Source organism: Panthera tigris, chromosome A2, assembly GCF_018350195.1.
Source record: "Panthera tigris isolate Pti1 chromosome A2, P.tigris_Pti1_mat1.1, whole genome shotgun sequence".
NCBI lineage: Eukaryota > Metazoa > Chordata > Mammalia > Carnivora > Felidae > Panthera > Panthera tigris.
The window spans coordinates 125,031,512-125,153,407 of NC_056661.1; the positions used below are offsets into that span (position 1 = coordinate 125,031,512).

Sequence of the window (121,896 nt, forward strand, 5' to 3'; positions counted from 1 at the left end):
GTGTGGGAAAAAAAAAAACCAGAAAAAAGGGTCCCCTGAATTGAATAAAGAAGTTGTTAGTGACCCTGTTGAGAATTTCAGTGGAGCAGTAGGGACAAAACTCAGAAGCATATTGAATAAATAATTCATTGAGTGAAGTTCCTGGGAAGGTAGGAGACAGAATCCAGAGAATAGGCATGAAGAGAGAGGATATGTGTAGAAATGTGTGCTTCAGGTTTGAGGGACACCTGATCTCTTGTGATGTTTGTAAAGGATGAGTGTGGATGCAGGTAGGCTTCTGAATATGGGAGTAGAAAGTCATTGGATTTTCTCTCTGATGGGCTTTATTTTTTGCTGATAATAAATGAGGGTGATGATTTGAAAACAATGGAGAAAATCTAAGTGGTTCTTGTGGAAAAAGAGGGCTAACTAAGGAAGCAAGTATTGTTTGGCAAAGTTGAAGGCTCGTTTGAGGTTGGACACTGTAAATATGTAGCGAAAACAATCTCTACAGTCTATCCAGAGTTTCAGATCAGTTTTTAAAAGATGATTCTGAATCAGGTTAAGGTCTAGACTACATTTTATTAACAAATGTAATACTGTGGACAGTGCAGTAGAGATTATAAAACTATTTTAATAATTCTCTTACTCTCTCCACCCCCAACATAAGATTCATAATATATATGTGTGCACATGCATGCACATACACACACAATTTATAACACTATTAGAACTCCTTATGGACAAAATTCCATAGGTTGTCATCATCTCATTGCCTATATAGTCTTCCACATAATTTTCAATGGAAAGTAGTGAAGCTATTATTGCATGGGGTGCAGTTTGTAGGAGAGCATGAACAAACCTCAGGCAAACTACTTATTATTTATATAGAGAATTTATCCACTTTCAGAGAGCAAAATAACAAAATTTCATTTCCATTAAGAGACCCCCCCCCAAATAAATATATCAATAGAGATGGGAAGCAAAGACTTTCTTTGTTATAGACTGTTAGATTATATTAAACAAGATAATTTTATATTTTAAAATGAGCTGTATATAATAAATAACATTTACTAAGTATTTACTATGGACTGGGCATATTTAACTTTCACAAAAACCCAATTAGGTAAGTATTATTCCCATTTATAGCGGAGGGAACTAGATTACATAAAGGTTAAGTAACCTGTCCTTGGGTATATCCATAGTAAATGGTAGCATGGAGATTAGAAGCCAGGCAGTCCGTCTTCAGAGGCCACAGGTTTAAACTTCCAGCAATACTTAGTTCCTTTTCAAAGTAGAAATTTAATGAAATTTCCCCAAGTAAAATGCCCTTTTGAAGTTTCAGAAAATTAACACAATGATTGGTTGGGCAGATGAGTTGTTAACAGATGTTATGAGCAATTCAGTACAAGTGGAGGCTGAGGAAACAGTAGATGTCAAGACACAAAATAAGGTGTTTCTTTGGATAAAATTTCCTTCATAAAAAAAGACTTGGAAACATTTCAAGTATACAGAAGAGTGCAGAAACCAGTTACAATTTAATACTCGTGTATCCTTCACCTAAGCTTTAAGGTTTTGCCACACTTTCAACAGATTACCTTTGGCAGAAAATAAAACATTATAGATAAGTGTGAATCCTCCCTGTTAAATTCCCTTCTCTTCTTCTCAGGAACTAACCACTATTCTGAATACATCTATCATTTCCCTACATGATTTTCCCAATTTGATCTCAGTTTTTTGTTTTTAAACTTTTCTGACGTACCATATAAATCTTTCTGCAACTTGCTTTTTTGGGTCAACATTATGTTAATGAACTTTAAATGAACACCAGTAGCATTGGTTTATTAATTTCCATTTTTTAATATTCCGTGTATGTCAGTTTGCCCAATAATGCAACTTATTCATCCATTCTCCTGTAAGTCGACATTTAAATTGTTGCACTAAAAAAGCAATGCTGCTATGAACATTCTTGCGCGGGTTCAGGATAATTATATATTACATACGTATTCTGTATTATGTAATATTCTATATTAAATGTATATGATTCCTTAACATACAATTTAACAGGAAAGATAATGTTCATGAACTCTACAGCGAAGACAGACATTAGTTTTCAAGAAAGGTACAAACGACCATAGGCTGTTCTGGGCAAAGTGAGACTACTTTGACTACTAAGCATTTGGCGGCAGGCTCCAGTGACCAAACGACATTCACTGCGACAGTATGAAACTACACACTTTTAGTACTTAATTACTCTTCATCTGTCGCCTAATAGCTTCCCGCGTGTTCATTCATTTCCTTAATCGGAGTGGAGCTCCACCAGGGGCGAATAGGTAACCAACAAGGTGAGCTAACACGAGTGTAACTGTGGGGAGTCCGCAGCGGAAGCTGCAGCACGCGACCTCTTCGCTGTGCCAGGCCACCAGAAAGTGACAGCGCCAAGGGAATGTGGGGGCAACCAGGACCTAATCTCGCTTTCCACCCCGAGAGTCCCGGAAGCTAGGACACGCGGATGGATGAAGACACAGACACCTGCCTCGAAGTGTCTCTCCACTCGCACCCACAATGCCGCCAGGTCGTTATCTGGGAGTGGAGGCTTGGACGCGGCTCCCGCCCCAAGCGCAGATTCCCAATCTGGCCTCTTCCAGGGGTGCCTCTTTGCCTTACGCCAACTCCGTAAGAAGGCCCTAAGGCCAACCAGGCGGCTTCCGCAGCTCCAAAACCTGACGTGAAATTGAGCGGGGCGGCACTGACAGAGGCCATCTTTAAATCGGGCAAAACCCCACCCTCGCAGCCCACCGGTCACTCCCTCTCATCGTCCCCGGGCTTTTCACCGAGGAACGTAACGCAGTTTAACCTCAGAAGCAGTGTTGCAGGAACACGCACAGAGGCCCGACTATCCACGACCCTGGAGGTGCCAAATCCCGCCAATTTAAACATGGCGGCTAAACTTGAGCAGCAAAAGAGCAGTGATGCCAATGAAGTCATGTTCGAAATGGAGAGAGGCGGCGGGGAGGTGAGGGAGTACTCTCGCGAGATCGAAACTGGCGTCGGCTAGGCCCGGAAGCCTTGTCTGAAGGGGCGGGGGCGGAGGAGGGAGCGGGATTCGGGCGAGAGCCAGTGGTGGAGTCCGCCCGCTGTCGCCTGCGTAAGCGGGGCAGCGACGCCGGGCGGCTACGCCGCGGAACCGGCGTAGGCGGCTTTGGAGAATCGGCGGGCTGCGCTGCGCCCGGGCTGGTCGCGGAGGGGGGAGGGGATGTCGGTCAGTGCGAGATCCGCTGCTGCTGAGGAGAGGAGCGTCAACAGCAGCACCATGGGTGAGTCTCAGCTTTGGGCCGCCGCGACTCAGGTCGTCGGCTCCAGACTTGGGGGGGGCTCTGCGGCCGCCAGACCGAACTGGGGTAACGCCCTGAGGCGATGCAGGGAGCAGCGGCCGGAGGAGGTGGGGTGGGCCGACTGCGGGCCCGGGGCGCGGCGACGGCGCGCCCGGGGGGAGGGGAGAAAGCGGCGGTGACAGTTTGAATTGAATGTGAAGAGAGCCGAGGCGGCGGTATTTCCTGTGCCGCGGCGGGCGGGCCAGGGGAGCTGGGAGACGTGAGCCGCGGCCTCGCTCGCCCCGCCAGAGCGGGGTCGTCTTCGCCTGGCCCGCCGGCTTCCCGCGGCCCTGTTTCCTCCCGTTGGCGGCCGCTGCACCCGCGGCGGAGCTCCCCTCGTGGGGGAGTGGGGCTGGCGAGGAGGGTGGGGACGTGTGTGCGCGCCCCGGTGAGGGTGCTGTGTGGGCCGGCCCGGGAGGGCGGCGGCGGGGAGGGAGGAAGAAGGATGCACCAGGCTGAAGCTGCGGCGGAGGCGGCGGCGGCTGCAGAGGCTCCAGCAACCGCGTCGCCTCCTCGCTCCTCCTTCTCGTCTCTCGGGGTTTCCTTTCCCCAGGCGCGGCCCCGAAGGCCAGTGGATGGCGGGCGAGGCTTGAGTGCGGAGGCTAAGGAGTCTGGTTTGGACCTAAATTTTAGGAAAAAGGGGAAAAGAACGCCAGGGAAGGGCGCCCCCCCGAGGAGTGGGAAGGGTGGGAAGGGTCGCTGGAGAAGGGAGGGGAGTTGGAAATACTGGTGATGTTTAAGAAAATTAATTTTTGAAAATATTTCACTGTTCTTAGTTATTCTCTTCAGAAACCCTTTCATTTCTTTTCCTCCCCAACGTATTGGAAAAAGAACAAGGCCATTTCATTCACATTTTCCACTCCTGAGTTCCATTCCATGCTGTGTGTATAGTAGGAAATAAGCAACTGAGATTTTTCTAATACGTTTCCATTTGCTAAGTTACATTTTGAAAGTGTCCTGTTTCAAACCTGGGTGTTTTGTTTTTCTTTTCTGTTTTTTTGTTTTGTTTTGTTTTTGTAGTGTAGGGAAGGAATTTGTGACGTCCAGGTGTTCTCTTGGTTACTGAAATAACTTACTTTTGCGAATTTATGGTTATAGTTAAACTTTAAGATTTCTTTTGGCTTTATTATTTTGATGTAATGTAAGAATACCTTTCTGAGTGCCCTTGAGTTCATCTCCCTCTCACCAAGTATATAAGCAAGTTGAGGAAACTTTTTAGGCATCAAGTGTACAGGTATGGACGAAATTTATGATCTTGATAGACTGCAGGATGGTGCCTTAGCAGGATAAAAACAATTACTAAGCTAGTTACTGCTGCCTGGAACCCTATTCCTCCCAAATAGCTAGTGAAGGGGCAGGAGGGAGGGTAGGAAACAATCTTTCATCCCACCCAGCTGTTCAGTGGGTGGGGCTAGAGGAGATGGGGTTGAGCGGAGCTATGAAATAAATGTGAAAGCTACATAGATGGTTTGTATGATAGCATTGTGTCCTTCTGTGGTGGGACAACATGGTGGAGCCAGGTCCTGTTAATACAGTTCTTAAAAATACCGCATACCCTCTGAGGCTTACAGACTTGAAGCTCATAACTGGTGATGGAGATTTGTTTTATGTTTATGTCAAGTAGATTTTAATTTACAGAAAGGGCATTATATTTTTGTAATTTGGTTAAGAAGTTTTGGTTTCTGGTTTTGATTTGGAGATAAGGCATTCAGTGCATTAACTACATGAAAGGTAGGGTTATCGATAGATTATGTTTCAAAAGTTTTTGTATTTGTGCATTTTCCCATAGAAATACGTAAGTCTATGCCACAACTTCTGAGCCAGCCTAACACAAGGTAGGACTCCTGACACGTTAGAGCAATTGTAATGGGTTAATGACAACACACACACGTAGGTAGGTAGGAAGAGTTAGATCTGTGGTTTCCAAGGTCTCAATAATGGGGGGTGGTCAGATGACAAGACCAGTCAGAGTGAAGATAGTGAAGAGCAGGTTGGTTTCAGACTTTGTGTAATTTGATAATATATATATTCAGTATATATTCTATTCTGGGATTTGCCAGTGAAATATTTTGTGACAACTACCAGCTGAAAACCATGTTTTACATTTTGAGCTAATAAGCTCTCTTCAATTTTTGACAAGAGTTTGAAAGTTTTTGACTTTAACAGTTATGTATTTTACTAAATTTTGAGACAAAACCTTGTGTGTGTGTGTGTGTGTGTGTGTGTGTGTGTTTTCCCCATAATTAAATTTGGACTGTAAATGATATTACATTTATTGTACCATGACACTGATGTAGGAAAAAATGTGTTTTTGAGTAGAATTTTAAGGTAGCATGATTATGGGTTGGGCTTGCCAGATGAGAGCATACTGTTAGAGACTGTTGGTCTCTATAAGCAGTGTTTTGCAGACTGCAGGTTGAGGCCTATTAATGGGTCTTGAAATCCATTTTGTGGATTTCTACTAATAATTTTTAAAAAATGAAAAGAGTTGCAATTAGTATGGATTTTGGGGGTGTTAATTTTTTTTTATACATATTGTACATTAGGTTGGGTTGTAACATTTTTATTAAGAATTGTCAAGGGGCACCTGGATGGCTCAGTCGGTTAAGCGTCCGACTTGGGCTCAGGTCATGATCTCACCGTTCATGAGTTCAAGCCCTGCATCTGGCTCTGTGCTGATAGCTCAGAGCCTGGAGCCTGCTTCTGATTCTGTCTCTCTCTCTCTCTCTTCCCTTCCCCTGCTCACGTCCTGTCTCTGTCTGTCTCTCAAAAATGAATAAAAACATAAAAAAATTTTTTTAATTGGAAAAAATTGTGGAAAAAAATTAGGAAAGCACATGGAGGATGTGTAGTATGGATGAGTCAAGTCGAAGGTCTTTAAACATTATGGCAGAGTGTGGAGGTCTTGGTCTGAGAAGGGAAGACTTTAAATGCTATTAAGTCCTTGTGGCTTTTTCTTATTTTGGATTCATTTATTCTGTACTCTATACATGGAGTGTGGTTAGAGAGATCTGGGACCTCCTGCTCCTTGAGAGGATGTCCTCTCTCAGAGCCGGATAGAAACCAGGATGGGTCCCAAAAGAAGATATTATCCTTTAGTGACTGCTCTAGGCCTTAGGGAGAAATATACATATTGTTTTGTCCATTTGCATTATCAGAAATCAAGAGAGCCAAGTTTGAGTGTGAGCCTGGGGAAAGGAGCCAAGGAGGCAGTTTGGTTTGCTTTCAGTGTTGAAAGCTTTGGGCCAGACATAAAGTCCTTTTGATTTGTGCCTAGTGCAGTCCAGCTCTCCAGAGGTAGGGACTACATATAGGGATTTGAGTTCAAAGTAATAACAACAGAGAAATATAGTGTAATGATTAAGTGTGTGGGCTTTGGTGTCAGGCAGACATGGGTTTAAATCCTGGCGTTGCCACTTACTAGGTATATCAGTTAAGATATGGTTAGATTAGTGTTTTTCAAACTGATGAATGACCTTTTCTTTCTTTCCTTTTAAAATTTCCAGTCCCCTATTGACTAATATCATTGTGAAAAGTACAGCAAAATTTTTTAAAATGAAGATGAAATAAAAAGGGGAAGTACAAGTCCCAATTTTTTATTCAACCCAACAGACATAAAATTATTCTGCTATAAAAATTTCCCTTTCTGTCCTCCCAGTTTCTATACTTCTCTGATGTAAACTGATAAACAGTTCAGACTGGCTCACTGGTCCACAGACCATACTTTGAAGAGCCCTCGATTGGACCAGGTTGCTATAATAAATAGCCCTAAAAGTCTTTGTGAAGGTAGCCAAAGATGAGGTTTTGCTTGTCATTCTAAAGTTTATGTACCTTATTTTAGGCAAGTGTTTCTTTTTTTTTCTTTGATGTTTATTTATTTTTTATTTTTTTTTAACGTTTATTCACTTTTTTGAGAGACAGAGAGAGAGCATGAATGGGAAAGGGGCGGAGAGAGGGAGACACAGAATCCGAAGCAGGCTCCAGGCTCTGCGCTGTCAGCACAGAGCCTGACGCAGGGCTTGAACTCACGAACTGCAAGATCATGACCTGAGCCGAGTCAGATGCTCAACCGACTGAGCCACCTAGGCGCCCCTGTGTTTATTATTTTTGAGATAGAATGTGCATGTGCAAGCAGGGAAGGGGCAGAGAGAGAGAGGGAGACAGGATCCAAAGCAGGCTGTGCACTGACAGCAGAGAGCCCAGTGTGGGGCTCAGACTCACAGACTGTGAGATCATGACCTGAGCTGAAGTCAGACACTTAGCTGACTGAGCCACCCACGTGCCCCTAGGCAAGTGTTTCTTAACTTCAAAAGTGCTTGCAGGCTGAGGAGAGTAAATAAGCATCCCTTGAGGTTGGGGAGTAAAGCCTGAAGCTACTCCTGCTCACATTGTTTTGAATTTTTAAAAAATTTATTCATGTGACATTTGCATTTTGTTTGCTTTATATGCAGTGGTAAAGAGGATTTCTCTCTCCTTACCCACCAATCTGGAAGTAAAAATGGACTCTCCTGACTCTCCTGAAGAGGTCACATGTTTAATCTCTTCTGTTTACCTCTGGGGCCACAACTGAGTTCATTTGAGAGGCAAGGCTCCAGGTCAGAATTTCACATTGGCACTGTTGTAATTTAGAGTTTTATACTTCTTTGTTTGGGGGACTGTCCTGTGCATTGTACAGTGTTTACCAGCATCCCTGTGCACTGCCCACTAGATGCCAATACCACTTCCCCAGTTGTGACCAAAAAATGTTGCAGACCTTGCCAAATGTCACAGGGTAGGGGGGGAGAATGACCCCAGATTGAGAACCACTGAACGAGGTTGATGGAGAAGCCATTGAGGGATTATAGGAGATGGAGAAGGAAGAAGTCTTTCTTAGCTATCTAGTCCATAATTATTCCTTGTAGAGCTTTCACCATAGGAATTAGGATCTTACATTAGGGATCAGAATCACCTAGGGTGAGGGTCAGCCACAGCCCCTTGTTAAAAATGCACGGACACCTGAGTGACTCAGTTGGTTGGGTGTCTTCGGCTCAGGTCGTGATCTCACAGTTTGTGAGTTTGAGCCCCACATTGGGCCCTGTGCTGACAGCTTAGAGCGTGGAGCCTGCTTCTGATTCTGTGTCTCCCTCTCCCTCTGCCCCTCCCCTGCTTGTGCTCTGTATCAAAAATAAATAAACATTAAAAATAAATTTATAAAAAAAATGCAGATTGACTGGTTCCCACCACAGACCCAGTGATCCACATCTCTAAGAGGGGCCCAAGAATCTGCACTTTTAAATGTTTTCTGAACTAAGTAACTTTATTGAGGTATAGGTTTCATACAATAAAATGCACAGATTTTAAGTGTTCAATGAGTTTTGGTAAATATATACACCTTGTGGCTTTTATTCCAGTCAAGATGAAGAACATTTGCATCACCCCAGAGTTTTTCTTTTTCTTAATGTTTATTATTTTTGAGAGCAAGAAAGAGCGTGAGCGGGGAGGGGCAGAGAGAGAGGGAGACACAGAATCTGAAGCAGGCTTCAAGCTCTGAGCTGTCAGTACAGAGCTTGACATGGGGCTCAAACTCATGAACTGCGAGATCATGACCTGAGCTGAAGTTGGACACCCAACTGACCGAGCCACCCAGGTGTTCCACCCCAGAGTTTCTTATGCCCCTGTGCAGTTATTCTCTACTGCTCGGTGTAATCACTGATCTGATTTCTAATATGCATAGGTGAATTAAAAAAAATTTTTTTAAAGAAATAGCTTTAATGAGATATAATTCGTATGCAGTGGATTCATTTAAAGTGGTTTTTCTCAGTATTTTTTTAAAGTCTTTTCCCCCTAACTTTTTTTTTTTTATTTTTATTTTTTAACCTTTATTTATTTTTGAGACAGAGGGAGACAGAGCATGAATGGGGGAGGGTCAGAGAGAGGGAAGACACAGAATCTGAAACAGGCTCCAGGCTCTGAGCTGTCAGCACAGAGCCCGACGTGGGGCTCGAACTCACGGACTGGACTGCGAGATCACGACCTGAGCCACCCAGGCGCCCCTCCCCCTAACTTCTTTATTGTGAAAGGTTTGAAATGTGAAGAAAACATGAAACAATAGTAAAATGATCATCTTAGTACTTTTAAAAGCATATAGATCGTGGTAGTCTTCTGGAGTTTCATAAACCGTAGGCCTGGCATAAGGCCCTGACTGTTTTTTGGAAAAATTAAAACCATTTTTTTCCAGTTTTACTTTCTTTGTAAAATATATTTGAAATATTCCTGCAGTGGCAGTTTGGGAGTTTTGTGAACTTTGTTGGTGTAACAAATACTTGACTGCCAACATGTGTCAGGCACTGCAAAATAGTAGCAATCAAGAAAGCTATGACCCATAGCCTTATAGATTTTACATAGTATTTTGTTCTCATTTCTGAAAATGCTTTTCATTCTTTGGAGGAGTTTGTATTTGTGAAATAGGTAATACAATCACTTGGTTAAAAATTCAAAAGGTTGAAAAGAGCTATGTAGTGAAATCTTTCTACTCCTATCCCTAAGTAACCCAGTTTCCTACTCCTAAGGCAACCTATTTAAGTTACTCGTTTTTTCTTCTAAAGTTGGTGACATACACAAGCAAAAAACATGTTCCTACCTTTGTCACCCATGGTAACATCAGACACACATTCTTCCTCACCTTTTAATTTTTCCCACTTAGTGTATTTTAGGTTATTCCATATCAGTGTATGAAGATCATTCTTATTCTTTTATACAGCTATATAATTCCATTATATGGATAGGCTGTGATTTGTTTAACATGTCCCTTTCTGATAAGACATTCATTTTCAGTATTTTGCTATTATAAACCATAACGTGAGTTACTTGAGACATTGATTATTTCACATTTGTTAGTATCTCAGAGCTGTTGAACCCTTTGACATGAGACATTATCAGCTAAAGTGGTAGTATTGATGTTAAGTCATTACGAGCCTAGTACTTCAACACTCAAATTCATTCAACAAACACATCTTGTGCTATGTGGTGTGCACTGGGGATACTGAGTTAAATGCTGTGACAGTAGAAATTGAAGGCATGGTGATTAAGAGCTTAGGTTCTGGAGTCAGACCTGGATTCACATTTCTAAAGCTCAACTGAACCTTGGACAAATAACAGAATTTTTTTGTTTCCTTCTTTGTAAAGTGGTAATCATAAAGTTACTGGATAATTAAATGAGAATTAAATGAGATAATAACGTCTCAAGTCCTTAGCCTCACATATTGAGCAGATGTTAGCTTAAAAAAAAAAAACAACTTATCAAACTATATGGCAATTGACTATATACTTTTCTGCCTTCATTTTTAAGTTTCTTAAAGTCAAGGACTGTGTTTTGTTCACTTTTGTATTCCCTACCTGGCATTTACTTAGTAAATCATTTAGGCTGTGATTTACAAATTTGTAGAGTATACAGTGAAAGTACAGAGCAAGATACCCTTTCTAAATTGGAAAAGGTAAATCTTTAAAGGTAGAAAGGAGTAATTAGGCAGAGGAGGAGGAAGGATACTTTAGGCTGAGAACTCATGGTAGTTTATGAGATAAGCAGAGATCTGGTGTTCAGTGCTGAAGGTTAAAAATATCTTTTTTATTGAAGGATTTTAAAAGGGAAAGAATGGTAACCATGAGCATCATGATGATAATTCCAGTAGGGATAGATAGAACACCGAGGTGGGGCCAGCAAATTGTGGGAGGTCCTAGGACTAAAAGATAAAGGACAGAACTAGAGTAGAGGCAAAGAGCATGAAGTGTAGGATATGGTTGCATGGTATGTGAGAGGATATAAGTGGGGAGTAATGAATCCAGAGTATCTGAGCTTGAGTAAATGGTTGATTAGTAGGTATCCTATCTGGAAATACATAATTTAAAACATGAAAGTGAGAGGCCTGGAAAACATTTAAGTATGCATGTCTGGCAGTCTCAATACTAGGAGAGACCTCTAGGATGGAAAAGATTATGGTGAATTTATTTGTGCTTTGAATTTTTACATTTACTAACTGAATCTACTATATTGAACAAAAGCTGTACTGTAAGTTTGGTCAGTAAATTTGTTGGTAATATGTTTTTTTAAGACTTAGTAATTGTGGTTTGGTGAGCAGAGTTGAAGGAAATTGGAATAACATCATTTGTGTGAAATTTCAGTGTCCTTCAAAGTTAGACCGAGGTTACCAATTTCTTAAGTAGTGCTAAGATACTATTTAAAATTTTAACAGATACATTTTATAGCAGTAGTTGTTACACACTGAGGGTCATGCTGGTAGCTCTTCACACGAATAACATTTTTTATCTTTATATGTTCAAGTTGTCCATTGAGATTGTAATTGAAGTGCTTTTTTTTTCTTTTTGAGGAAGATTATGGTATGTATTGTTAACTTTAGAGACTACTATAAATACTTTGGATGAGATCATTATTTTTGTAAGAGGACGTAACATCTATTGAAGTGCTTTCTGTTTATACTATTATTTAAGCAATCAGGGTAATTAATACCTGATTTGTTACATGTAGCAAATGAATATATTTTAGTAATGAATATATCTTCAAATGTCAACACTTTAAACCATTTTTAATTTTAAAAAGTGTAACAGATATACTTAGTTGCTTTTATGATTAATTTAAACAAATTAACCAGGAGGGGGAAAAAGTCATTAAATTATTTCAATCACTGAAAGTTAATTTGTGTTCTTTCTTAATTACATATTTTTTTTCATGGTTGTAATTAGTGGTGTATTAGTGGTTAGTGGTTCTTAACCCTGGTCAGGCATTGAAAATCTTTCCAGTGCTTAGCACACTCAGAAGCCTGTTAATTCACTAAGTATCAGGTGGGCCCCAGAAATCTGCATTTTAAGTATTTCAGGTAATTTTGATGAATAGTCAGAGCTGATAACCTCTGATGTGAATTATATAGTATGAGGCAATATATGTAAAAGTACTACTCTGTAAACTCTTAAATTTTATTACAAAGTCATGGTATTATTCACTTAATATTTAATATAGTTTTTGGTGTATTAATCTATATGCAGATTATTTTAATGTGTACATAGTGTTCCAATGTTGATATCCTAATTTGCATAGCCATTTCATTATTTTGAGGCATTTTTCAGTTTCCATATTTTAGATTTGTAAGTGGTATTTTAAAAAATATCTTTAAACAAACTTTTTCTGCCTTCCCTTGTCATTTTCCTAGGGTCCTAGGGTATTTGTTAGTTTAGCACCTTAAACTGGTTTTTATTTACATTTCTTATATTACTAAAGAGAGATATTTAAACTGATTAGCTTCCCTACTTTCAGTAGAATATACCGAACTTGTTAAAATCACCATCAGGAATATTTGGGTTTATGCTGTGACTTATGGGGCTATTGAATAATGCATTATGTGAATCATTTTTGTTTTATCTTTTTTGTTTTTATTTTTAATGTTTTATTTATTTTTGAGAGAGAGAGAGAGAGAGAGCATGAGTGGGGAGGGCCGCGGGTGGGGGGGGGGTGTTGGGGACACAGAATCTGAAGCAGGCTCCGGGCTCCGAGCTGTCAGCACAGAACTCCATGCGTGGCTAGCACCACTCACCAACTGTGAGATCATGACCTGAGCCGAAGTCGAATGCTTAACCGACTGACCCACCCAGGCGCCCCAGTCTGTCCTTGAAGTTTGTAGCTATCTAGTTTGCTGTTACAAATCTGTGTTTTAGTTGCTCAGTTTTTATTTCTCGGTTTATTTCTTTATTGAAAGTCTGCTATCAAGTATTGAGTTAGATTTCCATTTCTGGTTCCTAGTTATGTTCCTATAGGATTGATAGCTGAGTGAAAAGGAAACACATTTGAGTAGAAATGATTCTTCCATGGATGTGTAAAAAATAATGTGCAAATAGAAAAGGACTGCAAACATTCTTCATATGGTCACTGTATAATTTGCAAAGACTGTAATTGCTCAGAAGGCAGGATGGCTTGATGTCTGTTTTCTCGTTCCTGAGAAGTGAATGAGGTGAACATTTCTGTAGTGTAAATCTGGAAACATGAGAACTTGGCATGAAGGGATGAAACTAGTGATCCTAGATAGAACTAGGATCTTGTCTTAGGATTTGTATAAGAATATAAAAGTCATAATTAGAAATAGGAGTTACTTTATGAGATGCTTAATTCAGTTGTGTGCTAAAAAAATAACTGGAATGACTTAGCTGATAAGCAGATCCATCAAAAATACGTAAGTTTGTGTTTGACCTTGGTGCTATGCTGTTAAAAAGATGTAATTTTCTTTTCTTTTTTTGAAATCCTGGAATAATTTTAGACTTGCTGAAAAGTTGTAGCCCCTAACATTTTGGAAGTTAAATATTTGGTCAACAGGAGGAAATGCAGAAATAACACCACAAGCATACAAATGGCAACATGTTGTATGAGATAAATGCACTGTCAACATTAGTGCTGGCCAGGAGTAAGGGAATAAGGGAGAAGTTTTATGCTTAATGCACACATCTTTATTGGAATCTTGTTGAAAGTTTTTAGGAGGGCTGGGGGGAGATTCTTTTGCTCTTTTTTTTTTTTTTTTAAGTTTCTTCTTATTTTTGAGAGAGACCCTGCATATGCAAACAGGGGAGGGGCAGAGAGAGAAAGAATCCCAAGCAGGTTCCATGTTGTCAGCACAGAGCCTGACACAGGGCTTGATCCCAGAACCCTGACATCATGACCTGAGCCTAAGCCAGGAATTGGACACTTGACTGGCTGAGCCACCCAGGCGCCCCTCCATTGTTTTTTAATTGAAGGATGGGTGTTCTAAGTATAGTCGGTCATTAGTGGATTCCATTTAACAGATCATCAGCAAGATTCTTATTCCCTACTTTAGGCTTAGGCCCAGGTATCTGTTTTTATCAAGCTCCCCAGATGCTTCAGTTTACAGCCAAGTTTAGAAATCACTTACTTGTAACATAAAAGTCCAGAGACTTTAATAATAGCTGTCATCTATTGCACAACCACTATAATAACTATCATTTATTATACTTATTATGTGTGAGGTGCCAAATATTTCATATATACGTTACAATAACTTTATAAAGACATTATCCTGGTTTAAGGCTCAGAAAGGTTATGTAACTTACTCACCAGTGTGTAGTTCTAAGTTACAGCAGATAATGGAATTCAGGTTTCTAGCTGTATTTATACTATTACTCCCTCATTAAAAACTTAGACAATTATTTCAGGGTTTACTTGGTTGGGCTTTTTTCTTCTACTCAGATTGAGTCATATTCTTTGTATTTTTGCCCCTGCTTGTGCTGTTCTTACCTTCCTTGAAGTACCATCCATCCATTAAGGAAGGCCCAGCTCAAAACTACCTATTCAGGCAGATTTTTCCCAATTATCTAAGCCTTTGATGATCTTTCCTTTTCCTTGAACTCCTGGAAGACTACTCTTTTGGTAACAGCACAGTCAATTTTTTATGTATTATTGGTTAGTTACTGTTCCTTTTTAATATTACAGAGTTTATTGGTGGGGTAGTATGGCAGTATTGCCATGTGTGACATGCTTTTTTTTTTTTTTTAAGTTTATTTATTTTGAGAGAGACAGCATGTGAGCAGGGGAGGGGCAGAGAGAGAGGGAGAGAGAAAATCCCAAGCAGACTCTGGGCCATCAGCATGGAGCCCCGTTAGGGTTTGATCTCATGAACTGTGAAATCGTGACCTGAGCCGAGACCAAGAGTTGGATGCTTAACCGACTGAGCCACCCAGGCGCTCCATATGGCATGCTTTTTGAGCCACCTACCGATCTCTAGCTTTATTGTGCATAGTACTGATATTGAGTAGAATATTTTTTATAATGAAATATAAATTGAAAGCCTTGGTTATGGGTTAAAATTAGAATTTGGAGTTTTGAGGTATCAAATTATTTTGGTTACTTTGGTAGCTCAATAAAGCAGGCTTTTCAGATCTTTGGTTTTAGAGTAAATTTATAAACATACAGATACATTTACCATAATTTATTGATGAATGAAACAGTAATTAATATAACTTGGTTTGCAATACAGTTTTTTTAAAAGTGTTTTCTTAGGAACTATATTACTCTGCTAGGGCTGCCATACCACAGATTGGGTGAATACCACAAATTGGGTGGCTTAAACAACAGACTTTTATTTTCTCACAGTTCTGGAGGCTGGAAGTAAGTTCAAGGTCAAGGTGCCAGTAGGTTTGGTTTCTTTTGAGGGTTCTTCCTGGCTTGCAGTCAGCTGCGTTCCCAGTATGTCTCCACATGGCCTTTCCTCTGTACACAAGTGGAGAGAGAGATATCTCAGATGTCTCTTCCTCTTTTTATAAGGACACCAGTCCTTTGTGATTTGAGGTCCTACTCTTAGGACCTTCTTTTTTTTTTTTTTTTTTTTAACGTTTATTTATTTTTGAGACAGAGAGAGACAGAGCATGAATGGGGGAGGGTCACAGAGAGAGGGAGGCACAGAATCTGAAACAGGCTCCAGGCTCTGAGCTGTCAGCACAGAGCCCGACGCGGGGCTCGAACCCACAGACCGCGGGATCATGACCTGAGCTGAAGTCGGACGCTTAACCGACCGAGCCACCCAGGTGCCCCACTTAGGACCTTCTTTAACCTTGATTACGTCTTTATTTTTTATTAAATTTTTTTTTTAATGTTTAGTTATTTTATTTTATTTTTTTAATTTTTTTTAACATTTATTTATTTTTGAGACAGGGAGAGACAGAGCATGAACGGGGGAGGGTCAGAGAGAGGGAGACACAGAATCTGAAACAGGCTCCGGGCTCTGAGCTGTCAGCACAGAGCCCGACGTGGGGCTCGAACTCACGGACCGCGAGATCATGACCTGAGCTGAAGTCGGCTGCTTAACCGACTGAGCCACTCAGGCGCCCCTTAATGTTTAGTTTTTGAGAGAGAGAGAGAGACCGAGTGTGAGCAGGTGAGGGACATAGAGAGGGAGACGGAGAATCCAAAGCAGGCTCCAGGCTCTGAGCTGTCAGCACTCGGGCTTGAACCCATGCACGGTGACATCATGACCTGAGCCAAAGTCAGATGCTTAACCAACTGAGCCACCCATGTGCCCCTTGATTACCTCTTTAAATGCCCTGTCTTCAAATGTAGGTAAGGAGTCAACACATGAACACAATTCAGTCCATAACAGGAATGGAATTTTTATTTTCCTATGTGGTGTTGTAATGTAGGTAAACGATAGAAAAATTTTTTAAAAAGATAATATTTGTGTTGATTTCATTTTATTAGGCAAGCAGTGCTATGATGAGTATCAGTTAAACATTTTATGAGTCATGGGATTAGATATTCTGACAAAAAATGGCTTTGATGTCTTTAAGAAGCTAGTTTGGGAGATACATACTAGAAATAATTTGAATTCTTTGATGAAACTGCTGTGTTATGTTCAAAGTACAGAGTTTGTGTGTATGTGTGTCGTAAGTGTGTAAGGCACAGTAGTGACTGATTAAAATGAACTAAGTTAATCCTTTGAAAATTTTGGGTATGTTTTTAATCCTTCTTGTGTTATTCCTTTGATATTTTTACAAGATCTTAGGATTGTAAGATGTATAAAGTCATTTAATTATGCAGAAAGTGCTCTCCTTTCCCCTGCAGTATACCTGTCAAGTAGCTAACTCTGCCCTGTCCAGTACTGTAACCATGAACAGAATGGCTCTTGAGCACTTGAAATGTGTCTTAGTCTGACTTGAGATTTGGTATGAGGGTACAATACACAGACGATATTGAAAAGACTTTGAAAAAAAGAATATAAAATGTCACAGTAATTTTTATATTGATCGCAGGTTAACATGTTTTGAGTATATTGAGTTAAAAATATTATTGTTACTTGTTTCTTTTTGCTTTTTAAATGTGGCTACTAGAAAATTTTAAATTGCATGTGTGGCTGTGTTGTATTTCTAATGGATAGAGCTGGTCTAGCCTGTGTTAAAAATCCACTACCTTCTTTAAAAAAAATGTTTTTTTAAATGTTCATCCATTTTTGAGAGCGAGCATGATTGGGAGAGGGGCAGAGAGAGGGAGACACAGAATCTGAAGCAGGCTCCAGGCTCCAAGCTGTCAGCACAAAGCCCAAAGCAGGGCTCAAACTCACGAACTGAGAGATCATGACCCCAGCCAAAGTTAGACGCCCACCCGACTGAGCCACCCAAGCGCCCCTAAAATCCACTACCTTCTGAGGATGCATGGTGCATCTTTGAATAGCTGTCACTATTAATTTTTTCTTCTATTTTTGTGTATATCTGAAGTCTATCTTTGATATTTGTATTCAGAAGTTCTCATTTACTCCTTGAGATCAAAAAGACAAATCTAATTTCTTTTTTTTTTTAATTTTTTATTTTTGAGAGAGACAGAGTGTGAGTGGGGGAGGGTCAGGAGAGAGGGAGACACAGAATCTGAAACAGGCTCCAGGCTCTGAGCTGTCAGCACAGAGCCTGACATGGGGCTCGAACCTACGGACCGTGAGATCATGAACTGAGCCGAAGTCAGACAACCCAACCAACTGAGCCACCCAAGCGCCCCTAGTTTCTCTTTTTAATATTACTATTAACAGTCTGGACACAACTTTCTCAGTCTTTTGTAGAGAATTTGTCTTCACATTTTTTTTTTTTTTTTGACAACGTTTGTATGACAGGGGGTTGTATCTCTCCAACCATTGTTATTACTTCATTCTAAACTTTGTTCATTTTGTCCATATCTCTGCTGATACCAGGAACTGGGTATCATGTGATCTTAAAATTATAGATCAGAATAAATCTATCTTTTTTTCTACATGCTATATAAGTCTGTTAATGAGGCCTAAAGTTAAATTACTTTTTAGGGTGCCTTTAGTTTCTTATTGACCTATGGGCATAATGTCAACTAAGATGTTTCTGTCTTTGCTTCTTGTGCTATTGTTTTATCTTTCTTCTTCAACACTTTTTTTAAAGAGGAGATTGTTGGTTGATAGGTGAAATGTGTTCTACCTTATACTACATTTGTGGTCATGTTTTATAGTTCTGAATTAATCTGAAATTTTGTCTTCAGATTCCAGTTTGGGGTGGGGAAAAATGACATGGTTTGTATCCAAGTATTTCTATATTAATTTCATTTAGATTTTGAGTGTGTCAGATAAAGTATTTATGTTTCTCTGCATTTATCATCCCCAGGTTTGACAAGCAAATCTTTTATGTTTTTGTGTAGAATAATGTTATCTGGGTTTAATTAAGGATGGATCCTTGTGGTGTATAATTATGCTGAAGTTGACATACATCTAGTCAGCTATTAATCCACCTTATTTTAGCATTCCAACCTTTTTTTTTCTCTGTCTTGCTCATGTTCACATCATGATTGAAATCTTGTGAGAATTCGCGCCTATGATTTTGTCCTTTGCAGTCTAATGAACTTGTCAGAAATGGAAAATAAAGAACATATGACTTAACCTATTAAGAAAAATCCATACTAGGGCGCCTGGGTGGCTCACTTGGTTAAGCGTCCAACTTCGGCTCAGGTCATGATCTCACAGTCCGTGAGTTCAAGCCCTGTGTCAGGCTATGTGCTGACAGCTCAGAGCCTGGAGCCTGCTTTGGATTCTGTGTCTCCAGCTCTCTCTGCCCCTCCCCTGCTCATGCTGTGTCTTTCTCTCTCCTTCAAAAATAAATAAACATTATAAAAAAGAAAAACCCGTACTGAGTTGTGGTTAACATTACTTCATTTTCTTTCTATGTGATCCTTTTGCTTTTTGTTTTAATGGAAATGCTTCAAGTTATTTAATAATAACTTGGAAGATAGAAGATTGTATGAAACCAAATTACTTCCAAGTCTAATTTGCAGAATGTCGCCTATATTAAAATTTGGATATATTTCCTTTTTGGCATTTTTTTTTTTTTTTTTTGTAGACTTTTAAAAAAACTGTAATGATTGTGGCACATTTTGCTTGGGTAAGTCCATAGGTTAAGTCATAGATATATCTATGCTTAACTTTTAAAGAAATTGTCAAGCTATTTCGCAATATAGTTGCAACATTTTATGTGCCCATCAACAGTGTATAAGAACTCTAGTTACTTCACATACTCAGCAACACTTGGGATGGTCACTTTTATTAATTCTAGCCATTCTAGTAGAATTGTAGAGATACCTCATTGTGATTTTAATTTGCATTTTCGTAATGACTCATGATTGTCCAGGTCTTAAGTGCTTATTTGCCAACCATAGATCTTTGGGGGTCTGTTGAAAGCTTTGGTCCATTTTTAAGTTGGGTTATTTGTCTTAATTGACTTGTATATTTTAGATACTGGTCCTTTGTTAAACTAGTCCTTTGTTTCTCATTATAGTTTTTATCCACTGCCAATAATTTTTGTTTGTCACAATTATTATTGTACAGTTAGCCCTACTATGATTTTGTTTTCATGTTACTACATTTTTAATTGGAATTCTTTTGTAAGAAACAACTATTTTGTCTCATGTTTATTTATTCAGTTATTTATTAATATTGGTATGAACAAAGGAAATTAATTTTATCAGTTTTATTGCTCAAATTGTCCTGGATTTGACCATTGATAGCTCTTTCAGTTTGGCTCCTATTCATCCTTTCAGCATGCCTTATCAGTTTTGGGGAGCATTTCCTTACTCTCTGGTTGATCTTGTATTTTCCTACCTAAGCCCTTGAATCAATCACTTCTCCAAGGAGTCTAGTTTCTTTTTGTTTGAGAATGGTGTTTAGAAACCAACTTCTGAGCACTGAAAGTTTTCAGTGCTATTAGGATGTCATTGCTTCTAGGTGTTTCAAGCAGATAGATCTAGGAAATTGTATATTTATATATACCTAAACCTCCATATTCATATGTACCTATGTGTGTGTAAATATATGTGTGTGTGTGTGTGTGTGTGTGTGTGTGTATTAAAAAATGAGGAATTAGTACTGATAAACCAGTTCCAGTGCATTAACACAAGGTTCAGTCTAGCTTTTTTCTTTTCCTTATTTGTAACTCCTTTCTTCAACAGTGAAAAACCTGGCTCTCATCCACAATTTATTATGTATTTGATTCTGGTGTATTTGTAACTGTATTTTCATTACTTTATAGATATATTTGCTTACTTGACTATAGTCTTTGTGTAAGCTTTTAAACTTTAGTCTTAAACTATACAGTCAGAATATTGTTTTCTAAAATTAACTTGTGTTCTTTTCTTTCTCACCATGTTCAGTGAAGTTATGTTATTCATTTGAAATACAGTTTCATTTGTTACTGTTTCCATTTTGAGCTCTTCTCTTCTCTTTGCTCATTTGGATTATTTTTTATTGGGATATGTGAAACATTACTATGGTGTTAATAGTCAACTCTGTGATAAACAGTATGTCGAGAAGTATCTCGTGAGTATGTCTCACCTCTCATCCCTTTTACCCTATTCTCATTTCCCCTGTCACTTTCCCATCCACGTGTATGTGTAACCAGTGTCATTAGTTTCCAGTTTAGTTTCTTCCTATCTTTTTGCACAAATGAGATACATGTAAGAAAGAGATAAACAAGTTACATATGAAAGGTAGTATATTGTAGACACTACATACCTGGTTCTCTAACAGCTTTATTAAGATACAATTCACATGTGCCACTAAAGTTCACCCCTTTATATTGTACAGTTCTGTTGTTTTGATATATTCAGAGAGTTGTGCAGGAATCCTGCTATCTACTTTTAGGACATTTTCATCAACCCCAAAAGAAACCATGTACCTATTAGCAATTACTACTGCATTTGCTTTGCTTCCCAGGTTTTGGCAACCACCGATCTATTTTCCATCTTTATAGATTTGCCTATTGTGGGCATTTCATACAAATGGAATCATACAGTACTTGGTGTTTTGCAATTAGCTTCTTTCACTTAGCATGATGCTTTCAAGATGTTGTAGCATATATTAGTACTTTGTTCCTTTTTATTTTTGAGTAATATTTCATTATATAGATAATACCACATTTTGTTCATCCATTCAAAAATTGATGGGGATTTGGGTTCTTTCTACTTTTTGGCTGTTGTGAATAAAGCTGCTGTGCATATTTAAGTACAAGTTGTGTGTGGACTTAACGCTTCCACTTCTCTTGGATGTATACCTGGGAATGGAAATGCTGGGTCATCAGGTAACTGTATGTTTAACTTTTTGAGGAACTGCCAGTCTCTGCCAAAGCATGTGGCATTTTACATTCCTGCCAGCAACATTTGAGGGCTTCCATTTCTCCACATCTCTGTCTACACTTAACATTGTTTCTCTTTTTTATTTTAACCATCTTAGGTGTGAGGTACTGTCATTGTGGTTTTAATTTGTATTTCTCTAATGGCTCATGATATTAAGCATCTTTTTTGAGTGCTTATTGGCAACTTGTATATCTTCTTTGGAAGAATGTCTTTTTGAGTGCTTTACCCAATTTTTAATCAGGTTGTCTTTTTATTTTTTTTATTATTAAGAAACCATTCCTAATTCAAGGTCATGAAGATTTATGACTGTTTTCTTCTAAGAGTTTTATGTATCTTGATCTTACATTTAGGTCTTTGATCCATTTTAGTTTTTAAAAAATGTTTATTTATTTTGAGGGGGGAGGGGTGGGAGATGAGAGAGAGAATCCTAAGCAGGCTCTGCACTGTCAGCGCAGAGCCCAATGCAGGGCTCAGTCCCATCAACTGCAAGATCATGATCTGAGCCAAAATCTAGAGTCAGATGCTTAACTGATTGAGCCACCCAGGCTCCCCTGATCCATTTTGAATTAACTTTTGTATGTGGTGTGAGGTGGGTATCCAGTTTCATTCTTTTGTATGTGAATATCCAGTAGTCCTAGTAGCGTCTTTTGTTGAAAAAACTGTTCTTTCTCCATTAAGTTGCCTTAGCAACTTGTAGAAGAATAGTTGACCAAAAATGTAAGAGTGTATTTCTGGACTGTCACTTGTAGTCCATTGACTTGTGCGCCTGTCCTTATAGTTGTACCATGCTGTTTTGATGACTATAACCATGTAAATGAGTTTTGGAACTAGGAAGTGTCGTACCTCTAGCTTTGTTTTGTTTCCAGATTGTTTGGCTATCCAGTCACTTTTGAATTTCCACATGAATTAGAGGGTTAGTTTGTCAGTTTCTACGAAGAAACCAAATGGGACTTTGATAGTCTTGGCCTTGAATTTGTAGAGTATTGCCTTCTGAACAAATTGTCTTATCTATGACTGCAGGATACTTTTCATTTACTTAGACCTTTAGTTTTTTTGAACAATGTTTTACAATTTTCATTGTGTAATATTTGCTCTTTTGTTAGATTTATTCCTGTTTTTATTTTTGATGGTATTACAAATGGATTTTTTTTTAAGTGTCATTTTGGGTTGGTTTTTGCTAGTGTATGAAAATGTAATTGGTGTTTGTATATTCATCTTGCTTCCTGCAACTTTGTGAGTGTATTTGCACACGTGCGTGTGCACACATGTGTGTATGTGTGTGTTTTAGTGGATTCGCTAAGGTATTTTATTTATAAGATCATATCATTTGTAAGTAGAAATAGTTTTACTTCTTCCTTTCCAATTGGGATGGCTTTTATTTTTCTTGCCAAGTGCCTTGGCTTGAACCTCCAGAACAGTGTTGAGTAGAAGTGGCACTAGACATCATTGTATTGTTCCTGAAGAGTGAAAGCATTTAGTCCTTCACTGCTAAGTATGATGTTCACTGTGGGTTTTTCTTAGATGTGCTTTATGAGTTTGAGGAAATTCCCTTTTATGCCTAGTTTGTTAAGTGTGTTTATCATGAAAGGATGTTGAATTTTTGCCAAGTGCTTTTTTTGTGTATTGGAGATGATCATGTGTTTTATTGTTATTGCTTTATTTAGTTAATATGGTGTATTACTTTGGTTAATATGTAGAACCAACCAGTGGATGAGTTCCACTTGTATGGTGTATAATCATTTTTATATTGCTGGATTTGGTTTGCCCGTATTTTATTGATATTTTTTGTATGTAAGGGCATTGGTCTGTTGTTTTCTTTTGAGGTGTTTGTCTGATTTGGTATCAGGGTAATGTTCTGTCCTCTTTTGTTTCTTGGATTAATTTGTGAACAATTGGGCAGTCTTTAAACCTCTGATAGAATTCACTAGTGGAGCCATTTGGACTTGGGCATTTCTTTGTGGGAAGATTTTGGATTACTAATGTAATTTCTTTATTTTTTATAGGACTTAAGATTTTTCTATTTCTTCTTTAGGTAGTTTATGTCTTTCTAGGAATTTTTGCATTTCTCTATGTTTTCCAGTTTGTTGGCATGCGCTTGTTCATAGGTTTCCTTATAATGTTTTTTTTTTTTTTTTCTGCAAGGTTAGTAGTGATTTGCCCTCTTTCATTCTGACTTTAGTAATTTGAGTGTTCTCTAGTTTTTTTCTTGATTAGTGTAGCTAAGGTTTGTCAAAGTTTAATCTTTTCAATGAGCCAACTTATGGTTTGGTTGATTTTCTTTATTTTCGTTATATTTATTTTTATTTCTGCTCAAGTCTTCATTTCTGTTTGCTTTGCATCTAGTGTGTTCTTTTTTTAGTTTTTTTGAGGTGAGTGTTAGGTAATTGATTTGAGATCTTCTCTTTTTAATATAGGCATTTACTACAGCTATAACTTTTCCTTTAAGTTCTGAATTAGGTGCATTCAGTAAGTTTTGGTATGGGGTGTGTGTGTGTGTGTGTGTGTGTGTGTGTCTATGTTATTACTTATCTCAACTTTTCCGGTTTCCTTTAAAATTTCTTCTTTGACCCATTGGTCACAGTGTAGTGTTTAACTTCCACAGATGTCATTTTTTCAATTTTCTCCTGTTATTAATTTATAAATTAATTCCTTTGTGGATGAAGAACACAGTAGCTCATTTCAGCCCTTTAAAATTAAGACCAAAATGTCTAATATATGGTCTGTCCTGGAGAACATTTCATGTGCATGTAGAATGTATTTTGCTGTTGTCAGATGCAGTGTTGAGTCTAGTTGTTATGTTTAGGTCTTCTGTTTCCTTGTTTATCTTCTGTGTACTTATTTTACATATTTTGAAAATGAGGTATTGAAGTTGAGCTATTGTTGAATTCTCTTAATTGCCCCTTTCGTTTTGTCAGTCTTCGATTTGTATATTTTTGGACTCTGTTTTTAGGGGCACGTATGTTTATAATTGTTATACCTTCTTGATAAATTGATGTTTTAATCTTTGTGGTAACAGTTTTGTCTTAACGTCTGTGTTGTTCCCACTCCAGCTCTCTGTTTTTTTTTAAATCCTTTTTATCTCAAGCTGGTTGTGTCTGTGATTCTAAAAAGTTTTTTTTGTTGTTGTTTTGTTGTTTTTTGTTTTTGTGCACCATATAATTGGATCACGGTTTTTTTTTTTTTAATTATTTTAACGTTTATTTATTATTCAGAGACAGACACAGAGCGTGAACAGGGGAGGGGTAGAGAGAGGGGAGACACAGAATCTGAAGTAGGCTCCAGGCTCCAAGCTGTCAGCACAGAGCCCGATGCAGGGCTCGAACTCACGAACTGTGAGATCATGACCTGAGCCCGAAGTCAGTCGCCTAACCAACTGAGCCACTCAGGTGCCCCTGGATCACGGTTTTAAATGTGTTCAGCCAGTATTTGTTTCTTTATTGAGTGTTTAATATGTTTCATTTACTCTGGGTACTGAAAGGTGAGATTTATATCTGTCATTTTGCTATTTGTTTTCTGTATATCTTATGTCTCATCAGAATCTCTCGTTCTGTTTATTTAATTTTTTTCTTTTTCTATTTCTGAGTTACTTCTTTTTTTGTTATTGTTGTTAAGCAGATATTTTCTAGTGTACCATTTTAATTCCCCCCACCCCCCTACTTCTTTCTATATTCTTTTGAGATTGTGTGTATGTCTGGCAGGAGCATTGTCCTTGGGATTATAGTTAATATCTGAATTTGTAACATTATAATCTGGGTCATTATAGGGACTCCCATTATATATATGTTGGTATGTTTGAGTATGTTCCACAGTCTGTGGTTCTGTTCATTTTTTCCCTTCATTCTGGTTTGTATCTTTTCCTTAGACTTGGTTAATGTTATTTGACCTATCTTCAGATTTGCGGATTCTTCTGCTAGCTCAGATATGTTGTTGAGCTTCTCTAGTGAAGTTTCATTTCAGTTGTACTTTTCAACTTGAGAATTTTTGTTTAGTTCTTTTTAATAATGTCTCTTTATTGATATTTCCCACGTTGTTCTCATACTTTCTTTCAGTTTTTTTAGACATGGTTTCCCTTAGTTCTTTTAACAGATGTAAAATAGCATATTTAAACTCTTTGCCTAATGTCTGGATTTTCTCAGGAAATAGTCTTTATTGATTGTAACCCCCTCTCCTCCCCCCCCCCCCCCGTATATGGGACATTCTTTTTGTTTAGTTTTTTTTGACATGTTTCATAGTGTTTTGTTGAAAACTGGACATTTTATTTTTATCTTATTATTTTTTTAAATGTTTATTTATTTTTGAGAGAGAGAGTGAGACAGAGTGTGAGTCGGGGAGGGCCAGAGAGAGGGAGACAGAATCCGAAGCAGGCTCCAGGCTTTGAGCTGTCAGCACAGAGCCTGATGCGGGGCTTGAACTCACGGACTGTGAGATCATGACCTGAGCTGAAGTTGGACGAAAACTGGACATTTTAAATAATACAACATGGCAATTCTAGTCAGATCCCTCCCAGGGTTTATTATTGCTATTTGTTGTTTGTTTAATGATTTTCCATAAAGTCTGTTTTCTTTTGCCATGTGTTGTCACTGAAGTCTCTGCTTATCTTTGTGGTTATATGTGGAGTCTTCCAGGGAAACATCAGATAGGCCAAATAATGATAGTTCTTTGGGAATGGGGCTTTAAAAGAGCCTGTTCTGCCTCCTCAAGTTTCTGTCAGGATGCTGATTTTTGCCATGATTGTGTGCTGTTGGTTTTCAAGGGTACTGTGGAGCTGGGAGGGGAGATGAGAATGGGCAAGTTATTTAGGTTCAGCCCTCTTTTTTTTTTTTTTTTTTTTTGAATAAGCACTCTGGACTGCTGCACACCTTTTGTTAATTTCCAGAGTTCTGAAGAAATTGATTTTGACCATTTTTTCATTGCTTTTAAAGGAACAAATTTTCTGAGATCTTTACCTTGCCAGTTTCTGTACTCTTACTGCAGTCTATAACCTTTTAATCGTTTTCCAGTGTGCACACAAAGGAATGTTTAAAGGTACATAATACCATGTCATCTATTTAATAGTTTTTCCACTCAATATGGTATTGATTGTCATGTATTCTTATGAAACTTGTAATGCATGGTGTTTTTGCCTATGGGAATACCATGATACATTGTTTCCTTCACTTCTTTTTGGAACTTAGTTTTCACAATTTTTCATTATCATTAACTATTTTGTTGAATGTTCTTTTAGCTAAATGTTAAATATATTCTCAAAATTATAAAGTGTGGAAGTGGAATGTGTTGTCTGGGAACATGAAAATTTATCCTTTTGATTTGCAAGACCAGATTGCTCTTCAGGGAAATGGTTTGAATATATATCCCACCAGTCATGTAGGAGAGTGCTTATTTGCCGGCATCCTCACCCAGTACTGGGTACCATTGTTATTTCATTTTTGCTCTCCAGTAGGTCTTTTGGCATGATGAAAATGTTTTATATCTATGAAATGTTCTATATCTATATCTAGTATGGTACCCACTAACCACATAGATTCTGAGCATTTGAAATGTGACTAATCCTAAATGAAGTGTGCTGTATTGCAAAGATTACTACAAAAGAAAAGAATGCAGAACAAGGGATAATGTGAAATGAATCATAATCATTTTTATATTGGTTGCGTGTTAAAGTAATGTTGTATATCACTGGTTAAATAAAACGTGTAATTAAAGTTAAACTCACCTTTTTGACTCTTACTTCCTTAATGTGTTTGGTGGAATATTTACAATTGTATATGTGATTTACTTTATATTTTTATTAGATAGTGTTGATCTGGACTCTAGGCCATTTTTCCTTTAAAGCTATTTAACAGCAGCATGTTCTCACCCTTTTAAAATTTGTCACTTTCTATTTATTCATTGAGGATGGCAGCAAACATTCAGTTTTCCTTTCCTCCCCAAGGTCTGTCATTGTTCTGGGGCATTTTAGTGCTCGTGTGTAAAGCTCATTCAATAATTCAGCTTCACAGTTTTGGGATTGTGCTTGGGCCATCATTTAAATGGCCCCATGTGGTCATCATCTCAAACTTCTGTTCCACCTCTAAAATCTTCATTGTATAGCCCATTCTAACAATAGCTTCACATTCTTTTAGCTCTCTCACTTGTTTCTTACCTTCCATCCTTGACCCTCTTCATTTTTGTCACTTAAGCTGTACTTATCAGTTCCCTTGGTCCCCTGTACTTTTCTGCATATTTTCTGCAAAATAACAATTCTCAATGATTCCTACAGTTTATTGGCTTATATTTTAAGCTGCAGATTGCTACTGGACAAGAAGATCCTATGGCTTCACGGATACATTTACACAGATTTGTGGTCTTTAGCTTTAATCTGTGTATAGAATTGCTTGGCTGCCTCCTATGGAATCCTAGTCTTTCTTGATATTCTGTGGTTGCTAATTCAAATCTTTATCTCTTAATATTCCCTGGTCCTCCTCTCCTCAGTTAGGATTAAAGCATCATTTTCTTTGGACCTTAGAGAAAATCTCACCCTTTATTCCAGAACATTATCTGTATCCTCACTTACCTTTCTTCAGCCAGTTGTCTACTTAATCTTTTCTTTAAAAAAAAATTTTTTTTTTTTGGGGGGCGCCTGGGTGGCTCAGTCGGTTAAGCGGCTGACTTCGGCTCAGGTCATGGTCTCATGGTCCGTGAGTTCGAGCCCCGCGTCGGGCTCTGTGCTGACAGCTCGGAGCCTGGAGCCTGTTTCTGATTCTGTGTCTCCCTCTCTCTGACCCTCCCCTGTTCATGCTCTGTCTCTCCCTGTCTCAAAAATAAATAAAACGTTAAAAAAAAAAATTAAAAAAAAAATTTTTTTTTTAAATGCTTATTTTTGAGAGAGGAGAGAGCATGCGTGTGCGAGAGCATGAGCAGCGGAGGGTCAGAGAGAGAGGGAGACACAGAATCCGAAGCAGGCTCCGGGCTCTGAGCTGTCAGCACAGAGCCAGATGTGGGACTTGAACTTATAGACCTCGAGATCGCGACCCGAGCCAGTGTCAGATGTTCAGCCAACTGAGCCACCCAGTCACCCACACTGGATCTTTTCTATTAACATTTAAACAGGGGCAATTATCTCTCTCTTTTTTCCATACAACCCCCTCCCTTGACCCTGTGTTATTCTTCAGGTTCTACCTTCTTGTTAATGCATTTAGAAAGAATTGTTTATACTCATTGCCTATACTTATTCACTGTTGATTTACTTCTAATCTGCATTCTTTTCTTATCTTTCCCCTGCTGGGACAAAGGTCTCTGATAAGTATATTTTTCTATATCTTTATATTGACCACTCCAGGTCATGTGGTACCGTTGACCACTTCTTGAAGGAGACCTCTACAGTTGATCTCCTTGAACTGCTTCCCTGAACTACTGTTTCCCTCATTCTTTTTTCTCTCATCTTTTCCTAGGTTTGTGTAAGTGGGATGTTAGTGTTGGTTCTGGCCTGCTTCGTACTTTGTGTACTGTATTTGGATTCATGCCCATGGCCTCCATACCATTTAAATGTTGGTGGCTTAAATTTTTTTTTTTTTTTTTTGAGAGAGAGAGAAAATGCAAGCAAGGGCAGAGGGAGAGGGAGACACAGATGTGAAGCAGACTCCAGGCTCCGAGCTGTCAGTGCAGAGCCTGACGTGGGGCTTGAACTCATGAACTGTGAGATCATGATGTGAGCTGAAGTCGGACGCTTAACTGACTGAGCCACCCAAGGGCCTCTAAATGTTGGTGGCTTAAAATGTTAATATCTGTGTAGCCTAGACATTTCTAGAACTTCTAACTTTTATATATGCAAGCTGCATACTAGACATTTGTATCCCTAAAGTCCAGTTAGCACCTTAAACTCAGATGATTCCTGCTCTTAGTGATTGGTAACCACTATTAATCCAGTTGTTCAAAACTAAACTTAGAAACCTGAATCTTTATATCCCCCAAGTTAGTTACAGTAAATTCATCTCATTAATATCTAACCAACATTGTCCAGTAGAAATTAATGCAAGCCATATATGTAGTTTAAGTTTTTCTAGTAGCCACATTTAAAAAGTAAAAAGAAACAGGTGCAATTAGCTTTAGTATATATATCGTATCACCCAATATTGTCTAAAATTTTATTTCAGCATGTAGTCACTGTAAAAATTAAGATATTTTTCCTTATTTGTTTCATACTGTCTTCAAAATCTGGTGTGTATTTTGCACTTAAAGCACATCTCAATTCAGGCTAGCTAAATTTCAAGTTTTTGACAGCCATTTGTAGCTAGTGGCTACCTTAATAGACATTAGAATTGTAGTTTCTATTTCTCTTCATCTTCTCTGCTTCTTTCTTGGCTTAAGTCCTAATTTTTTCCCTGGGCTACTGCACCAGCTTTTGGGATTGCAATCATTCTGAGAACTCTGCCAGTTCATCTTCAATATTCTTGTTAGCGGTAATTTTCTAAAATAAGAATGTGATTCTTCATGTGAATTAATGTGATTGTGCATTCTTATGCTTCAAGTCCTTTAATGTTCTCCATAAGCTTTCAAGATGAAGTCTAATCTAAGTTCCTTAGCATGGTTAACAAAATCCTTCATGATCTGGCTTTTCAATTTTCCTCTGCTGTAGCTCCCAGACCTTGAAAATGAGATGTGTTAAATCGTTTGTAGTTCTCATAGAGGACCATGCTCTCCTCTTGGTTTTGAGCCTTTGCAGTTACTCAGGCCTTTGCTTTGAGACCCATATATTCCAGCCCTACCTACATTTCACATCATACTAAGGACTACTAGTCCTTCAGGATTTATCTGAAGGATGTGACCTCAGAATTGACCAAGCACCCCTCCCCCCAACCTTTTTCATTCTCATAGCCATCCTTCATGCTTGCCTACATCATAGTATTTTATCACTGTGTTATTAAAATTGCCTTCTAACTTACCTGACCTTAAATTCTTAGTTTCATAAGCAGGGACCTTGTTTTTATTAACTTTTACATACCTAATTGTTACTACATACATTGTGAGGGTCAGGTGACTGTTGATTGAATGAGAATGTGGTCAGTAATTCTATAAGTAGATATGTAAATTCCAAGTTCAGGGTAAAGAAAAAATTGTTTTAAATTTTAAGTTATCTCATTCTTACATGTGTTCATAGAATTAAATATTAAAATATTTTAAGCAGATTAATTAGGAATCCAGAATAGAGAAAATAAAAGTTGGTTTCATCAGGGACATAATTGCTCATCTCACTAAAAAGAGAGGAGCTGGGGGCAGGCAAACTAAGACATGAACCTTTAAAAAATATGGGGAGGGTGGTGCCTGGGTTGCTCAGTTGGTTGAGCATCTGACTTTGGCTCAGGTCATGATCTCACAGTCATGGGTTTGAGCCCCATGTCAGGCTTTTTTTGCTGACGGTGGAGAACTTGCTTTGGATTCTCTGTCTCCCTCTGTCTCTACCCCTTCTCTGATTGCATTCTTTCCCTCTCTGTCTCTTAAAAATAAATGAACATTAAAAAAATTGGGGAGAGGGGACATTAAAACCAACATTTAGGACATGCCCATGTAATCTTGTAACATTTTAGTGTTCTTGTTATATTAAATCTGGAATCTAGATATTTTTATACCAGTTATATTTAAAATATTTAAAACATTTAAATAGTGAAGTTCTTTAATTTTTCCATTGGGTCATGTAAGACTAAGCAAGTGCTGGACAGTTATATCTATGTGTTTAATGTAAGGCTTTTGATAGGAATACTAAGGAGCAGACGAGTGAAATTATTTATCAATATCTTTTCCTTTTGTAGTGTGTAGTTTTTTGTATTTAGAATTGCTTTAACTTTAGAAGAAAGAAACTTTGTTTTTTGTCAGTGTGTAAAACAATATTATACCTGTTTTAAATTCCAAAGGCTACAAATTGAACTTGAAGTTGTTTAGAAAGATCAAATGTTTATCTTTGAAATTTAAAGATATAAACTTTGAATCTTTGTAGTCTGATTTTTTTTTTAATTGCAGTTATTTAGAGGGAGAAATAGAATTCTGGTGATACGAAGGTAATTTGGGGCTGAATGTCTTATTTTGTAAAGATGAGGAAAGCTGAAGGTTTGTAGCACATCTTAGCAGGGATATGTTTTAATTTTCCTCAAATTCTGATTTTTATAAGGCTTCTTTTCTGCTATAACTCCCCTTGCTCAATTTTATTGTTGTTATGGAAATGTACATTTGGCAGTTTTCAAAATAAATTGCTGCTTTTCTCTTTTGGAAAATTTATTAAAACCCATATTAATATTCAGACCTTTAAAAATGATAATGGATTTCAGGTGCCAAGATTTTCATAACTTTATTCTTTGGAATTGGAACAAATGGCAAGAGAATGTGAAGAATTCTTAAGGGTTCCAATAATCTATCAGTTGGAACCTGTTTTGAAAGCATCTTGTTCTTTAAAAATATAATTGATTTCTAGAAATAAGGTTCAGTTAAACACTGAGATTACTGGATATTGTATTTAAGTTGATTTTTCCACAGGCAGTGAAACAATAAGCAATGAATTATTGCGGTTTGATTTTCTTAAATATGAATTTTGATGTAGAGATTTGGCATAGTAAACTAAAAGATTTTTGTAAATATATTCCTTTAGAAAAGATGACTTGATAATTGTTTCTTGTTATATAACTGATGTTTCAAATCAAGTAATACTTTTAAGACCTTATGGTATTTTGGTAGATGCTTAGGTGAGAATATGCTTTTATCTATATTCACATGCTTACAAGTGTCACAGTTATATCACATCTATAAATAATGTTTCTTATCCAGAGATTATGTTTCACACTGGTACTGTGAACATTTTATTTGCCCAGGAAAAGAATCAGTGGGTGGTTAAGGCTTCTGAATTACAGACTGTGGCTGATTTTAGAATTTGGGATAAGGAAAGATTCTTATGAAATGTGAAAAATCTGTTTTAGTCAACCAATGTTATATTATTAGTATATTCCCTAAGTCTTTTTTTTTTTTTTTTTTGTCGTCTTTGGACACAATTTTTTCCTCAGAAGGAATTTTCCTAAAAGTATATATTTTAGTCATTTAGCTTTTTAAAATGTCTCCCATGTATCCTCACTTTGCTAGGAATATAGAGATGAGAATGACATGGTTTTTTCCCTCTGGGAAAGAATTATAGGGGGACTGATAAGTAATGTGTTTAATTTTAAAATAAAATATATAATTATTTAAAATGTTATAGTTCTGTGCAAAGAATTGTTTACCCTCAACCTACTCACTCTTCTTCCTTAGTTACTGTGATTGCTCCTAACTAAAGTTACCAGTAACCTCCTTATTTTTATGGTTATGTTTTAGTATTTCATTTGACTCTTCAATGGCATTTAATACAGTTGAATGACCTTGAGCCAGTGCTGGTGTTCTTCTCACTGACTGACTGACCTTTCTCACTCTTTCTCAGCCTGACATCTCAATGTTGGAGTGCTCCAGGACTCTGTCTAGACCCCTTTTTTATCTATAGTTTCTCCTTGAGAATCCAGTCCTCTCCTAACACTGCCTTTAAGCTTATAATTCCTTAATCTGTATTTTCAGCACCAACTAACCTTGCAGTTTCTGGACTTAGGTATTTAGCTGCCTCCTGGATATTTCTTCTTGAATATATAGTAGACACATCAGACTTAACATATTCAAAGCTGTTTTTGATTTTGACGATATTGTCCACTCTCCCATTGTCCTTCTCTCCCATTCCCCTTATTGTTCCTATTTTCCCTTAGAGATATCACTCCATTGAGTTATTTAAGCCAGAAACCTAGGAGTTATCTTGGTCTGCTTTTCCTTCAGTCATATCCAGTGCATTAGCAATGTCCTGGCAGTTTTACCTGCAAAATATATTCTGAATCCTTCTTGCCTCTTCTTGTGTCCACACTGTCTAAATTCAGTATACCCTTTCTTTCTTGGACTGTTGGCAGTAGGCTCCTTACTAGTTTTCTTATTTTCACTCCTTCTCTTAGCTGTAAGAGCTATCTTTAAAATACAAATCAGGTCAGGTCATTTGCCTGTGTACAACCCTCCAGTGGCTTCCCATCATGCCTAAAATAACATCCAAATTTCTTACTTTGGCTGGGTCCCACATGGTCTGGCTCTGCCTGCCTCCATGACCTCGTTTTCTATCACTTACCCCCCTAATCCACCACTTCACTTCATTGTAGTTCATGTACCTTCTTTTTGGTCCTGAAAGTACCAAATTCATCTCCACTTTAGGGTCTACCCCTTCACCTAGAACTCTTTCCCCCCTTATCTTAATTCAATCCCAGTATTGTACTGTCAGCCAAAGACTGTCCTAGGCCTAGTCCTCCTAAGACACAGGGGACTCTGTGGTGTTTTTTCTTTGTCTTTTGTCTGGAGCATTCCTTGCATATGCAACCTAAAATACTCTCCCTGAAACTTTTTCTACTCTCCCAGATGGCTTCTTCTTTTTTGATGCCACAATTTATGTAATTTATTTAATCTTTATCTTGATGGAGCTAACATTGTAGTTGGAGGTGGGGTAGGATGGAGATTGCAATAAACAGGATGAGTAAAATGTATATTAGATGGCAAAAAAAGTGCTAAGGAGAGAAACATAAAGCTTGCAGCAAAGTACTGAAGAGAATGGAGTTGTAATTTTAGATAAGGGTGGTCAGGGCACGCCTCTCTGTGAAGTTGACATTTGAATAATCACCATCATCTGTTCCAGGTTGTGATATAACTCATAGATTTGTGTTAATCTAGAATATAGAGGTTCAGTTTCCCAGACATTTTGTCTAAGGTTAGTCTACTTTCTTTTCTATGCTTCATTAGTTGCCTTTCAGTTTTCACAGCTCACATTAACTTCATCCTCCCATTTGTTGCTTGCTATCTTTAGCTTCCTTTCCTGTATCCACATGTCTGTATTTCTTCTAGTTCTGAACTTTAATCAATAGAACTTGAAATACAGCACTATATAAAGATTTTTACCTAAAACATTTGAATTTATCTGATCTGGGCTGTCTTAATTCAGTGATTGACAAAGCAAAATTGTATGAAAGTTACATTTTTTTTTTCTTCATGGGATTTAAACTTGGTCCCGGGTGTGTGTGTGTGTGTGTGTGTGTGTGTGTGTGTGTGTACATGTACCTTCTTTTAGGTCCTAAAAATACAAAATTCATCTCCACTTTAGGGTCCCTTTGCCTAGAAATCTTTTCCCCCTTAATTCAATCCCAGTGTTGTACTGTCTGCCAAAAACTGTCCTAGGCCTAGTCTCCCTAAGACCCCCTAACACCCCTGTGGTGTTTTTTCTTTGCTTTTTGTCTGTGTGTGTCTTTGCCTTTTATGTGTACACACACACACACACACACACGCACACACACACACACACATCTTGCTGAAACTTTATACTTTACAGCTTTTCTACCATTTCTTTTAAAACTTCAGGTGTAGAGCATAGTAATTGGGTTTTATAAAAAGATAAGAGGTTTTTGTTCCATATTTTGTCAGAACTGCTGAAAATGGATTAAAACTCACTGGGCCTTATATCCCACACACACAAAAAATTATTACTTTGACATGTGTAGAGAAAAGTCTGTCCTCATTTTATTTGTAATTCTACTTTGTTGAGTTCCATGTAAGTAACTTTTATTTTTCCCTCTATTTTTTGCTATGTTCCAATGGATTTGCCATTCCTGTTTGGACTGAATGTGTCATGTACAATTCTTGGAATTCCTCATTTACTGTTCCTCTGTGGATCTGTTCTGTTGGAATCTGGAACACTGGAATGATGGAAATGTGTTCTTTACAAAGTAGCTGTGAGTATATGAGATAATTTATACAGATATGTTTTCAGTCTAAATTAACTTAAATTTAACTTACAGTTGAATGAAATAGCCAATGAAGCCTTAAATTTAATACATTATTTTTAAGCTTTACACATAGTAGGCTTTCAAATATTTGATTTTAAAATACTGTACTCTGAACAGTATCCTAATTGGTATATTTAAAATTAGTTTTTCCATTTAATTGGTTTGGTTATCTTCTCAACATTTGGCTTAAAGATTATATGAATGAAAAAAGGGTATAAGGTGATGGATGGAATATTTTGTTACATCTGTGATGCTAGTGAGGAATGCAGATAACTATTTGCTAAATCCACCTGTGTTAAATTGCTGTGTTGATCTCATAGGAGTCTTTTTTTTTTTTTTTTTTTTTAAATGAGAAATTGTGTCAAAAACATTTAAGAGAAATATGTACCTCTTAGGAATATTTTGCCATTGTATTTTAATGATGAATAAGACCTACCTCTAGGTAAAATTAACAGGCTACTGACTCAGATGGTCTGAACTATGGACAGTTTTTCTCAGCATTGGGTAAGTTAAAAGTCAGATTAATTTACTACACCAATTTAAAAATAGGTTTCTTTGAATTACTCATGGAGCTATTGTTGACGTCATCAAAGAATCAAAAACCATGCAGAAAACGAATTCTGATTTTCTTTAAAATCTGGATAAATCCAGATGTCCCTGGTGAGGGAGGCAACAGGGTCATCTGAAATGCTGAAGTGGCATAATTGGACCTGGTATAATAGCTTGAAAGATATTGTTTACTGATTGAATTGATCACTAGAGCCTTCAGGAATATGAAAAAATTGTTTAAACTCAACATTTGATTTTGTTTCATGAGTAAGAAAACAAATTTCAAGGTATTCATACCTGTGGTAATTAGTATGAGCAAAAGGGATCATTGAAAGCGTTCTTAATATAGTATTAAGGGGATGTGAATTTTTTTTATTGTGAAAAACCCTTCGTTATGTTTTTAGTTTATTAGTCAGAATCTTCTTACGGACTTACTGTAAATTGAAATCTTTGCTCTGAGGCAGATTTCATTGGTTTTTATTTTCTTTGGGTTTTTATAATTGACCGCTGTCAAATCAACTCATACTCAATTCGTTTTGTCTGTTGCTGCAATTATTTTATTGGCAACACTATAATAAAATCAGTTTGATTTGCCATGAATAATAGTTTGTGTAGTTTTCTAAAATAGGTTATTGAAGGGAATTTGAAATGTGTGACAGGAGAGTTTTGCTGATACATTAATAACTTGGCCCTTTTTGTTTTTCTTAGCAACAGAAGAACCTTGAAGGCTATGTGGGATTTGCAAATCTCCCAAATCAAGTGTACAGAAAATCAGTGAAGAGAGGGTTTGAATTCACACTTATGGTTGTGGGTAAGATATGTTTTTGTTTTTTTTTTTTTTTTGTTTTTTTTTTACTAAAATTAGATTTTGATCTGAGTTTTAAGTTATTAATCAACTCTGAATGAATTTAAGAAGACAGTAGCCTAAGTAACTGCAGGAATCGTGGTATATTTTATTATGTGAATACATTTTAAAATTTAATTCTGTGGCATAATAGGATTTATATATTTTCTTACCTCTTTTTTTTAAGGTGGCACAATTTTAGAAACTAAAAGTTGAAAAGTGGTGGGGGTGGTGGAGGAATAGAACCCTGTCAAGAAGTTCTCTTCAGTTGGTAATGCTACAAAAGCAAATAGTGTCTAGTGGTTCCTCATTACTCCAGGATAATTTTATTCTCTGGCTTATATACTGTAGTGGAGTCATATAACATGAGCATTTAACTTAAACATGTGTGCTCTGAATTTGAAAAAGAAGTTGGGGGACCAGGTAGAGGTTCGTAGTCATGCAAGTGATTACCCTGGACATTTATTCAAGGAGTATAAACTCTGTAGCGAGTGAAATATGGCTGTCTCTGTTCTTTAATTTAGCCTCATTTTTCTTATGTGTTTGATCCTATGAACACCATACTCTGCCTGAAGTCCATTTTAAGAGACTGTTAGGGGTTATTTGACAGTATGTTGGTACCATCATTGTTAAATTTGAAGAAACAGCATGTTGTATATAAAGATTAGTAGTCTTAAAGGGCTGTATAATATTTTCACCTCATATAGGCTGACTTTAGAACCTAAATCCTAAGGATGATGAAACTGTTGTATTTCTCTATATGTTTTAAGAAGGTGAAAGGCAGGGTAATGGAGTCACTGTCCTTGACAAAGAAAATTGAATTGATGCTGGGTCTTTATGTAGTGTTCATTAATTTTTGCTAATTACACTCAACTCCTGGTATTTTTCTTTGGGTGTTGAATTAGATTAATTGAATTAGCTATGAAATCCTCCTTCACTGAAGAGAAGAATGTTTTCTCAGTTGATCAGAGTATTTTACCTGATGGTCACTTTGTGGTTGTTTGGAAATATCTGCATTGTGTTAGTTTCAATAGGGAAAACTTGGTAACAAAGTTGGCAAACTTGATGTTTGCTAGAGTTGGTTAACTTGCCTGTCTCTGGTTGAGTAGAAGTATAGTATACCCAGTTTGCAAATTGCAGCTGTGAAGCAGAGGTAGTAGATACATGGATAAAATGTATAGAACATACCTTTTCTTTTGTAGAGTGGTTAACATGATCGTTACATGTGAAGAAGTACTCCATCTTACCTTTACGTATGTAAAGCTTGTGATCTTACATGACAAACTATTTATAAACAAATATAATCTCATTTTTTAATTTGTAAGAGAAGTTCTTACATCTGTTAGGAGAATTATAACAATTCAAGCAAAATTTGATATTGAAATTTTAAAGAATAACTTCTTGAATATATACTTAGTGGAATAATATGTGGGGGTCAAGGCCAGATATTTGATTTAAAATCTCTGACATTTTTCCAGATGAAAAAAATTTAAGGCAGCTGAAATGATTTTTAGAGAAACTGTGCAATCTCTGAATATATCTTATTTATTAGTTTTTCTGGTCAGTCCTTTATTGAACTACAGCTTTTGTTTTTTCTCTTCCTTGTTAAGACTTTAACTGAGATTATGGGGCAACTGGGTGGCTTAGTCGGTTGAGCATCCGACTTCGGCTCAGGTCATGATCTCACAGTTCATGGGTTCGAGCCCTGCGTCAGGCTCTGTGCTGACAGCTCAGAGCCTGGAACCTGCCTCAGATTCTCTCTGTCTGTCTCTCTGTCTCTCTCCGCCTCGCTCCCTCCCTCCGTTCCCTGCTTGTGCTGTCTCTCTCTGTCTCTCAAAAAATCAATAAATGTTAAAAAAATTTTTAACAAAAAAGACTTTAACTGAGGTTAAAGAAGAATGGGTGTCAGTATCCTTACTCTGTTTTTCCTGCTGTACCTTGAATATTATTGTTTAATTAGCTGTCCCTCTATAGACTTGTTGAGTGGAAGGACTAAATCTTTTCATGTACATAGTTGCAGTGTCTAACACCTTTTAAGTAAGTGTCTAAGAAATGGTTGGTTTTCTGACTTTAGGCCAAATCTAACAGCATTGTTTGCAAGTCACAGAAAGCTAAAGCTAACCTTGCTTTAATATTCTTAACTTAGAGACTACAAACCCTTCCTTATAAGCTAACTCCTGATTTTTGAGACTTAAACTCAGAGTAGTTGTAGCTTTTATAACAATTCTTGGCTGAAGACTTGTACATTAATACAAACTGAAAATCTGTATTTAAAAGTTGATTTCTTTATGAAACTCTGTCTTGTGTTGGACAACCTTTATCCAGTAACCTTGCCTCATAAACAATATTTATTGAGTCCTTATTTAAGTGACTTTTGTATCAGGGAGGCATAGTGTGTATTCCCATGTGTTAAAAGGAGTTTATAACTTATGTGACAACATAAGCACACATAAAAAGGTAAGTAACATTTCTAGGAAGTATACATGAGTCAGTGGAGTCATACAAAAATTAAGGAACATAGAAGTGTAAGGGTATAGGAGAACTTGTCTCTGGTTGAAGGTTATTACTGCCTTATTTGAGGAAGAGGTATTAGGGCAGGTTTTTAAAGAATAGAATTGAGTGAACGGTCCATTTGGGAAAATAATAACCAATACCTCCATAACCTATTATGCATCAGGCAGTGTTCTGAGTATGTACCTAACTCACGCAGTCCTTCACAAAAACCGAATGAAGTAGGTATTATTGTTATCCCTATTTTAGAGATAGAGAAACTGAGGCATGGAGAGATTAGGTTACTTGCCCATGGTCACATTGGTAAGCACATGGTAAAACCAAACCCTGTCTGGTTTTGGTTCTTACTTCTCAGTCTGCTGCATTCTTAAGTACTACGTAGAGGCTCTTTTGGGGGTATTGGATATAGCGCAGAGCTCAGTAGAGTGCATCCAGTATGCCTTAAACTTAGATGATCTTATTTGGATGTTCTGTTTTTCCTAAAAAAATGAAAGAGACAAAGAAATAAAGGGGTTAGCAGGGAAGGAATGAATGATTATTAGAGAACTTAAATGCATATATGTAAGCAGTGTTTTTCTGCCATTCCACTGGAATGAGGTGAGGGTGTGGCCTCGGGTGGGCATGAAGTGGGAGAGGTGAATTTTCTTTTTCCCGGTCATTTTCAGCTTCCACATCCTTTCATAGTACGAATATCTTACCTTGCTGTATGTTAGTCTAGTGACAGTATGGTGCCTTAGTATGTATGCTAGTTACTTTTTATATTTGCAAAGAAATAAGTATCTATTTCAGTGCACAAAGAAAAGCAGGTTGTTAGTTTATATGTAATTGTGCTTAATGGATGATATAGAGGGTTTTCAAGATTAATTTGTACTGCACATTGGCTTTAGGATCTGACCCCTAAGATGTGACTTTATAATAGTCGGAAATTAGGCTGGAAATGTAGACTAGCCTAGATTTTGAAGACTGTGGCTGCCCACAAGGATAAGTAGATTGGAATCTTTACTTAAAAATTTAGTTTAAAACTCAATGTGAGACCTATCAAATAATGAAGACACTTAGGTCTCTAATTCAGCAAAGTGTCAAACATATTTGGGCTTGGAATTTGAGTATCTTCTGTGTGCTTCTTTTTTTAAGAGATTTATTTTTCTTTAATGTTTATTTTTGAGAGAAAGCTTACAAGCGGGGGATGGGGAGAGGCAGAGAGAGAGGGAGACACAGAATCTGAAGCAGTTTCCAGGCTCTGACAACGGGGCTCAAACCCATGAACCATGAGATCATGGCCTGAGCCGAAGTTGGACCCTTAACTGATGAGCCACCCAGGCGCCCCTCTTTCATGTGCTTCTTAATTAGACTTGACTGTGCTGAGAAATAAAATGTTAATTGTAAAATCCTGATTTTACTAGAATTCTCCAAGGAGGTAGAACTCAGAAAGACTATAGATTGCTTTGTTTTTCCAGAAAGTATTTTTGAAAACAAGTGATATTAAATCTATTATTTTGAATTCTTTTTTAAAATTGAAGTATAATTGACCTACGGTGTTATTAGTTTCAGGTGTACAACAGTTGACAGTTCTATATATTACCAGGATAAATGCGCTTACCATCTGTTACCATACAAAGTTATGACAGTATTATTAACTATATTTCCTATGCTGTACTTTATATTCCTGTGACTTATTTATTTTAAAGCTGAAAGTTTGTACTTTTAATTCTTAGAAGATAAAATACACAGTTCTATCATTTCTATAATCTTGAGCTTTGCACAATTTTTATGGTAGAGGTTTTCTTTATTTGTGATTTGCATGATGCATTTGACCTGTACCAAATGTCTTTAGTAGCAGGAATGGCATTTCTATTTTTTTTTTTTTTTTTTCTTCTGTTTCAGTGGAACAGAACTTCTAACATGCTGCTTTGGCTGTTTTGGGGATTCAGAGTATATCAGAATGCGTTTTTTATGTATGACTTATTAGCAAAAATTTAGGAGGTATTTAGTCAGTAATAGGATATACAATGTCTGTCATAGTTGTCATTTTCCCTCTTCTTGTTGATGTTTGAATTGTAATAACATCCAGAGTTATTTGCAGAAACTGAAAGGTGGTATTGACTCATTTTGTTTCTAGGTTATTGGGCATTCAGTAGTATTATGTTTAATTCTAAAGTTACGATATGTTGGAGACTTAAACTGCCTTGAGTAATATTTCAAAAATTTCTTCCTAGAGCTCTTTTTTTATTTTATTTTTAGTAATAAAAGTAACTAATGACGATTATACAATGTTGTGAATATAGAAGAACCACTGAATTGTACACTTTAAAATGGTGAAATTTATGGTGTGTGAACTTTATCTCACTTAAGTAATGTAACCAAAGCAGAGGAATTTTAGGGAGAAAAATCAGATAATTTCACATATCCACTATTTTAATTTTTTTATTCATTCTAGGTTTTTCATCTGCGTATTTTAAAAGGTGCTTTTGTAATAAAGTTAATATGTTTCATTCATTGAAATTACGAAATACAGAAAAGCATAATGAAAATATTACCAAAATCTGTTACTCAGTGATAGCTCAAGCATAGAAACATACAGTATTCTTGTTTAGTATATGTGATGTTATGTGAATGTCTTTTAAAATTAGCTGTGAATTGTGATCATCTTTTGAATTTAGATGTCATAACCTAGCTATGGTTGAGTCCTAGATTTTTTTTTTTTAATTTTTTTTTTTTAACGTTTTATTTATTTTTGAGACAGAGAGAGACAGAGCATGAACGGGGGAGGGGCAGAGAGAGAGGGAGACACAGAATCTGAAACAGGCTCCAGGCTCTGAGCTGTCAGCACAGAGCCCGACACGGGGCTCGAACTCACGAACCGTGAGATCATGACCTGAGCCGAAGTCAGACACTCAACTGACCGAGCCACCCAGGCGCCCCTAGATTTTAATGGCTTGTATAGGTGAGATATACTATAATTTGCCTTGTTCAACATTAAGATAGTTACAGGTAAACATGGTTATAGTTCTGTTCTTACATTTTCAATTAATTCCTTAAAATAAAGCTTTGGAAATTTGAATTGCTAGTTTTTTAAGGGTTTTGATACATAATACCAAATTGCCCTAAAATAGTTTGTATACCATTTTGCACATTCACCTAGTGTTGCCAACGCCCCTTTCTCTGAGTCCTGCCAACACTGTCAGTGCCTAAAAATTGGTGTCTTATTTTCACCTGTATTTTATTGTTGCTGGTTAACTTATTTTTTAAAAATATTTATCTTTGGTATGGGTTCTTTTGTAAATGGTATGTTCTGGTTTAATTTAAAAAGCTGTACTCATTTACTTCTTTAATAAGATATAGGTATTGCAGGGTATTATTATTATTATTATTATTATTATTATTTTGTTATTAGGTATTGGCATTTTTTGCCAGAATTTTTCTGTGTTTCGCTTTGTATTAGTTTGATTTTATATTGTCCATGCAATCTTTTTTCTTACGGCTTTTGTTCTTGATTTGAGGTTGATTGATTTGATTTGAGGTTGATTGATTTGAGGTTACTGGGGATTTCACTGTATTTTATGTAAGTATATAGACTAAAGGTTTAAGTTTTTATTCTGAAATTTTAAATCCATGAGGGTTATTTATTTTTTTGATGTGAGATAGGACTTTGATGTTTATTTTATTTTCTAAATGGTTAAGTAGTTCTCCCCAGACCATTTATTACAAGCTTGATTTTTAAAAATACATGTGCTTGGTTGGTTCTCTTTCCAATCTTTGGTTTAGTTCATTCTGTAGTTCTTCCTATATAAATACCATATTATTAGAGTTATAAATTATAGTAGTTATGTTATTTGTATAGAAAGGTTACTGGAGTTTATGTTAATCTAGGGATATAGGCAAATAAGTAAATAATATGTAAAATAATTACAGATTGTGTTGTTTTCTAGAAAGGAAATAAACATGGTGGTATCTTTTTAGAGTTATCAGGGAAGACTTGCCTCTCTGAGAAAGACTTCATAATAGCACCTGAAATACATGAAAATTAGGACATACTGGAAAAAAAAATAAATAAAATACTTACAAATGAGATAATTTTCATTAATATATTGCTATATTTATCTACAATATTTTACTTTACTTTGGGCAGTTGCATAATAATTTCAACTGTGCCTATCTCAAATTTTAGCCATTGGTTTTTCATTTGATATGTGAATGATTTGTTCTGTTCAGTTTCATAATGCTGTAGTAAAAATTTATGGAATGGAAATTTTGTTCAATATTTTAACTATCGTGTTAAATGGCTGCATAATATTCTAATCTGTGACTGAATATACCATAATTTTTGGAGTCTGCTTCTTCACTAATGGATATAAGTTTGTTACTATCCCTACCTATCCTGTTACAAATAACATGGCAGTGAAGATCCTTAAACACACAAGGTTTGTGTATGTGTGTTGGGAAGCAGAGGGCAGTACTTTATTGATTTGTTTATAGTCCCTGCAGTAGGATTACTGTAGCAAAATATTTCAATATTTTGTGGCTCTTGACATATTGGCAAATTGTTTTTTTAACAGTTTGTTCTACTAAATGTATACTTTTAAAAAAGGGAGAATATATTTTGCAGGAATTTAAGATGTATGGTATAATTGAAGGTGGGGCTATTCATTCCATGGATACTTAAGGGAAGAATGTAAATGTAGTTGAAGACACTGTAAGGGAGTAGTAGAGGAGGAAAAAAGTATACAAGTTAACTACATCATTAAGTGATAAATGGCATAAGAAATATATAAACCACATGCTGTAAAAGTTTAAAGAAATAAGACTTTATAGCTACAAAGCACACCACTGTCTTAAATCATACAGCTAATTCATGGAAAAATGGTACATGATATTTTCAGTAGTTGGTATATTCATGTTTTTTTAATATACTTAATTCTTTATCTGATTTAATTTCAGTATCTTAATCGTGGAGCAGTATAATTCAGACAAACACAAAACAGTTTCATAGACTGGGAGTTTTTTGGTTTTGTAACAGGGACAGTGTCTGGATTGACATATGTAAGAAATGTAATCTGGGTAATATCCCAGTTTAATTTAGTAGACTTAAAAAAAAGTCATTGGCTTCTCATACATGTTCTATCCTAATATAGTCTTTGAAAATAGATCATATAGTCTTTTGAATATAGGGAGGTGAGTGGAGGTAAGCAGATGATAAATAGTGCATGTCAGAGAATCAAATGTGAAGTAGGATTTGTGGTTCATTCTTAACTAAAGTTGTTATGATGGGAGACTATGAATTGTTTATTATGTTACAAGTGGTACTAATTACAGTAAAACATAATGGTGAGATTTCTGTAGTACCTTGTCATAGTCCTGAGAATAGATTTTAATTGAATGATTGGTAATTAAGCTGACATAACTGATCAGCAGTAAACTACTAGAAATTATGGTTTAAGCTGATGACATAAAAATGAGGGGTGCCTGCGTGGCTCAGGTGGTTGTGTCTGACTCTTGGTTTCGGTTCAGGTCATGATCCCAGGGTTGTGGGAATGAGCCCTGCATTGGAGTCCCCACTGAGCATGAAGCCTGCTTAAGATTCTTTCTCTTTCTCTCTCTCCGCCTTTCCTGCATGCACACACACTCTCAAACAAACAAACAAACAAAAATTTTTAAAAATCTAAATAAATAAAAATAAATAAAAATGACCACTTCAACCCTCAAAGGAATTTCCAGGGAAACACACACTACTAATTATAGTTTAATAAATGTCTTAGTAGTACACATTTAAAGTGCCATGTAGAGTCAGGGGAGTAATGATCTGGGTTTAATGGGGATAGCATCTTATTTTCCTGATAGGTTAGAGTTCTGAAATCAGTAACTCTCTATTAAATGTATAATTTATTTTGGCAATTTTGTAAAAGAGCTAGCTAGTTACAATTATGGTTTTAATTTATATGTTTAGTGTACAATGAAAATTCGCTTTCTATATTTAACGTAAATCTATCTCATAGTACTTAGTACGGCAGCTGTTACACTAAAAAGAATATGGTACTTAGCCTAGTTTTAAACTAATTTCAGCCACAAATGAGCTTTCTGACCTTGATAGATCATTTTGAATCTCAGTTTCCTTACAACAAACATTTACCTGGTTATTCCAAGTCAGCCGGCCATAGGGCTAAGATTAAAAAAGAGAGAGACGTACCCCCTAAGAATCAGAGGATTTCACATGGTGGTAGAGACAGCTGGACAATAATGCTGTCTGTGTGTAACTACTTCACAGAGGGCTTGATAATTCATTTTGTAAATGTGCTTTGTATGTATAGTGTATATATAATTTGCCTAGTAAATCTATAAATAAATAAAATGTTAATTTTAAGCATACATGATTAGTGCATTTTTACAGTTGAATTTAGTTTTAAGATCCAATGTCTGGGGTGAAGAGGAAAGAAAGATCAGGGGTAGTTGAGAACAAGATGGCAGCTAAGTGGTTAAATACTTGATTAATTCTTACTTTGAACTTCTGCCCTGGTTGAACTCCTTTGATTATAAATATTTGGGGCACCCATGTTGTGCTTTTTACTCTGCAATTCAGTATAGCAGCAAAGCTCTTTTCTGGTAAGAGTCAGATTTAGCTAATTTGAAAGATGGTTGAGAATTTGCTCTTATCATTTCCCATTTTAAACAAGGTAGCTTGCAATCGTGTTAACAAAATAAGATTTTTGTGCTTGCCTGTTCTGTGCATTTCAGTAAAGATAAGCTTAAGTGTTTTGCTCAAGTTACTTGTGTGACATTAGCAATTAGTCTTCAGGGTACACTTGGTGCTTTATATAAGTTGCTGCAGGATTAATGCTGTCCTTTGCAAACCTTTTGAGTATCGTATTTTCCCTGGAGTGTATCGGGTTCTTAATGTCGGTTGGTATAAAGCATCTTAGGGATTGTTTTTAGGTTGACATTAAGATTTTGAGTCTTAAAATTAAGTGTTTTTTTTTTTTTTAATATATAGGTTGGTGTTTGCTTTTCTTGTTGAATCATGTTTTAATCAGATTTAATGTCATTCATCAGTTAACAGTAGTATTTCTGGTTCAAGCCATCATTATAGATAATTTTGATTAAAGAAGAAACATTATAAAATTTTAGTCATCTAAAAGGCCAAGTAAATGAAGAAATTAAATGAACTGTATTTTGATTGTTCTCAGTCTGTTTCCCTGACTCCTTTAATCAAAATTATCTGGGCTTCCTATTTAAGATGCTCATTCCTGGAAGTATGGGAATCTGCATTTTGACAAGTAGTGCCTGTTAATCCCCATTCTAAAGTTTAAAAGAGCACTGCTCTAAGTCTATTTTAATGTCCAGAGAAAGGCATTCAACTATATATTTCTTTGAAATGTTGTTATATATTTTGATAACTCATGTTCTTTAATGTAACAGATATTAAGATATATGGCTTAGAAATATTCTTCCTATAAAAACTGCTCCTTGTTACAAAAGTTTTCCATTAGGAATGTAATACAGAGGAGTAGGTGGAACATTTTAAAAAGGGAGAAAAGGGGCGCCTGGGTGGCTCAGTCGTTTAAGGATCCGACTTTGGCTCAGGTCATGCATCATCTCACGGTTTGTGAGTTTGAGCCCCGTGTCGGGCTCTGTGCTGACAGCTCGGAGCCTGGAGCCTGCTTCGGATTCTGTGTCTCCCTCTTTCTCTGCCCCTCCCCTGCTCATGCTCTGTCTCTCTCTGTCTCTTAAAAATAAATAAATGTTAAAAAAAAATTTTTTTAAAAGACTTCAAAAAAAAAATAAGGGAGAGGAAATCACTATTAACTAATTTTGGTGTATTTTCTGTGCCTCTTATGGATAGCTGTAGTAGCATATTCATTTTTGTGTATTCTTTTCACCTAATGCTCAAGGCAGGCATTTTTCCATGTCAGATGGGTTTTTAAAAACTAATTCTCATCACAAGGGCCCTCCTTAATACTTAAAGCATTGTTTAAGTGAGCACTTGTTTTGATGAGCACTGGGTGTTCCGTGTAAGGGACGAATCACTAAATTCTATTTCTGAAACTAGTATTACACTATATGTTAACTAACTAGAATTTAAATAAAATTTAAAACCTAATAAATAAAGATATTGGTAAGTTAAAAACATTCTTGATGGCTGATTAATTTTATGAGTGTATCATAGTATACTTAGCCTGTGTCCTTCATGGTACCTGAAATATCCTTCTCTCCCCCCCCAACATCTTTACTGTGAAAACAATTACTGCAGTGTTTTTCCTTGTGTGTGTAGATGACATGGTTAAGGATGTGAACTGAAAATGTTGTACCAACTTACACAGTTACCACAGATGTGCAAATGCTCATTTAATCTCATCCTTGCCAAAATTGAGTAGAAATCTTTTTAAAATGCCAAATAAAGCAAAATTATGTTGCTAAATTAGTATTAGACAAAGATTCTGTATTTTAATTGCAGGCCCTTGATTATTGATTTGAAATTTTTTATCTCTATTAATATTCACACCACTAACAGTTTCTTTGAATGCATGCACATGTTTTTGTTTTGTTTTAAGAAATATTGGTGAGGCAGATTAACACAATCACAAATGTAATTCACACAACCCACCGCTGGTGCTGAGGGTATAAATTTTGGTATATGAGATTTATAGAACTTGAAAGAATATGTCAGTCATGTAGCTCAAATGATTAAAGTCTGCCCCACTTTGTCTTTGAAAGCTACTCCTTTAGAACCTCTTTGTAGAACGTGATCCCACCTCAAGAATAAATCAACTCCTTGTTTCACCTCTTCTGTCCACTAGATCTCCAAGAAAATTTCCTTTTTTTTTTTTTTTTTGGTATGTTCCTATTTCCTTTCCTGATGTCTTTTCTTTTACTTACCCTCTAGTGTGGCATTTGGCCTTAAGCTACCGTCTAGTTTCATAGAGCACTCCACTCTGATAATGCCACAAAACCTTTACTTTCTCTGATTCACACGTTTCAAAACTACCCCAATTTCCTTCTAAATTAAAGCATTTATTTCCTTAGTGAATGCTGGCCACAGCTAGAAATTAGAGAAAAAGTCTAATTTTTCCTCCCAAGATATAAAGGACTAATAGCAGTCACGAGAGTACTTGATTTTTTTTTTTTTTAGTTTATTTATTTATTTTTGAGAGAGAGACAGAGAGTGAATAAGGGAGGGACAGAGAGAGAGAGGGAGGGGGAGAGGGAATGTCAAGCAGGCTCTGCACTGTCAGTGCAGAGGCTGATGTGGGGCTTGAACTCACAGACCATGAGATCATGACCTGAGCCAAAACCAAAAGTCAAATGCTTAACTGACTGAGCCACTCAGGTGTCCCAAGAGTACTTGATTTTTAAGAGGGAATGTATTATTGAGTGATCATTAGAATTTTAGGTAGCAATGTGAATTTGGAGGAACAAGCAGAGAGAGTTTATAAATGCTGTCAATTTCAGCTCTTTTTCAGTTTAGCAGAACTCCTAGAAGCTTGATGTATAATCTGGGAAAGGTTACAGACCCTAGCCTGAGTAAAGACAATACATTTTAACCAAAAAATATATGGTAATCCATTTTTGAAATAATCATGAAAAAAAATTCCAAGTAGGCCATTTAGATTTTTTTGTAATATGGAGATAAAAAAAAAAAAAGTAGTTAACCATTTAACTGTGTAAAGGATGCTTTAATCTCTGAATATAGCAAGAAATATCATAAACATCCTCCTTAAGGCCTCCCACCTTTATTTTAGACACATAGCAAGTGTAAGTTTTTTGACTCTGTGAACGAGGTAATTATTGAGTGGCTTGTTGGAATGTTTGCTATTAGCTACATAGCAGAATTATTACTTAGCTTTTAGAGCTGGTGGTCAGTTACTATAATTAAAATAAGTAAACCTTGTTTGGATAATTGTAGAGCCAGGTCTTAGGGAACCTGTTTAGCTTGCATTTTAAGATTATCATGTGCATCATTTTGAGGAGACGAAATAGTCTTAAGCAAATCCCAGATCACATAATAATGGAATATCTTGGAAATAATCAGTATCTAGTGTAGTCTAGACTGTTCTTGATAGATTAAATCTTCAGAGATAAGCATATTAAAAAGCAAAACTAAGAATAGCACCCTCCCTTCATAACATAATTTTACTTATGGGTGATATCTTCTCTTTATTTTTCAGCCAGATGTAAAGTAAGAATAAATCTGTACTTCTTAATTTCCCGTCTATGACTTGACTCCTCTCCATTTGGTTTCTTTTTTTAATAAAAACTGCTTTTATTAAAGGTCAGTAAGAATGTTTCTCATTGTTTTGTGATACTGCCTCCTGATTTATCTGGTTGTTTAACATCCTTTTCATTGACCATCTTTAAATGTTGGTGAATCTGGCATTTTGCCCTATATCATCGTCTACCTACTAGAGTTTTTAAATTTCATCTACCTTTGAAGTCATTGTGGGAAGCATCTCCAAAATCTATGTGGAAATAGTTCCCTGGATATTCTGGACTTCAGTTCTGGGGTAGAATGTAGTCATCTATTTTGAAATAGCTCCTTAAATAACACTGATACCTTTTGGTTAAGAACTACATACAGTTTGACACTGGCTCATCTCCATCGCAGCTGAAATTAACACCTATATCTTAATGACATAACATTTGAGATTTTTTGAAATGTCAGGTACTGTGCTAATAAATAAATTTTATTAAAACACCTTAATAAAATTATTTTATTATATTGATGGAGATCACATACTATATTTGAATATTTGAAACCCCAGGATAATCGAGAGTAGGCAAGCACTGAATAAGATAGAAAAGCCCTACATATGTTTACAGACCCTTGTTTAAATTCCAGCACAGTTAGACGTTCTGAAAGGAGTTACAGATCTTATTTTAAAAGGACTTTGCTTTCTTTCCCACACTGTTGCTGCAAGATGATATTTATTTATTTATTTATTAACATTTATTTATTTTTGAGACAGAGCATGAACGGGGGAGGGCCAGAGAGAGAGGGGGAGACACAGAATCTGAAACAGATTCCAGGCTCTGAGCTGTCAGCACAGAGCCCGACGCGGGGCTCGAACTCACGGACCGTGAGATCATGACCTGAGCCAAAGTCGGACACCTATCCGACTAAGCCACTCAGGCGCCCCTGCTGCAAGATGATAAAAGTGTCTTATACTCACAAATATTACAGATAGTTGAAATGTTACTCCATCTTTCAAAGCCTCATTGAAATGTGATCTCTTTTCTAGGCTGCTGAGATTCTCAGTTCTCTGAAATTTTATCATTCTTGGATAGCTCATTCATGGTCTTGATCAAATTCTACCTTGTATTATGCTTATTTGTTTGCGTATCTTACCTCTCCTACCATACTTTAGATTTTTGCATTCCCCATTCATTTATTCAGTACAATTTAATTACCACCTACAAAGTACCAGGTGCTATGCCAGTCCCTGAAAATCTAGAGATGAGTAAGACATGGTCTATGTCATTAAGCTCCTGGTGACAGAGAAGGAGTTAGGATCCAGATTTGTTTGTTTATTACAGCAAGATGCAAAATAATCAGTCCCTCTTATCTGACAGCAAGTGTACTTGTTCAGTTAATGAAGCCTGTCAGAGCAGGGAGTCAAAAATGATAATGCCATAGCCATTTTATTTTAACAAAACATTAGCCAATCCTTTAATGTGAGGGAATAAAGGCTCTTTCTTTATGTGTTTGCTCAGTGGCATTCCATGTCCTCACCTTTAATAAATCTCTGCCTATAATTTATTGCCTGTGACTTCCAGCTTCAGTTTTTTAAGGGAAAGAAAAAACCAAACCTTGATACTTGTGAAATAGTCTGTGTAGGCTCTTTGGTTTTTTGTTTTTTTTTTTTTAAATAGTGTCCTTTCCGGTTAAAACTGTATTCAGTTGCGTGTTTGCTTTTAGTAGATGTGTTTTATTTCTCTAATAATAATTTTACCCTCCTTACTCCTAAATTTATTTATCCTCCTATACTTTCGTTTCTCTTTGTCCAAATGCTAAACCAGAGGTTGGAGATTCCACCTTTTTAAAAAGCCACTCCAAATCTAAGCATTATTTAGATGTTCACTGGTTTGTTTGGTTAATACCTGTGCATGTCTCAGTGAAATGTTGCTTGCTCTGTGAAGTCTTCCTTGATTCTTCAAGCTATACCCAAGTGTTCCTTATGTATACCCGCTGTACTTTTTGTTTAGCTATAACTTATTTTTCAACACAATTAAATTTTTGAGGGTAAAGATGTCCCGAGTTCTAAAATTTAGCAGCTGTTCAATAAGTAATCATAAAATGAAATTATTTATATCTGTGTTTTCTGTCAGTTGTAATAGTACGTCAAAAAATAGCTGTTGGGATGGATAAGCTATAGGATGTTGAGAATGAGATTATTCTAGTCTGAATGAAGCTTTGAATCCTTCTTGACAGGTTTTTTCAAATTAGATTATAACATCAATTTAGTGAGTCCTTTTTAAAAAATGAAAAATAGGAGTGATTTGAAAATAGAGTGCATTTTGCTTAACACAGATATTGTTTCATGAAACTTTCAAATTTATATGCACACACATTTGTAAATACAGATAAACATACCTGTGTGGATCTGTATACTGGGTTTTGATGTGAAATGTGTGTTTGGAGGAAGCTTGTCTGTTTGTTTTCTGTGAACTATGGTAAAATAAGTTTGAAAGCAACTCCCCAGTGGGAGAGTCCCATGGAGAATCTCAGAGAGTTCTTTTAGAAGCAGATTGACATGAAGAACAGAGTCCCGGGGCTGAGGATTGCAACAGAGATGTTCTGGTTCTTCCTCTGCCACTTAACTGCGCTCTTAGCATTAGTCAGTTAATTTCTCTTTGGCTTAATTTTCTAATGTTTAAAATGGTTTGATTTGTATCTGTAAGGACTATTTCAGTTCTAATGTTCTGAGACTCTTCGTAATTTAGCAAATTGGTGTTGATAATAAAACCACATTATGTGTGTTCATTACACAGTTTGTGTAATGAAGTGTGTTTTCCAAGCCTCTAACTGATAAAACTAAGGAGCATCTTTGCTTAATGTTTATGTGCTATATACAATTGAAAAGTCCTCAAGGTTTAAACTATGTATGCTCTACTTAACTATAACTAACTCGATACTATTATTTATATTATTATATTATGATTAAGGAAAAATAATTTACCAAAGAACTACACAGTATAATATCTCAAAGTATGGTTCATGTGTTAGATGTTAATAGATCTTTTAGGAGGTTGGGGGAAACAATCTAAGGCTGCAAGGTTGAGGAGCTGCTGAGTAAAACAAAGATAAACCATCTCTTTTATTGTAGGACTTCTGAGGGTCTTTATAATCACAAGGACCTAAGGGAACCTGACCTTAACTATTCTAATTATTGATGTGACTTTCTTCAAAACCCTGTGAACAGATATTTCATGAATGTCTTATTCTTAGTCTTTAAGTGGAATATTCTGGAATGATAATGGAATATGCATGGCTTTCATGGGCTAGACTTCAAAGAGGACAGAGGTTACTTTAACCTGTGTCTGATGTTAAAGTATGGGTACAATATTACAAACTCTAGTTAGTTATTCTTATTTTAGAACTTTCTTAAAGTATTTAACATCTTTAATGGTAAGTATTGCAGTATTTTGTTTTAACAAGGACAGAAAAAAATTTAAATCCAGTTACTTGTTTTTAAAGTTCAGTAAAATGAGGGAAAGATAATGACTTTGTTCCAGAACATATATAGTGCATTTCAAAGTCAAACAAATATAAAATAGTTGTTAATTTGGATCACTTAACAGATCTAAGATATTAGTTATAAATAAATAAAAAATGTTAACACATTTTATACATCTAAAGAAAAAGTATAAAATATGAAGAAATATAAAATGTTGCAGATAGGCATTCTGTTTATATTTTATTGAATAATTTGCTTTCTTAAACTAGGATATAGAATTTTGAATTGTGTTATTCTTAAATGTTTCCTAAATAATACAATGATAAATTTGATTGAGGTCATTTCCACTAATTCTATGTTAGAGTGAGTTGATGGGACGAATTATAGCTCTCTATTATTTTGCATTGGTGATACTACTGCTTTCCGTTTAGTAAAGCACAATGAGCAAGATTTGATTAGAATTTTTTTGTTTTTTTTTTTAAGATTTTATTTTAAAATAATCTCTATACCAGCGGGGGCTAGGACCCACAACCCCAAAATCAAGAGTCATGCGCTTCACCAACTGAGCCAGCCAGGTGCCCCAAGGATTGATTGTAGTTCTAAGTCACCCTTGAGAATATTTGGACAAGGCTGTTATAATTTGTCTTGTGATTATAGGATATCTGACATTTTGGCATGGAAGTAAATATTGCTGTACTAAATGTAAGTAGGAATTAATAATTTAATGTCCAAATTCAGACATCGCTTCACTACATTCAACATCCCTTTTTATTTATTTTGATGCTAGGACCCTGTAGAGTCCTTTTGTTGCCAACCTTACCCTTGTACTCCATTCTCATATGTATCACATGTCTATTCCTCCTCAAAAAAGAAACTTTCTATATTTTCTAAAAATTGTAAATTCTAAAGACATTTAATAAGAAAGTGAAGTTCCTTTTTCTTTCTCCTTTGGTACTATTCCCTTTTCTAGTGACATGATTCAGTTGTTACAGGTCTTCTGGCATTTTTCTATAATTTCATGTATGTCAGTGATTCTCATGTAGATTTTTTTTTATATAAATGATACCATACTATATGTACTGTTCTGTGAATGTTTTTTCCCAATCACTTAATACATACATCTATGTCAGTACATAAGGAGCTACCTCATTCTTTGGAATTAAGTGGTATTGTATTCCATGGTATGTATTTGTCAGAAAAGCTATACTGGTTTACAGTTTCACCAAGAGCTACTCTGAAGGTTAATCTGTTTTCTTCAGGCATATTTAAGCACAAGTTTTTCTCTGAACACCACTTTAGTCATAGCTCTTAGGTTTTCATATGTAGTACTCATTTTGTTTGTATTTGAGAGGTTTTTCAGATAAGAGAAGTTGAGGAAAGATAGTATGTTGTATCTATATGGGCAGGCGGATTGTGTTATTCTTTTGTTGTTAATATCTATTAACAGAATTGTAGTCAGAGAATATGATGTAGATTTCTGTATTTTTCAGTATTGATTGATTTTCTTTGTAGCCAAATATATGATCAGATTGTGTCAGTAATCTGTTGGTAACTGGAAAATATGTTCATTCTCTGGGTAGGAATTTTATATTTATTTTTGAGAATCAAGCGTATTAATTCAGATCATTTCCCTTTTTTAAACCACTTGGTTTGTTGGTATCTGAGTGGTCTATTAGTCTTTCACTGTGGAAGTTCTGTTAACTCGTTGTTTCTAAGTTATGCCTTATGCATTTTTAAAAGTTTTGTTGCTATTTTTATTCTTGTCCTCATATGAAACTTTCAAATAAATCAAAGTTTGTAAATGAGAGATACAGTTAGTACAATCTAAGGAAACACAGCAAAAACTTAACACTGAATTCCCAGTTGTCTCCTTGGATTAATATATGATAATATATATTTTGGTGACATGTTATTTGTTGCATTAATATTCATAAAATGTATTTTTTAATATTGTCTAGTTTGTGTTTTCTTTGTCTTACTGAAATGAGACTTTTAGGTTTTCGTTTATATTTGCTTATCTTGTTAATATTGTTATTTGGATTAAATTTGACTATAAATCATGGAACTTTAAAATACCAGTGTATGAACAAGATGGAAATTTTTTCTGCCTCTATTTTAAAATCCAGAGTTGAATAGACTGAAGTGATAGCTCTGCTTTAAGTTCTCAGTTCCTAGGTTCTTCCTTGTTTGTTGCTTCGCTGGCATGTTCTCTCTTCCCAAGATACTTCATTAGTCTAAGGTGGTTAATTCAGTTCTGAGCGTCTTTACATGTCAGCTAGGAGGGACAAGTGAAGAACAAGAGGAGTGCACTACCCATAGAGAACATTCCAAGAAGCTACTACCTACCACATGACTCAGACTCTGGAGCCATGTTCAAAACTGTCTCAAATTCAAATTCTCCTCACTTTAGGGAAAATATTACTTGTATGTAAATTTGTATCTATTTTTCTAAAGTCATCCATGCCTTTTTAAGATTTATACCCATCTTTTAAAGTTGGCTTTTAAAACCCTTAAGATGTAATTTGAAGCTGTTAAGTGACTTTTAATTCTTCTAATTCTGTATTCTTGTAAAATCTTTGACTTTTAATTTGAGACGGGTCTTAAATTCAGAATGTCCTTATCTTAATTCATCCTGTTTCTTCTCACATTTTCCTGTATTTTCAATCTCATTAAATGATATCAGAGAAAAAGTACTTTTTATTGAGTACTTACTGTGTACACTGGTACAACTGTGCTTAGGTTTCACACGTCTTACCTAGTTTATTTCTCACAGTTCATGTATTAAGTTGAGATGAGAGAAAATAATTCAAATATCTTGCTCGCTCACTGTAATCATGCTATAAAGGTAAGGTTCTCATCCGGAAAGCCTGAAATTAAATGCTGCACTAATAACCACTATAATATGCTTTTGCTAGTTGTCCAAAATTCTGAAAGTTATCTTGAGAGTTTTCCTTCTCACTTTTCCCTTCCCTCCTCTTAAATCCCCCCCCCCCCCCCCCCCCTTTTATTTAAGCCTTCCTCTCTCAGTATGCAGGCCAGTGGTTCTCTACCACTGGCAGCAAAGCAGAATCACTTGTGGCTCCCAAGCCTTAGCCCTGGAGACTGATTTAGTGGCTGTAGGGCTGAAGCCCAAACAGGTGTTTTACCCAGATAAAGTGCATTGACTCAAACTTCTGTTTTCTATGAGTTCTTCTGTTTCTGTACCTTTATTTTGCTAGGTTTTATTTATCCTTCAAGATCCAGCTTTGTTGTCACCTCTTTCTGGAAACCTTCTTTAACTCTCATCGGATTTAGAAGTCACTCTTCTGTGTTTTCTACCATCCTAAACGTACCTAAATATAGAGCTCATAGTGTTTACTTACTTGTTTGTCTTCCCTGCTAGTCTGTAAGTTCAGTGAGATTTGGAGTTCTGTCTTATTTTGCCCTTTTAATCCCTTGTGCCTGGTACATAGTAGGTGATTAATAATATTTATAGAATTGTATTTCATGCAAAGCAGTATGTAATATTTCACATTGCTCTCTGAGGATATTATATATTCAGAATTTGACATTGTTTTCAGTTTTCAATATGATCTTAAAGTCTATCAGGGCAAGTAAAAGAAAAATTATTATTAGAAGAAATCATTGTTAGTCAAATGGTTATGGATTTCTTGTCTACATGGGACCCTACTTGTGAATTATTGATTGTGACCTTGTGCATGATGAGGATGTTTAAACATCTGAGAGCAAAATGGTAACATACCTCATTTTTAGGTGACTCAAATTTAACTTGTTAGAATTTTGTTTCTCTGTAATTTTACCTATTTTACAGTATGCTTTTTGGTTATTCACAATGAGGAAAAAATACATGTTTGTTTTAGAAAGATTTGAAAGTAGAAAATACTGGTATGAGGGAAAGAAAGCCTGGGTCCACAACGCACAACACATGTCTGAGGTTCTCTTCTAGATCACCAGTGAGAGCATTGCCTCCTTTCTTTACGAAGTTGTAGGGATTAAGGCCTCCATACCTAACATTTAGTCTTCCCTTTTCACAGTATTGGGTTCTCTCCTGTATTCCCCTTTAGGTTCTCATACCTCTCTCAGCTACCCCACCAGCCTTTCCACTCCTTCATCTGGTTCTCTCATTCTCTGTTGAACGCATTACCTAATACCGAATTCTTTAAAAAAATTTTTTAATGTTCGTTTATTTTTGAGAGAGAGCATGAACAGGAGAGGGGCAGAGAGAGAGGGAGACACAGAATTGGAAACAGGCTCCAGGCTCTGAGCTGTCAGCACAGAGCCCGATTGCGGGGCTTGAACTCACGAACCGTGAGATCATGACCTGAGCTGAATTTGGACACTTACCGACTGAGCCACCCAGGCGCCTCTCTAGGAATAAACTTAACCAAAGAGGTGAAAAACCTGTACTCTGGAAACTCAAACACTGATGAAAGAAATTTAAGACATCGCAAAGAAATTGAAAGATATTCCATGCTCATGAGCTGGTAGAACAAATATTGCTAAAATTTCTATACTGCCCAAAACAATATACAGATTTAATGCAGTCCTTATCAGAATATCAGCATTTCTTATAGAATTAGAACAAAAAAATCCTAAAATTTGTATGAAATCCCGTAAGACCTTGAATAGCGAAAGCAGTCTTGAAAAAGAAAAAAAACTGGAGGTATCACAATTCCAGATTTCAAGCTCTATTTCAAAGTGGTAGTAATGAAAACAGGATGGTACTATAATAAAAAAGACACATAGATCAGTGAAATAGAACAGAAAATCCAGGAATAAACCTCCAATTATTTGGTTAATTAATCTTTGACAGTGGAGGAATCAGTATACAATGGGAAAAAGTCTTTTCAATAAATGATGTTGGGAAAACTGGACAGCTAGATGGCAAAAGAATGAAACTGGACTACTTTCTTTCAGCATATACAAAAATATACTCAAAATGGATTAAAGACCTAAACGTGAGACCTGAAACCATAAAAATCCTTGAAGGGATCGTGGGCAGTAATCTCTTACATCGGTTGTAGCAATATTTTTCTAGACGTGTCTCCTGAAGCAAGGGAAACAAAAACAAAAATAAACTATATGAAAATAAAAAGTTCCTGTAGAGTGAAGGAAATAGTCAACAAAATTAAAAGGCAGCCTGCTGCATGGGAGAAGATATTTGCAAATGACATATTCAGTAAAGGGTTAGTATCCAAAATATATAAAGAACTAATAGAACTCAATACCCAAAAAAGTAATGTGATTAAAAATGAGCAGAAGACATGAACAGACATTTCTCCAAAGAGGACATCCACATGGCCAGTAGACACATGAAAAGATGCTCAGCATCATCATCAGGGAAATACAAATCAAAGCCACAATGAGATATCACCACACTTGTCAGAATGGCTAAAATCAGAAACACAAGAAACAACAACTGTTGGTGAGGATGTGGAGAAAAAGGAATCCTCATGCGCTGTTGGTGGGAATGCACACTGGTGATGCCACTGTGGAAGACGGTGTGGAGGTTCCTCAGAAAGTTAAAAATAGGACTACCCTACAGTCCAGTAATTGTACATTGGGTATTTACCTAAAAAATATGAAAACACAAATTCAAAGAGATATGTGCACCCCTACATTTATAGCAGCGTTACTTACAATTGCCATGGATTGTAGATGAATGGATAAAGAAGTGTGTTGTGTATGTATGCGCACACACACACATCTTTATCTGTATATGTAAATATATATGTGTGTGTGTGTATATATAGGTGTATATATATATATGTATATGTGTGTGTATATATATACACATATACATATATGTATATACATATATATAGATATATGTATATATCTATACACACACACACATATACACAGCACACTTCTTTATCCATGTGTGTCACACACACTGGAATAAAAAAGAATGAAACCTTGACATTTGCAACAACATGGCTAAAACTAGAACGTATAATGCTAAGTGAAATAAGTCAGGTAAAGACAAATACCATATGGTCTTATTTACATGTGGAATTTAAGAAGCAAAACAAATGAGCAAAGGTAAAAAAAAAAGATAAATCAAGAAATAGACTATTAACTGTAAAGAACAAACTTATGATTACCAGAGGGGAGGCGGATGAGGGGATGGGGGAAATAAGGGATGTGGCTTAAAGAGTACACTTATCATGATGAAAAAATGAAATGATTTAGAAAAGAAAAAAAGATGCTGAAAAAATAAATAGGACAGGAAATATACATTTTGACTATGAGAGTTGTTCCTTTTTAGAAATGTCGATGAGGGAAATGTGTATGTCAGAATTGAAGAAATTGAGCAGTTTTTTAAAAATAATTTTTTTTAGAACAGCTTGGAAACAAGTCTAAACAACTTAGAAGCAACTACAAGCATAAATGTGGAGATGAGAGCTAGAGAAACACCAGTTATATCTGAACAGTGTTGAACTGGATTCTGAAAATCTTTTTCTTGACCAAGTGATACTCTATATTATTTGTTTACTCTGTAACTCTTGGTAAAGTTTCCTGAAATGTTTACCTGTCTTTTGATATTATAACCAGCCTTCAGGGATACGACATAAGAATTGAATCTTTAAGGTTTAATTTCAATATGAGTTGTCTAGGAATGGATGGAAGTTACCTCCTGCCCGATAATTGACCAAAGCTAAGTTTTAGTTTTAGGGTATACAAGCTACGACTACTTCATGTAGTCAGTGATGAGAGTTTTCAATGAAGATAGAGAAAAAAATTCACTGGGGGAAAAATCATAAGTGAAAGTATAGTTAGGTATTTTCTGATTTTTTTTGGTGAGTATAAAAAAAACAGACAATATGTTGAAGTTTTATAATAGTGTAAGATACATACTATTTAGAATTAAGGGAGCAATCTTGATCATTGTTCCCAAAACGAGAATTGCTCAAAAAACAAAAAGCAACTAGTCTTGCCCTTTAATAGGAAAATCGTGAGCCTAACTTCTCTAGAATCAAATACATACTCAACCTTATTATGTATTTTCATTATATATTTTATTTACCGACTATGAAATAACTTCCTGTGAGCATTTGTTGAAGGGTTGAAGGCAAGCCTGTAAATATAAGAGATATGAATTTAATTACTGTATCATTCAAGTTTTTTCCTTGTGATGGTAAAAGAGGAAAGAAACTTATGGGTATTAAATCAACTATGACCATATAATTACCAAATATGAAATTTACACCCACCTTCTTAAACTTAGCTGAGGAAATTGATCAAATTCCTTTCCAAGGTAATTATGGTAATAAAGATCCACGTGGGAAGTAAGCAGCCTAAAATAGAAATGTTAACAATTATAGAAACTTAAAAGTTGGTTTCACTTGGTATTAATGAAACAATTTCAGATTTGATTTTTTTGGTGTGTGATCATATATTTTAAAGTAGCCATTTCTGAGGGAATTAGTTTTATTGACAAATCATGTTTGTGAAGAAGAGGAATAAAACCTCGATTTGGACTTTGATGGGAAGTTTTCTGAATTTAAAACCTGAGTATTACTGTATGAAAAAATGTATACTAGATGCTGATTTGTATTTCTTTTAATCCTTACTCTCAATAAGTAGTATTCTCTTCATTTGGCTGATAAGCATACTGAGCCAAGAGATTGCCTACAGGGGTAAATGTTGCATGCACATCCGTTAAGTGGAAAATTTAGGATTTTTTTTAACCTGTATATTTCTAAAGTTTTTTTGAAGTTTATCTTAATTTAAACCCTGGGAAACTTCTGTACCTTAATCACTAGGTAAAAATGTTTGGAATTAAAACCACTTTTCTGTGAATATCTGTTTGTAGATAGATTTCTTTTCCCAGATACTTAAGCCAGCTTTATTACTGTGGGGAAACTTGGAAGAAAGGTTGGGTGAACTTTAGTCTAAGTCATCATACCTAAATGTTTCATTATCTTAGGCAAGTCACTTAATATCTCTGAGGTCTTTTTCCTCAATGGTAAATAACTATCTCAAAAAGTTGTTTGGCAAGTACAATAAAGAAGACTGCCTTAAGGAAAGATAATTAAACTGAATGGGGGAAATTGAGATATATTAACTCATTTACTATATATTAAAAAGAAAAACCCACCCCATTTTTTTCTGAGGGTCAGAGGACTTATTCTTACTCTTTCGTAGGCTTTCATATTTTTACATTTCTAGGTACTGGACACAACAATATTGCCAGAATCTTTGATGCCCTGCATTTGAGAATGCTGTTTCTTCTTTATGTTTATCCTACATTCTTTCTCTTTTTCTAAAACATGTCCCCCAATTTTTTTTTCAATCATCTTTATAACTTTTTTCATCTGTGTTCATAATTTAAATTTAGTGCACTCAAAGGATCCTCATACACAGTATCATGCAATTCTTCATGAATCTTAGGAGTTTTCTTCAGCTTTAACTGGTACAACTTTTTGGAGAAAGTATCCTGTTTATCAAAATTGAAAATATACATATTCTTTGAATCCAAAATCTAATTTCTGGGAGTTTATGTGACAAATAGAAATAGCAGTATACAAAGATATAATTTGCAAGTTAACAGTACTTAAAGATATATATAGATACTTATTTTTATAGCATTATTTATAGGAACAAAAAAAATGATCTTGCATGTGCATTAAAAGGAAGGGATGAATAAATTATGGCTATAGTGTGGAGTATTGGACACTTACTAAGTTAAGGTAGCTCAACATGTTTTGATTGAAAAGGATGGCCATGATATGTTACATTTTTAAAAAGGAAATTACAGGGGCGCCTGGGTGGCTCAGTCAGTTAAGCATTAGACTTCAGCTTGGGTCATGATCTCAGAGCTCGTGAGTGAGCCCCGCGTCGGGCTCTGTTCTGAAAGCTCAGAACCTGGAGCCTGCTTCAGATTCTGTGTTTGTCTCTGTCTAGCCCCCACCCCCCCCACTCTCGCTCTGTCTCTGTCTCCTTCAAAAATAAACAAACATTAAAAAAAAATTTTTTAAAGGAAATTACAGTATAATATGCATGTAATGAGTTAATTTTTATCTGTGTATTTAACCCATTCATATATATACATTCATGTTTACCCATGTGAAAGAGAAAGCATGGAAAATACACATTGAACTGATAACAGGTTATTTTGAGAATTGCAGGAATTATTTGGAAGATATTTAAGGAAAAACTACATTTACTTTTTATTGTTGAATTTATACAAATATTAGGAGCATTTAAAATGTAATAGTTGAGGTGCGCCTGGGTGGCTCAGTCGGTTAAGCATCCAACTTCAGCTCAGGTCATGATCTCACAGTCCGTGAGTTCAAGCCCTGCGTCAGGCTATGTGCTGACAGCTCAGAGCCTGGAGCCTGCTTCAGATTCTGTGTCTCCCTCATTCTCTGCCCCTTCCCTGCTCATGCTCTCTTTCTCTCTGTCTCAAAAATAAATAAAAACATTAAAAAAAATTTTTTTTAATGTAATAGTTGAGGGGCGCCTGGGTGACTCAGTAGGTTAAGCATCCGACTTTGGCTCAGGTCATGATCTCACAGGTCTTGAGTTCGAGCCCTGTGTTGGGCTCTGGCCTGGAGCCTGCTTCAGATTGTGTGTCTCCGCCTCTCTCTGCCCCTTCCCCACTTGACTCTCTCTCTCTATCAAAAATAAATATTAAGATGTAATAGTTGAACTATAAAATAGGTTAAAAAGTATATATACACATATGTGTATACCTAACACATACATATATGTACACATGCATGTATTACTCTTAATATTAAAACTCGAAACATGGAAGTGGGACTTCAACAATCATTAACTCATGCCATTGGCCCCATGCTACTGTTAGTGGCATTAAGTTCTTTCACACTGTTGTGCAGCTATCACCAACCACTGTTGATCTCTAGAACTTTTTCATCAGCCCAAACTGAAACTCCACATGCATTAAATAATAACTCTTCATTCTTCCTAGTCCCCACTAACCACTATTCTACTTTCTGTCTCTATGAATTTGACTGTTCTAGGTACCTCATGTAAGTGGAGTCATACAATAGTTATCCATTTGTGTCTCACCGATTTCTCTTACTATGATGTGTTCAATGTTTATCCGTGTTGTAGTATATATCAGAATTTCATTCCTTTTTTTTTTTAAATTTTTTTTCAACGTTTTTTATTTATTTTTGGGACAGAGAGAGACAGAGCATGAACGGGGGAGGGGCAGAGAGAGAGGGAGACACAGAATCGGAAACAGGCTCCAGGCTCCGAGCCATCAGCCCAGAGCCTGACGCGGGGCTCGAACTCACGGACCGCGAGATCGTGACCTGGCTGAAGTCGGACGCTTAACCGACTGCGCCACCCAGGCGCCCCTGAATTTCATTCCTTTTTAAGGGCAAATAATATTTCATTGTATACATATATATACTTTGTTTATCCACTTATCCATTGATGGACATTTGGGTTTCCACTTTTTGATTATTGTGAGTAATTAACGGTGCACATTGGTGTACAAATGTTCAGTTCTCTGCTTTCAGTTATTCTGGATATATAATAGAATTGTTGGGTCATATATGGTAATCATATGTTTAAATTTTTGATGGATTATCATACCATTTTCCACATTGGCTGTGCCATTTAACATTCTCACCAGAATGCCTTAGGGCTTCAATTTGTACATCCTCACTAATACTTTTTTTCTGTTTTTTTGTGTTGTTTTTGTTTTTGTTAATAGCCATTGTAATGGATGTGAAATGATACTATTGTGGTTTTGATTTCCATTTCCCTGATGACTAGTAATGTTGAGCATCTCTTAATGTGTTTATTGGCCTTTAGTATATTGTCTTTGGAGAAATGTCTAGTCAAGACCTTTGCCCATTTTAAAATTGGATTTTTTTTGTATTTGAATTGTAGGAGTTTTATGTACTGTGAATATTAATCCCTTATCACACTTATGATATGCAAATATCTCCTATGGCTTATCTGATAGTTCCCTTTGATGCACAGAGGTTTAAATTTTGATGGTCAGTTTGTTTTTCTTTTGTTGCATGTCTTGATTCAAGGAAAAGTTCAAAAAATCATTGCCAAATCCAATGTCTTGTGTGTTTGTCCAGCTTTGGTATCAGGGTAATGCTGGCCAAATAGAATGAGTTTGTAAATGTTCTCTCTTCAGTTTTTTGGGAGAGTGTGAGGACGATTGGTGTTACTTCCGATATAAATGTGTTGTAGAGTTCACTAATGATGCCATTTGGTGTAAGGGCTTTTCTTTTTGAGGGAGGTTTTTGATTACTGATTCAGTTTACTGGTTATAGGTCTGTTCAGATTTTCTGTTTCTTTATGAGTTAGTCTTGGTTGTATATTTCTAATCTGTGCATTTCATCTAGGTTATCTAGTTTTTTGGCAGACAGTTGTTCATAGTATTCTTTTTTTTTTTTAATTTTTTTTAATGTTTATTTTTGTGAGAGAGAAAGACAGAGCCTGAGCAGAGGAGGGGCACAGAGAGAGGGAGACACAGAATGGTAAGCAGACTCCAGGCTCTGAGCTGTCAGCACAGAGCCCAATGCGGGGCTCAAACCTACGAACCATGAGATCATGACCTGAGCCGAAATCAGACGCTCAACCGACTGAGCCACCCAGGCACCCCATAGTATTCTTATAATCCTTTTTATTTTGTAAACCACACTTCCTTTTCTGATTTTGGTAACTTGCGTTGTCTTTCATTTATTTTCAATCAGTCCAGCTAAAGCTTTGTTAATTTTGTTGATCTTCACCAAGAACCAACTTTTGGGTTTGTTGAGTTTTCTCTGTATTTCTATTATTTATTTGATTTGATTTATTTGACTGTTAATTTCAAATCTATTTTTGTGTGTTTACAGTTATAAATTCTCCTTAGCACTGATTTTTTCTGTATCCCTTAAGTTTTGGTATGTTGTTTTCATTTTCTTTTGTTTCATAGTATTTTCTAATTTCCCTTGTGATTTCTATTATCCATTAGTTTGAGTGTTGTTTAATTTTCACCTATTTGTTAATTTTTCCATTTTCCTTCTGTTTGTGACTTCTAGTTTCATTCCATTGTGATGGGCAAAGATACTTTGAGTGCAGTCTTTTTAAATGTATTAAGACTTGTTTGGTTTTATGTTCAGTCTTGGAACATGTTTCATGTGCACTTGAGGAAAATGTGTGTTCTGATGTTGGGTGTGATGTTTTGTCTATTTTTCAGGTCCATTTGTTTTATAGTGTTGCTCAAATGCTCTGTTTATTTATCTTCTGTCTGGTCCTTCTTTTTTTTTTTTTTTTTTTTTTCCCCTTTGTGTTTATTTTTGAGAGAGAGAGAGACAGAGGAGGAGGGGAAGGACAGAGAGAGGGAGACACAGAATCCGAAGCAGGTTCCAGGCTCCGAGCTGTCAGCACAGAGCCTGACATGGGGCTCGAACCCATGAACTGTGAGATCATAAGCTGAGCCAAAGTTGGACCCTTAACTGTCTGAGCCACCCAGGCACCCCTGTCTGGTCCTTCTATCCATTACTGAAAGTGAAGTATTGAAGTCTCCAACTAGTATTGTAAACTATTTTCCCTTTCAATTTTGTCAGTGTTTGCTTCATATATTTTGGTGTTTGGTGTATATATGTTTATAATTCTAATGTTGACTTTGTGAGTTTACCTTTTTATCAATGTATAATATCCTTTCTTTTTGTAACATTTTTTGACTTAAGTCTGTTTTGTCTGATATGAGTATAGTCACCTCACTTTTTGGTTACTGCTTACACAGAATATATTTATTAAACTTTTACTTTCACCTGTGCATGTGTGTATCTTACAGGTAGCATATTGTTCAATCATGTTTTTTAAGCAATTTTGGCAGTATGCCTTTGGAGAGTTTAATCCACTTGTTAAGTAACTACTGATAATGAAGAACTGAACTTTTGTCATTTTATTGTTTTTTTCCTGTCTTACAGCTTTCGTATATTCATTTCCTCATTTACTACCTTCTTTTGTGTTCAGTGGATTTTTTTGTAGTGCCACATAAATTCTTTCTCATTTCCTTTTTTTTTTTTTTGTATATTCTATAGATATTTCCCTTGTGGCTATAGAGATTATATATAGCATCCTGTTATAATAATTTAATTTGAATTTATACCAACTTAATTTTATTTGTATACTTAAACTACTCATAGATAGCCCTTCTCTCACTCTTTATTATTGATGTCACAAACTATGTCTTTAAACGTTGTGTACTCATTACCATAGATTTACAATTATTTTTTATTCATTTGTCTTTTAAATTTTACATAAAATGAAATGGAATTACAAACCAAAATTACGATTAATACTGGTTTGTATATTTGATCATGCATTTACCTTTACTGGAGATTTTTATATCTTCATTTGGCTCTGAGTTACTGTCTAGGGTCCTTTCCTTTTTACCTGAAGGACTCCCTTCTGCATTTCTTGTAGAGCGTGAAATTAATGAATTTCCTCAGTTTTTGTTTATCTGGGAATATTTTAATTTCTACTTCGGTTTCTTTTTTTTTTTTTTTTTTTAACCTTTATTATTGAGAGACAGAGAGACACAGAACGTGAGCAGGGGAGGGGGAGACATAGAATCCGAAGCAGGCTCCAGGCTCTGAGCTGTCAGCACAGAGCCTGACGCCGGGCTTGAACTCACAAACTGCGAGATCATGACCTAAGCTGAAGTTGGTCGCTCAACCAACTGAGCCACCCAGGCGCGCCCCTCTTCAGTTTCTAAGCACAGTTTTGCCAGATACAGAATTCTCAATTGACAGTTGTATTATCACACTGCCATCAGGCCTTCAAGTTTTCTACTGAGAAATTGGCTAAAATCTTACTGGGGATTCCTTCTATGTGTTATGTTGCTTCTCTCTTGCTGTTTTTAGGATTCTCTGTCCTTGGCTTTCATCAGTTTGTCTCAGCGTTGGTCATCATGTGTTTATCCTGCTATGAGTTTGTTGAGATTCTTGGATTTGTAGTTTTATGCCTTTCATCAAATTTGGAAAAATTTTTGTTTTTTTTCCCCCTCCATTATCTCTGATCTTTTCTCATTCTTTCTTTTTTTAATGTTTATTTTTGAGAGAAATAGAGAGCATAAGCAGGGGAGGGTCAGAGAGAGAGGTGGGGGAGGGAGGATCCGAAGCAGGCTCTGCACTGATAGATCCTGATGCAGAGTTCAAACTCAAGAACTGTGAGATCATGACCTCAGCTGAAGTCAGATGCTTAACCAAGAGAGCCACCCTGGCACCCCTCGTTCTTCTTGCTGAAACTCCCATGACTGGTCCATAGATCTTGTCCCATGAATCCTTTAAGCTGTGTTTACTTCTTTTTTCTTTCTTTTCCTTAGACTCAGTCATTTTATTTGTCCTGTCTTCAAGTTTTCAGATTCTTTCTTCAGCTTGCTTAATTCTGGTATTGAACCTCATTAGTGAATTTCTCAATTCAATTATTGTATTTTTCAGCTCCAGAATTTTTGTTCGGTTCCTTTTTACAATTTCTTGATTTGTAAAGTCCTTGTCTAGGTAAAGCCAATATTTGTGCTGCTTCAGGCATGGTTCCTGGGAATGTGTTTTGTTCCTTTCTCTGGGCTTTGTTTTTTCTTCTTCTTTGCATGCCTTGTGATTTTTGTTGTTGAAAATGTGCATTTGGAGAAACAGTCACCTTCCCAGTCTTTGCAGACTGGCTATATGTCAGGGCATTCATCTGATGATTAGCTGGGCATGTTCTGAGCCTAGAGATCAGCTTTCACTTAAAGTTTGGCCTGGACCTATTTGTGGTTTCTCAATTCCCTCTGTGTACATGGCTGCTTTTAATTTCTGAATTGTCCAAAGTGTCTCACTCTAGCAGATCCTCAGGGCCTTAAGTAGTCTATCTGTACACCCATAATTTTCTGCTCTAGGTACCCATGGGTTTGTAGTCCCCTTTCAACTTTCAGCATTGGAGTCCAGTGCTTCTTCCACCTAAAATTGCAATTAGATGAGACAGGGACCAGACCCTCTGGCAGACCCTGGAGAGGTTAGAATGTTTTAAGTAAAGTTGGTTCTATGCCTTCTGGTTTCAGGGAAGGATGTCGAACTGTGCTGTTATCTCCTTGAGACCCAGACGTACCATATAGAGAAAAAAGCAAGAACAGATGAAAGTGACATGAACTTTACTATTCATGGCATTGTATCAACTGGGCATTTATTTGCTTGGTTGCCGTAAATCTTTGACTTTTTCCAGAGCTCCTGTAGGATTAATTAATCCAGTTTCTGTGAGGGTTTGGAACTTCTTAGTCGTTTTGCTGATGCCAGTCAAGAATGCTTTTTAAATTATAAAAGTAAAATAAAGTTAGTGAAGGAAATTTAAAGCACAGAGAAATGTAGAAAGCTAAGAAAAAAATCTTAACTGCAACCACTATTAACATTTCGATGTGTTGCCTTTCAGGCTTTTTTCCCCCTTCATCTTTACTTTCATTTTGTCCTACTTCCTCTTGTTCCTCTACCCCTTACCACCAAATAAATTAAATAAATAAATAAATAAATAAAGTCTAAACATAGTTTTAGTACAGTGTTAATTTTTTAATATAGTGTACTTTTACATTTAACATCCCAAAACATTTATACAAGTACTCATTTCTCATTTATGCTTCTAAATAAGAAAAGTGTTATATATATACATATATATATGTATATATATTCTTAATAAAACATAAGTTTATTAGATTTGTCCATAGTCAGCAGTGGTGATCTTGCTGGTCTTATCATTCGTGGACCCAAAGGGTTTCATGGCTTCCACAACATTCATATCCTCTTTCACCTTGCCAAAGGCTTGCCATCCAACCACTTGCCATCCAACATGCTTGCCATCCAACCACTCAGTATTGGCAGTGCAGATGAAAAACTGGGAAGTGTTTGCGTTGGGTCTAGCACTTGCCATGGATAAGATGCCAGGACCCATGTGCTTCAAGGTGAAATTTTCATCATCAAATTTCTCCCCCTAGATGGACTTGCCACCAGTGCCATTATGGCATAGAAAGTCCCCATCCTGGCACATACATCCTAGAATAATCCTGTGAAAGCAGGGACCTTTATAACCAAATCCTTTCTCTCCAGTGCTCAGAGCATGTAAGTTCTCTGCTGTCTTTGGTACTTTATCTGCAAACAGCTCGAAAGAGATGGCAGCCCAAGGGTTCGCTGTCCATCGCAATGTCAGAGAACACAGTGGGGTTGACCATCGCTGGGCAATTCAGGTAGCTCTAGGGCAGCAGTGTCTACAAGGCCTAGATATTTCCAATTTTCCTCATGTGCTTGGGTTTTATTCGAGTCTTTACTCCTTTATTCAGTATATGAGTTAAGAAAGAAGCGGTTAGGAAGAACCTACAATTTTTTTTCCTTTGTCTTAGAAATTTCTGCAATTTTTACATCTAGAAAAAAATGACATCCCTTCATTCATATGACATCCCCTCATTCATATGACATCCCCTCATTGTTGTAAGCCCCAACAACCAGAATGAATCTTACCTTTCTTGAGAGTCATTATAAAACTGTCAACCTAGACAGAAATAGTAAGGTTAATATTTTGACATCAGTTATTTAGGCTAAAGGTGCCTATTAAACTAACTGCTAGATTCTTTAACTTGTGCTGTATTCATGGATAATTATAGTATTATTTTTTAATTTATTTAACCTTGTATTATGTATATCTTGAAGTTATTTATGTTTTTGTAAAAATTAACTATATATTTGGTGTGTTATACCAAACTTGACATGGACAGTCAAGGGAGCATATGTCAATCATAGTGGAAGTTGTGTACTACCTTCCTCCATTCCTGCCTCCTACCTCAATCAGAAGTACTATAAAAAAGTCATTACCTAGGATGTTTTTGGAATATGGTTTACGGAAAGGTACCCCTTACACTTAGGCTGATTGATGTATGAGTGAATAAGTTGGAAATACTTTTTGTGGGTCCCTTTTATGTTAAGATACATTGTGATTAAGTTTTCTTTTTATTAACAGATTTCTACTTTTTATAGGTGTATGATTTATTTTTGGGTCATTAATTAATTATTGACTTAATAAATGTTTACACCTAACTTCTTTTATGCTTTATTGTACTGAAGCAGCAATATATAATCCAACTTGAATGTTTCTTTCATGACTAGCTTTTGGTGTCTAGGAATATGTTACTGTTAAAAGTGGAGAATATTGTATTAGATAAATTACTTTTAAAGAACACAGATTGTAGAATTACAGATCTAAAAAGAATCCTTGGAAACTTTAGTCTACTTTGATAGAGAACAAAATGAAGACAAAGAACTTATTCTAATTGGGAGTCTTTATAGTATGTTTTCTAACATTACTTCTTTGTTCCACCAAGAACTGCTTGCTTAAAGCAAGTTTGATTATAGTATTGGTTGAATATTTAAGGTTGATAAAGTGACTGAATTTAACACATTTCCTCCCCACCATTTCTTTTAGGTGAATCTGGACTGGGGAAGTCAACATTAATCAACTCATTATTCCTCACAGATTTATATTCTCCAGAGTATCCAGGTCCATCTCATAGAATAAAAAAGACTGTACAGGTATGTATGCTATAATTGATGATAAGCTGGAGTAATAGTAACACACTCAAAACACCTGCTATAACTTTTATTATGCTTCCCTAGAGATAGGTTTTATATTTGGTCTCAGCCGATATAAAGTGGTAAATATGATGGTTGGTTAAAAGGAGAGAGAGCGAGCACAGGTAATTAGAGAAATTGTCTTGATTAGACCTTCTAAATTTGTCCCTAGGAGTCTCCTAGAGATTATACTGGGATGTAGTAAATAACACCCTAGAGTTATGCTGTCCAACATGGTAGCTACTTGCCATATTTAGCTATTTTGAGTTTGAATAAAATTAATTAAAATTTAAAATTCAGTTTCTTAGTTACGCCAGCCACATTTCAAGTACTCAATAGACATATGTGGCAGGTGGTTACCATTTTGGGAAATATAGGTGTGTTTCCACTGTTGCATAATGTTCTGTTGGACAGTGTAGAGAAAACATGATTTGTGGAGAAGCCATTATTATTTAATATAGTGTTCTGTATTAGTGGCATAGTACCTCATGATAGATGAATGGCAGTAGCAATTTGTTATGTCGTACTTCACAGTCTTTAATGTGCATTCAGGTCACCTTGGGGAGCTTGTTAAATTTAGTCCCTGTGTTAGTAGGTTTGAGGTGGACTGAGATTTTGCATTTCTGACAAAATCTTAGGTGATGCTGATACTGCTGACCCATAGACCACACTTCATATGATAGAATAATCTAGGCTCCAGATCTGTACTGTTCAGTACAGTAGCCAGTAGCCACATGTGCTTGTTGAGCTCTTAAAATGTAGATAGTCCAAATGGAGATGTTATGCAGTATAAAATACATCCCAGGTTTTGACAGTTTAGTATGTAAAAAAGAATATAAAGGATCCCATTAATAATTGTTTATATTGTTTACATTTTGCAATGATAATATTTTGGTTATATTAAAGTACATTAATTTCACTTGTTATTTTTAAAATGGCTCCTGAAAGTTTTAAGTTACTTACACAGCTCACATTACATTTTTGTTGGACAGCACTCCTCTAAACTATTGAGTGAAGAAATTGTTGGTGGATTGATGGCAGTAGTAATACATAACACATAAGCAAAGAGGAAAGGAGTGAACAATTCTGGCTGGAGCAGGCTTTATTAAGGCTGGGGCTGGATTTGAAGGATTGGTAGTGATTAGCCTAATGCATAAGGTGGAAAGACAGCCTAGAATTTCTGGATAGAAACTCATGTATATCAAACTATAAGATGCAGTTTAGTAATTAGATCCCTAAGAAGTAATTCTGTGAAGTGAATCTTCTGTTTCTTTTTTTTTTTTTTTTTTTTTTTTTTTTACAGTTTTTCTCTGTTTCAAGATTTTTTTTCTGTATCCTTCCTAGAGCTTGAAATTTCACATTACTTACAAAGATGTGTTCTGAAAACTTGACACTAAATTATTTATTTGATGATCAGTGTTGGCCATTTCAACCCTGAGCAAGAAGAGAAACTTTTAATTTAGGTGTTTAAACTCAAGATAAAGAAACTGTGTATGTAGAAATGTTAAAGGAGCCCCTCAGTGTAGATTCCTAAGTTCAAGACTATTTAGTCTAAAATATGTTGGATCTTAATGCTCATGTACCTGCCAGTAGTGTTTTTGGTAATTCCTGCTGGTGAGGAAATTTTTTGAATCCTCTTTGTAATTCTGGCGTGTTATGTAATGCCAGGTTCACATTAGTAAGTCATTAACGTCTTCCAGGTACTATTCCAAGCAATTTAGGTGCATTAACTTATTTAATTCTTACAACGACTTTAAGAGGTAAGTAGTAGTATTACCCCCATTGTATAAATGTGGAAATTTAGGTATGGATATGGCCATATCCCCGAGATCACGTAGTTAGAGTGACAGAACTAGGGTACAAATCTAAACAGTCTGGTTTAGTATGTATCCTATCAAGCTATGCTGTCCCTATACTACTGATACTTAGTACATGCTGGTTTCATAGGTTAACCAGTTCTTAACAGGTCAATTAGCTTTCCTTTACTGCATCTCCCTTTTTAATAATGTTTCATCCAGCAAATTGTCAGGTGTTTTTTTGTTTTTTATTTTTTCACCTTTTTCTCTAAAAATCTTACATAAGGAAATAGCTTTCCCAATTAGGCAATTTAGACAAAATTATTTGATCAGAGGGGCACCTGGGTGGCTCAGTCGGTTGAGCATCCAACTCGTGATTTCGGCTCAGGTCATGGTCCCAGGGTTGTAGGATCGAGCCCCGCATTAGACCCTGTGCTGAGACTGGAGCTTGCTTTAGATTCTCTTTGTTCCTCTCTCTCTGCCCTTCCCCTGCTCACGTGTGTGTTCTGTCTCTCAAAAAAATGATTTGATCAGTGAAGTCCTCTCTTCATCATAATTATTAATATATGAAAGTAGTTAAAATAACATAGAAAATGCCTCTATAAGCTATAAGGCTGATTCATCTGATGCTAACTGGTAAGGGATACTTAAGAGAAGGGATTTTTTTGTTTTTTACGTTTTAAATCTCAAATGGTACACCCATAATGTTTGCTGTTACTTGTAAGGTTTGAATTTGCAGTCTGGATGCCGGAGGGTATTGACTTCCCTTTAAATTTTAGGCTTGAAATTCCAATAAACTACTGGTGGGTGGTTGATTGAAGCCAATCAACTCATGAAAATTTTGTGCCTTACCATGTTTTATTTTACTTTGTTTAATAAAGAGAGAAGAACAGTATTTTAGCTTGCTTGATTCATAATGCAGTGATTTTTGCCAGTGTCTGAACAGATGAAAGTATCAGCATTTGCAATCTCAGAAATTCATCACATAGAAAGAAATCTAGCTTGTCATACTCTGTAGTGAAGTATTTGCTCAAATAGTGAGAAATTGCTTGTGATGTAGTTATGACTGTGCTTATTCTGTAATGGTCCACATATTGCAAAATGGATATTAAATAGGATTCATTGTCAAACTGTCATCAGTGATTCTCCTTATTGTAAGACTGAATATTTTTTCTTTTTCCTTTTTATTATATCTTCTCAGTTTTATGCAGTGAGCATGCTTTTATAATTTTTTTAAAAAATGCGTTTCAGAAAAGAATATAATACCAAAAGATAAAAAGTAGCTCTGGGGAATAAGATTCATATTAAGAATTGGTTCTCAGTCAGTTCAGCACAATCTCTCCCCTAAAAGTTCTTATGCCAAAAATAAATTTGCCAAACAAATCAGCAAGTTTATCAAAAATACTGACAGACTATGTGGTATTGTCTACCCTAAACCAGTTGCTTAGACCAAAAACTTGGAGCCATCCTTAACTCCTTTTTACTCTCTCCTTCCACATGCAGTCCATCAATAAATCCTGTTACTTCTGCTTTCACAATATATCCACAATCCTACCACTTTCCTAGTACCACTCCTATCCAGGCTCCATCATTTCTCTTCCTAGATATAACAACCTAATTCGCTTCTCTGACTGTGATCGTCGGCCACTGCCCCAATCTTTTTAACAAAACAGTAAGAATCTTCTCTTACAATGTAAATCAGATCCTTTTGAACCTCTGTTCAAAACTCTTCAGTGGCTTTCCATTTCAGAGCAAGGCTGGAGTCCTTACAGTATCTAGAGGACCTTATAAGTTTGCCCTCACCCCTCTCTGTAACCTATTTCCTGCACTTTTCCACTTGTGGCTTATTCTGCTCTGACTAAACCAACATCCTTGCTGTTCTTTGAACAGGCCAATCCTACTTTCTACCTCAGGGCTCTTCCACATCTTGTTTCTCTGCCTTCAGTGCTCTTCCCTGAGATTTCCTGATGGCTTGCTCCCTAATTTTCATCAATTCTCTGCATAAATGCTGCTTTTTCAGTGAGGCCTTGTCTGGCCACCCTATAAACTCCTTCCGGGCCCTACCTTGGCTCTAAATGTATTAAGTTCTGTGAAGGTAGCAACTTCGTCTTATTCACTGTAAGCTCATTTCTTAGAACTGCATCTGAAAACTGCATCCAGTATTAATGAATGATTGAACAAACAATTTAAAAAATGTATATGACTTAGTGTTTAGTTGGGATATTTTGAATTTCAGGATCTTTGAAGTTTTGTTAATCTTTTCTTCTTGGTTCATGATGTTTTATAAATCACTATTTAGAAAAAGTGAAATAATTTTAAATTTGAGAATTTTTGAGGTTTTTAATTTGACAGTTATTTTATTGTTTTTTAAAAAATTTTTTCAATGTTTATTTATCTTTGAGAGAGAGAGACAGAGAGAGACAGAGTGCGAGCGGAGGAGAGGCAGAGAGAGGGGGAGACACAGAATCCAAAACAGGCTCCAGGTTCTGAGCTGTCCGCACAGAGCCCGACGCTGGCCCGAACTCACAAACCAGGAGATCATGACCCGAGCCGAAGGCAGACGCTTAACCAACTGACCCACCCAGGCGCCCCAATTTGACAATTTTTTTTTAAAGTTTTGTTGGTTATTTTCATTTTTTTCTTGAGTAGAATTTTTAAAAATTATTAAATTAATATGTGGCTTTACACAAAAAGGCATAAATTTTAACTTAAAGCTTGATGAACTTTTGTATATGTATCCATATATCCAGGTAATTACCACCTAGATTAAGATATTGTAGTACATTTCTAGCACCCCAGAAGACTTCCTTGTGCCTCTCAGCATTACACCAAACCCCAAATATAAATAGCTTTCTGACTTCTGTTTCCATAGATTAATTTTGCCTGTTCTTGAATTTCATTTAGATGCTATACTCTTTTGTGTCTGATTTTTTTCACTGAAGACTGTATCTGTGGTATTTGTCCATGTTGTGTACTGTAGTTTTCATTGTTGTATAATATACCATTGTATGAATATATCTCAAATTATATTCTATTGTAGGTAAGCATTTGGGTTTTCTTTCTTTGTTTTTTTGTGTTTTTTTTTTACCAATATGAATATTTTTGTACATTGTTTTAGTGGACCTAGGGACTCATTTCTGTTGTGTGTCTGTGCATATTAATATAAAGGTATTTTATTGTTTCAGTTAATTTGCTTTCATATAAGATTGAACATGTCTTCTCTACTCATTAACTGTTCAGATTTCATTGAAGTGTTTTGACCATCTTAATATTTCCTATCTTTTTCTCTTTGATTTGGAGGAGTTTCTTATCTAGATAATTGTCCCTTATATTTCATACATTCAGGATAATTTATCTCAGGCCAGCATCTGTTAAAGACAGTGGGAGAGGCGCTTTGTTAGAATTCTGTTTACATTTGCCTGTCTCCAAAATAATTCTGTTTAAACTCACTTTACCTTCTCTTAAGGTAGCATTTTGAAAGTGTTCTCTTCTATTGTGAACATCTTCCCAACTCTCTCTCTGTCTCTCTCTGAAAACAAAAGAGTAATCAGGGCTTGAGAGTATCTATAGTAAGAATTTTAAAACAAAGTCCTGTGTACTACTATTGAATTTCCTTTTTACCAAAAGTAAGACCTATAACATCTGAGAACTAGATGGATTCTCACTAGAATCCCAGAGAAGTACCCTTTCCTGACTGCACCATGGAAGTATTCCTTGATATACTGGAAACAAGTTCAAGATCGTCTAAACTCTTTTCTTCACTTACCCAGGAGAGAACATAACATGTTTTGAGTCATTCAGTGGATTTAGAAAATAGAATATAGTTTTCTTTTACAGTTGAATGACTCTTCACCAAGTCCAGAAATGTAGCAGATAATCTCCTTTGGAAGCTCATAAAATCTTTCATTGGAGACTGGTCAGAAGTATTACATCTCAGTCCAGACATTTAAGACCAAGAAACATAAAATCATGAGTTTCAAAAAACAAATGTCTACAATTTCCCTGACCTGAAGGCTGTCTGGACCACTTCCAACTGTCAAAAAAAAACAAAACAAAAACAAAAAAAAAAAAGAAAAATCCTGTGATGTAGCCAAATAGGGAGTGAAATTTTAATAAAGACCGTGATCTCATAATCTCCTCCCTGAGTATTTTTTACTTATAAGAGACTTGTATCATTAATAAGAAATTCCTTCACATTTGCAGTCTTGGAATGAAGGAGAAGCTGTCTACATTGGACAGAGAGATGGTTCTGAGCTTCCTCTGTATCAAAGGTTCTGATTTGAATGAAGTTTTCAGTATTAAATAGAAGTCATTTGGGATTGATTCCCAGTGTGCTGTCGTGAGCCTCAGGACTCTGGCTCTGCAGCTCCAAATGTGAGCCAACACTCTAGTTCCAGAGTTCTTTATACCAGTGGTTTCCAGACTTGAGAGTCCATCACTGGAAGACTTGCTAAAACAGCTTACTGAGTCCCTCTCCCCAGAGTTTGCTCTTTAGTGGGTTTGAGGCAGGACTCAGAGAATTCATATTTCTAATAAGTTTCCAGACTATGCAGCTGCCAGTCAGGATACTACGCTTTGAGAATGAGTGCTCTGTAGTCTTTCTAGCCTGATACAGACTGATTTCATCCTGTATTTCTGGGAAGATTTTAGAGAGGGTACTGTTTATCCTTAGTTCTTTCAGAATATTTCACATTGAATGAAATAGTACCATATTTTCTATTTTTATTCATATATTTTTTTGTTAATAGACTGATTAAAATGAAGTGATAGAAATAATTGAACGCTTGTTCCACTTCATGTTCCAATCTCAAATATAGGTCCTTAGATTAACAAAGTTTTAAGAAAAATAGTACATACAGTGATGCATGTACAGTAGTAACTTTTATAATATTGTTATATCTGAAAATTTTTGGATCATATGTCAAGTCAGTTGCAAGGTTGCCAGCTATCTCCAAGGGAAAAGATGCCCTTTATTCTGGGACTAAATCAGTTCTAGTTTCTTTGTGAAATGAGAGTGTTAGATTTTTTTTTTTTTTTTTTAAGTTCTTAGTTGGCAACCTTATATTGGTCCCCTTTAAATTTTTTTTCTTGGGGCGGGGGGTGCCTGGGTGGCTCATTCAGTTAAGTGGCTACTTCCACTCAGGTCATGATCTTGTGGTTTGTGAGTTTGAGCTCCACATCGGGCTCTGGGCTGACAGCTCAGAGCCTGGAGACTGCTTCAGATTCTGTGTCTCCCTCTTTCTCTGCTCCTCCCCTGCTCGCACTCAGTCAATCTCTCTCTCTCTCTCTCTCTCTCTCTCAAAAATAAATAAACATTAAGAAAATTAAAACTTTTTTCTTGGGCTGCCTGGGTGGCTTAGTCAGTTAAGCATCTGACTCTTAATTTGAGCTCAGGTCCTGATCTTGCGATTTGTGAGATCAAGCCCCATGTGTCAGGCTCTGTGCTGACAGTGTGGAGCCTGGTTGGGATTCATTCATTCTCATTCTGTCTCTCTCCCCTCAACCCACTCAAGTGTGGGTGCATACACTGTCTCTCAAATAAACTTAAAAAACCCTTGTTTTTCTTGGTTTGGAAAGTCCTGAAAATCACTATTGCAAATTAAATGGCTACAAAAATTTTAGAGGTGAAGACAGGTGAAAGCAATGAATCCTATCCTATCCCTAGGATAACATTTTATAGACTCCTTGAGACATTTTTATAAAGCCCAATTAGGAAACTCTCTTGTTGGTGTTGGTCCAATATTGATAGTTTTTTAAAGTATTCACGGGACAGACATTTGAATATCTTACTCCAGGTTTGGGGGCTACAGTGATGATGGACACGGTCAAATTTCTTAACGATCTCGCAATCACATGATTTAGTGAGAATATTGCTGCTGTGATGTGTTATAGAGGTTACCTTGGCAAGGTAGATTTTAGTGAAGTAGTAGGAATGGAGGGCAAGATGGCAGTGGATTGAAAAGGGATAGTAAATGAGGTCGTGAAGATGGGATGGCTGTGAAGAAAAGGACAAGAGGGAATACCTGGAGGTTGAGTGTAGGGTACTGAGAGAGTTGTTTGGTTTTTATTTCCGAAAAAGACCTGAGAATGTTTATATCCAATGGAGAATCAATCCCTAAGAGATGAGAGGTTGAAAATAAACTGGAAATAGTCTAAATGGTTGTCAACGTGACTCTGAAATGGAGTGATCACATCCCTGGTATATATTGAGAAATGAGCCTCAGGAAGAAAGGGATCTATTCATCGGAACAGAAGGAAAGACTGTTGCATCACACAAATTGAGGATGCTCTTGTCTTCATCTAGAGATGAGGTACTTTGCTGAGCGTGGTTGGAGAGATAGTAATGTAGAGCTAGAGAAGAGCCATTCTGGGAAATGAAAGAGGCATGGGACTAGTGAGCACATAAAAGCATCATTGGATAGCAGGGAAATTCCTGTCAAATTGAAGTTCATAAATTTTGTGTAACAAAGATATCTGGGCTGGAAAAGAAAAAGAAATAAAGGGTTTAGGAGGGGGGTTGCTAATAGAAAATGAAAAGGACAAGACATTTAAGTTCTCAATTTAAGGAGGTGCAGGGGATTGAGGTGTAGTGATTTAGTGTAGCAGGCAGAATTCGAATCTTTGGATCAACTTTATTAATAAACTAGGTTTGGGTCTTGATGAGAAGTAGTCTTTAGGCATAACTATTCTACTGTTGGTCATTGCCTCTTAGTTTCTTGTGGAACATGATGAAGTATCTAAGATGATAACTTATCTTCTCAGCCATTAAATAGAGTAGGTAGTGTTTGTGTTTGAGTAAGTGGAGTATCTCAGGCTGTTTAAGTCTCTTGTTCCACGTCTCTGCAGAGCTTTGGCTGTAATGCCACCTCCTGAGCAAGTTTAGGTATAGAGGTAACTCCTGACAAAATTTTAACCCTCTCCTTGAAATTTAATACAGTTAATTGAGTAACACTTTTTATTTACCTTAACAAATAGCTCTTAAACATTGGTTAGAAAACTTAAGTTATTTAACAGTCTTTTAAAAATGAAAGAAATGAAGCTATGGAAACACTGAAGGTTTGAGTTTGTTGTTGTTTTTTTCCCCTCAGATTGGAAAACTGAACAATATTAGAAAAAAGAGTGCCTTACATTTCTGGGAGTTAGGAGTCCAAAAGAGGCCTCAGTAAATTAATTATACATAAACAATATAATGGGCTTTAGTTTTATTTTTCAGAAAGAAACATAATTGAAAATGCCCTTGATTCATTCCTTCAGCATTAAATTATGCATTTAATGTTAGAGAACTTTTGAGTGATGCCATAAAATATGCTTATGTGACCTGCTTAAGTAAAGTGCATGGGAAAATGGCCATTTGGAATAGATTTCTTAAGAAAAGTTTGAAATTCCTGAACTTGAACTAATTTGTTTTCCATGGATCCCATGAGGATTCTTGCAAAACCAGATGATAGGATACAGTCAGATCCTGTGAATGGCACTAGTTTACAGTTATGTTTTCTGGATCTCTTCCATATGTTGCCTTCTTTGTATTTGACCATGTATGGATACAAAGAATTTCATAGGCCAGAAAAGTGGCTTTTATAAACAGACTCTTTAAAGTACAGATCTTAATTTTTCTTACGTCCATAAACAATTAAGTTGTTAAACTGATTATAAAAATAAAAAGGAAACAACGGTCTTAAAATTTAAGCTGGTATGGTGTGTGATTAGTATACAACCTATTACTGAAGATAGAAATGGCCTTTGCTTAGTAACAAGGGAACCAAAAGTGGTTTGGGGTAAAATTGGGAGATGATTCATGTAGAACAATTATATCCTGCATCAATTTCTAATATATAGTACTATGTCATTTAAAAGAATTATTAAGTAAAGGGTAGTATGATTACTTTGGGTAGTTCTGCTTCAGTGACCATTAATGAATAACCTGTTTTTATGACGGAGAGGGAAGCCAATTCAAGATATATCAAGATGTTGCATTTGACCAGATTGTCCTTTAAAAAAAAATTTATATAATGACAAATAACTAGATTGTCCTTTAACTAGAGGACAACTATTTTATATTTTTATAAGATATGAACTTTGTAAGCCACATAACACATCTTTTTTTTTTTTTTTTTTTTTTTTTTTTTAGTTTTGATAATCTAACACTGATGAGTCTGATTATTTCCTCATTTTGCCTTCCTCGTAAGAGTAACCTGGTATCAGACTACCGGTATTATCTTAGCTATGTGGTATGAAACAGTGGTCTCCTATGCAATGCACATCCATTGTTGGTACTGAAAATGGTCAGAAAGCATTAAGAACCCTATTTATTGATGTTTACTTTTTTAATCTAGAGAGAATTAATACTGTTAATATTTATTAACAGATTTCCAATTGTATATATTGGAAGATATTGGTATCTTGTATATACAATACCAATATACAATATATACCAATATACAAGATATTGGTTATCTTGTATATACAATACCAATTGTATATATTGGTAGATAAATAAATACATTTGGGATGTTCAAAATTTTCACCAATAGTTATACAAGGATTAAAGCAGTTTAGTAAAGAGCATTGGTATAAAAGATAAGACCTTTGCCTCTTATTTGTCTAAAAGATTAGAAGTTCCTCCATAGACATGCATATCCAAATCTCAGGCAGTGTTTTCAGTGTTAACAGTTTTTTTACATGATTTTTTTTTAACAAAATAACTTGATTGCTATCGACCTGCACTGTCCAATCCAGTGTCACTAAGCTACATGTGGCTATTTAAGCTAATTCAAATTAAATAAACATTCAGCTCCTCAGTTGCTCTAGTCACATTTCAAGGGCTAAGTAGCCACATGGGCAAGCATCTAATGTATTGGACAGTGAGGGTACAGAACATTTGCATCATCTCAGAAGGTTCTGTTGGACAGTGCTGCTACAGACTTTCCTTCTCAGTAGTCTTAGTCTCAGTTCCTTGGTCTCTTCATACCTCAGCCAGCCTCTGTAAGAACATGTCAAAAGGGAATGGAAAGACATCATTTCTGTAAGCCTGAAAGGTACACCCAACTTTTTCTACCTAGAAATTAGAAATTTTCCTTTCCATACTCTGTTAGCAGACATAAATAGTTGAAGTTGCTTTACACATATTGATGATTACATTTTTTCCTTAAGTCTAGAAGTACTTAATTCATACCGTCTTATGGCAATTAATACTTAAAGTTTGAATCTAATTCTTCCCTCTTAAATTAGCCTACCAACGTACCTAGAGCCTCTAGTCCTAGTAAGCCCTTGATGTAAATGTACATTGAGGGGTGCCTGGGTGGCTCAGTCAGTTGAGCGTCCGACTTTTGATTTTGGCTCAGTTCAGTTCATCATCTCAGGGCTGTGGGATCGAGCTCCATGTTGGTCTCTGTGCTGAGCTTGGAACCTGCTTAAGATTCTCTCTCTCTCTCTCTCTCTCTCTCTCTCTCTCTCTCTCTAAAAAGATAAATAAAATTAAATTTAAAAAAATAATAAAAGTGTGCATCAGATGAAAGCCTGTGTTTTTCTGGGGTCATTATTCCCCTTTTCTGTTTAAATCCATGTTTACTTTATCTAGCAGCAGCATATGCCCAAGATGAATGACTTACATGTTCTGATGCAGAGTTTGGGGTTACAGAAAATCTTAGATTGTAGGAGGAATTGTTGTTATTGTTCAAGTCTAATACCCTTTCTCAAATAGAACATTCTTACAAATTGTAAAGAGAACCAAAGATTTTAATCAGAGGTAGTAGGATTTTTTGTTTTTTTTCAGTGCCTGGACCTTTGCTGATCACTTTGGCATAAATGTGAAATATAACATTTGAGAAGAGAGTTGGATCTTAGCCATAACATAAACACAAGTGTAAATAATTATGGCCATACTGAGAAAGATTTGGGAATGTAATAAGTTCACTTGAGTAATTGGTTTGGACCAAACTAGACGGAAATAGTTCAGAAAAGCATTTACTGTAAGTGGTAGATTAGATGTACTTGTTTGGTTAATTGCATTTCATTTCTATGAATTACTGAATCATTTAAGCATATTGTTTATTTGTGTTGTTAGACACACATTAGATCATATAGGCATTGTATGGCTTTAGTGACTATTACTATTTTATCAGTTCCCATTTTCCTTCTTTATGTCAACTATAAGCCATAAACCCACTACTTACATATGTGCCTTTCTTTCAAGTAACCAGGATTTCTCATATCCACAATAATTGATTTTAAAGAAAATGTGGGTAGATTTAGTTTGCAGAAAATTTCCCAGTTGGTTTTGATTAATGCTCATCTCCCTGCTTCTTACCTTGTAGGAAACCACAGGTGTAATATATGGTATTAATATCTGTGCCAATAATTCTTACAGGTGGAACAGTCCAAAGTTTTAATCAAAGAAGGTGGTGTTCAGTTGCTGCTCACAATAGTTGATACCCCAGGATTTGGAGATGCAGTGGATAATAGTAATTGGTAAGAAGGGTTTGTCATCACTGCTTTATATTGATTGCATTTTGGGTATCGGTGGTTAGACTTTTTCTGCTTAAGATTTTTAAACTTCTCATCTTAGCAGAGGTCACTGAACTTTTTAGTGATATGACTTGAGTTCTCACACCAGCTTTGCCACTTACTTGACAATGTTACTTAACTTCTTTGAACTGATTTCCTTTTCTATAAAATGGAGGTAATACCTATCATAGAATTATTTTGAAGACAAATTCTAAAGCAACATGGATACAAGAATTCTCATTATAAGGAAGTTAAAACTTCATTTTCTTCTATAATTTTATCCACTTATTGTATATATTATTTTCTATCCCATCCTAATTTAAATCTGATTTTAAATGTTCCATTTCTCCATAAGTCATAAGTTAAGAAAACATCCATGGCATTCTATTTAGAAATAGTATATTATAAACAATATTTTTCTTTGTTTTTGAAGTAAATTTCTGTTAACTTTTAAAACAAATAAGTTCATCATGAAGTTTTTGTATAACTTAATCTTTTAATTTGAAATAAAAACCTATGTACTTAATGCAGATAACATAATTTGGTTGTGTTTTGACGCTAAATAATTAATTTTTTTCCATTTGGAAAGTTCAGAAATCGTGAATCAAGATTTATCCAAGGTAATAACTACCTGTTTTTGAATCAGTATATGTAGAATAATTTGAGATATCTTCCACTGGTTTGATTGGTTTTGCCTATTTAAAAATATTGATTACTGTAGCAGTCCTCAGTTGTACCTTCATATGTAGAATTGCAACTTAATTATTTTATTTATCTGCTTTTTATAGCTGGCAGCCTGTTATTGACTACATTGATAGTAAATTTGAGGACTACCTAAATGCAGAATCTCGAGTGAACAGACGTCAGATGCCTGATAACAGGGTGCAGTGTTGTTTATACTTCATTGCTCCTTCAGGACATGGGTCAGTACCTTGATACTTCTGATAATCTGCTGTTGTTTATTATGACTGAACTTTGGGGATATATTTTAGTTATCCACATCTCTGTGGAGTACATTTAAATATATCAGTTGTAAAATCCCAAATTCTATACAAAAATGGCTTATAAAAAACACGTTGTAAGTCCTAGATAAGTTAATAGTAACCTTCATGCGTAGGCTTTTTTTTTTTTTTTTTTTAACCTGTTCATAAGGAGCAGTGCTTCCATTATGGTTTAATGTTTCAATGTGGCTAATTTAGCTTCCTTTTGACCACTCTACCACAAATTGAACTACCAAATAAGGGGAAACAGCTATAAAAATTAGCTTACACAAATTTTAAGAAACTTCAAAGATGCAAAGATGTTTTTACTATGAATCTGATAGAAAAGGTTACAAGAAAGGTTAAGTACCAAAGTTCTTAGTGTGCCATTTCTTTCTTCACTAAATTTCTTTGGCTTGTGTTTCACCTTAGCTATCACAATCATATTGTTTAAGTTTCATATCATCAGTGCTACTCTTCTACTTATTAGGAGTTAAGGTGTAAGTGTCTTATATTCATCTGATCTGATTATTTTTGTTAATATGGCTAGCTTGTATTCCTTTTTTTATTGTTTGTACTTCCTCTGTCATCTGAGTAGATATGTATGTCACTGTCAACTGCAGATGTTTGTAATTACTCTTCTTCAATCTTTTTCTTTAGATAGATGACTCTGTATAGCTCAGCCACCTGTCTTCCCTTTTCTGCTTCTTTCTCGATCTTTTTCCTAGAAAGGCTAATAATGCCCATTATCACTATCGTGGTTGAGCAACAAGTCTGAATTATGTAGTTTACCATTTTTGCACTGTCAGATTATAGTGACAAATGTTTCTTTTTTTTATTTCTAATATTCTTCTATAGTGTTCTTTGAGGTTTACATATTGTATAAAATTGATTCATCAACTTAAAAGGCTTAAAAAAAAAATCTCAAAAACATAACACACGGGCACCTGGGTGGTTCAGTCAGTTAAGCATCCAGCTTCGGCTCAGGTCATGATCTCGCGGTTTGTGAGTTCAAGCCCCCATTGAGCTCTGTGCTGCAGCTCAGAGTCTGGAGCCTGCTTCAGATTCTGTGTCTCCCTCTCTCTCTAACCCCTCCCCTGTTCACACTATGTCTCTCTGTCTCTCAAAAATAAATGAGCGTTCAAAAAATTTTTGTAAAAACTAACACCCTGTATAGCCTTTCTTGAGTACTTGCTAACTTCTTCCTGATATATGTATTAATTAATTTATTTTTTATTCATTCTAGTTAACTTGCTAGGGCTTTTTGCTAGAAGACAACAGAGTAAAATCTTAACCTGCAATTTATTTATTTATTTTCATTTTTTTAATCTGCAGTTTAGTCAGTAGAAATTTGTCAGTTTATATCCAGTTTTATTATTTTAGATCTTTTGGACTCTCTCCAAGATTTAGTAATTCTCATGAAACCACATTCCTTCTATCTCTGGGGGAAAGTACATTTCTTAAAATTGCATGGGAAATGAGATTTAAAAAAAATTTTTTTTTTTAATGATTCAAACAATGTGTGGCAGCTTTGGGCCATTTCATATTTGTCACAAGGGATGGGAGTTCAAAATTTTTATTTTCTAGGTGTAAAAATGTGCTTTTGAATAGTTTCTCATCTTAACTATTTTTAGACATGGAACAAAGTTTTGCCCATTGATAGGTACTACTGTGTATTAAGTTAAAGAATAAAACACTGAATTTTATGTAGAGAATTCCTGATCTGCTCACTACAGACTAAAATTGTAGGCAGTCTGAGAGATGAATCAGGGCCTTTCTGTCTTATCTGGGTAGTCCTTTTTGGAGAGGTCCTGTTGTGGAGTAATTATAAATCGGTTCAACATTGTATTTTCAGTGTTCCCCACCTCACCCCACCAAGTATCGTCACTAAACGACTGGTAGTTGCTATTAAGTTTAAAAACTGACTTGGAACTTGAATTTTAAAATGGTATTTTTACCCTTTTGAATATTGATTGCCACTTAAAAAAATCAGTTTCATTCAGTGAGTTTTATATGGAGGGTTTTTTTTCCCTAAGAAATATATGTATGTGTATATTAAATATTTGTCATTTGCCCTGTAGTCATTTTATTTATTTTGCTATAGGCTTTGAGGTTAAATAGTTTTCCCCCTCTAATATGGGTTTATCTTCTAGAAATTCTATAAAGGACTTTCCATTGTTTAAAAACAACATTTAAAAACTAAATTTCTTGGAAAAGATGACCTGAAATAAAACTAAATGGACAGAGGAAAAATTTCACCCAGAATGTAATCTACATGTGAACTAAATGTTTTCTGCTGTTGACATTTTGTAAGCTTCTGAAATTTGTATTCTAATTTAAAAGGGCAGAAGGGTTTTATTGGGGCTTTTATAAAGATTTTACCTTTTTTTTCTAAAGTTTAATTTTTAAACTGATTTAAATGTTCTTCGTCCTTGTTTTATATTTAAGAAGTTGACTTTACCAATTTCCTTGTCATGGTTGTTTTTTAGTGTCTTTCTCTTTAAAAGTTGAGATTATAAATACTCAGCAAGTGCTGTTTCACTGTTAAGTGTAAAGCCTTGTTAACTTAGATTTTGATTTTAATATTTTGTATTAAATGTTCTTAAGATGTATTAAAATTTCAGAGTAACTGAATTCTTTTGTTTCTGGTTTAAGGAGGTGGTATTCACGATAATTTAAATTTGTTATGAGTATAATCTGGAAAGTGAACCATAAAAATTTATAGATCTGAGATTGATTGGGCCATGGCTTTTATATTTAGTGTTGTGTGTTATGACTGATGAAAAGAAGCAAAATTTAAGATTTTTTGGAGTTGGATAGGTTCTTTCAGTTAGCCTTTGTGAATAAGAATGCTATTTATAGATAATACAGTGTTATTCCAGCGACAGTCTCTTTTCTGTGGTGTTCCCTATTCTCTGAATGCCAGTATCACATTTCAAAGGATTCAGGATAAGGAGAATTAGAATAGAAGGTAGTTGTCTTCTCCGTATCTGCCTTCCTACTTCATAGCCCTGTCTTTCTGTCAGTCAGTGTCACTACCACAAAGAGGTATAGTATCGTTTATTACTTGTTAGTAAAAAGGAATACCTCTTTAGTCTCTGGGCCCCTGTTCCTCCCAACTTTATATATTTATAAACACACACACACACACGCACGCACGCACACACACACGTGACCTACATGTAACTATAGTACTCTAAGAGAACTCTAACAAGGACTTTCTCTTTATAATGTTAGTAAAATTCATAATGAAACTAGATCTTTATTCGATTTTTGTCATGGTTTATAGGTTAAGGAATACCAATTTAGAATGATATTTCTAAGCAGAATACTCCCATCATCTTCATTTATTTTTATGGAATATTTTTAATCTGTAGTCTAGATGTGAGGAATTTCTTGGGTTTTCATTTAGAGTTATTTGAAAACATAAAGAAAATCACAGGAACTTACTTTTTTGGTCAACAGATATTTGGACAGCTTCTCAAGTGACACTGTACTGGGTGTTGGAGATACAGATGAATGAGACAAAGGTCTTGCTCTTAAGGATCTTCTAATGAGAAGATGGGGAAAACAAATATACGTAATTGGCAAATTAAGTGTTGTGATCACTTAGAAGATGACTAGGTGTTAGGTTGGAGATGGATTCCCAGAGGAAATGAGAATTGTAAGCCAAGTCCTAAAGGACCTATAGGAATAGGGATTAGGCAAGCCAAGTAGAAAAGGGGATGGGAACGGAGAGTGTTTCAGTCAGAGGCAGTAGCCAATGACCAGTGATCAAAGTATGGTTCTTTCAAGAAATCATGGGTAGTTCAAAAAGGAGAATTACAAGCAGGAGGTGGCAAAAGATGCTACCAGATGCTAAGCGATGAGAACAGCCTGAGAGGCTATGTCTTCACAGGCCTTGTAGGCCATGCTAGCCAAGGAATCTGGCCTTTAGTAAGGTTTTCAGTCAGAGAAATGACTCATTCAGATTTAGAGTTTAGAAAGACCTTTCTGACTGCAGTGTGCATGGTTTGGAGGGAAACCGGATGTATTCTAATATAGTAGCCCATACCAAAGGTCTTCATGGCCTGACCCAAAGTAATATATTTATTTGTTCAGCAGATCTTGGGGAATCTTTGGGAATGAGAATTAGAGGAGGGAGGAATCCTGGATTTCGGCCAGGAGTAATTGGATGGATTGTAGTACCATTCTCAAAAATAGCACAGAAGAGGAGAGAAAATTTGGGGCTTCAGATGAGCTTTTGATTTCGAGGAGCCTCAATGGGGTGTCTAGGTGGTATTTCCACTGGGTAAATACAAACTGGATCATACAAGTGAGATCGGGGCTGGGTGTGAAGATTTGAGATCTATAGAAGATGTTAGAAGTCACTGTGGTTGATGATAAGCATACAGAATGTAAAGAGAGAAGAGGACCTAGTAGAGTATTCTGAGGAATACAACACTTAAGAGACTAGCTTACAGAGAAGATCCTTAAAAGTACCCTTAGGGAGTAGCTTGTGAGAGGGTAATGTCAAATGCTGCATAGTGGGTAAATTTAAAAAATAATAGTAAACACCACAATGTTTAGGAGTTATTGATGCTAATTATATTAGCAGCATGAAAGTATTTCATGACCCCCCCCCCTTTTTTTATTAGTTTTTAAATGTTTACATTTTTGAGAGAGAGAGACAGAGTGTGAGTAGGGGAGGGTCAGAGCAGAAAACACGGAATCTGCAGCAGGCTCCAGGCTCTGAGCTGTAAGCACAGAGCCCATTGGGGGACTCGAACTCAGGAATGGTGAGATCAGACCTGGGCTGAAGTCGGATGCTTAACTGACTGAGCCACCCAAGCGCCCCTATTTCGTGACCTTCTTGGAAGTATAACAGCCAAGTGGAGGCAGCAGCCAGATTGCAGTGGGTAAAAAGGGATGATGAAGATGATTCCCTTTTGAGCCTTTTATCTGAGAAATAAAGTTGGAAGCAAGAATGCAATATGGGATTCAAAAAGGACAATCCTTTTTATTGAAAAAAAACATTTCCCAAATTTTGAGTAGTATGTATAGAGGCTATTTTAGGAAAACCTGTTAGGAGCATTTCTGGTTTTCCTAATTCCTCTGTAGAGCCCAAACCCTATGACCATCGTATTTAAGGGCAGGAGTCAAAGCCTTCTTAACCACTTCAGTGCTTAGTGAGGTCCTGTTCTACCTGGCCTAACTGTTGCTGGCCCAGTACATCATCAGAGAGTGTTTCTGATAAGTAAAGTCGTTCCAGTGTATTTAATTTAGCACTGGGGATGTGAATGATTTCTTCTCACAAATTGATAATTCAGTCATATTAAATATTGTGTCTTTCAGACTTAAACCATTGGACATTGAGTTTATGAAGCGTTTGCATGAAAAAGTGAACATCATTCCACTTATTGCCAAAGCAGACACACTCACTCCAGAGGAGTGCCAACAGTTTAAAAAACAGGTGAGCAAAAGAAGCTTGAACTCTTGAATTTCTCATACCATTCATGTCATTTGCAGTTTTTGTATTTTCAGTATAATGTGTTACAATGTATTCCTCTTGCTACTTTATTATATATTTATTTATACTGTATTAAAAGTAACTATTTAAAATTTCTTGCCTTAGTTTTCTCCGCAAAGCTATTATCCATTATCACAGTGCCCTTATCCTTTGTCGACTTAAATATTTTAGGTGTTTCTGTTACAACCTCCTCCACAACTCTGCTCCACACCCTTTAGGATTATTTTTTTAGACTAAATTTCCAGGAAGAGGATTACTTTTTGGAAGGGTATGATTACTTTATAGTTCTTTTTTTCCCCCATTTTGTCATGGTGCTTTCCCCCCAGTGAAACAGATTTTTTTTTTTCATAATGGGTATATTTGTTTCAATGCCTTACCAGTGTTGTTGTTTTTAAAGCTTTTTTGGAATTAAGTGGCACTTAATCATTTCTTTAACTTTTAATTTAATTTTCCAGAAGGGATGAACACTTTGTAAAGCAGGGGTTTACTTTTTCCTTAGTGTGTTTGGTTTATTATAACATTTTATGAAATATAGGGTGAATTTCTGGAACTGTGCTCCTATACCAGGAGCCTATTTTTTATTTTAAGCCAAGCTATATTTTTTAAACTGCAGCTACTTTGTATAATACTTAAAAATAGGTCATAGAGTTATTATTTCTTTCTTTAAAGTCCCCTTTGTTTTTTCACTTTTTTCTATATGAATTTTAGAATACCTTGCAACCTGCTACAAAAACAAAAATCTGTTGAGATTTGCTTTGAAGTTGTGCTAAATCTGTACACTCTGGGAATGTTTTAGTTCATTTTTATTATATTTGGTATTTCTACTAGAAGTATATGTTTATTTACTTTACATTTATTCACTACCATTTTTATTTTTTAATGTGCTTTTTTCTAAGTTCAAATACTAATTGTTGGTTGTGATCTCTCCTCTTTTATTTGTGATTTTATTTATTTGGGTTTTTTTTCCTCTTTTTGATAAGTCTGGCTAGGGTTTTATCAATTTTACTAATTCTTTCAAAGAAACAACTCTTAGTTTTATCGATCTGTTCTATTGTTTTCAGTTTGTTTGTTTGTTTCTCTATCATTTATTTCTGCTCTGATCTTTATTATTTCCTTTCTTCTGCTGCCTTTAGACTTTATTTGCTGTTCCATTTCTGGCTCCTTTAGATGTAAGATTATGTTGTGTATTTGAGGCTTTTCTTGTTTTTTTGAGGTAGACCTGGATTACAATATACTTCCCTCTTAGGACCGCCCTTGCTGCATCCCAAAGGATTTGTACTATTGGGTTTTCATTTTCTTTTGCTTCCATGTATTTTTTAAAAATTCCTTCTTTAGTTTCCTGGTTAACCCATTTGTTCTTTAGTAGGATGTTCTCTAACCTCTGTGTATTTGTGGTCTTTCCAATTTTTTTTTTTTTTTTTTGGCGGTGGGTAACTTTAAGTTCTATAGCATTGTGGTCTAAAACCACGGATGGTATGATCTCAGTCTTTTTGTACTTGTCGAGGGCTGATTTGTGACTCAGTATGTGATCGGTTCTGGAGAAAGTTCCATGTGTACTCAAAAAGAATGTATAATCTACTGCTTTAGGATGAAATGTTCTGAATATATCTGTTAAGTCCCTCAGTTCCAGTGTGTCATTCAGAGCCATTGTTTCCTTGTTGGTTTTCTGCTTAGATGATCTGTCCATTGTTGTAAGTGGGGTGGTCAAGTCCCCTACTGTTGTTATTATCAATGAGTTCCTTTACATTTGTTATTAATTGATTTATATATTTGGGTGCTTCCAAGTTGGGGACATGCATATTTATAATTGTTAGATTTCTTCTTGATGGATAGACCCCTTAATTATGGTATAATGCCCTTCCTCATCTCTTGTTACAGTCTTTAGTTTAAAATCTAGTTTACCTGTTATAAAGTATGCTATTCTGGCTTTCTTTTGGCATCAGCGTGATAGATGGTTCTTCATCCCTTCACTTTCCTTCTGCAGGTGTCTTTAGGTCTAGAAGGAGTCTCTTGTAGGCAGCATATAGATGGGTCTTGTGTTTGTTTTTGTTTTTTTAATCTATTCTGATACCAGATGTCTTTTGATTGAATCATGTGGTCCATTTACATTCAGAGTGATTATTGATAGATCTGAAAGTAGTGCCATTGTGTTACCTATAAAGTTGGTGTTTCTGGTGATGTTCTCTATTCCTTTCTAGCCATTGTTGCTTTTGGTCTCCCCCCTCCTGCCCCCCCCCCCCCAAAGAGTCCCCTTTAATATTTCCTGCAGGGCTGGTTTAGTGGTCGTAAACTGCTTTAGTTTTTGTCTGGGAAACTCTTTATCTCTCCTTCTATTATGAATGACAGCCTTGCTGGATAAAATATTCTTGGTTGCGTATTTTTCCCATTCAGCACGTTGAATATATCATGCCATTCCCTTCTAGCCTGCTAAGTTCCTGTGGACAGATCTGCTGTGAACTTGATCTGTCTTCCCTTGTAGGATAAGGACTTTTTTTTCCCCCTTGCTGCCTTCAGGATTCTTTGTGTATTTTGTTAATTTGACTATGACACATCTTGATGACTATGACACATCTTTTGTTGAATTTAATGGGAGTTCTCTGTGTTTCTTGGGTTTTGATGTCTTTGTCCTTTCCCAGATTAGGGAAGTTTTCAGCTATAATTTGCTCAAATAAACCTTATGCCCCCTTTTATTTCTCTTCTTCTGGGACTCCTGTGATGTTAATAATATTGCACTGTAAGGAGTCACTGGGTTCCCTAAGTCTGCCTTCATGATTTAATACCTTTCCCTTTTCTTTTCAGCTTCATTATTTTCTATAATTTTATTTTACATATCACGGATTTGTTCTCCCTTTTCGTCCATCCTCGTCAATTGCATCCATTTAGTTTTGCATCTCAGTTATAGCATTTTTTATTTTAGCCTGACTAGTTTTTAGTTCTTTTATCTGTGTAGTAAGGGATTCTCTAGTATCTTCTATGCTTTTCTCGAGTCCAGCTAGTATACTTATGATTATTGTTTTAAATTCTGGTTCAGTCATCTTACCTGTATCTTTATTGATTAAATCTCTGGCTGGGACTTTTTCCTCTTTCTTTTGGGGTGAGTTCCTCCATCTTGTCATTTTGTCTAGGTCACTGTTTCTTTTTTGTGTGGTTGTTAGGAAAGCCTGTTGTATTCCTGGTCTGAGAGTAATGGCTGTATTATGAAAAGATCCCCCACCAAAAAAGGAAACTGTATCCTATTTCCCCTAGAGCTGAAGCTTTGCAGCATTCTATGATCAGTAGATTTGGTGCATGCATGGGTTTTGTGCTGGTCTTTTGGGGGAGCGGCCTGCTGCATTGACTCTCAGGTGGATTTGCCATGGTAGAGTTGCCATCCAGGGCACAGGGGAACAGGGTTTGGTGTAAGCGGCTGTTTTTCTCAATGAAGTTGTCAGTGTTGATGGGGGGGTGTGGTGGAGAATGGTGTTGCCCCACTCTCCATCCCTAGGGCTGGGAATCTCGCACCTGCCACTCCTCAGGAAGCCCTCACAGAATAGCAAACGGTCATCCTTACTGTTTCCCCAGCTTCTGTCAGATCCCTGCCTTCATCCTGTTTTGAGTCTAAGCCATCTGCCTGCCAGGCAGCACAGCACTCGTGTGTTTTATCTCAGGTGCAAGGCTTGGTTTCAAAATTCAAATCCTAGAGATTTGTCTGGCATCGACGTGCACAGATCCTCTTGGGGAGGGTCTTGCCATTCTGTGGCTGGTGTCAGATTATCCCAGAAAATGGTTGTGGGACCACGCACTCTCTTGGAGTTTATGGAGAACTTTTTTAGAATGAGTTATTGGAGTGGCACCTGAGTGGCTCAGTCAGTTAAGTGTCCGGACTTAAGCTCAGGTCATGATCTCACGGTTTGTGGGTTCAGGCCCCAAGTTGGGCTCTGTGCTGACAGCTCAAAGCCTGGATCCTGCTTCAGATTCTGTGTCTCCTTCTCTCTCTGCTCATCCCCCTTTCATGCTCTGTTTCTCTCTCTCAAAAATTAATAAACATTAAACAGTTTAAAAAAAAGAATGAGTTATTGGACTGTATCTTTACCAATTATTTTTGTAAATTAAGGTGGAGATTTGGGATCTTTAATATGTAACCACTGCTTTTTTTTTTTTTTTTTTTTTTTTTTTTTTTTTTTGAGAGAGAACAAGCAAGCAGGGGAGGGACAGGGGGAGAGAGAAAGAGACTATGAGTGAGAATCTTAAGTAGACTCTGCACCTAACACAGAGCCCGATGTGGAGCTTGATCTTACAACTGTGAGATAATGACCTGAGCTGAAATCAAGAGTTGGTCACTTAACTGACTGAGCCACCCAGGCACCCCAAGAACCACTGCTCTTAGAGCTGGCCCCTAGTATTTCGTTTTTTCTCTTAGCCATGTATTTGACACTTCATTTATTCTCATGTTTTTCTCTGTGGCATTTTGCCTCTACCTACTTTAGTAACCATGTAACATATTTTGTTTAGAGTGCCTTTATGCTGCTGGGGATCCCTACAAGTGATAGTAGTGCTGAAATACCAGTAAAGGCAAGGACCTAGTTCTAGGTATATTGACCATCAGTTTATTATGAGTTTGAATAGGGTAGGTAGTTGAACATTATTTGGTTATCTGTGATTTGTTTAAAATTTGGAGTGATGTGGGAAAAGATAATTTAGTTTGAAGTAGGTCATTTCTGATGTTAATAAGTTGTCTTTGCATTCTCTTTATTAACTTGCTGGCTTCTTAGCTTGTGGGGCATGTTTTCTCCTTGTGTACTTGCTTCATTTTATATCTGTTGCTCCTTGGTTTTGTGTACACAAATGTACACGCAAGGATATTTTCTGATCAGTGTGCAAATTTTTTCTCCTGGAGCCAGTGCTGTACTTAGTTTCACTTACTAATTTTACTAAAATTTTAGGTGAGTTTAAGTTATGTTGATTCATCTGAATAAAATAGTTGGTGAGAGTTCTATTTAGAGAAAGAATCTCAGTCATTGTGAGTAAATGATGTAAAACCATTATATAGAAATCAACTAGAGAAAGCCCTTTCTGGAATCTTAAATCATTTTTAGATCTCTTTTGGTATTATAACCATTAATTTATTAAGTAATTGGATTTTGGAGAATGGTATTTATATATGAACTTAATAGTTTTTAAAAAAAAGATCAGTATAGTACTTTGATTTTAGATTATAGTTTTGCATCATTGAAAAATAGTAAAGGAATTAGAGCTGAGGAATCAGGAATTTTAAAAGAATATAATACGAATAAAGCTAATGTACTAATTATGTGTGGTGTTCTTTTGCTCATTTTAGATAATGAAAGAAATCCAAGAACATAAAATTAAAATATATGAATTTCCAGAAACAGATGATGAAGAAGAAAATAAGCTTGTTAAAAAGATAAAGGTAGGTTTATTCACATACATATACTAAAATGTTTCAGGCCTTAAAGCCATTGAAATATTCACTGAAAAGATAAAAAAAAAATCAGTGTTCTTAAGTAGCTGGCTTACAAAATGAATAGGGAAATTATTCAGTCTTGAATTCAACTTTGCAATTAACTTTGTTGAATAGAGAGATGAATAGCATAATCTCTGTCTTATAATCTGTCTTCAGTTTTCAGTTAACTGGTTTTATATTGTGTAATTTTCCTCCTTAAAAAAATATGTAATGAGAATGGAGAGGACTTGTTCCTAAGCACTGTTTTTGTATAGTCTTTAAGAGCCAGACAAAAATATGGGGTTTTTTTGGTCTTTTATAAAAAACAACCAAAACCTATACCAACATAATTTTCTGTATTTTTATTTATTTATTTATTTATTTTTAAATGTCTATTTATTTATTTTTGAGAGGGAAAGAGCTTGAGCAGAGGAGGGGCAGAGAGAAGAGGGAAACACAGAATCTGAAGCAGGCTCCAGGCTCTGAGCTATCAGCACCAAGTCCTATGTGGGGCTTGAACTCACAGATCATGAGATCATGACCTGAACTGAAGTCAGATGCTTACCTGACTGGGCCACTCAGGTGCCCCTGTATTTTTAATTTATAGTCATTTCCTAAGTACTAGTCTAGACCTAAAAGCGATGTATTAATTAATGGCATTATATAAGCAAATAATTACCTTGGAATAATGAAATACATGTACCTGACCAATGAAGAGTTTCTGAGGTTTTATAAAGTAGTCATATATTTTATATATTATTAAATATTTTTGGAAGCTACAAGAATTTTGAAAGATTGTACTCTGAGTTAAGTGTGGATAAATACAAATCCAGAACCCCAGATCTGGACTGTCAAAGGTAGAGTTTAGCATGTATGATATTCCATGCTTCCAGGGCTGTTAGAGTTGGTTTGTGATAGATGAGCATGCTAGTTACAAGCCTCATGTTTTCCCTCTAACTGCTGATACACTTTTTATTTCCTTTGAATTTTTTTCAATATGGGACAGCTTCTTTGGGGGATGACTTTTTAACATAATTTGATGAGTGGAGTATATGTGCCTTAGGATTTTTAAAGTTTCGGAGAAAATATAATTTTATTCATTGTTTATTTATATTGGTGAGAATCCATGTAATGACAGTTTACTGAATAGTAATCGAATGCCTTATAAAAGTGAATACAGAAACTGTCAAGGTAATTTTTTTTTTTTTTTTTTTGGTAATGTGTTGAGTAATATAAACTTCTTTATTCTTAAATTTGTGAGGACTACAGAGATACATTTGAACAAGAAAACTTTGTTTTATAGGACCGTTTACCTCTTGCTGTGGTAGGTAGTAATACTATCATTGAAGTTAATGGCAAAAGGGTCAGAGGAAGGCAGTATCCTTGGGGTGTTGCTGAAGGTAAGGTTTTCTTCAATGAATGACTTTCTATAAGATTTAACAGTGTGATCAAATATTTGTATTTCACATTGATATATTCTAGATTTTCAAAGATAGTTCTGAATTCAGTTTCATTTAGCCTCATTTGCTCATAAGTACATTCTAGTTTCTCAGACTCTGTACATTGTCAGGTCAGGCAAGCACGCGCTAAATCCTAATTGTAATGCTCTCCAGGTCACTCATCGGTGCCCCACTCTCCCACCTCCATCCCATCATTAACTCTACTCCTGTTTTCTTGTTTGAAAACATACTTAAAGTGTAAGAATTCTTTACTGTTTGAAAACAGTTTCAGAGAAAAGGACTCACTTTTATCTGAGTCTCAGATGGGTCTGGGACCTTCAGGAATGATTGAGAACAACTTTTCACTTCAAACTGAATGAAAACATTCATAATATTCTTTCTCGGGATAAAAATCAACTTTTTTTGGCATCACATTTTTAGGATAAAAAAAATTTCTTTGTTAAGAGATACTCTACTAATTTTGCAGAGAGTTTTAAATACTAATAAAATCTTAGTTTATAGCATCAAATTTCAGAAGTCTTCTTGGCAATAGACATGTTTCCCCAGATTTGTGTTTGTTATATTGGTTTAACCTAATATCTAGTCTTCTGTGTTATAGTAACTTGGAACTAAGATTGAGTCATGATTATTTTTATACTTGTTAGTATTAGTTTGAAAAATTCTGTAATTTTTTGGTTCTTGTTCTAAGTTATTGTCCTTATCAGCAGCTTTCCCTATCAGTGAGGCTATACTTGTTCCCACCTCTGTGTCATCCTCAGGTAACTTTCAGTTGCTGAGCTGAGGCTTTAGAACTTACACAGTCCTTAGAAATGTGTGCTAAAGAATTTATTTCTCTAGTTTTAGTCCCCTCTTTACCACCAGAATGTTATTATTAGTGATACAGTTCTTTAAAATAAAGAACCTTAAAGTTACTGACTCACATTTTTATTTTGGCTACTAAAGTCATTCCCCCTCACCCTAGTACTAAACTTTTAAAATACATTTTATTATAGAACAAATATATTCTGTTTACAAATGGATACATTATGTCCCCTTCCAAAATTTCAAAATTTTTTTTTCTGTAGAGCTCATTTACTAGGTTTGAATATTTTATCATTTAAGATTAAACTACACTAAATACTATTAGAGTACACTTGTCTGGCATGCCCTTAAATTAAGTACTATGTTATAGTGTTAAAACTTGAATGAAAAATTGATCTAAAGAAGAGTAATGAAAAATTAATGAAATGTTGCATATTCTCTCATTGTTACCTCCAGCATTTTGTGAAATTTCCTTTGAAAATATTGGGCTTAGTGTGTTGTTTCTTTTTTTTTATATAGTTGAAAATGGTGAACATTGTGATTTCACAATTCTAAGAAATATGTTGATAAGGTAAGTTTGAGCAATGATTAAATTATGTAAGTTTTTTTCTTTCTCAAAATAAAGTTAGAATTAGATTTATTTTTGTCTTCTATAGGTGTAGCTGATTTGTTTATTATTTTTTTTTTAATGTTTTTTATTTATTTTGGAGAGAGAGATGGCATGCAACTGGGAGAAGGGTAGAGAGAGAAGGAGATACAGAATCTGAAGCCTGCTTCAGAGCTGTCATGCACAGAGCCCTACACGGGGTTCAAACTCGTGAACTGCGAGATCATGACCTGAGCCGAAGTTGGACGCTTAACCGACTGAGCCACCCAGGCACCCCTGTTTTATTTTCGTTTTTTAAAATATAGCTAACTTAAATTGGTATCTTCATTCTAGCACTCAAGTAAGCACTGCTTGGAGACAACTTGGATTATTTTGCCAGGTTTTAAAGCTGTTGGCAAAAAATACAAAATAAGCTGTGTCACTAGCAATCTGTGGGAAAATGAGTCTCTTTTTTTGTTATACTTCATGTTGAGATGGAAGATGGAAAGGCAAAGGCTTTTGCTCTTTTATGTGAAAAGCTTGGGATACCTGGAAGGGAAGGCTAGGCTTTGAGTTAAAAACTAGATTTTGAATGTTAAACGGTATCCAGCCTGGTGAGTGGGGTGTTTTTGGTACTAGGACACAGTGAACAGAACTGATCTTCCTCCCAGGCGAGAAAACATTACTCCTAAATTGTACCTTGTGCAGCTGATGAAAGAGAAGGAAAGCCTATGAGAGCAGGACATTGAACTAATCCTGATTAGAAGACTGGGACTTGATGGGGCGCCTGGGTGGCTCAGTCGGTTAAGCGGCCGACTTCAGCTCAGGTCACGATCTCGCGGTCCGTGAGTTCGAGCCCCACGTCGGGCTCTGTGCTGACCGCTCAGAGCCTGGAGCCTGTTTCAGATTCTGTGTCTCCCTCTCTCTCTGACCCTCTGTCTCAAAAATAAATAAACATTAAAAAAAAAAAAAAGAAGACTGGGACTTGAAACCATGAAGAAAAAGTTGAATAGAAGAGACATTAGTGGGCAAGAAACAGAAAGGGCATCAAAAGAAACCTCAGTGTTTTCATGTTGAGATAAATTCTTTCCTCTTGCCACCTCACACCCTTTCCCCACTTCTCTGCACCCCCATCGTGCTTACTTCTCCAGGCCCTCACCACATACTCTTTTCAACCTCCAGTTTTGGATGGCCATCTAAAGTTGAGGTTTATTTATTTTCATACTATCATGCAGTTTCCTAATGCACAGGAGTATCCTTATCTATTTAGAAGTATTAACTTGCATATTGTTGGTCATCGGAAGTCATGGAACAGTAAAGTTATTCTTACAAGTCAGGAGGGAAGTTTAAGTGAGTCAAACTGCTACCTCCAGAAGTATACTAAATATCACAGTGAATTTTGAGATCAAAGAGATTGCTATGTAGTTAGTCTTTCTTAAAGGAGCTTATGACCAGGTGCTTTAGGTAGGAAGTGGAGGATAGGGTTGATTCAGTTGTTGGGGTTGCCAGGCCTCACACAGTGGGAGAAGAACAGATGCATGTGAGAGGGGGCCCATCTGTCTCACTTTTGAGAATATACCGTTTCAGTTTCTATCATGAACTATTCCCTTTCTCTTCCTTTCTTAAGGTGTGACTTCAAAAGAATTAATAATATAATTGCTTATAACAGTATATATGTAGGGAATTTTTTTTAAGTTTATTTATTTATTTTGAGAGAGAGCACATGCAAGCATGCATGAACAGAGGAGGGGCAGAGAGAGAGGGAGAGAGGATTCTAAGCAGGCTCCATGCTGTCAGTGTGGATCCCTGTGGGGCTTGATCTCACGAACTGTGTGACATGACCTGGGCCAAAATCATCAAGAGTCAGTCTCTTAACCAACTGAGCCTCCAAACACCCCAGGAATGTTTTATAAATATTAATTGCCAGTCCATTCTCTCTGATTTTATTCTTTCCCCCAATTTTAAATCTCTGCAGCTTGCCCCATGCTTGACACAGTGGTATTCTATAACTTGGTCTTGTGTATTTTTATTTTTATTTATCTTATTATTTTTAAAAATTCTTTTGATATTTATTTATTTTTGAGAGAGAGAGAGAGAGACAGAGTGAGAGCAGGGGAGGGGCAGAAAGAGAGGGAGACACAGAATCTGAAGCAGGCTCTGGGCTCCAAGCTGTCAGCACAGAGCCCAGTGCAGGGCTCGATCTCACGAACCGTAAGATCATGACCAGAGCCGAAGTTGGATGCTTAACCGACTGAGCCACTCAGGCGCGCCCCGGTCTTGTGTATTTTTTTTTTTAAACGTTTATTTATTTTTGAGAGACAGAGCATGAGCGGGGGAGAGGCAGAGAGAGAGAGGGAGAACGGAATCCGAAGCAGGCTCCAGGCTCTGAGCTGTCAGCACAGAGCCCAATGTGGGATTCGAACCCACAAACTGTGAGGTCATGACCTGAGCCGAAGTCGGATGCTTAACCAACTGAGCCATCCAGGAGCCCGTCTTGTGTATTTTTAAATATGCAATCAATAATTGACTGCAAAACTAAAATACTGTGGAGGGGAAGGCTAATTACTGAGCTCGAAGCCAGACTTTGAACATTTGAAGGTACATAGCCTGGCAGCTGGTGAGTGGGACTCACTAGGATAAAAGTATTGCAGAACAAACGGACCATTCCTGCAGGAAGATTGAGCATAGGAAAGCTGCAAGACAGTCATACAAGTATGAAAATATAAAAAATTCTGAAGTTACATAATATAAAGCAGATATGTGTTGTAAAATGATTACTTAGATGGATTAAAAGAATTTAGAGTAAGTGTATATTTCATGGAGTGGGTCAGATACAAAAGGATTCATAGAAATAGATGTCTTAACATCGATTAGAATAAATACAGTCATTCACTGATGCTTATTTGTAAGATTGGGAGTGGTCCTGTTTAATATTTTTATCATTGAGTATGGCGAAGACGTTGATTTCAGTTCCTTGAGGTAGATGGTTAGGTGATTTTACTTAATGAGAAGCTCATTTATTTGTTCAATATGCTGCAGCACATTTGTTTTTCTTCCTAAAGCATAAATGTTTACTTATGCTAGATGGTTTTACTTTACTTTTTATCACAATTTTTCATTTGCAGTTTTTACATTTAAGTGTCTACAACATCCTTGAAAAGGAGAGTATTACAGTTTGAAAATGAGACGCTTAAGAATATTTTGATTTATTACTTTTTCTTGTAGGTTTGTAGTAGAGGTGAGAAAGATTTTTATTTAATGTAGCTCATGTCTTGTAAGGCACCTAGTAGATATTTAATGGGTACTTAAAGCAAGGAAATCTCATCACCACCAGTATTCCAGAGGTCTATAAATTCCAAGTAATTGCAATCTTGCAGGTTAAAGTTAGGAATAGTGGTTGCTTCTAAGAAAGACCCAAGTTCAAAGAAGTGTCATTTTGCTAATTAAGAGAACTGGCTGTTGTTGTAGGCAAACCAAAGAAGGCAATGGAAAGGAGACAAACTTGATAATGGATATTTTCAGAGTGTGGTGATGGACAGTGCAGAAATTAAATAGAGAGAGAAAACAAAAGGAGAGAAAAGAGGGCCATGATACCAGCAGTGAGAAATGGAAAAGATGATTAAGTTCCTGAAACTGGAGGAAACTTATTGCTAATTATTGATTTTAAGAGTGGAGGAATGAGTTGAATCTTAAAAAGTAACGTGGGAGCACCTAGGTGACTTAGTCAGCTGAGTGTCCAACTCTCGATTTCAGCTCAAGTCATGATCCCAGGGACATGGGATGGCGCACAGGGTCTGCTTAAGATTCTCATTCTCTCTCTCTCTCTCTTTCTCTCTCTCTCTCTCTCTCTCTCTCTCAAAAAAAGATAAAAATAAAGTGAAGCATATTTAAATAGGTGGAAACAGAGACCCATTATATCCTGAAAAAAAATCTGAACTAGGTATGATAAAGAAGGTTATTTTAGGGAAAGGGAAAAATCTTTCATTATCTAAAATGTTAGATGACATTAACAGAAATAGCTTGCTTAAACAGTTAATAAATTCACCTTGTTTTTATTTTACACATCTTGTATTTCAACTACTAAGTGCTCCACCTCAGGTCCTGTGGTGATTTTTGAGTGATTCCATAATGAGGTAATCTATATTTAAAATACAACAAGTATTTTTATATTGGTACAGTTATTTGTTTTTATTATTCTCTACTTAGAGAAACTGGTAACAGTAATTTGTTCCAGAAAATCAACAGTATTTATCTTACCTCAGCTTTAATATTTAGTTACCAATTTTTTAAAACCGCCTGTTATATGCTGTTTGTCTCAAGAGTACAAGAAGTGATGGCAAAAATATTTCTTACAAAGGGCAGCTTATAGTAAAGTTGAAAAGGTTGTGTGGTGTTATCCATAACATATACTGGTACCAAAAAATGACTGACCACCAAGGAGAAAATTGTTAGGGGTTTGAGTCACTCAACTTCAAGGCTGGGAAGAGCTTTCAAAGCAGTAGGATTCTTAAGTTTGAAGAATCCGTGACAAATTAGCATGAGCTATTCCATCTCAACCGCTGGATATTCTAGGAATAAAGAGCTACCTGACTTGACTGACATGGAAAGGGGTAGTGGCCATGAAGAGGATAAAGTCAACAAAGAAAAGAGCATAAAGAAAATGAGAATTGAGGAAAACCGAGAAGTACCCCTTAGGATGAGTTAAACTATCAGAGATTGCATGGAAATGTCCATTAGTAGAAGATGAGTCGGGGTAATTGAAAATCACCTTCCGTTCATAAAGGGAAAGTACATGTTTTCTGGATAGCGGAGAAATAAAAATACGGTGCACCTTTATGTTTGTTTCCCGGAAGGGAGATTTGGCAAAGTGGTGGGCATGGAAGATGAAGTATGGCAGAGTTAGGAATGGATGATGAGAAAAGGGAGACTCTGATGAATCAGAGTATTGCTACACCAGGTCAGGTAAAGGGAACCATAGAGCAGCTCAGAGTGTCTGTAGTGTCTAAAATCATTAAGGAATGATGAAATTGTCTCCTGTATTGTATAATTCATCTCATGTGTATTGATTTTATGTATAATAGAAATGCTATGAGCAAAATTCATTTAACCAAAATATCACATTCACTGAACAGTTTGAAGAAATAGGAATATGCTCTAAATTATTTTCCTTGGTTTGAATCCAACTTGATATGTGACCTAAAGTATCCATATATATTACCTCGGTAAAAGCTCAAATCTTAATAATATTGCTAAAAGAAAACCAATTTCTCTTATGTTTTATGAGCTTTGGCAGGAGCTAATCTTCCTCTAATAAAATAAGACATATACTATAAGGGTAAATATTCTTCTGTAGAAGTGTCATACTTTGAGGAGATTTAGAACTCTTAAACTTTCATTTGGAACCTAAATTTCCATTGGTTTCAGGTTTAGCATATTGTATCTTGCTCTGCCTTGAGTATAAGTGAAGATAGGTGAATGTTCTTCCTTAAGAATAGTATTTTTGCTTATTTTAGGTCTAGAAATTTTTGTTTTGGAAAATTTTGAATGTATATCAAGGCTTTCTTCATAGAAGCAAACTGTTGATATGTTGTTTATTTATGACAGAACACACATGCAGGACTTGAAAGATGTCACTAATAATGTACACTATGAGAACTACCGAAGCAGAAAACTGGCAGCTGTGACTTATAATGGAGTTGATAATAACAAGAATAAAGGGCAGCTTACCAAGTAAGTGTACCTTGTTTCCTCCAGAAAAGGTATCATTTATGTAAGTAAATAATCATATTGTTTTCATTTTCGTCAAGTTCTTGGCTACTCATTAGAAAATCGGGATTAATGGTCTTTATGCACAATAGCAGAAATTTATTGTTGTTAAACTTTGTTTTGGCAGTTTTGTATTTTACTACTTAATTTTCACAGGAAGTATTTTATTACCTTGCTCCTTAAGTGAAAGAGCCATGCATTCTCTTTTGGTCATTTGCCATTGTACTTATAATCCATATACCACATGTTTAATAGAACCTCAATTAGAAATCAAATGGCTCCTTCTGCAAATACATTTTTTAAGAGTTTGTCTTAATTCCAGTCTGCTAACATGTAGTGTTATATTCATGTCAGGTGTACTATATAGTGATTCATAATTCCCTACATCACCCAGTGCTCATCATCACGACAGGTATTCTCCTTGATCCCCATCACCTATTTAACCCATCCCTCCACTCACCCCCACCCCCCCCCCCCCCCCGCCTCTGGTAACCCTCAGTTTGTTCTCTGCAGTTAAGAGTTTGTTTCTTGGTTTGTCTCTCCCTCTCTCAATCTCTCTCTCTTTTTCTCTTTGCTCATTTGTTTGGTTTTCTTTTTTTTTTTTTTTTAACGTTTATCTGTTTTCGAGGGGGCAGGGGAAGGGCAGAGAGAGAGAGAGAGGGAGACATAGAATCCAAAGCAAGCTCCAGATTCCAAGCTGTCAGCACAGAACCTGATGTGGGGCTCAAACTCATGAATTGTGAGGTCATGACCTGAGCTGAAGTTGGACGGTTAACTGACTGAGCCACCAGGTGCCCCTTTTTTGTTTTGTTTCTTAAATTCCACATGTGAGTGAAATCCTATGGTATTTGTCTTTCTCTGACTTTATTTCACTTAGCATTATACTCTCTAGCACCATCCATGTTGTTGCAAAGGGCAAAAGTTCATTATTTTTTTTAACGGCTGAATAATATTCCTGTGTGTGTGTGTGTGTGTGTGTGTGTGTGTGTGTGTGTGTGTACACACCATATCTTCTTTATCCATTCATCTATGGATGCACACCTGAGCTGCTTCCATATCTTGGCTATTGTAAATAATGCTGCTATAAACGTAGGGGCACGTGTATCTGCAAATACACTTTTTTTAAGGTCAGGGAACAGTTACTACCAAGATCTCTTAACTGATTTTACTTTTAAGATAAACATTCTATAGTCTCTTTATGGAGACTAAATATAGAGCTTCTACCCTTTGTCTTTTTAAATAAACCATTTTGGTAGCAGAGTTTTCACTAACATTGTGTAGAAACAAGGGACAGGACCAAACAAAAGGAATATTTAGATGAATGTAGTCTTGGTTACCTTCTCCATTCCTATTCGGTATTTCCAGGGAGTAAATTAGCTTGAGTCTGGATTTCTTCTCTTGCTTATTAGAGTAGTGTCAGTGACTGCAGGGTGTGTAGTGTCACCCTGCTGAGCTAGTCCGTATCTCAAGCTGTGGTGGTTTATGATGGGGTGGGAGAAAGAGGTGTGTGAGGAGGCCTGTGAGTTAGCTGGCGGAGTTCTTGCTAACAGTATCTGTGCCCCATTTTTCCTTTATTTGGGACTGTTGAAGATCGTAAGGATTATGAAAACCATTTTAACATTGTGTATACATTTGTAGCAGGTGTTATCTACCATCAGAGGATGATCCTGAAGGATCATCTGTATCAGTAATGAAAAAGGCAAGTTAGCAAAGTGGCAGTATAGTACTATGTTTTATAGTGGTCAGCATTCCTTAAAATGGAAAAGAAAATGCTCCTTTTTTCTTTTTTAGTTATGTCTCCACAATGGCCCTAAATTCCAGAAGAAAGCAAACAAAGCATTATTAGTCACTGGCAGACACAAACAGTTCTCTTTTACAACTGATCTTAGATCTTACTTCATGTTTATTTCCTTCTATATTTTGCTAATGATGTTGGGGTCATAGACCCTTTGAAGTAGAATTTCTTTTTAGGCTATTAACATGCTTATATTTGAGGAACTTTACTGATCAATTCCTGTGTTTTCTGGTTTTAAGGATCTCCTTGTTAAAAAGGTAAATTTCTAGGTTTAAAAATTGGCAAGAGATTCTGATTCAGTAGATGTGGGATGGACTTGAGAGTTTATATTTTTAATAAGCGACCTAGATGGTTCTGATACAGGTGATTAGTCATGTATGCTTTGCGAAACAGTTTACTACTGCTGTTTTAAAAACTGATTTGGTTAATATTTCAACAATTTGTTTACATTTAAAATACAAAATTCTATTTGAGATAAGGTTTAGTGAGTAAGAAAAAGACTTTTAATCTGCTTGTTTTTAGCAACATTTGTATCCAACAGCTTTATTTAGCACAAAAACATAAGGCTCCATCATAGTAAATATTGTTCATAAAATTCTAATCCGTTTTAAATGCATCTTACTCGGGCTCTGTGCTGACAGCTCAGAGCCTGGAGCCTGTTTCAGATTCTGTGTCTCCCTCTCTCTCTGCTCCTCACCTGTTCATGCTCTGTCTCTCTCTGTCTCAAAAATAAATAAACATTAAAAAAAAAAAAATTAAAAAAAAAAAAAAGGGGGGCGCCTGGGTGGCTTGGTCGGTTAAGCGTCCGACTTCGGCTCAGGTCATGATCTCACGGTCCGTGAGTTTGAGCCCCGCGTCGGGCTCTGTGCTGACAGCTCAGAGCCTGGAGCCTGTTTCAGATTCTGTGTCTCCCTCTCTCTCTGCTCCTCACCTGTTTATGCTCTGTCTCTCTCTGTCTCAAAAATAAATAAACATTTAAAAAAAAAAATTAAATGCATCTTACTAACTTAGGGACTTTTTAATTGTTTAAAAGAAAACGATGTGTAATTAAAGCCACCGATAATTTTATATGTGAAAGGGGAATGTGCTATCAGTACATGTTATTCCTTAAATGTATGCAGTTAATGTGTGACTTTTTTTCTTTTAAACATTTGTTCATGTCCTAGAAATAAGGAATTGTTTTCACATTTCTAATAGAAGGCTTTTAAAATAGTGGTATTGTGATATTTCTGCTGTTGGATTCAGGTAAGGCAATTCAGAGAAAAATAGTGAACCTTACAGTGTTGTTAAAAATTCTTTTGCAGAAGTAGAATTCTAGTGTGGATTACTTGAGTTAAACTATATAACTGAGGCAAAAACATAAAAAGTAGAATTCTGTTGGAAATGTGTTTCTTAATGAGATGAATCATGTCCAAACTTTGTCTCTGAAAGTAATAAAAATATCTGTACTGCTAAAAAGCAAATTGCCTGAGGAGTTAGTACACTATTTTATGTTAATAGTAAGTAGAAAAATATCTTTAAAGATTGAACCAGTTGGGGAATGGCATGATTAGAATAGATATTGATATGATTTATTACATTGGGTTTTTACTACTTTATTGAGTAATATACTGAATCTGAAGGAAGTCACTTGGACGTTTTATCTATTGGTTGTATCTTCTATTATCTTGAAAATGTTAGCAATTTCAGAAATCATTGCAGCTGAATGTTTTTGTTGTTTAAATCAGTATCAGCAACTTGTGCTTTAGCTAATGTTAACGTGCTAAAAACTAAGGACTGATTCATGAGGAACTGAAAAGAATGGCTAATATTTAAATAGGTGATGTAGGGGTGCCTGAGTGGCTCAGTCAGTTAAGCATCCAGCTTGGACTCAGCTCATGATCTCACAGCTTGTGGGTTCGAGCCCCACATCGGGCTCCATGCTGACAGCTCAGAGCCTGGAGCCTGCTTCGGATTCTGTATCTCCCTCTCTCTCTCTGCCCCTTCCCTGCTCGCCTGTGTGCGTGCACTCTCTCTCTCTCTTTCTCTCTCTCTCTGAAAAATAAAATAAAACATTAAAAATTTTAAACGTGATATAAGCAAATGTGAATTTAGGCTTCTTAGTGATGTTCTAGTTGTATTGCTTTCAAGGGACTCTTCCCTCCATAGCAGTGCATCCTTTGATAATACTGGCAGGGAGAGGTTGAGGTTGTGGGGAGTTTGGAGTGGAAGAGTCAGAGTAATTAAACAAAAATTACCACTTTTCTAACCACCTCCCTCCATTATGTATCTGAACTCAGCATCCCAGCATGGACCCAAATACTGCATTACTAACAGCTAACATCACAGTTAGCTTGTTCGAAGCATGCTTAATACTGGGAGATACACTGTATGGAATTTTGTTATAGTACTTTGATTAATCACTGAAGAAGACTTCTCTTGTCACCTGGAGGGTTTTACACCTCCAGATATACCTAGGACAGTGTACCTCAGCTTAAGGGCTGGTTAAGAGGGAATAGGTCTTCTGTAAAGTGAGCTATCGGTAACTTGAAAATTTGTAATTTGGAAATTTTCAGGCAGATCACTTTAGGCAAGACTTTATGGAAGTTGAGGATCTGGAAATTGATTCTCTTAAAACTGCAGAGGCTCAAGTAACCTTTGGAAGACTTCATATAAACGGAGAACCTAGTTTAAAGACCATTGAACTGGACAATCTCTTTGGTTCTTAAAAACAGAGAGCTGTCATTTTATCACTTTGCGTAGTCTGTAAATAGCATCTGCAGGCAATTTGAGAAAGAAAGAAAATTGATAATAAGGTCATTTATTTATCTGCTGATTGCTAATGGACCTGTGTATTTTCCACTGCCCTCATAAAATATTTATACATGTACAAATCTATTAAAAATTTAGTTATAGGGGTGCCTGGGTGGCTCAGTCGGTTAAGCGTCTGGCTCAGGTCATGATCTCATGGTTTGTGAGTTTGAGCACTGCATTGGGCTCTGTGCTGTCAGCGCAGAGCCGGCTTCTGATCCCCTGTTCCCCCCCTCTCTCTGCTCTTCCCCCATTTATGTGTGCATGTGCGCTCTCTCAAAAACAAAGATTTTTTAATAATTAGTTATATTGACCTTTATATGGTAATGTATACTCTACAAAGTGCTAATCACACTTTAGTTTTAGAATAAAAGCTATCTTTTTAAGCATTTAGTAGTAAAATAATCTCGTATTTAATTTTCTGAGGCAGTTTTGGATGGACTGTAGAGTGTACTAAACAGTGGTCAAATATTTGGTTTGTATAGCTGAAAATATGCCTTTTTGTTAGGTTAGTGGTCCTAGAATGATTATATTTTGGAAGGATATAAAATAAGATTTAGATATCACATTGTACATCTTAAATTTATACAGTATTATATGTCAATTATGTCTCAGTAAAACTGGGAAGAAACCAAGATTTAGATTATGTGGTTAAAATCTGAAAAGTAGCTGAGTTTATCTCATCAAATGCTATTTTGTCTCAAGGTCAAAGTCTGGAAAAGTGGGAACTATTCCTAGCAGCTATTCAGGTATTGCCTGTATCTGGCAAAGAAAATACCAAGTCATTTATTTTAAGTACTTCTTAAATCCTCAGGGCGAGTGTATCTTGTTCACCCCTGACTGGAGAGTGGAGGGTGGTAGGCAATTTGAAGGAACAGAGAGGGAGGTCAAGTTCCAGATCAAAGAAGATTGAACAAGGGGTTGTAAAAGAAAAGAGAGAAGAATTAGCCATATCCAGATGGCAGATCTCTTAAAGAAAGAAAGGTGATCCCCAGTAAGAGGAAGGTTTTATTTGTTTTGTTGTGTTTTGTTTTTGCTAAACGTGCTTCTTAAAGTTATTCTTTCCTTGATCTTCTTTTGTATGTTTTACTTAAAACCACATTTGATTGGTAACTCTCATGAACTGTTGTCTATCATTGATTGATACCTTGCTTCAAGTTGGGCATACCCTGTTCCTCTTTCCCATACACTATTTTTCTGTTTTCTATAGCCTTCTCCATCTGTAAGCTTGGGAAAACTTTATGGATGACAAGATTCCTAGAAAGGACTAAAAATACTTATTTTCAAAGGCTGATTTTTAGAGCGCCCTTAGTACATGACAGAGTTTTCATTGAAAGAGAAATAAAGACAGTTTTCTGAAGTTTCCCAAAGTTTTTTCAAAGACTTAAATTTATTCAGTTGTATCCTTTACCCTTTGTTCAGACGTCCTTTCATGAAAATATAATAGTAGTAGAATATTGTTTTGTTTACTTTTGGTTTTAATGCTCTCACTTGGCAAAATAAAATGTTGGTAACTATTGTTTCCCAAAAATTTTGGAAATTTTTATTGCTCTTTGAAATCCATGTAAATGAAATTCCTTTGAAAATTTTTGTATGAAAATTGCTACATGTCTGTTTCCACAGTGGCCTACTAACCATTGATGCAAAAGTATGTGAATGTATTTGTTTAATGTGTTCTTCAGGAAAGACCACACATAATTTAAATGAAATGTGTTTGTTTTCTCTTACACTCAAAATGTGGGTCATGTAACACCACCACAGTAAAACCTTACTAGGTCAGCCTTGTGTGGTCCTTGCTGTCATTTTTCGTTGGTCACATGAAAGGGTGAATCATCTGGTGGCTTTCAGGAACCATAAACCTTTAAAGAGATCCCTAGGAGGAGCTGTGTTATATCTTTGGAGATTTAGCATGATACTCAGGTTATGTTATAGACTTTTTTTTTTTCCTTTTTAAAAAAAAACTTTTACCTGGCCCTTTCATTTCTTTGGCTGAGTCCCTTTAAATTTCTCTGACAAGTTTAAGTGAATAAGCTTTAGCATGTCTATGTGTGTAAAGAACAATTTCCCATTAAAAAGCAGTTAGGCTGGGGCGCCTGGGTGGCTCAGTCAGTTAACCATCCAACTTTGGCTCAGGTCATGATCTCAGGGTTTGTGATTCGAGCTCCACGTGGGGCTCTGTGCTGACAGCTCAGAGCCTGGAGCCTGCTTCGGATTCTGTGTCTCCCTCTCTCTCTGCCCCTCCTCCACTGGCACCCTGTGTCTTTCTCTCTCAAAAATAAATAAACATTAAAAAAAAAATTTTTTTTAAAGCAGTTAGGCTATGATACAATTTAAATGGTTTTTCTGATCCTCTAGTTAAAAAGGTTTTATTTGGAAAAAAATAATGTGATGAAAAAAAGTGATCCTTCTTCCTGTGTTTCCTACATTGTAAGCACAATATTGTATTACAGTTTCCTAAATATCACTTTCATAACGATGACTACAAATGTGGTGCTAATTTAAGATTTCAAAGATCATTTTTACTGATGAGAGGATTAAAAAAATTTATTTTAGATATGTATAACCATTTTTTTATAATACTGGAATATCAGTTCATTTGATCAGGAGTCAAGTATTTTTACAAGGCTGAAAAACTTAAAGTATCTCAGATACGAAATATTGTAAATATTTCCTATTTTGGAAGTACATGTATTTAAATAGGTTTAAAAATTTGAGCAGGCTGTCAGAAGATAATTGCACAGCATGCTTATTTTCATAATGATTTGGTATAGTAATTAACAGAATTTTGGGAAAGAAATTAACTAACTTTAACAAATTTTGCCATAAACTTTGCTTTAGGGCACATACTTTAAATTACTTAATTGTGACGTCTCTGAATTTGCCTTTAATTGTTGCTTTTAGTGTGGTTTACTCTAAGTGTTTTAAGTCTCCGTTTTTTGTTCTTTTAGATATGACACAGTTGAAGGCATGTAAGTTTTTTTCTTTTAAGATGTAAAGGTTTTTAATAAATTTAGAATTTAAAAGCAAATTTCAAAATATAGTCTTTCCACCTAGAGTTATCTAAATAAAAATCAAAATAACAGTGGTTACTTTTGGTTAGCTGGTAACCTTTTCATGTGCAAATTATACCATGAGTTCTTTGAATTTACATGAATTGCCTTTTTCCTCCCAAGGATAAAATTAAATGAGCATTTTATTATAAGGAGGAATATATATTTAATTTTAAAATCAGTCTGAGTTTCTAATTTATTTACTATACAGTTTTGAACTATGTTTTCAGATTACGCCAATATTGTTGGATAGTCTCAGTTGCTTAAACATACATATTCAGTTAAAACTGTCCATTAAAAAAATAGTTATTAGATTATTTCTCTTCTAGAGGCTAAAAATGTTCTGGGAGATGGAATAAGTGAGGTTTATAGACTCAAAATCTAACAAAAGCTTTGGACCCTCTCACCGGAAGAATGCTTGCATGGACACACATGTTTAGTGTGTCATTTCAGGGGATTCATTGCCACTCTGCTCAAGAGATTGGAAGCCCCTGTACCAAAACACCTGCCATAGATATGAGAACTACATTATCAAGGAGGGCCTTAACTTTTAATGAAATAATGATATTTACATTTAAAAATTTATTTCAGAGGCTCAGGCGGTTAAGCGTCTGATTACAGCTCAGGATGTTCTCTCAAGGCTTATGGGTTTGAGCCCTGCATCGGTCTCTGTGCTGACAGTGCAGAGCCCGCCTTGGATCCTCTGTCCCCACTCTCTCTGCCCTTCCCCTACTCGTGCGCTCACGCTCTCTCTCGCTCTCAAAGATAAACATTAAAAAAATTTTTAACAATTTTGTTCAGTTGACCTCACTTTTTGAATGCAGGTTTTTGTTCTAAGTTAATGTTTGGTTTAGTTTCATTTTCAGAACTTCTGATTAATTGTTTAATTGCTAAAATATACTGCAGGTTTGTAAGTTTACTTTTGGTGAAGAACTATCCTTCAGTTAGCATTTTATTCTAGATTACACTAATTGCAAAAACAGATCATCTTGATCACAGCAGTGCTTCATGGCTTTGTCCTCCCTTTTTGGTAAGAAAAATCCATAGCCAGTGTTCTGACCTGTTGCTCTTGTTGAATATATTCCATCAAGCTCTTTTGTCGTTCTCCTTGATAGGGGGAAGAGGAGTACTGGAAAAATACTCAGCCTCATTAGGAGAGAAATCTACCATAATCAGAGTGTCTCACATCAGGATTAAAGTGACTAACCCTAGAGGTTATGGGTGAAATCCAAGGCCTGATTTTGTTTTTGTTTATAAGCCATGATTTAATTTTTTAAACTGTTTTACTGACATAAAATTCACCAATTTAAATATACAATTCAGTGGTCAAAGGCTGTTTATGTGGAGGCAAAGTAAACAAGTTTTATCAACAAAGTCAGAAGAAGGCCTGCCTCTTTAGGTTGCTCTAGTGTATTGAATAGTTTTCAGAGATCCTCAAAGCCACAGAGTACATGTTTCTTTCCTCCCTGGGACTATAGTAAGTTGCTGATAATTTTATGTTCCCTTGTGTCTGTGAGTATGCTAGCCATTATATAAAGCTCATCTGCAGTATTTTTCAACATGAAAATTTTGAACAAAATTGTGTAGAGAATTGAGCCTGTGGACCTTAATGTTAGTAGACTGAAATACTTCCATTCAACTATGCTTGTGTCTGTTTTCTGGCATTTCAAAAAAAAATTACTAGGATATTTATTTGCTTCTGATTCTTTCTCATGTGTATGCATCTATGTATGTGTTTTTTATCACCAGTACATGTTTTAAAGTAAGACAGAAACTTTAGACACTAAAATAGGTAGAATGACTTTTCATAATCAGTGAAATTACCATAAATGGCCTAGAAATGAAAAATGTTCTAGGTATTGACTGGTAGTCATTTCCAGCATGTCAATTCAGTTACTAAAATAAGTCTGAATTGGTGTTAATTAACTTACAATTATAATGTCAGTAATTGTCTTAGAAGAAGAGATTATAACACTTAGAAATTTTTAGAACTACAAATAGGCTATGTATATTAACTTCATTAGCTCAGTTCCTTTTTTCGCATTAAAATTTTGTTGAGGGGTGCCTGGATGGCTCAGTCAGTTAAGTGTCTGACTTCGGCTCAGGTCATGATCTCATGGTTCTTGAGTTCAAGCCCCACGTCAGTTCAAGCTGTCAGCACAGAGCCTGGAGCCTGCTTCAGATTCTGTGTCTCCCTCTCTCTCTGCCTCTCTCCTACTTGTGCTCTGTCTCTGTCTCTGTCTCTCTCTCTCTCTCAAAAATAAATAAAATGTAAAAAAATAAAAAATACAAAAAATAAATAAAATTTTGTTGAAAGTACAAAATTAAATAATTTTCTTCTCATTTTCCATGCTGTGAGTATAATTTAGGAATGTTTCCTTTCCATTTTCCTTCTACAGTTTATTTTATGTGTCATCTTTAGATTGGTATGCACTAACTAGCTTTAGAGAAACCTCCTGCTAACAGTTTGTTATTCATGTCTCTTTTCATAATAATTGTTCACTAGAGATTCCAGTTTAAATATAAAACTGGAAGGAAATTCTAGATTAGAAATACAACTTTTGAAGCTTCTAAAGAATTTTTAATGCATTTATACACAAAACTTCAAATCTGTGATCTGTGTCACCTAAGATGGTGTTCAGAATAATTGAAAAATCATTTTCAAGCTTATTTTCAAAAAACAGAATTTAGTGATGACAGCATCTCATTTGTTTTCATCGCCGTGTCAGAGTTTTGTATCATACTTCTCATTTTTGGACTTCTGATGATTATCCTTAATGTTCACAACAGGAGCCCTCTTGCACAAATGGAAGAAGAAAGAAGGGAGCATGTAGCTAAGATGAAGAAGATGGAGATGGAGATGGAGCAGGTGTTTGAGATGAAGGTCAAAGAAAAAGTTCAAAAACTGAAGGATTCGGAAGCTGAGGTAGAGCCTAACGTTGTCCCGTTACGGACACAGTATTTCTTTTTAAAATGACAAAGGTCTTCAGTAGTCTAGATAATAAAACCTCTCTACACATATTTTTAAAAATTTAATATAATGCCCTGATGTGGCGCCTGAGTGGCTCAGTCAGTTGAGCGTCCAACTTTGGCCTAGGTCATGATCTCAAGGTTCGTGCGTTCGAGCCCCACGTCGGGCTCTGTGCTGACAGCTCGGAGCCTGGAGCCTGTTTTGGATTCTGTGTCTCCCTCTCTCTCTCTCTCTGCCCCTCCCCCACTGTGGTCACTTACTCTCCCTCTCAAAAATAAATAACATTAAAAAAAATTTAGGGTCACTGCCCTAGTGTAATACAATGGAGAAATAAAAGCAAGTACTTTGTTTATAATAACGTATGTTTTGATATGTTAGTATTTGAACACATATACTTGGTAGGAAGACATAATAGAATAATTATAATGAATTATGAGTTTTAATGAGCAAATTATGAGAAGTGGAATTATAAGCTATTCCTTATATTCAGTGTAAGAAAAGTAAAGATCAGAGTTTTGGGTGGATGTAAGAATAAAAACTAGTATTAGAATAATAATCATCATCATCATCATCATCATCATCATCATCATCATCAACCAGAGTTACTTGCATATGAATGAGAGAAAGAAAGAGAGAGAGAGAACCTTAACTGAACTAAGGGCATGCCAGGATAAAACAAACAGCCAAAGGAGAGAAAATGAAGGAATGTGATATTCCTGTAAATGAATTGGGCTTATTTGTAATATAGTGTCAGAGTAATTGCTAGTGTTACAAAATTGGTAGAGTAGTGACAAAGCATCCCAACAAGCTTCTTTACGACCTTGGAATCCCTCTATAGATGTTGAGGCATGCATTTAGTTTTTATTAATCAAAAAGACTTTGAAGACATTCCCTTACATTTCCTTCAAGAAGTGAAAGATGGAGGGGAAAAGCACTAACATGAGACTCTATCAAATAAGTAGTTGGTGTGATAGATATTAACATGAAATATTTTTTTAAGTGACCTTTAATGTTAAAATTCAGTGAGATCCCTATGTTTATATGTGGCTCCACTAATAATATTTGTATCTAAATAAATTCAAAGGGGATTCAGATCTATTCTGTTACATCCTTATGGTTGATCTCATTGCCTTTGTAATTACTGTATAAAATACGGAAACCCTCTTTGACTAAATATCTAACAAAGTATTTTAATGCACTAAATAGAATGCATGGAGTGAGTAAAATACTGAAAAATTTTAAAGAAATGTTTTTATTCCACATTAAATTTCTCTTAAATTACTGGGCTTTACATGTAATTTCTTAAAAACAAACAAAACAAAACAAGACAGGGGCACCTGGTTAAGTGTCCGACTCTTGATTTTGTCTCAGGTCATGGTCTCAGTGTCATGAGATCAAACTCCAGGTTGGCCTCTGCTCTGAGCATGGAGCCTGCTTGGGATTCTTTTTCTCTCTCTCTCTCTCTCTGTCTCTCTCTCTCTCTCTCTCTCTCTCTCTCTCTCTCCATCTCTCAAAATAAATAAACAAACTTAAAAAAAAAAAAAGCAACTGTGACTGTTGTTATATTTGTTATAGGCTTAATTCAGCAGAGATACAGAATAGTTCCTTCTTGTTTGAGTTCTCAGAAGACTGCAGGAATAGCAGCCCTGGCACCTGTTATTAAGATGACATTTTGGAGATTAAATTAAATCTAAGAGTTTGTACCCTTTCGTTAATTAGTGAATAATCTGGAAAAGTCCGTAACAGAAGGGGAATAAAAACAGGAATAATCAAGAGTCTGCATTACCTCCAAACTCAAGATTTCTTTGAAAATCTAAAAGTAGTTGAATTTACATTTACTATAGACATATTTTAGAGCTTCCTCCTAAGAGTAAATGTTATAAAGAAATAATTATGAAACTGTAGCCAAAGAACCTTTCAAGAGTTTTTATGATTTCTGTAAATGGTGAAAACAGTTTTGAAAAACTTAACTACTCTTTGAAGTCTGAAATCTTTCTTAGCGTGAAAGAACCTGTAAAGAAATCTGGCCAAGTTTCCCCTAATACTGTAAGCCATGTTAAGTATATAAATATATGGGTGAAGGAACCTATTTAACCTTAATAGGTTTGTTTTTTTTTTTTTTCAAGTTCATTAGTGCTAAAAGTGTTTGTTTAGGCATAGCTGCTAATGTCCAGCAGCACAGGGCATCAGGCGCACTACTAAGCACCCTTCTTGTGTTATGTCATTAAATCCACACCATAACCCTATGGAGTAGATACTATTGTCCATCTTCCTTTTATTTTCATGAGAGGAAGGATAAATTAACTTGGTCAGTGCTGCATGTATAGTTGTAAGCCATTATTTGAACTCACTTAATTCTTTAAGTTTGCTCTTATTCACCAGATAAATCCACGGTCATGTATTCATAGTTTCAAATCTTAAATCCTGACAAGCTCTGAAAACTGCAAAACCAGACATAGAACTAATAGTTTTATTCCACTTGATGTGAATATTTATAAAATTTACTGCAAAAAAATAGTAATGTGTTTGATTATAGGTGCTACCCTAGACAACCCAGGATGTGTTTTGCAAATGTAGTATGTATATATTTCTAAGTAGTGTTGCCATTCTAAGATCTGAAGTATTCAGAAGTTTGGAAGACATATAACCCCAAGGGTTTCTTGAGAGGGATTGTAACCTGTACTTCTTACCTACATGCAACTAACACAGAAGATACTTACATACAACAGAAATTTACACATCAAAAATGATGAACATCCGTGAACTTAACTACCCAGCTTAAAAACTAAGACTTCATTAGTTCATTTGAGGCCCTTGTGTGCCTATGGTAGCACTTTTTCTCCTTCTCAGAGGTAACTATTGTGAATTGTGTGTTTCTGATTCCCTTGCATTTTTTCTATAACTAAAGGCATTTTCCTGCATTTCTATTTTCTGATATTTTCTTAGTACCTTGTTTGCTATGATCAGGAAGATGATCATAGCATATTTGACTCATGTTTGCTTAAATTTATCTTAGATGGTTTTATTTTTTAGGAATTGCATGAAATATTTGCAGTAGGAGTAAATTTGAAGTCCCTCTCTGTGGGTTTACAAAATAATTGAGAAAATAAATTTTATGCAAAATTTCATTATAATCCAAATTCAAGATGTTAACTCACTGATGTAATATGATCATTAGTAGAACATGATTCCTAGACATCTGAAGATTTTGAATATTTTTGGGGTATTAAGTGTATTTAGATTTAATCTGATTTTTTTTTTTTATTAATGACTATTTTCTTCAGAAATAGACTGACTAGTGCATAAGTGACATTATTTAGTGATCCATTAGGTGAGCTCTCTGTTTCTGCAGTTACTTTGCGTGAGTGTTTCTACTTAGCATTCTTATACAGCATTGATTTTCAGTGTAGGAAAACCACCTGCATTGGAATCTCTGGGGCTTGTTGAAAATGCAGATTTCTAATCTTAACACTGAAAGATTCTAATTCAGCATGTTTTGGTGAGGTCCAGGGTTCAATATTTTTTAACAGAGCACTCCTGGTGATTTATATGAAAATTAATATTTGACAAACCACTGCTTTATAAGAATTGGGGGAGCTTCCTATGATCTTGGAGCTCTAAATTTAAGTCTTTATGTATACCTGCTTTCATTCCACTTGTCTTAGCTTTCTGAGTTTAGAATTAGGAGGCAGTTCAAATCCTCATTCTTCTATTTTTCTGGCTAATGATTTTGGGCAAGGGACTTAAACTCTGCAGCTGTTTACTCATTTATACAATGGGGACAGTGATGTCTTATTTGCCTTGCTTCTACATACTTATGAATAATGAAAAGTGAGGTCAAAGATAGGATACGTCCATTGTAAAGTGCAACACAACTGTAAACTTTTTGTACTTTTTTTTCCTATTTCCCAAGATTATTCTCTTGGGTCACTGGCCTCCTATAGGAGAAGAAAACCTAGACAGTGCTTTCCAGGTGGTACTCTGAATTTATAGCACAAGAACTCAGTGCTCATAATTTTAACATTAGAATGCCTGGGTGAAACCTACTTCTGTTCCTGATTTCTTAAATAGTTTTATTTTATATATCGTGCTGTGATTTAGCTCCAAAGGCGCCATGAGCAAATGAAAAAGAACTTGGAAGCACAGCACAAAGAATTAGAGGAAAAACGTCGTCAGTTTGAAGATGAGAAAGCAAACTGGGAAGCCCAACAACGTATTTTAGAACAACAGAACTCTTCCAGGTAATTAATATCAGATTCCCAAGAAATGTGTATGTTAATGTTTCAAGGAATTATTGTCTTGTTTATTTTAACAATATTAGCATTTTAAAAGATACTACCCATTATCACACAACCACAATTATTTTCATGGGTGAATATTTTTACATAGATGGATGCAATCTGTCTACTCTAACAGTATTTCTTTTCATTACAAGCATTTTCCATTACTTAACTGTCTTCATAATTATAACTTGGTAGCTTCATCACATTCTCCCCACTTGACTCACCATAATCAATTTCTTACCTCCTCCCCTCAATTGTTGGACATAATAGTTGTGTTCGATCGTCAGCAAGCATAGAAAACACTGCTGCAAAAATCTTTTATACAATTTAGGGCTATGTTTTAATTGTGTTATTTCTTTAGGATTAAGTTCTGAAGGTAAAATATTGGATATGTAATTTCAAATACAACTGATCAATTACTTGTTCTTAATTTACACAAAACTTAGTAATATTTGTACCTTGGTGTTGTTCTTTTCCTTGTTAGTCCCATTTAAAACTGAAAAGTTATATCCCTATAAGAATTCTACAATTTACCCTCACTGCTAAATATTTTCAAGGTTAGACATTTGTTCTATAATGCTTTCCTTCTTTTAATTTTTTCCCCAGTGAAAAGGAAAATCTATTTGTAAAAGCAAATGTAATTGAGAATGCAAATAGCAGTAGAAGAGAAGGTACCCTATTTGATGTCAGTTGATCTTTTTCAGTTTGCACTCTTATTTGGGAAGAATTGTTCTCCTACATTAAAACTGGATTTCTGTCCTATTTTTAGTGTTTATCCTGAAATTTGGTCAAAATTTGATTGTCTGTTACAGATTTGTATTGTCGTCATTCACTTCTAAATCTGATAATTTTTTAAGCTAAAAAAAGGTAGTGTTTGAAAATCTAACAGTTGTAATTGGGTTAGCCATTGCTACCATCTTATGTTATCTTTAATGTTTATAACATGGCCACTCATTTTGATTATTTTCCTTGAATCATTTAGAACCTTGGAAAAGAACAAGAAGAAAGGGAAGATCTTTTAAACCCTCTATTGACCACCAGTTACGTATTAGTTGCCAATATGCCAGCTTGGACATCAGTGTTTGTTGGATCCGTTTGACCAATTTGCACCAGTTTTATCCTTAATGATGGATTTAACAGCATGACAAAAATTATTATTATTTTTTTGTTCTTGATGGAGATTAAGATGCCTTGAATTGTCTAGGGTGTTGTGTACTTAGAAACTAACAGCTCTAAGTACCTTTCCTACATTTTCTTTTCTTGTTCTTTTTTTTTCTTTCTTTCTTTCTTTCTTTTTTTTTTTTTTTTTTATTAAACAGATGTCTTCAATTTAATGCAAGAAAACATTTTACTGTTGTACAATCATGTTCTGGTGGTTTGATTGTTTACAAGATATTCCAAAATAAAAGGACTCTGGAAGGTTTTCATTGAGGATAAATTGCCATAATATGATGCAAACTATGCTTCTCTATGATAATTATAATACAAAGGTTCCATTCAGTGCAGCATATACAATAATGTAATTTAGTCTAACACAGTTGACCCTATTTTTTGACACTTCCATTGTTTAAAAATACACATGGAAAAAAATCCTATATGCTTACAATGCACCTAGAGCTTTTTTATAACAACCTTTTTTTGTTTATTTGTTTGTTTTGGATTCTTTAAATATATGTTATTCTCATTTAGTACCCTCTTTAGCCAGAATCTCATTACTGCTTCATTTTTGTAATAACATTTTATTTAGGTATTTTCCATATATTGGCCCTGCTAAAATAGAATATAGCATCTTTCATATGGTAGGAACCAACAAGGAAACTTTCCTTTAATTCCCTTTTTACACTTTATGGTAAGTAGCAGGGGAAAAATGCATTTATAGATCATTTCTAGGCAAAATTGTGAAGCTAACGACCAACCTGTTTCTACCTATGTGCAGTCTCTTTATTTTACTAGAAATGGGAATCATGGCCTCCTGAAAAGAAAAAAAAAGTCACCATTCTGCATTTAGCTGTATTCATATATTGCATTTCTGTATTTTTTTTTTTGTTTGTATTGTAAAAAATTCACATAATAAACAATGTTGTGATGTAATAGAGTGTGGGCTCTTAAATATTCTACAGTTGATATACAAGAATAGAATATGTTTGGGAAGAAACTTCAACTTGAATTTGTCTCCTCCACAATTGTAACTCCTCTTTTCTATTGTATGTTTATTTCATTTAGAATATGGTCAATGTATTGCTTTTCTAATTTATGAGATGTACAGTTATCTCTACTCATTACTCTCATTAATGTTTATACCTCTGAGAAGAAATCCCAACTCATTCACATTAGATGAACTCTCAAGTCCCTGGAAACTGAAATTTTGTAACTGGAAAGAAGGTGGTGCAATTTAAAGATCAATGATGTAGATTTTAACATAATGCTTTATGGTATATTAAATATAATTAATGCAACCCAGTTCATTACCTAAAAAAGTTGCACCATGTTTGTTACTTTTAAAAATTAATGATCCAAGCAGAAGGAAGTAACTGCTAATTCTTACGAGCCAATATTTTTGGTTTCACAGGCTGAAGGATTTAAATAAGTCAGTATGCTTAAAATGATCCTTATTGCTTTTCAAAAAAAAATAGATCTAAAATGTAAAACATATATTAGGAAGATTATTTATGTTATAGTATCTTCAGTTTATATGTAAATTGACCCCAGGGTTACTTTTTTTTTTTTAATGTTTATTTTTGAGAGGGAGAGAGCCAGCGAGCGAGCACGAACAGGGGAGGGGCAGAGAGAGAGGGAGGTACAGAATCTGAAACAGGCTCCAGGTTCTGAGCTGTCAGCACAGAGCCTGACACAGAGCTCAAACTCACAAATTGTGAGATCATGACCTGAGCCGAAGTCGGACGCTTGACTGACTGGGTTAAACCTGACTGGGTGCCCACCCAGGCACCCTGAGAGTTACTATTTTTAAAGTAAGTCTCATGAGGCATTAAAACATGATTTGGGAATACTGCAATAAAGATTTATTCTTATTTGATGGCCGTCACTAACTAAAAATTGTCTTGGAAAAGGTTTGTTAATCCTAAAATGCCTTCTGCTGTTGAAGAACATACATGGTGTGAGTGGCTTTTTAAAAATAAATTGCCTGTTATTCTAAGACTAGAATCAGGTGTTCCAGAATAACTATAGGTATAATATGCAGGAGTTTTTTGTTTGTTTTGGTTCTTAAGTGAGATTGGGTTAACACCTATAACCATAAAGGTTTGGTTTTAAGGAGTTAACGACCTACTGAATTTGGAGGATGCAAAATGAAAAACTTTGTATAGACCACCTGCCTAACTGGTGAAGTATTAATTCTAGAGTTCTAGAAACAGGTTCTCATAGTTACCATTTAAAAATTCTGTATCTTGTTGTAAGTTTGTAAATCACCTTTATTCTACTACCCTCGTAAAAACTGGCACAAATCTTATCCATATCACACCTAAGGATTTTACCTGAATCTGATACAGGACCTGTACAACCTTACTGGATCTTTTGATTGTTGACTCCAGGCTTTTCAAGCATATTGAGGGCTATTTTTGCTATATGGCCTGTGGATTTCTGAGAACTGCTGTATGATCATTCACAATACATGTAATACTCAGGACATAAGG

The 121,896-nt window shown here is 35.8% G+C and overlaps 1 protein-coding gene and 1 pseudogene across 6 annotated transcripts; one reads left to right on the top strand and one right to left on the bottom strand.

Moving 5' to 3' along the window:
* The first annotated feature begins 3,092 nt into the window (after nt 1-3,092).
* Nucleotides 3,093-120,065, top strand: SEPTIN7 (septin 7). 6 transcript variants are annotated; one of them, XM_042969903.1, is made up of 15 exons: nt 3,093-3,296; nt 4,748-4,749; nt 36,627-36,729; nt 70,368-70,474; nt 82,676-82,776; nt 83,601-83,735; nt 89,127-89,244; nt 94,619-94,711; nt 96,048-96,144; nt 97,525-97,576; nt 103,196-103,321; nt 110,891-110,911; nt 113,783-113,918; nt 118,065-118,204; nt 119,229-120,065. In XM_042969903.1, exons 1-15 carry the CDS (start codon nt 3,236-3,238, stop codon nt 119,266-119,268), a joined length of 1,332 nt encoding a protein of 443 aa, XP_042825837.1. In that variant the 5' UTR covers nt 3,093-3,235; the 3' UTR covers nt 119,269-120,065. The 6 variants fall into 6 exon arrangements, with proteins under 6 accessions (XP_042825837.1, XP_042825854.1, XP_042825829.1 ...); XM_042969920.1 differs by having other exon boundaries at nt 36,633-36,729; XM_042969895.1 differs by lacking the exon at nt 4,748-4,749 and adding an exon at nt 35,311-35,315.
* LOC122234214 lies at nt 68,524-70,349 on the bottom strand (annotated as a pseudogene).
* Nucleotides 120,066-121,896: the final 1,831 nt, after the last annotated feature.

What these genes read in the sequence shown, in the direction of transcription:
- SEPTIN7 (XM_042969895.1), top strand. Translation starts at nt 3,236, where the DNA reads ATGTCGGTCAGTGCGAGATCCGCTGCTGCTGAGGAGAGGAGCGTCAAC. An exon ending in GAATAAAAAAGACTGTACAG is followed by an intron (nt 70,475 to 82,675) that starts GTATGTATGCTA and finishes TAATTCTTACAG; the next exon opens with GTGGAACAGTCCAAAGTTTT. An exon ending in TCCTTGGGGTGTTGCTGAAG is followed by an intron (nt 96,145 to 97,524) that starts GTAAGGTTTTCT and finishes TTTTTTATATAG; the next exon opens with TTGAAAATGGTGAACATTGT.